The 135,734-nt window shown below is 40.6% G+C and overlaps 1 protein-coding gene and 1 long non-coding RNA gene across 9 annotated transcripts; one reads left to right on the forward strand and one right to left on the reverse strand.

Annotated features, from left to right (window-relative positions):
- Nucleotides 1-15,842: 15,842 nt before the first annotated feature.
- On the reverse strand, nt 15,843-101,785 carry EPHB6 (EPH receptor B6). 5 transcript variants are annotated; one of them, XM_084502127.1, is made up of 18 exons: nt 101,180-101,785; nt 83,441-83,638; nt 74,104-74,168; nt 72,721-73,417; nt 56,485-56,640; nt 52,180-52,518; nt 41,881-42,005; nt 40,839-41,001; nt 39,871-39,985; nt 37,007-37,062; nt 36,774-36,893; nt 36,119-36,366; nt 34,994-35,209; nt 29,030-29,179; nt 28,686-28,879; nt 27,360-27,515; nt 26,681-26,783; nt 15,843-18,784 (listed from the first exon to the last, which is right to left on the reverse strand). In XM_084502127.1, the coding sequence occupies exons 2-18, from the start codon at nt 83,532-83,534 to the stop codon at nt 18,773-18,775; spliced, it is 3,009 nt and encodes a 1,002-aa protein (XP_084358253.1). In that variant the 5' UTR covers nt 83,535-83,638; nt 101,180-101,785; the 3' UTR covers nt 15,843-18,772. The 5 variants fall into 5 exon arrangements, with proteins under 5 accessions (XP_084358253.1, XP_084358254.1, XP_084358252.1 ...); XM_084502128.1 differs by lacking the exon at nt 101,180-101,785 and adding an exon at nt 100,711-100,721; XM_084502126.1 differs by lacking the exon at nt 101,180-101,785 and adding an exon at nt 100,360-100,721.
- LOC311426042 lies at nt 100,484-117,197 on the forward strand. Of its 4 annotated transcripts, none has more exons than XR_014686535.1 (4): nt 100,514-100,645; nt 100,963-101,151; nt 101,245-101,343; nt 116,741-117,197. It is a non-coding gene; the product is annotated as an uncharacterized lncRNA (long non-coding RNA). The 4 variants fall into 4 exon arrangements; XR_014686536.1 differs by lacking the exon at nt 116,741-117,197 and adding an exon at nt 101,771-101,837; XR_014686534.1 differs by lacking the exon at nt 100,963-101,151 and having other exon boundaries at nt 100,484-100,645.
- Nucleotides 117,198-135,734: the final 18,537 nt, after the last annotated feature.

Here is a 135,734-nt window from a genome sequence, read left to right on the forward strand (position 1 = left end):
ATTAATGTTCCTGTCTCAGACCAAATACCAAATTCATGACATTTACTTCCTAAAACAAACAAACAACAAATAAACAAGCAAACAAACAAAAACACACACACCACCACCACCACTAACAAATTCTCAAAACCTAAATCTTGAGCTAAATGTAAACTGGCATGTAGGATTTCTTTTTGGAGAGTTAGTAAAATAAGGTAGATTTATTAGTATCAGATTTATTCTTATTCATCTTAATTTTTGCTTATATCTTTTAATTCTGTAAGGTGTTTCACATTCAGGCCAAGAAGCCATTAAATCAGACCACATATATTTCCCTGGATGTTATTTCTGCTTCTGTAGCATGGCATCAAATTTATCCATGCAGTCTCCCCAGACCAGTGGGATTCCTTTCTGGGAATACAGGTTTTGTGCAAATTAAGTATACTCCTGTGAAGCTCTCAGGTTAGGTTTTTGCAGTCCTGAGAAGTGCACGTCCATCTACCTGCATCTGATATCTATTCCATCTGGTGTCAGATTTGCTACCATTTCAATGTTGAACTTGTTTTCTCAGGGATAATATTACTAAGTGTTTAAAGAAACCAGATTAAAGCACTGCAATAATATGCTGGTTCATATACATATCCTGCTGCACTTCTTCTGGCAAAATCCATCCTTCTCAGCTCTGTATCCTGGACAAAATTATATGTTTAGCTTTTGCAGGCCACCTAACACACCTGTCAGAACTGTTCTTACCTAAACTGTCAGCTTAGAGTGATGACAGGCCAATCCTTCCTGGATGTCAGGAAGCAGCTGTTTGGGTGAGAGATGGGTGATTGAAGCAGCACTACTTCTGAGACTACCACTGAAGTGCTGTGTAGAAAGATGCGACATCTACCAAGGGGAGTAGATCTCCTCTGAACAAGTCAGACAAAAGCAAGGTTAGTCTGTGCAACTCTGGGGGCCTGACATTCTACCACTGTGACCTTGTGACTCTATTTTTGTCTTACAATTGTTTGTACCTGTGTTTAAAATGCTATTCTTTATTCTCAGCAAGTTTTCATAACACCAAAATGTCTAAAATGAAATTTTAAAGTCTATTATTACAATTTTGTGAAATGCAGTAAATGTAATGTGTTTTAATTAAAATGTTAATGAAACTGCTATAAAGTATATTACATACTATTTGGAAAAATTCCTAAAGCAAATTTTCCTGTTTGGATAAGTTCATGTGGGGCTGGATAGCCATACAAATCTGTCGCATGTGTCTAACAGGACTCCATCAGAATAACTGTACTGACCTCATCTGTAAAGAGTCCAGGAATTAAGAAATTACTTTATTTTACTAAGGAAGTAAGCTTATTGTTAGCATGCTAAAGTTTGCTCCAAATGATTTCATCTATCCTCTCAAAAATAGAAGTGAATGATTGGAAAAAGTGAAAACACAGGGTTTATTAGCTACGCTTCCTCAAGGTTTCTATTCCCACCATTATTCTAGAAGCTGCAGAACCATCGGTGAGAATCTTCACTCTTCAGTGAGAGAGAAAAATTACTTGAACAATCTTCTGACATGCAACTGAAAAGAAAATTTGTTCTGCTGATGAGAGGATTTCTTGCTGCTTCTACCTCTGACTAATACATATATTATGGAAGCAAATGGCTTGGTTATTACTTATATACCAAATAGTCCAATTCCACAATTTTCCTTATGTTTGACATGGTGATCTAACTTTCCAGAAGGGCTAATTGGTCTAACAGCCCTAAAAACCACTGCATTTGTTGAGGTAATTTTCAAATGCAGAGAAAGAAAAACACAAGTGTTAATCAAATTCTCTGTGAGAAGACACCAGAAGTTGTCCTATGTTAGCTAAGAGACAGTTCCAGCCAGCTCAAGAAGGTACCTGCTGCTGGCCATAGCAGAGTCAGGGTGATGCTCATTGCACCTCTGTGACAGCATATTTCAGAAATGGAAAAAAATGCTGCACCATATCATCTGGGAGTGAGAAAATGTAGAGAAAGCAATCCTGCAGACACCAAAATCAGTGAAAAATTGGGAGGAGTTACTCCAGGTTCTGTAGCAGAAGTTTTCCTGCAGCTCATGGAGATGCCCATGGTGGAGCAGCCTGTCCCTCTGCTGCCCATGGTGTACCACACTGGAGCAGATCTCCATGCTGCAGCCCATGGAAAAATCCACAGTGAAAGGAGGTTTCAATACGGTTTCCAATAAGGTTTCCCCCTTTATTCTCTGACTACTGGGGGACACAAAAGCTTAACAGTCCTGTGTGGGTAAAAAATATTTAAATAGGTCAAAGTAGAAGATCTGTTGCCTTGATAGAGAGAATATTAGCTAGAGAAGAAAGCTTTTTTTAGTATTTTTTTTTTTCTTTTCATTGTCCTCTTTGCATTTTCAAAGCGAATTATATTTGATAATGTGACCTATTTTTGAAGAGTGAGAATTCCCATTTAGGAGATGAATTGGTCTGGGACTGCATTAGTTTTGCAAATACTTTATAATGTGTTCAGAGACTTCTTAGAGTTATGTCTGGAGAGAGCCTAAAAGCAACCTAAGCAGCAAAGACAGTTGGCTCTTGGTCAGCTCTCTGTTATTTCTCACTCTACTTTTAGATGTATAGCAACCTAACGTGTTCGCTGAGCCATCTTCCTTCCATGGATTTCAGCCAACAGCCTTAAGGTGTTTCATGTGCACAGTCTGAATCAGGTATTACATTGCTGGTAAAGCTTGAGTAGCTAACAGTGGTATCTAAAATGTTATGGAGTATCAGTGAATGTTAAACAAGTATTGAATCAAGAATAGCCTAGTCCTCTTCTGTACACTTCCTCTTCTTTCATCTTTGGTTTCTGCATTCCATTTTGCAGATGCTGGTCAGCAGACAGTAGTCTAATCTAGTTCTTCAACCCTGTACAGCTCTGGCGTAATACCTATTGGGAAATTATTCTCTCTTACTCCAATCTTGCCCTTCTAGCATGTTTGCCAGTTTGCCATTTGCTTTAGTAGAGCCACTGCACTAAAAGCACGTGGAAAGATTTTCATTCTCTCCTTACAAAAAGCAAGATGCTGCATGTCGTTAGTACATTTCCTTAGGGTATCACCGTCTTTTACTTTAAATCAAGAATCTGACGAGGATTCTTTTTTTTTTTTTTTTTTTTTTTTTTTTTTTTTGGCAGATTAATCTGGCTGGGTATGTACAGACAGAACCCCAGTGGCTCTTGGCATCAGAGATAATTATAATGGGCATGCAGCCAACCTTTATTTCATGCTTAAAATTATTTATTTCTGTTAACAATGATGTCTTTATTTTCTAACTTTCTGGAGGAAACATTATGTATTGTATTCAGCTGAAACTCCCATGTGGAGATGGAACAAGATGAAAGGTTTTAATATTTAATTTGGATTATTTTTCTACCCAAGTTTCCTTGTTAGAACAGAGGGCTGGGAGTCAAAGATACAACATTGTGTTCTGCTAGTGTATTTCCATCTGTCAGAAAGACAGTGTTAAATTACTGAATTTTATATTTTGATAGGAATCTGTGAATCTGAAATGGGAATGAAAAGTCCAGAAATAATGTAGGCAATATGTGCAATTCCTGCATGGATCCCAGATGTCACCTGCAGGAAAATGCTGAAGTCTAAGGTAATCTGAAACCTTTTACAAGTTCTAGTCAAGTACAATAAACATGCAATTGCCATAGAATCGTAAATTACCACCTGAGTCAGAACTGTATTTCCTTTGTGGCATTTTCATCACCTCTCCACTTTAAAAATGGAATTGTTGATCTTCTAGTTATGCAAAATAACTGATCATTAAAATGTACCACTTTCATTTATGTGTCTTGACAGCTCTCAAAAGTGGCTGTTACCTTAACAAAAAACTCAAACCAATTTTTTTCCTATGACCACTTTATTTGTTTCAAGACTATGATTAGGCATTTTTTATTGTTCTAATATCTGTGAATTTCCCCTGCTCCAGGCCTTGAATGATGATATTGTGCAAGCTATTCAGAAACTTCTTGCTTGTAAAGCCTGTGATAATCATCAGAGAGGTATCTTTGATAAGAAGAGATAGTGCCTTCATGTGCTACCCTTGGTTGAACTACTTTTGTGAAGAAAACATCTAGTCTGCATGTTTGGATTATGGGCACTGGGCTGTAGCTGTACCAGAGGATAAACTTGTCAGGGTGGAGTGCTGTATTGGGTTTACATGGCAAGGTTTTGGTAGCTGGGGGGGCTGCAGAGGTGTCCTCTGTGAAAAGAGTCCAGAAGTTGCCCCATGTTAGATAAGGGCCTGTTTCAGCTGGCTCGAAAGAGACCCACCACTGGCCAGAGCCAAGCCAATAATCAATGTTTGTTGCACTTCTGTGAGAGCATATATAAGAAAAGGAAAAAACAAACAAACAAACAAACAAACAAAACCTGTTGCATAACAGCATTTGGGAGAGCAAGGAGTGAGAAACAACCCTGCAGACACCAGAGTCAGTGAAAAAGGAGAAGGTGCTCCAGGCACCGGAGCAGCAGTTCCCCTGAGGCCCATGGAGAGGCCCCTGGTGGAGCAGGCTGTCCCTCTGCAGCCCATGGGTCCCACAGTGGAGCAGATCTCCAGAGGTGGAAAGATCTGGATCACCACCAATATCTACAGTATTCCAACAATATCTCTTGTCCATTCCCTTTGGTGTCTTCAACAGTGATGGTTGCACACACAGCCCCCTCTGAACTGTACTATTTATAAACCAGTCCCTGCCTCCACTATGCTAATTACTTCACATGTGTAGCCTGTGTTCCAGAACCTTCTGGAAAGGGTGTGTGTGTGTGTGTCTGTGTGTGTGTGTGTGTGCGTGCACGCGCACGCTAAGGTCTTCCCTTCCCCCATGACCAGACCCACAGATGCAAAGATGTCTCAGACGATTACTATGAGGTTGGTCCCACAAAAGTGCTATCCTTCCTTTGCAAGATCCTCCTTTCTGAGCCAACTTAAAATGTGGCAACAACCATTTCTGCCGAGTGTTTGAGACATCACCCTTTTTGGCTTCTCAGTCTCTTACAGTTCTTGTAATATATCCCATTACCAACTCTTGCTCTCTGTCTCAGAGTGCCGTTTGATTTGTATAGATTGATAATTGAGCAAGCTCACTTTCAACTTCTAAGAAATGTATCAGTGCTGCAGAAAGCAATATGGATATAGATGATGCTTTTTCAATCTGAAACTCTTTCTCACAGATGTTGCAAAACAGAGACATGGTATACACGTGTCTCTATTGCTAAACAGAGACATGGTGTATCAGTCTGGGGCAGGAGTCTCCTCCCTGACCAAACACAGTGAATGACAAAACATATCTGAAACTCCTGTACATTCAGGAAGCCGTCAGGAGCAGCAGGATTGATTTCACTGTTTTGCCTAAATTCAGGCCAAAAATTACATTTAACCCTGGATTTTTCTTTGGAGAGGTCACATTTCTAGAATGCTTTCATGGCAGTTCTGTACATTGTTTGAGAATTGCATCCTTCTATTGCAGAGAAACACTGGTGAAAAAAAAAAAAAAAAAAAGTATTATAATCCAGTGATTCATGTGGAAAACCCAGATATAGTAATTTCCCTGTCCCTGAAAAGTTCATTTCCCTGTGCCTCAGTTTCAGTTTCTCCATCTGTAATATATTACAAATTATTTCAGAGCCACAAACAAGGGCTGATTTGGTGAATTAACAGTTGCAAAGTGTTTGAGATACTCACATAGAGGCTGTTACAGAAATGTAAAAATGTGAGTAGGAATATAACTGGAATGATCAAGGATCTGAAACACTTTAACAAGAGGTGCTGAGACTGAATGTTGCTCATTTTAAGTGACAATTCATTTCACAGTTGTAGAAACTGTCTTTATATCAAAATAAATAAAAGTCTGCAAGGATGAGAAACTAAGATGGATCTTTCCACAGGAAAAAATCTGGAATGCTTTCTACAAAGTCACTGCCAGCATGTGAATTGTATGATAGTCTGAGTTTAAAATTTCAGGAGAATCTAAAAAAATATATATACATTTCGTGTTCTTAGTTACATGTCTATTCATTGTTGATTCCGATGGAAATCTGAAAATCCTGTGTTTTCCCGAGCATCTCTCTCAGTTTTTCACTAATAAAATATCTGTGGCTGTGCTGTGGGTGTTTAATTGTTGAACTGCTTCTGGCACCGTTGGTGTGATATGATGGACATCAGGGAAATTGTGTGTGGCAGGGAAGACTGCTTTTCATATTGCTGTGGTGAACAAAACCACCACTGGTAAAGGCAATAGTGGAAAAGGGAGCTGATGTCACAAATCCCCTAGCTACTGAACACATTTTCAGATGCAACACTTAAAATCTAATCTACTTTAGTATTTACATGATGGTTAAACTCATGTGATGACTTTATCTGACATGCTAGCTGAGTGTCTTTGTATCTGTCCTTCTTTTCTTCCACTTTCCATCAATAGCTCTACCCAGTAGTATGTCTATGTGTCATCCATAAACCCTAACTTCAGAACTGCTGGTGGAAACAATTCTTGTCAACGTACTCTGCTCCAGAGATTTCATTATTATTAAAAACAAAGAAACAAATAAACAAACAAAAATGGAAGTCCATTTACTAAAATTTCCTCTCTGGAATGAATTGTTAGCTATAGGAAATGTCTGTCTGAGCCTGCAGACAGCCTGAAATGGTACTTATAATAAGTATAATCCTAGGTAATAATTTTAATTTTCTGCAATATAATGGTACTGACAAGAACCAGTAATTATTTCACTGTCACCAATTACAGCACTAATACAAATAAGCTGAAACTTCATATGATGTTTTCTCATGTGCCCAAGAGCATCAGATCTACCCAACTATTTAGTTATCCAACTACAAAAGCTGCAACTTTTGTAGTTATCAACTCCAAAACACTTCAGCAACTTCAACTGTCATAACAAAAAGCAACTTTCATACTTGCATACATGAAATTCTGATGTGTGTGGAAAACAATGCCAAACCAAAGCCAGCATAAAAACACTCTGAAGAACAAAAGCACATATTGTATAAATATATCCCTTTTGTAAAATAATATTCTAATCTCATATATAACTATTGTTATGTGTACCCACATAGATTGCATGGAAATATTTGATATCAGCCATAGCTTCACTGTTTGCCCCTTAAGATAATGTAGATGGGGCTGTTCAGCCTACAGAAGAGAAGGCTCCAGGGGGACCTCATTGCAACCTTTCAGTACTTAAAGGGGGCTTATAAATAAGACGGGGGGCAACTCTTTGCTCAGTCGAATAATTACAGGATGAGGGGGAATGGTTTTAAACTAAAAGAGGGGAGAATTATATTAGAGATTTACAGGAAGTTCTTCACTCAGAGGGTGGTGAGGCACTGGAACAGGTTGCCCAGAAAGGCTGTGGATTCCCCGTCCCTGGAGGTGTTCAAAGTCAGGTTATAAGGTTATATGAGGTCCTGAGCAACCTGATCTAGTGAGTGGTGTCCCTAGGATCTCTGAGGTCCCTTCCAACCCAAGCTATTCTATGATTCAATGATTCAGTGACTCTATGATTCTATGATTCTGTGATGGCTTTGTGTCAATTATATTAATTCAAACTATACCTGTCCAAATGTATATGTATGAAATTTACAAAATTTCTTATGTGCTATTTTGAAACTGAAGATCACTCCCTCAAAGTGCACAGAGACTTACAATTTAGTAATCTGCCTTTTTTATTTCTTTCTCATGTGAATGCATTTCTGTCTCTTTTTCTCTCTCAGTGTTCATCTCATCTCATCTCATCTCATCTCATCATCTCATCTCATCTCATCTCATCTCATTTCATCTCATCTCATCAAATTCTTCAAAGAAGCATACAGCAGCCTGGGAAACCAATTTCTCAAAAAGATCCCAGAAAATATAAAAAATAAAATAATTAAAAAAAAATTAAAATGAAAGGACAAAATTTAATAAGCAAAAGCATGGGCTGAGCATCAGGAAATATTTCTGATAATCATTAATTTGTGTTATGAAGTATTTCAGAAATTCAAAGGAAAGGAAATTCAAAGCACTAGTCACTTAAAACTAGAGCAAAAGAAGTTCCGGTGTGGGTGTGTGTGTCTGTGTGTATGTGTGTGTAGAAAAGAGGAATTATACATTTGGCTGACAGTCGTTGAGGTTCTCTTTTGACACAAAATGCTGTCTGAAATGATGAAAAACCACTTCTGCCAATATCTGGCAAAATAGAGAAGATGTGATATCAGTGTAGTTGCAGGAGAGAATCATCTTTTCATTGTACTATTAGCTGAATTACCCCTGAAGAGCGGAAAACCTCTGCAGGACAGGTGGAAAAGAATGCAAAACCAGAACTGTATTTTTTCATCTCCAAGTTCTATCAACTGCTTGACATATTTTTTCTCTCCATGAATTTGGGTTTTTACTTTAAGACATAACTGGACTGGGTTGTCATTTGATAAGGACCATAATAGTGCAGTAAATGTCGTTAGTTGATGTAATACTAGACAATGACCTGTCCACTGTATTTGGAAGTTGTCCATGTTACTATCTATTAGTATAAGCAAATATGTTTATGAGAGAAATTTATTACTACTTTTTATACTGGCTCTTCATTTATTTTTCAGTCAGAGATCTCTGCTGTGTGTATATACTTTTGGTTTATATATAATGTGTGTTTTGTGATTATACGTATATGCATATATATTATATATATATGTATTTATTAGGCATACACTTCAATTTCTTTCCTGATAATGTAAAAATGTACTCCTACTGAAGGCAATAGTGGTAAAGGGAGCAGATTTCAAGAATTCTCAAGCCACTGGATGTATGCGCAAAATTAGAAATTAGTACCATAGGTCTTTCCATCCTATTGATGTTTCACTATTTGTTTGCCTCTAAAACTGCTGCTGGGCCATCATTTAATTACAGATTGAGAAAGCATGGAAGCTTTAAAAAGAGGTCATTAATGTCTCTATGTGTTTGCTTAATAAAAGCAGCTTCTCAGAGAGTTAAATATTTTTTTCAGACAAAATCTGCTAGTGAGGTTGGTCTAATCTTTTTCCTGATTTCATCACTATAGCGATACTTCATTGAAGCAAAGACATTTCAAGGGAACTAGTTTTATCAGGAAAAATCACCTTTGGGAACAGAGCCAGTATGAGGCTGATACACTTCTTTACATCATACTCACACTATAAAATAGGACTTAAGTGGGATGTATCACAGAATCACAGAATTTTCTAGGTTGGAAGAGACCTCAAGGTCATCGAGTCCAACCTCCAACCTAACACTAACAGCCCTCCACTAAACCATATCCCTAAGCTCTACATCTAAGCGTCTTTTGAAGACTTCCAGGGATGGTGACTCCACCACTTCCCTGGGCAGCCTGTTCCAGTGCCTCACAACCCTTTCAGTGAAGAAGTTCTTCCTAAGATCCAACCTAAAGCTCCCCTGGCTCAACTTAAGCCCATTCCGCCTCGTCCTGTCACCAGGCACGTGGGAGAACAGACCAACCCCCACCTCACTACAGCCTCCTTTAAGGTACCTGTAGAGAGCGATAAGGTCGCCCCTGAGCCTCCTCTTCTCCAGGCTGAACAAGCTTTTGCTTCATTTTCAGTCGTTTAGAGTTATGGGTCCAAATCTACTGCTTTGTTCTAAGATTCTTTGTGTATTTTCTCCACAGTGTTTCAAAATGTTTGATTCTTATGTTTTCTTTCCCAACCTAGAAAGTCCACCTTCTCTTCTGAAGAACATCTTCCATTTGTTCTGCTTTTATTATTTACTCTGTAATCTGACCTGATTCTTATCAAAATTATATTCTCAGTTTCTCAGGCAAAATCTCAAGATTACTTTCCTGCTTTTACCTTCAGAAAATCCTTTGGGGATGTTGTTACTATGGGAATTTCAAATGAAGTGGTAGTATGTAGATGGAGCCATGTTTTTGACAGAGATTTTCTGACTTTCTAATTACTTTTGTTTAGTTTCATGTTATTTCCTGCATTTTTTTAACTGCTCTTCAAGGTAAGATATTTTATCTTTTGCTGCCTGTACTGGGAGTGAGGAAATTGTATATTTACTCATTGAAAATGGAGCTTATACCAGAGCACAAGACTCCTATGAGAAAAACAGTTCTATAACCTCTCTCAGTTTTACTTAAATCATGTACTGTCAGTGTATCGCATTTTCCCAGACTGTCTCTGACTGCAGTCACTTTTCTTTGAGAATGGTAAAATATAAGTTTCCAACAGTCAAACAAAAAGTAGTGAAGAGAGATGAGCCTGAATTCTACACGTTATATGGTTCCTCCATGAGAATATGGTACATGGCATAATTTATGATGATAACTATAAGACAGTACTGGAAAGCTGATCTCTCCAGTTTCCAGAAGTCTAAGTTCTGCTGATGAACTTTGTGAACAACTAATTTCATTTCAACAAAGTCTGTCACCTATGACAAGACAAAACACTGTAGGGATGTGCATGTGAAAAGTGATGTCAAAGAATGTAATTGCAAAGATATAAACAATACCAACTGAAATCCTGAGGGAGAAAATTATCTGTGCTGGAGAGGTTGTGATCCTAGAGCTACCTAGTCAGAGAAATGCTTTATTGCAGATTGACTACTCCAAAATCTGGGATCTAAGAGGCTCTTGCGCAGATAACCTTTCGCACCCACTTCAGATCAGAAGCAAATTATACTTTTTTTTTTTTTTTTTTTTTTTTTTTTTTTTTTTTTTACTGAACAGCTTTACCTGGACAGCTGATATCTTAAGTTTTTAAAACAGTACATGAATGTGTCTGCAGTGCACTGGGGGGCTTCAGGGTGTTAATAACTTGCTTTCTCTTACTGAAGCTGAGTGGGGACTACCTGAGAGCCTCTCCTATCTAGGAGATAAAGTTTATCTAATTGTTTCACAGAAGATCTCATTTTCTGTCTGACCTCTACAGGTAACACTTTTCTCCATATCTTTGTTCTTGAATCCTACAAGACCTTTGACTGTTTTGCCCGCACAATGTCATCTTTTCCTATGAAAAAAAATATTATGGTGTGGGACCTAAATTAACATCCTTAGTTTGAGAACCTGATAACATCAGATTCTGATGAATCCACTTTCCCTTTGCCTACCTGTGTATAATATGGAGAAGAAACAGAAGCAGGAGAGCATGGCAGCTTGGAAATCTGGGGAGACGAAGAAGACTAGTTTGAGTAAATACTTCTATTGTCTCAGCTGTTCCCATCTCAATAACTACATTCCAGCACCTCATGCAGAAAATAAAACATGTCTAGTGGACTTTAGGTCTTTAACATTCACTTTGTATGACCTCACTGAGACAGACTCAAGGAAAGATGACTATTCAGTCTTGGAATTAATCAATACGACAAGGAATAGAGAAACATATTACTTGATTTCTAACTCCTTCTTTTACTGAGAAATTTGGGATGAATGCCCAAGGATGCTCTGGTCCCAGAGTCATCTTTGCCTCCTACGTTTCCCCTTATTCTACTGTATTCCTCTGCTGTCATCATGGCAGTGTTTATTTAGTGAATGTGCTGGGTCTTTGTCTTTAGAAAGATGCAGTGTCAGTAATGGAGTGAATAGGTCAGTGAGAAAATTTGTTCCATTTTCCATTAGTCTTTCTCTGCCTGTGGTACTTCAGTCATTTGTTTGCGTTTGATGGGAAGAATGTGGTACAACAAAGACTGGAAGGCTTCATCTTTATGAAGGCAGAGGGTGTGGCAGCAACAGCAGCAGTTGTCAGGTGCTGAGAAAAGGGTAAGGCTGTCGAGGTCCCAGGGGAGTGCCTGAGGGTGTTTCTCGGTCCAGTCAAGCTGTGTGCTCTGTGTGTGTGGAGATGCTAGCAGGCAACTATCTTGCTAGAGAGCTGGGAGAGAGCTTGGTGGCGATGGCTATCCCGTAACCACTTTAAATCTCAGGAAGCCACATACAACCCACCGCTAGGGAGGGCCAGAGGCCAGAATGTACAAAACAGGGCCAGGGCAGTCTATGCAGCAGTTTGTGCGGAAGGTAGGTGAACCTACCTCTGTCAGTAGGTGAACTGCTCTGCTCACCTGCTCTGCTCAATATCAGGAAAGAGCCGTAGCCCTGACTGCCTCCTCAGACAACATCAACATATTAAACAATATTCTCTAAGTAACAGTAGGTGCAAACATCATGACCACCTGGCAGAAAGCCATGCTGCCTTCTGCTCCTCTTGCACCTAGTAATATTAACACAAACACACAGAAAAATACACACTTAATGTGACCACCCATCTTTCAGGCTGTAGCATGTGCCTGAGGATATTCCCTGAGATGTAGGGTGATAGCAAGCACACTTTTGGAAGGTGTGCCAAAGTGAATGAGATGCTCTGCTTTATGGCCAAGCTTCAGAAAGCAGAACATCCAGGAGTCTGAGAAGGTAATAGGTCAATGGAGCCTTCTCTTGGATGCACATGTCAACCTATCATGGCCAGTACTAAGGCAGGTCCAGTATCTGATCTGTGTAAAGATAATGGCAGCAACCTGGGTGACACAGAGGAGTGGAAGCAAGTTACTACATGGAGCTATAAGAGGAGTCCCTGTCTGCCGCCTAGCTTCCATTAAGGAACAGATGGGAGGCTCTGGACATGGTAAACGAGGTATGTGAAAATGTGAAAGAATCACAGAACTATAGGGAATGGAAGGGACCTCGAAAGGTCATCGGGTCCAACCCCCCCTGCCAAAGCAGGTTCCTCAGAGCAGGCTGGCCAAGTAGGCGTCCAGACAGGACTTGAATATCTACAGAGAAGGAGACTCCACAACCTCCCTGGGCAGCCTGTTCCAATGCTCCATCACCCTCACCGTGAAGAAGTTCTTTTGCATGTCAGTGCAGAACTTCCTGTGCTCTAACTTGCAGCCATTGCCCCTTGTCCTATCCCCACAAACCGCTGAGAAGAGGTTGGCTACATCCTTCTGTCCCCCACCCCTCAGATATTTATATACATTGAGGAGATCCCCTCTCAGTCTTCTCTTCTCCAGGCTGAACAGACCCAGGTCTCTCAGCCTTTCTTCATAGGGAAGATGCTCCAGGCCCCGTATCATCTTTGTGGCCCTCCGCTGGACTCTTTCCAGGAGATCCCTGTCTTCTTTGTACTGGGGAGCCCAGAACTGGACACAGTACTCCAGGTGAGGCCTGACCAAGGCAGAGTAGAGGGGGAGGATCACCTCCCTTGACCTGATGGCCAGGCTCCTTTTAATACATGCCAGGATCCCATTAGCCTTCTTGGCCACAAGGGCACAGTGCTGGCTCATGGTCAACCTGTCACTTTAGACAATTATTCCACACCACCCACCCATAATGATGACAGGATTTAGCTATTCTATAGCCAGTTAGGGGGAGTCTCATCATCGGTTGCTCTCATCCCTATGGGAGACTTCAATTTCCAAAACATAACATAGACTTAACATACATGTATTGTCACAACAAGAAAGTCTGGAAAACTCCTAAAGTGTGTTGAAGATAATTTCTTATCACAAGTTCTTAGTGAGCCAGCTAGGAAAGGTACCCTCCTAGATATGTTATTGGAGAATAAGAAGGCCTTGTGGAAGAGGTGATAGTATGTGGCTGTCTAGGCCACAGCAATAATGAAGTAGTTGAGTTCAAAAAATTTGATATAATAAAAATGTCAGCAGAGTTGCCACCCTGGATTTTAAGGGAGCAAACTTTAAGCTACTCAGGAAGATGGTTAATTGTGTCCCTTAGGAATCTCCTGTTTAGGGAGTTTTAGGGGTCCATGAGAGCTAGTTACTTTCCAAGAACCACCTTTTAAAAGCTGCGGAGCAAGCAATCCTATTGTGCTATAAGTCAAGTACATGGGGCAGGCCAGCTTGGCTGAACAGGGAATTCCTCCGGGAACTAGGGCACAAAAAAGAAAATATTTTCTCTCTGGATGCAAGGTCAGGCTTCACAGAGCTGTAGTTTGCATCTGCAGGGAGAAAGCAAGAAAAGACAAAGCTCACATTGATCTGACATTGGTCAATGTAGCATCAGACAAACAAAAAGGCTTTCTCAAGTATGTCAGCTGCAATAGGAGTTCAAGGAAAACAAGGTTTTAAAGAAAAAAAAAAAAAAAAGAAAAAGAAAAAAAAAAAAAAAAAAAACAAGGTCAGGGAAAACATTGGACTGACATTTGGTGAAGATGGTCACCTGAAAAATAAGGATGAGGAAATGGCAGAGGCTTTTAATGACTTTTTCTTCTGCCTCAATTTTTAGTCTTGATGACAGATCTTGGGCTGCCCAATTGTCAGAGTTGGAAGACTATGGTTAGGGGATCAGTGACTTTCCATTTGTGACCACCAAAACTGGAAAGGACTGGTTTTATGTGCTGGAAGTTCTTAGGTCCATGGGTCCTGAGAGGATTCACCCCAGAATACTAAAGGAATTAGTGGATGTTAGAGCTAGACACCCCTCAACAAAGGCTGTGGGAATCTAAGGAGGCCCCTGCTCACTGGAAGCTAGCCAATGTTAAAGTGATCTACGAGAAGGGCATGAGAGAAGACCCAGGGAATCACAGATGTGCTAATTGAACTTCAGCACATGGAAAAGCTATACAAATTAGCCTGGGTGCCATTGAAAGGCATTTAAAGAACAAAGATGTTATCAGACAGTCAACATGGGTTCTTGAAGGGAAAGTCCTGCCTTAGTAATTTTATCTCCTTCTATGATTATCACCTGCTTAGTGGGTGAAGGGAAGGCAATGGGTGTAATCTTTCTGAATTTTAGTAACGCCTTTGATAGCATCCCTCACAGCATCCTTCTGGACAAATGGTCCAACTATGAGATGAACAGGTTTTATGTTAGGCTCGTAGTCAACTGGCTGAACAGAAGAGCTCAGAGGATTGTAGTGAATGTGGCTGCATCTGGCTGGTGGCCAGTCACCCATGGTGTTCTTCAGGGATCAATTCTAGTGTTAGTTCTAAAGTACATTTATCAACAACTTGGATGCAGGAGTTGAATGCATCCTTAGAAAATTCACTGATGATACTAAACTGGGAGATGCCGTTGTCTCTCTGGAGGGGTTCTGCACCTGGGACAGTGTAATGCTTAATGCTTAGGAATAGCTTGTTGCCAGATTCTTCTAACAAGGAGGTCCAGAACAATTACAAAAAGTTGTGCCTTATGAAGATGTGGCTGACACTGCTAAATTTTATTTAATTCAGGTGGTTCTTGTATATGGTTTGAGATGTGGATACCAAAGCTCTCATAAAATGGAGAGCTTTGAACCTATGTGGTTCAAACATGACTTATTGACTATGGTCTGTTATTTTGAAGAATAGATTGATAATACTGATTAAAGACAGACAAGCATTGTAAAATAATCTAATGCCACTCCTTGACAGCTGGAAAAAAAAAATAGTGCATATTCTTTCTACCTATAATGGATTTTCTGAAAAGCATTGACCTCACAAGGTTTCCTAGTGGCCAAGGAAATCGATTGTAAAAGCCTTACTGTGGTCTGTGGATGGATAAAAAGGGAATAGAATCAGTGTAAGAGGCTAATTTTCTTTCCATGTATGGTATTAGTGAGACCAATGGTGTCTGGTCTTGATATTCAATTAAAAACAATATCCAAAAAATACGTCAAAGAATTGAACCTTAATGATAGTATGTGGGCCAAATGATCTGTGTGACAAGGAGCCATCTAAGTATTTCAATTTTTTAGAGTATAGAAAAGGAAGATGGGACCTGATAATAGCAAGAAACACAGAAATACCATATTACAAGTAGTTCTTTATTCTAATTTGGTAGCACACAAACAGTGCAAGGCAAATTGCAGTTAAAGATTACCGTAATAATAAAACTGTGTAGCCATGGGAAAATCAAGTCAAGGTATCTGGTAGAATTATTATTCCTGAATTAATCAGGATTAGATGCCTTTCTAGCAAATAATCCTTCAGTCAAGTATAAATTAAACTCAACAGTGGGTAAAAGGGTAAAATGTAATGTCCTGAGGAGTGAAGGAGATCTGACTAGGAGATCTGACAGTGTTACTTGTTCTGCACAAGGTGCTCATGATTCTTTGTGAAATGCCTTGTCCTATTGCTAGTACTTTGTCTAACCTGCAGATGATACTTGGAGATCTCATTCAGTTCTGCTAGCTCATGGCAGGCATGATCCTTGCATATGTCAGCTAACAAGGTGCTACAAACAAGCTAGAAGATATTAAAGGCTAAAGTAATTTTTCAAGAGGTAGCATATTTTAAATATTCATCAACAGAATTATGTGGAATATATGTCTGGAAAGGCAGTATTTCATTCTCCAATATATGTGTAAGTCAAGTTCGAACACATAGATGAGACTGTACAGCATACATGCGTATGACTGTGCACAAATAATTTGTTCTTTCTCTTTTATTTTTTTTTTTATCACCTTTCTATCCTCCACATTTTTCCTTTTCTTTCCTTCTCATTTTTCTGTCCTTTCCTGCTCACCCAGTCCAAGAATTTATAAGTGACCTAATATAGCTGCCCACATAGTTATTTTGACTTGGTTCCATAAAAGGAAAGATTATCTAGTGGACCTAAATTCAGGGTATGAATTCAGAGGAAGAGCAGAGGACTGCTGGAATTTGATTCAACTTCTGAAAAAGTACTGTACCCCATAGTAAGAGAGAATCTAAATTCTTCTCATTCTTCTTCAGAGACAATATGGATTTACTGTGTTATTGATGTGTTCCCTAGAATTTCATAAAATGTATGAACAAATACAGCAAAGCCAGGCATTGTGGTTGTCTTTCAATAAAACCTCTGGATGATGTAGCCATTAAATTTATTTTGTTCCAACCTGTTTGGATAGATCAGGAAGTAACAACAGAAGATTGGCCCATCAAAAACAAACATAATAGAATTTTGAACTCAGGAGCACCAAAGATCCTAAGAAGGGCTTACTGAGGTAGTTACAAGTAAATAAACTTAATCATAGGCATACTGCTGTCATTTGACATGGGAGGCAGCTAAGCACCACACAGCCATTCACTCACTCCCCCACAGTGGGATGGGGGAGAGAATCAGGAAAAAAAAAAAAAGAAAAAAAAAAGTAAATAAAACTCATGGGTTGAGACAGGACAGAAAAGGAAGGGAAAAATAACAACAACAACAACAACAATAATAAAGAATATACAAAGCTAGTGATGCACAATACAATTGCTCACCACTTGCTGACTGATACCAGCTTGTCCCCAGGCAGTGGCAGTCCCCTGGCCCACTCCTCCATTTTTATTGTTCAACATGATGTCATGTGGTACTGAATATCCCTTTGGCCAGATTGGGTCAACTAAAACATCATTGTGTTATCAACATTATTCTCACTGTAAATCCAAAATATAGCACCATACCAACTACTCAGAAGAAAATTAACTCTATCCCAGCCAAAACCAGAATATTCACTCTCTTTTCTATGCCATCCACATCATGCTCAGGTCCCACACTTTCCAGTACATCCAAATTAATCACCACCACCTTTCCTGTCTTTTGATGTATATACACAGACATCATTCCCTTTGTCTATGGTCCAGTGCTCTAAAATGTCCAATGAGTTCATTTAGTCCATGACTTTGGGTTCCATCTGCCATAAAAGTCCTTCAGGGCAGGAGAGATAGTGTGTGGTGTTGGATTGTTGCTGCTGAATTCAAGTCTGGTTCCATCACTGCTGCACTTGTCTGGTTCTATCACTGTTACACTTTGCCTAGTTCCATCTAAGTTCATTCTTCATTAATCTAGGTGATTCTTACTTTAATATTGTTGATATGTCATATAGCCATGATAGTAGTGATGATATGCAGCATTATACAGCAATTAACATCATAAAAATCAAGTCATTGGCTATTCTCGCCCAAAATCAAATCCCCCTGAAGTGTACCTCAAGGTAAATCAGAATTCCCCATCCTTCTGCATTAACCTACCAAGTGCACCCAGGTCCTTGAGCAAAAGCAGTCCCAAGGATGAGTTTGCTTTTGCCTGCAGAAGAAACAACCCAAACTGTCTTCCCCATCACATTTTTTGTGTGCAGTCCAGGGACTTCATACCCTTGTACAGTCTGTAAGGGTTTTGAATGAGCAGGGGCAGCTCAATTGGCGGATCCCCTAGCGTTGACTAACCAGGTGACTTTTGCTAAATGTGTATCCCAATGTTTAAATGTCCTAGCACTTGTTGCTCTCAGTGTAGTCATATTATTTGATTTTCCAAGAGGCTGGTTTGTGATAAGGGATGTGATATACCCATTCAATGCCATGTCATTAGATCCCAGTGGATGTGATAAAGAAAAAAGAAAGTAAGATATTACATAACACAGCTCTGAGAACAAGCAAATAACTCCAAAAGAAAAAAAATCTTGATTGTGACCAGCTTTTGCCAGCCATTTTATTCCTAAAAACAGGATCTCCTGTGCAGGTCCTTTGTTACTTTGTTTTATGGCAAGATATTTTTCAGAAGGATTTTGACAATTTCCTTCCCTTTCTCAAAAGCTTCTTTTGCTGTGTTGCCCCACACATATTGTCAAAGTATTACAATTGTTCAGGAACTTCATTCTGTTCCATTGCAGTCTGTAACAGTCAATTGCAAATGATAGGACTGTGTTTCCACCCCTGGTGCAGTCAATGTACCGGTGCATCCAGTACTCTCTTGAGCAGAGGAATGTTTGCTCCTAATAGCTGATATAGTGGTTCATACAGTTGGGAAGGAAAACATTCTCTGTGAGTTGCTGAACCTTTTGGGAAAATTTCTCCTCAGTTAGACGCAGGCCTGCAGGGAGAGAGAGACTTTCTTCATATTGCTGGAGTTGGCCATCCAACTGCTAATGAATTGGCATACAGCAATGGTGTGCTCTGTACAAACTTCTGCCACATGGGTCACCTGCACTTGACTTCATCTGAATCTTTGGATAACAGGTTGTTGTCCAGGTCACCATAAATCACCTTCAGCATGGCTAATTCTCTCAAGTACTGGATACCTCTCTTTATGGAACTTTAGTTGCCTGAAACATATAACATCTTCCTTGAAGGGGTATCTTTCCTTCACACCTGACAGGAGTCACTTCCAGTGACTCAGGGCTTGTGCCCATTTCCCTAGAAAGGGTTCCCAGACACTTGGCTTCTTTGAACTCCAGTTCCAGACTACTGGCCCCATTATCCCAGCATCAGAGCAGCCAGGTGACAAAGTGCTTGTCTGAATGACAGATTAAATCTTTTCACATATCTTTACAGCTCATGGGGATAGGGATCAGGTGGTTACTACCTCATTTATTAGTTCTGCCTCTTTCGTTCTTGTGATGGCCCTGCTTCAGAATAGCCTGCCTTGTCAACTCCTTCCTCCTTTCCATTAGTAGAAGTTTCTTCCCTTTCTAAATAAGTTGACTCGCATCTATTGTTTCTTCCTGAATATAGGGGTCAGTAATATCAGCACAAGTTGGTTCTCTGGTTCAGCTGCAGTACCTGTCACGAAGGTTGGGGTAGGTGCTTTGCCTGTTGTTATGTCATAAGATTTAGAGAACTTCTCTTCCCCTTGAGGATGCTGAATACTGTTGAACAGGGCTTAGTAGGGCATGGGCCAGGCCCAAGCATGTTGCAGTGATTTGTGTCTTTCTGGAACTACCAGGGTGACAGCATAGTTTTTTACAAATATTTTACTAGTTTTTCAGGATTCTGCATTGTTCAGGGGTGATGTTTCAAAGCACTGGAAGTGTCCACTGTTCTAGGAGCCTGCCCACAGCTTCCCACACTCCCTGCCACTCCTAACTATCCTGCCTCAGGGCAGATCTCTGGGTGGCATTCTTAAATAGTATTTTAACCTTAAACAAAATCTGAAACATATTCAGGAGACATAACAATAGGACCATGCTGGCTTGAACACCCCAAGGATATTCAATATTCTCAAGAGCTATTGTAATCAGATTAGTCTAAAGACTTGTAATTTTATCATATCATAAGCTGGTGTTACACAGTACAGCAAAATTATAACCTTAAACCAGACCCCAGAGATGATCAACAGCATGACAGGGAGCATAGAGAGAAAGTAAGGGATTACATAACACAGCTCTGAGAACAAGCACAACTCAAAAAAAAAAAAAAAAAAACAAAAAAAAAACACCTACAAACCTATATTGTGACCAGCAACTATTTAATTTATATAACACTGATGACATTTTTGTTTTAATACACTCTGATCAGATCTGTCATTATCATAACCCTTCTTGCCACAAGTTAGGTGCCAGAAGGACTGTTTAGGTTTAACCCAGCAGGAAGCTAAGCACCTCACAGCCATTCACTCACTCCTCCACAGTCAGATGGGGGAGAGAAATAAATAAAAAAAAAAGGTAAAACTCAGGGGTTGAAAGACAGTTTAATAGCAAAGGAAGGTATAATAATAATAATAAAGAATTTACAAAACAAGTGATGCACAATGTAATTGCTCACCACCTGCTGACTGATGTCCAGCCAGACATTGAGGAGCAGTGGTCTTCCTCCCATTGCCAAGTCCCTCCCTTTTTATTTTTCAGCATGATGTCATATGGTACAGAATAGTCCTTTGGCCAGATTGGGTTAGCTGTCCTGGTTCTGTCCCCTCCCAGCTTCTTGTGCACCCCAGCCTCCTCGCTGGCAGGGCAGCATGAGAAACCGAGAAGTCCTTGACTGAGTGTAAGCACTGCTCAGCAACAACTCAACATCAGTGTGTGATCAACATTATTCTCATTGTAAATCCAAAACATAGCACCATACCAACTACTAGGAAGAAAGCTGTCCTAGCTGAAAACAGGACACATACATAGGAGACAAGACTGACTGGTCTTACTGTTTGGGCTAATATCTGATGCTGTAGTTTACAAAGACGGCCAGATTATGCTGGTGAGGCCTTGATAATACTTCTCTTCCCCCTCCGTCCCCACTTTCTTCCCCCAGTTCTTCCTCTTCTTTCTTCTCTGTTAGCTTTTTACATCATCTGCAAGACCCAGGATCGTGATGAGGGCCACTTCTACAACTATCCCATGGCATTTTTCAGTACCTTTGAGCTTTTCCTCAGCAACATTGACGGACCTGCCAGCTATGAAATGGACCTACCCTTCATTTGTGGCATCAGTTATTTAGCCTTTGCTGTTATTGTCACTCTCCTTATACTCAGCTTGCTCGTTGCCATGATGGGTGGCATCCAATGGAGTATGGTCATAAGCAGGATGAACTTTAGAAAGCACAGGTGAGAATACTTTTCAGTTACATAATTTTGAAATTTGAAGAGTGTGTTGGAAAAGACAGACTGCTTCTAGTCCTGGCAGGAGTAGAATTGGGGTCCGATTGACACGTGAGGCACATTTGGTTGATAAGAGTTGTGGATTTTCTGGCAGAGGGAAGAACTGAGTATTTATGAGCAATGGTATGAGAAGTACATTTAGATGTTTTTTGACTTCTAAGGTAATTAGAACAGGTGGATTTTATTTTTCCTACATTGGTCTTATAGCAGCTATGGAAATACTCACCTATTTCTTCTGCTTCTGCATCCCTCAATGCCAGTAAACATTTACTCATTTATTTATTTATTTATTTATTTAATAGTTTGTTGCCACTGCTGTAATGCTGGAGAGGAAGCCTCCATGATGCTTCTGTCCTCACTCTGGAATCTGTGGTCAGAGCTATTGTCTAGAGAACAGATGTATACCTCAGATAAATTCTGTTAGATTAGACAGCTAATCACAGTAAATTCATGTGTGTACACCTATCAGGAAGGACTACCCTGTTCTAAAAAGTGAGACCCAGTGAAAGAAACAACATAATGCAGGATTGGATTATTGGGATCTGGTGTGGAGTTCTGAAATCTTAGGCTGAACAAGAACCAGGAAAAAGACTGAATCAGAACATTAAAAATCGTGTTCCCACTCCCATGCCCTGAGTAGCTTATTTTTATCTACAGGTCATGATGATGCAAGGAACACAACTTAAAGGGGTCCTAAGTAAATGTCTTTGTATAGTCACAGCTCCATAAACCTTCCTTGTTAGAAAGTGCCTCTTCATGCTTAATCTTGAATATCATCCAGTTCTTTTCCATTCACGCCCACTCCTGAATTATATTCCTTTAAATAATGTGTCCCACGTAAGTGTCAAGATGATAACCAGGTGGTATGGAAATCTCACATTGTTAGACCTTATCAAACAAAGATTAAGGGTGGATATTATTACTATCATACAAAAGGCATAGCAAAAGCATACCTGCATACTTTCTGAAGGGAAGGCATCATCTCTCAAGCATAAGAAAAGGGACCACACCTAAGTCTGTGGTACTGAAAACTGAACTTTCAGTTCAGCTTGCAAATTGTGCTGCACTGCCTGTGTCCGGATAAGAACTGTGTCATAAACTTTTCATTGATTTTTAGATAAATATTTGTAGGAAGCTACTCAACCTAATATCCTCAGCCTTATCTTAACAAACTAGTACTATTTTCCAGAGAGATCTAAAAAGCATCCTAAATTTGAAAAAATCAATCTGTCTATCAATCTAACAATAAATATTCCATTCCAACTAAGTTCTGAGTGCATGCAGTTAAACAGCTGTTCACATGATCCTATGTCCCTACACTGGCATTTATTTTGCTAACTGACAGATTTGATTGACAGATATTTCAGTTTGCAAAAATATTTAATAAGTAAAAAAAAAAATGGTTCTCAGCTGTTCGACTGCTGTTATTTCTACTGTAGCTTTCTTCACTGGGAAAAAAACACATTTGTTTATCATAATCATCATTATTATTGTTCTTTCTTGTTATGAATCTGCAGGGACGGCAGGTTATAGCAGTAACAGTTTTACAACTTAGCTTATAGTAGAGACATCAGGATATATTACAAATATTGTCTTTTTTTTTTTTTTTTTTTTTTTTTTTTTTAACAGGCACTAGCAGATCTATTTTAAAATAGCTTATTTTAGGTAGTGCCTTTTCATTCATATCTGTCAAAATATCTGATTTCTCTGAATAAAACTGCTTTTCTTATTTTTTAATCTTCTGTTCACTTACAGAGCCCCAAATGTATGGCCAGTAATAGGTTTCTTTAAGTTTCCAAAACACAGTGAGAAAGAGTTGCTTGGTTATAACTAAAAATCTAGTTTTAGCCAGCAATAATTTCTAGTGCCACTGCAAACTAGAAAAAATCCAAGTTTTTGGAAGCAAACAGCTTTATCCTTGTTAGGTAAGCACACTTAGTTGTGTATGAGACATAAATAACAGTCCAAACTCAATTAATTACTTGAGACATAAATGTCAAGATGCCACTCCATTGTACTCGTATTTGGGACCTGCTCTTACAGCAGTTGACCAAAAGACCACATTGTTCAAGGAACAAAGGTCACGGCAGAAACTAGAAAGAAATCTTGATATGTCATCACGAATCTGAATGTTTCAACTGCGGATATTTCAGGAAGAGTTTTCTGTTTTCATCACCCAGAAAAGGGAGGTAGGGGACAAGACTGTTTAAGGGCTGCTAAGCCTTCTTCCGTGTTTCAGGAAGCAGAACAGCAGGGGGAGCAATTCCTCTCTGAACAGACTACAAAACAACAGGCTGTAAAGGTGGACACACAGTGATTTCACAGCACCCTGCAGCAGGAAGGAAAAGCCCGGAAGTGAAACAGCTCCATACAAAGAGCATGAAGATGCTGAATGTCGTCAAAAAAAAAAAAAAAAAAAAAAAAAAAAAAAAAAAAAAAGTAAATTCTGAGTGAAAATGACACAGGAGTGTCATTATTTCTTCCATACAGAGTTGAAAAGTGAAGGATTGAAGGATTAGACTGTAGTTCTTTAGTAGGACATGAGGTTTGTTTACCTGTGCTTCATTTTAACATCCAGAGATTCAAATTTGCATGCAATCTAAAATCCTTAGGCTGCTTGATAGTCATGTATAGTTGCAAGCATGACATAGATTTGAACAGCTCATTGGCTTCAGTATCAGCTGGTTTCAGTGAAGAGAAAGAACCGGTTTTGTTGCACCGTCTCAGTTGCACCTGTATGCATAAAAGCTGTGTAGTGACTGCTGAGAAAGCATGCCAAAGGCTGGCTGGCTGGAAGCTGGATGCATTCATTTATACTAGCCCCAACTTAGATTAATTGGCTGAAATACCTGAACAAAGAAGATTCAGCAGGAGGGATGGCCCCACCTTTGTTTGCTTATTAAAGGCAAATAAATAGGTAAATTCCCTGGTGTTGTTCCACACTTCCCACCATATCCAGAGGTTTCACTGAGCTTAACAACATGTGAATTTTCTGGGACCAAGGAAGCTACAGCATCTTCTTTCTTTCTAGATCGTCTCATCTGCTGAACATTTGTGCTAAGGGACAGCCTCTTTTCGCTCTCCTTCAGTAGTATTAAGCAGCCTGTGCTCCCTCAGCTAGCCCAAGTATAGTGCTGTCAAAATAAGCACTACACCCTTGAATTTCAAAAATCAAATAAACAAAACAAAAATGGAGTGTGCATGCCATATCATAATGCACATACACTGAGGATACTTGGGTGCCAAACACTGTGGAAGTCACACTGTCATGGAGCCTTTCCTCAATATCAAGAGGTGAGCAGAGCCCACTTACGACATAAAAAAGCCATGGCTTAGTGAGATAGGAACACACAGATACATAGCTCCTGGCTGAGAATTCCTTTACCACAGCAGAACAGGTGGGAAATAGCTTGCCTGATACCCTCTTTGACAGGACAATACATTAACTGACATACTGGTGCTGATTGTATCTACTGTAAGACTGTCAAGCAATGGAGAACACAAAGGCAAATGCAAGGAACCTCATCAGGAATAACTATGAAACAGCTTGCACTGAAGTGAAGTTGCTTTCTGTTTCCAGATTGGAAAAAGGTGGTGGTCAAGCAGAAATGCTATTGGGCTTTGCAACATATTATCACCTCCTTTATGTGTAACTCTCTGAGTCCTCACAAAAGCCTAATGCCCTCATGAAGGTCTAGGCATTGATACCAGTTACTCAGTTTTCTTATGCACTCCGTATTATAGATATCATATGGAGAAATCTGGGCAATAACTTGTGTGTCTGGGGGAATTCTTAAAACCATACAGGAGTTAGTCCTGCAGAAGTTGTGCTACTCTAACCTTGACAGCTAGAAAAATATACTAAGTTGATGACTAGTTCACAGTGAACCAACAGACACGCACAGATCAGAATAGCTAGGGCAATTCCCTCTCTAGACACAAAGAAGGCATCTTTTTATGCAATGTCTTCATTGGGGTCTTGCTTAACAATGCCATTTCCATTTCCTTTCCTATGCATTGGTGAAGTGGACAAGTGTTTAGTTTACGAGTTTTACTCTCAAGCTCAGCTTTCATACTCCTGTATAGGGACAGACACAGGACAGAGTCCTAAACCCTGACACTTTGCCCCTGCCTGAAGGCTTTCCTTAGTACCTGCTTTCCTTAAGCAGGTACTAGTCTACCTGAATGGAGAGAACCCATCTCTTCTGATCATTCTCATGCACTACCAGTCAGACAGCATGGTTGATCCTGAGAAAATTCAAATTCCTGTTTTAGGGACTGAACTTACTGCTGGGACTAGTACCATTCCATGCTGACTCCTGAAAAGAACTTGTGAAAGAGTTTCATATCCCTTGATCCAATTGTCTATTTGGAGTTGACTACTGCAGGTCCACATTTTCTTCAGAAAAAAAATTTCAACCAATATCTGTGCCAACTTTTGTAGCTGGTGAGGATGAGGAAGGGAGCAAGCATTTTTCAACAACAAAGGACTTTTGATTTCTTTCTCTCATTCTCGTCAATGTTTGTAAGGAGGTCAAAAAGCACTGAAGCTCAAATTCCAGTGCTCAGGATATCAGAATATTGCAACTTACACCTTTTCTCTCAGGAATGGTTTGGCGAGAATCAGAACCTACTTGTTTCCCTCTCCACTTGCAGATCCAGCAGTATGGATTATAGGAATCCTTACTGTCTGATTCCATTGCAGTGCCATAAATAAAGCTGCATAGCATCGAGGGCTCACTGTGGATTAGTAAATTTCCCTCCTGGATCATGGAATAGACCCAAGAACTGCACATGAAATGGCATAGAATTTTGAGCCCTTCACTCTCAACCTCTGTAAAAATTACCAGGTCTCATTGCTTACTACATGTTGTGCACTAAGTGGAATTGATTTTCCCATAAATCTGGCATCACAAGTGATGCCCTCTCTCACATCAAGATGACATTCTTTTGGAAAAACAGTACTGTTTGTAACCTCTTACTATGTCTTTGCAGCCTTGCTGGACTCCCAGCCACAGATAAAGCCTGCTAATGGCTTTGTAAAGTTATCTGATACCTTTAGTTAGCAGAGAAGAGCTAACAGGTGCTTGTGATCTGTCCAAACTATTATTCCAGCTCCCCACTACGTTATTATAACGTTCCCTCCCCCAATCTACTCCTAACATATGATGTCAGCCACATTTAAATGCCACCAGTTATTTAGCTCTGCTTTCAAATCATGGCAAGATTCTGTTTTTGTTGATGAAATGGGACACGTATTGTCCACTCTCTGGGTGCATTAAGTCTTCAAGGAGCATCTTGCCATCTCTTTTTCTTACTGTGAAAATTCCTCTGAATTCTCTTAGAACCCTTCCAGAATTTGAGACCCATGGAGTAAGGATGGTTTAAACATCATACTTCAACTCGTTCAAGCTGATTCAAATGGACTCGCATGAGCTGAATGCTGTTAAGTATCTTTTTCTGGTGACCAACCAGGGTGATTCCAATATGCTGGATATCTCTGCAAGAGAATAGAGGGTGCAAAAAGTGTTAAAACAGGCTTGTTACTCTGTACATTCCCAGTCCCTTTCCCTGTAACTACATATCAATATATGTGGATTTCGCCATTGTCTGAGAAGCACTTAACAAGACTTCTGCTTCTGCTTGGAAAATGTGTGTGGGTAGAAGGGGTGTGGGCATAACTCTGAAGGTTATGATACAAAAAGAAGCTTTCTCATGGATCCTGTCTTCTGCATAACACTTCAACCTAGCAGGGGCATGGCTACTTCTACAAATCCCCTGTAAGTGCTTATTGCCTATGTCAGCTCTCATGAACATTCTGATGTTACAGTCTCTCTATAACAGTGACAATATGTTTTGTAGTCTACATGGGACAAGTTCTAATGCTAATAGAAACAGATTGCACATATACAGTGGTATGGAGGGCATCCAGAGGCCCTAATAAAATGCAAGAAAGACTAGCTACTTTTCTCTGTAGTCTCTCTCCCTTTATTACACATATATATTTTCAGATAGCCCTTATTCCATACCTCTCACTTTCCGCATAGTATCTCCTTCTTTCTGCCTCTATACTTACTCCAGAGTCATGCGTGATATGACATCGAATGTAATCAGACCAGCCTGGTCAAAATTTTCCTTGTAACGACCCATCTTGATGGCATCCAACCACTCATGGGCATTGCTGAGTGAAAGGAAATCTGGAGGGGAGTTGCTCAGGAGAGGCTGAGATGGTCTGCAAAAGAGGCAGATTCTAAAAACCCCAGTTACCAACATCAGTTGACAACACTTGTAAGGTCAGAGTTATGAGAGGGATACCATACAGTGGAGCAAAATTATTATATTTGTTCTTCATGACCTGATTCCTAAAGTCCCACCTTGATGGCGGAATGTTTCTAGATTATCTGTCTTCCCTATTCTGTCTAAAAACAATCCATCCAACTTAAGCAATTGATCTTTCCTTCCCATTTTATACTCTCTCTGGCATGAACACTTCTTGCACCAGATCTTTCCACACTTCCTGGGTCTAGACCTGTCATCTGGGTTAAGAGCTGCAGTGAGGAGGTTTCCAAGGCACAAAGATGAGACCCTGTACCTTTATCTCTGTGACTAGCTACCCCTCTCCAGAACGTGCTCTTTGGCTCTGCAGGTAACGTAGGAGACAGGGTGTCATTTGGGCTCCAATACAAACCAGGTGGAACAGAGCAGTAGAAAGCCAGATAAATCACTAGCATTTTCTACTTTTCTTGGCATCTGAATCTGCCCCAAAGCAACTCATAACTCGCTTTCTGTGCTGCTTCTAGTAAACTGGGCATTACCACACACTTCTCCTTGCCCTTGGATGTAGTGTGTTGCAGTGGGCCAAGTTTTATAACCATGGCAGAAGTCCTCCAGGCCACCAGGATTAATTCCATCATCAGTCCAACAGCTATATAATTGTGGCTCCATTTACACCTCTACCCCAAGACTTCTCCTTTGCTGACCTCCTGCCTCCATCAGGCTGCAAAATGCAGATGGGAAAATGTGGGATGCAAGCTGCAATTTTCATTAGTTTTAGCTAGAGAATTTCTTTTCTCCACAATCTAAGGTCTTCTCATCCTTCATCACCTCTTGTAATCACAGAGTTTTGTGAAATCATTCATCCTCTCCATCCCCAAAGCTCCCTCACCATATCAAGATCTTTCTCTCTCTTCACATTCAGCACTTACAACGCCTAATTCATCCTCATCACTCACTAAGTGTATCAAGATATACAGTTCTTCCAACCATCCCCTGCAAGTTTTCCTTTCTTAATTGATCTCAGCCTCAGAAGAAAGGATTGGAAAAATGTCTGATTCACTACCTTCCTTTCCGTATGATGCCTATGCAGAGACATGTATTATTTTACACTAAATCATCATCTCACCTGCTGCTCCCGGTTCCAGTGGCTTTGAGAGCAGATGGCTTGCGGATCATTTTATCTAGAGCACTAACTATTTGTTCAAATTTGGGTCTCTGGACCCGCTCCTTCTGCCAGCAGTCAAGCATCAGCAGGTGCAAAACAGTTGGGCAGTCCGGAGGTGGTGGCAGGCGATAGTCCTGGTCAATAGCATTAATTACCTGCAGGAAAAGAAGAACTAAGTTTTATCACAGTTGGGAAAATAAAAGACAAACAAGCTTCAGTCACTTGGCAGTGTATGACTTTTTTTTTACTCAAATTGAAACAGAGCAGAAAGGTAGATGCACATTCCCACCATTTCCCAAACTTACATCCTGATTGGACATGTCCCAGTAAGGTCTCTCACCATAGGACATCACTTCCCACATGACAATGCCATAGCTCCAGACATCACTGGAGGAGGTGAACTTGCGATACTGGACAGCTTCAGGGGCAGTCCAACGGATGGGAATTTTGCAGCCCTAGAAAGCAGACAGGGAGTAACCAGAATGTTAGTGAGATAAGAACTACCAGGGAAAATGACATCACTGGCCTGGTCAGAGGCCAGTAGCATGACACAACTCTGAAACGATGTGCCAATTCAGTAATGTTGCCTTGTAGAAATTGATAGTTTAAATTTAAACTATGCCAAAGGTTTCTACCTTGTTCTACCTACACATGAAGATGAAAAACAAAAAATAAATAAATAAAACAACAACAACAAAAAAACACACAACCAACCAACTAACCAAAACAACAGAACCATGCCCCCTGACAACTACAAATCCTTAGCGTAATGGAATTTGACTCTTATAGCTCTTCTTAGCAGCGTTAGAGAAGTGGCAGATAGTCAAATCCTCCTGAAAGTCTCAATGATTTGGAAATCTAAAACCATGTAAAATAAAATAGAACAGAAAGGAATTGAACAGTTCAGCTGGAAGGAACCTACAAAGATCAAGTCCAAGTATCAGACTATTTCAGGGCTACTCCAAAGTTACAGTGTATCACTAAGAGCATTATCCAAATGCCTCTTGAACACTGACAGTCATGGTGCATCAAACACCTTCTTAGGAATTCTGTTCCAGTGTCTAACGACTCTATAGGTAAAGAAGTTTTTACTAATGTCTAGTCCGAACCTCTCCTGACAGAGCTTTGAGCCATTGCTACACGTTTTGTCACTAGAAGCAACGATGAGCACTTCCCTTCCACCCCTCCTCAGGAAGTTGTAAAAAGCAATGAGGTCACCTCTTAGCCTTCTTTTCTCCAAACTAGACAAACCAAATGTCCTCAGCCACTCTTCATAGGACATGCCTTCCAGAGCTTTGATCAGTTTTGTTGCCATCCTCTGGATCCATTCAAGTATCTTAACATTCTTTTAAAATTGTGGAACCCAGAACTGCATACAATATTCCAAGTGAGGCCGGACCAATGCAGTATGTGGTGAGATAATCATACCACAGAATCATAGAATGGCTTGGGTTGGAAGGGACCTCAAGAACCATCTAGTTCCAACCCCCCTGCCATAGGCAGGGATGCCACTCACTAGATCTGGTTGGCCAAGGCCTCATTCAGCCTGGCCTTGACACCTCCAGGGATGGGGCGTCCACAACTTCTCTTGGCAACTTGTTCCAGTGCCTCATCACCCTCTGAGTGAAGAATTTCCTCCTAACCTCTAATCTAAATCTCCCTTCTTTTAGTTTAAAGCTTTTACCCCTTGTCCTGTCAATATCCGATTGAGCAAATAGTTGCTCTCCATCTCTTTAATAAGCCCCCTTCAAGTACTAAAAGGTTGCAATGAGGTCACCCCAAAGCCTTCTCTTTTCTGTAGGCTGAACAGCCCCAGCTCTCTCAGCCTTTCTTTGTAGGAGAGGTGCTTCAGCCCCTTGACCATCTTTGTGGCCCTCACATAATAATTAGAGGATATCACATCTTTTGACTGTCTGGCTACGTTGTATGTAATGCAACCCAGAATACAGTTTGCCCTCTTGGCTGCCAGGGTATACTGCTGGTTCATAGTGAGCCAACTGTCAACCAGCACCCCCACATCCCCTTCTTCAGGGCTTCTCTCCAGCCACTCATCTCCCAGTCTGTGCTTATGTCTGGCATTACTCAGTCCCAAGTGCAGAATCTGGCATTTGTTCTTGTCAATTTTACAAGAATCTCCCATCTTATAGCATTTTTATAGCATCTTCTCATAGTATTGTGATGGTCCAATGTTCCAGTCTATCTAGATCCCTCTGCAAAGCTTCTTGTCACTCAAGAGAGTCTGCAGCGCTTCCAGGTTTAACACTGCCAGCAGTTTTAAACTTTAAGGATGCATTCAGCTCCGGCATTGAGAACACTGATAAAAATACTGAACATAACTGGACTCAAGATTGAGCCTTGGGGAACAGTTCTAGTGACTGGCTGCCAGCCAGATATAATTCCTTTCACTGCAGACATTTGAGCCCTACTGTTAAGCCAGTTCTTCACCCAACATACCATGTACTAGTTCATCTCACAATTGAACAATTTGTCCAGAAGGGTACTGTGAAAGGCAGTATCAAAAGCCTTACTAAAATCCAGAAAAACTACAACTGCTGCCTTCCCTTCATCTGCTGAGCAGGTGATCTTATCACAGAAGGAGATCAAATTAGTAAGAAAGGACTTTTCTTTCATGAACCCGTGTTGGCTGGGCTTGATGATTGCCCTATTCTTTAAGTGTCTTTCATTGGAGTGGAGGATAATTTTCTCCATAATTTTCCCAGGCACTGAAATTAAACTAACAGTACTGTAATTTTCAGGGTTTTCTTTCATGCCCTTCCTGTAAATTGGGATAATGTTGGCTAGTTTCCAGGCAGCAAGGATCTCCCCAGCTTCCCAGCATTTTTGGTAGATAATTGAGAAGGGTCCTGCTATAAAATCTGCTAAGCAGGTGTAAGTACTCCAGGATGAATCCCAGCAGGCCCAATAGACTTAGAAACATTCGACTGATACAGCTGGTTCCTTATAATTTTGGTGTTAACAAATGGAAAGTTGCTGCTTCCCCAGTCATGGTTGTCCTGTTTTCAGCTGGGATAGAGTTAATTTTCTTCCTAGTAGTTGGTATGGTGCTATATTTTGGATTTACAATGAGAATAACGTTGATCACACACTGATGTTTAGTTGTTGCTGAGCAGTGCTTACACTCAGTCAAGGACTTTTCAGTTTCTCATGCTGCCCTGCCAGCGAGGAGGCTGGAGGTGCACAAGAAGCTGGGAGGGGACAGAACCAGGACAGCTGACTCAATCTGGCCAAAAGGCTATTCTGTACCACAGCACATCATGCTGGAAAGTAAAAAGGGGGGGACTTGGCTGTGGGGGGAAGACCGCTGCTCCACGAGGTCTGGCTAGACATCAGTCAGTGGGTTGTGAGTGATCGCTTTGTGCATCACTTGTTTTGTGATCCTTGCTTGTTAAGTTACTAACTTCATCCAGTAATAGTCCAATATTTTCATTAGACATCCTCTTGCTATTAACATACTTGAAAAAGGACTTTTTTATTATCTGAAATATCTGTCTAGTTTCAACTCTGGTTGAGTTTTTCTCTTTTATGTTTTCTTCCCACAAATGTAAATTGCTGCTCTGTAATCTTCCCATATGGCCTGACCTTGCTTTGAGAGATCATACACTTTCTTTTTCTACTTGAATTCCAAGAGAAGTTCCTTGTTCAGTCAAGCAGGTCTTCTGCCCTGCTTACTTGACTTACAACTCAGTGGGATTGCCAGCTCCTGTGCTTTTATAAGGTGGATCTTAAGAAGTACCCATCTCATGTGGACCTCTAAGCCCTCAAAAGCAGATTCCTAGGAGACCCTGCTAAATAACTCCCTGAGCAGTTTGAAATTTGCTCACTTAAAACCAAAGTTAACAACTTTACTGACCATTTTCCTCATTTCATCAAAAATTTGGACAAGGTCCATAAAGACAAGACCTACTGTTCCAGAGATTTCTTTAATTGCCTATAAAATTACTCATCAGTACTATCATCCTGACTGGGTGAACTACAACAGAAACCTATGATAACAACTGCTTTATTGTCCATGCCCCTTACCCAGAGGCTTTCGACCACATCATTCCTAACTGAAAGGGCTGTACTATCAGACCTCTCCCTTACACACACTGCAACTCCTCTATCTCATCTGCCCTGCCTATCTCTCCTAAACAGATTATAGCCCTCTGTCTCAGTACTCCAGTAAGGGGACTCCTTCCACCAAGTGTCACTATTACCAATGACATCAGAGATCTGGGAACAGACTGAAGTTTCAAGTTCCTCCTGTTTGTTTCCCATTTCTCTTTCAAAGAGTTCTCTTTGTTCTACATGCATTGGTGTACAGGCATTTCAGATGGGCTCCCAAACCCTCAGTGCTCTCTGGACAGGCATAAATGCTCCCATGACTTGCCTACAGCATTCCTGGCAGTATAGCTTTCCCCCATCAATCCAATTTAAAGCCCCCTCAATCAGTACTGCTAGCTTACAGGCAAATAAACATTTTCCCATCTAGATAGATGGATCCTGTCAGGTCCCAGCAGACATTGTGTCTTGGAGAATCTGCCATGGTTACAAAAAAAACGGAACTGTAGCAAAGGCACTAGTGTTGGAGACAGATGTTGATATCCTGAGCTTGCTTGTTCCTTACAGTGTCTTTCACTTTACTAGGAGGATAGAGAAAAACACTACCTGAGCACCTGAATCCTTTTAGTAATCTTTCCCTTTTGATTGACCTGAAACTTCTTGATGCACCACCAATATGATGGTACATAAGCAAAAGAGCAGGAGTGGGTAATACTCTGAAGGCTGTACTAAGTTCTTCAGTACTCTAGTGACCTCCCTGAGTGCTGGAAAGGCAGCAAAATTCTCTGAAAAGACTATCCTGTCTGCAGATGGGTGCATCATTTCCCCTCAAGAGGGAGTCCACTACAACCATAACTCATAATGTAAACAATCAAAACCTGCAACTCCAACAACAGACAAACTGAGTAGGTTTTCATTAAGTCTTTTTTCTTTCTATCTCAACCTTACCGACTTGCAGGTATAACCTGACAAATGAAATGACTGAAGTGTTAGTTCTTCAAAACACACAGATCTAAAACATGTCTCTCCTTTCACTGACTGAATTCTTCTTAATCCCCTGCATATTAAATGGTAGTTTCAACCCACCTGTTACTCTCCCCCATCTGCCCCCCACTTTTGTAGTATGTATAACAGGCACCTTAATTTCATAGGCAATAAGTTAATTTGGTGGTTTGTAGTAAGCCCATACATATTTACACTGGTTATCTTTTCTATACAACAAAAACCACCCCCCTTTTTCCTCTAAAGGTGGTAGCACAGGTTTCAGTCTCTCCTTCAGTCCTTTTAATTTCCTGTAAGAAGCCAATAAAAGGGAAAAGATAACCAGTTTATGTAGTTTGTCCTATTCACCATCATTCCATAAAGAAATGCACTGATATTCCATGCTTGCAGCCCAGAAGTCCAACTGCATTCTGGGCTGCATCAAAAGAGGTGTGACCAGCAAGTTTAGGGAGGTGATTGTCTCCCTTTACTCTGCCCTTGTGAAGCCCCACCTGGAGTGCTGTGTCCAGGCCTGGGGCCCCCAGCACAAGAAAGACATGAACCTGTTAGAGCGAGTCCAGAGGAGGGCTACAAAGATGATCAGAGGATTGGAGCACCTCTCCAGTGAAGAAAGGCTGAGAGAGCTGTGGATGTTCAGCCTGGAGAAGAGAAGACTCCAGGGAGACATCATTGCAACCTGTGAATACTTAAAGGGGTCTTATAAAAAGATGGAGAGTGAGTTTTTGCTCAATTAGATAATGATAGGACAAGGGGAAATGATCCTAAATAAAAGAGGACAGATTTAGACTAGACCTTAGGAATAAATTCTTCACTGTAAGGGTAGTGAAGCACTGGAACAGGTTGCCAAGAGAAGTGGATGCCCCATCCCTGGAGGTGTTCAAGGCCAGGTTGGATGGGGCCTTGGCCAACCACATCTACTGGGTAGCATCCCTGTCTATAGCAGAGGGTTTGGATTTAGATTGTCTTTGAAGTTCCTTCCAACCCAAGCCATTCTATGATTCTATTTCACATGGCAGAGTGGATCAGATACTCAGTTACAGTTCTCTGATGGTTTGGAATAGACAGCCCACAAAGTAGAAGGCTCCATCCTACTGGTCTCTCTGGTCTCAAGATGGACTAAATAGGGTGCACCAAATCAAGGAGGAACACAGAACAAATTTATAGACGACAGCACTGCAGTAACTCACTCCACAGTAGGAACTCACCAGAGCTCCAGTATAGGTAGGATTTGAAGCATCATCCTCCAAAAAGCGGGACAAACCAAAGTCTGAAACCTTGCACACGAGGTTACTGTTGACCAAGATGTTACGTGCTGCCAGGTCACGATGCACATAGTTCATGTCTGAAAGGTAGCGCATGCCAGATGCAATCCCTCGTAGCATTCCCACCAGCTGTAACACACTGAACTGTCCCTCCTTTTGCTGAAAGTGAAGAGGTAGACACAGGCTTTCATGACCACAGGAAATGAAACCAACAGGGAAGACTAATAAAGAGCACATTAATAAGGTGGATTTATGAAGTTAGAGAACATACATCTTCAGATAAACTCTAAAGGTTCAAGAACAGCAAACAAGGAAGGAAAATGGCCTTAAGGCAATGAATCTCAAAGTCAGGCATTGGTGATCTACTTCTGAAGACAGATCTCATATTGTAGACATATTATCCTTTAGCATCTTATGTCTAGTCTCTTATTAACTACTAAGATGGCTAAATAAAGGGGAGCAGGCAAACCTGTTCTTACTTTTTTGAGATCTTTACAATGAGTTCTATTTTTTATACAATGAGTTCATGTGCTCTTCAAAATGTACCTGCCAAAGTAGTTGGGTTGAATTACCATCTGAATCAATAAAAAAAGAAGTGAAGCATCTATACTACAGAAATGTTGTATTTTTGTTTCATTATTAAAACAAAAACAAACAAAAAAAAACACACTGGAGACTCTGAGTCCAAGAATAATGACAAGTTTAGTTACTTGAAGTCACCTGAAAACATTCCGTGGAATTAAGCCTGAATAGTAGACAAATTTTGGAGTATGTACATACGAACTAGAAGGCCATGTACAAAGATAAACAGTTTAATATCAATGAGTTTGAAAGGTCAAAAATAATGCAGAGATCTTATATGATGCGTGAGTATTTGGAATATTTTCATCATTTTGGTACAAAACCACTTAGCCTGGTAATTTGCTTTTATTTCTATTGGACCTGCAGAGGGCAATTGAGAACTTGTAGTGATAGGGGAAGAGGAAGGGCAGTCAAAACTATCAGAATCAAGAATGGCACACCGCAAGGTGAAGAGGTAACAGTTGTGGGGGACTCTGGTTGTTGTACCCTGAGGAAGGAATCCAGTGATCCATTATCCATGAACTCTGTAACAATCATGACTGGTCGGCTCTTGGTGACCACACCCTCCAGACGGATGACGTTGGGATGCTCAAATTGCCCCATGATGCTGGCCTCACTCAGGAACTCTCGCCGCTGCTCATCTGTATAACCTGACTTCAATGTTTTAATAGCTACTGTGCATTCACGTTTCCCTGGGTGTTTTAGGCGCCCAAAGCACACCTCTCCAAATTCTCCTGTCGGGGGGAAGAAACACACCTCAAGTAAGGAAACAGAGCAAAATGTTTAGTCAATTGCACTAAAACATTCTAATATGGAAGGCTCCAAGCACCGCTTGGAAATATAGTTACCAGGACAATTTGGGTCAAGGTAAAGTTCTCAATAAAGGCTCTGAATTCAGTCTGGTCAGGTTCAGGTTCAAGGTTCAAAATGAGGAATTCAAATGAGTCTTTGAAGGGTGTTTTTAAATTTGATTTGGAGCCAGCATCTGAGTTTAAGCAGGTTAAGATGAATTTTGCAAAAATTAATGTTAGCTATCCTGAAACACTTGACATGTCATGGTTGGGTACACTTCAGGACAGTAATGTGTCACGTATCAAGGAAGGCAAGAAGGTGCTTCAAAATCTGGAGATGCTCACACTACCTGATCCAATGACCTCCTCAATCTTGATGAAGGACACATCAATTTCCTTGGCAAACTCTCGAATAGCTTCATTGGGATCCTCATAGGTTGAAGGATCAATGTAGTATTTTACTCCAAGTCCTGCAGTAGAGGAGACAGCCCAAAACATCACCAGAATAAGACCCTGAGAGAAATGGGTGTTAGTGACTCCTGAAGAGATAGGCCTTTGGCATCTGTTGCTCAAGAACACTTACCTCGTGTACTGATATACTGCTGCAGGCGGTCTGTATATGGAGTCTCCCGTCTTTTACTGCAGGACATAAAAGAAAGGAATGTCAAAACACATGCAAGTCTCTCTTAGGATGTTAGGGGAAGTTTCTCAGTGCAAGACTCAGAGAATCTTTGAATTCAGCAATATAATATAAGTGTTATGATCCCGCCCATCTCTTCATAACCAGTGCTAGCTTGTTTTCTGTCTGGTAGTTTTTACACTATCGTGTAACACTTTAGACATGACAAATGATGTGGAATTCAGCAGTATCCTGAAAAAGAAAATTGCAGTTTAATGTTACTGTCTTGGAAGTCTTCTTGGTATTCAGGTTAAATTCGTATTTTAATTTCATTTAATTACTACAAATTATTCTTTTCAATACTAATAGAAACTATTTCCTGTGATGTCCTTTAAGTTCTTCAGAAATATTCTAAGAACCATGTATTCAAATGACAACTGCATAAAGCATATAAATTCCATCCCACAAGATTACTTCTTCATTTATCTTCCTTCTCGCCTAACAGCATTTACTTTGACTATTCTTTTATTATGGTACCCAAAACCAACCACGCAAAAACAGATGGACAGAAATCTGTTCTGTGATCTATACACAAGCAGATCAGAATAGGTACAGTCTTTATTGCTGTAATATTTATTGCAAATAAGCATCTAAATTACAGTAATCATACGCGATTCTCAGCACTGGCACTTCTCAAATTTTGTTATTCCTTTAAATATGTGTTATTCAAGTCATTCTTTCCCACATGATCTAGATGTTTTCCAACTTTCACCTTATTCTTCTTCTGCTCTTAACATTGTCTATTTTTCAGTCACTTCCTTTGTTCACAACAATATTTATAAGCAGCTTTTTTTCTCCCTGAAGATGCACAATTCATGCTAGTTTACAATATTTTTAAAATCATGTTAATTATACCATTGATATAATTATGCCATTGATATACATAATTCATTGTAAATCAAACCCTGTTTTCCTATAGTATTCCTGCTGTATACAATAATTCTTGCCCATTCATATACTTTATAATTTCAGCACAAGACCTTCAATCTGATTCAGTTAGCAACTGAAGTCAGAATTTCACGAAATATAATGTTATCTGTCTTTACTAAGAGATCTAATTCTATCATTCTATAAGGAAGCTGTATATTATTCACAAATGTGGAGCTTATTTCTTAAAATTCTGCTACAATTCCCAAACCACAGATATTTCTATCTTCAAAGTCTGTTCTTTCTGCTGTTGAAAGAAATTGGCTTTACTGGGGACCCATACCTACAAGTTGTAACTGTGCTACTCTGTCAGGTCTACATTCAGGTTTTTATAGGTCACCTGACATGTTAATGGTTTGGTATCATAAAAACAAAATAAAACAATTAGCTAAAATAGGTGTTTCACATTGTGTATTGGCTGGACAATATGCACCAAAACTGATTTATTGTATTTGTTTCCACATATATTCTGTCTTTTCTGACATTTCATATGGACTTCATTTCCTACATCATCAAACTTCCTTTTCTTGTCAAAGACAAATTTTAAGTAGAAATTTGATATATCTACTTTTTCTGAATCACTATTACAAAATCCTTTGTGTATAAATTAAACTATTTTTATGACATTTCTTATTTATGTATATACATTTACAGAAACCTATTAATGTTGTCCCCCAACACAGATTTGCTAATACTAATTTGCATCTTTTTTTTAGAAAATATATGCTTTATTGAGTTGTGCACATAATATCACATTCCCAGCTGTAAGAAATTGTATTTTAACAGCTCAAAGCTACAAAAGGAGGCAACAGTGCAAATATAACAATATTTGGTAATTTTCTCCTTTCCAGAACGAAAAATATTAACAGTAAATACACACAAATGGAGAAAACAAATTAATATCAAAAAAAAAAAAAAAGAAAGGAAAAAAAAGAAGAGAACAAAAAAAGAAATTACTAAAACTAGATGTCACTTTCTAAAGTATTTATACCTTTCTTTAGTTCAACAGACAAATCTAAAATGTTGCACTTGCGCAGAGGCAGAGTAGACAAGACACAGAAATCCATTATGGACAGTCTGGGAGATTAAGTTCAAACTTCAATAAATTCATGAAGTAGGTGATGACTGTTTCTTTTCTTTCCCCTCCACCTCCTCAGCCATTGTTTACTTTTGTTCGTCTAGGTATCTCTGCTAGCCACCTTTACTTCTCTTTGTTTTTAAAACTTCTGCCCTGCTCTCCCACTGTGACAGACTATTTTTATATTGACTTGTCTTTTTTTTTTTTTCTTTTCTTTCCAAAATGGAAAGTGGTGTTTGATTTCTTTAACACATATTTCATGAGTCTGTGTTCCATGGAACCATGTAAAATGTACAGCTTTTATTCTTCAGCAAATGAACTACAGACTCTCAGTCCTTGGTTAAAGAATAGTTTGCAGTTCCTCAGCACCTTCTTAATTAATGTATCTAAATATTTACTCCACCAATGCTTCATCACATCATTTCATTCTTCACTTGCTTGATTACAATGTAATTTGCAGTCACTTCTTGACAGTGATGCATTTAAACACCTTTTGATCACCAGCTTTATAAAGCTTCCATTGTGTTCTTAGTGCTACCTAGACAAATCTTAGCTAAGTACATGAGCGGTTTACCAAAGGAGAGGCTTCTGACAGGGGTGCAATGGGGCAGGATTTTTCCTTAATTAGAAAACGTCATCTCAAGGACATCTGAATAAATGTAGATTGGGCTGTTTCCCATGGGAATGGATTATGAAGCCACGGCAAGAAAGTTCCACTGTCTAGGGTGCAGGCACTGGCACATGAGAAAATCAAGGAATTCACCTCTTGAAGATGATGGCAAGGATGGCAATGGCAGCAATTACCAAGAAGGCTAGACCACCAAGTGCTGAGCCCACGATAAGTGGCAGTCGGTCCTGCACCATCTCCGAGCGCTCCCCTAGCAAGGAAGACACACACATACACACACAAATGCAGAAGACAGGAACAATTAGAGTTTCCCATCTGCTCACCTAGGAGTCACCCATAATTCCAACCCTATCAGACCTTTTGCTTCCAGGCTAGTCCTAGTAATTTAGCAAATGTTTGTCTTGATTATTGCTCTGCCCCTGCAATTGTGCTTCTCCAGTGCTTTCCTTCCTATTTCTGAAAAGCTAGTACTCCATCTCAAAACACTTTTCCTTGTCCACTGACATGTGACTAGCAATTTAAGTGTAAGCCAGTTCTAAGCCTGGGCTTTGATCTTATTGTCCCCTATTGCTTTAGCTTTTTGAGTACAAACGAGTGTATTTGATACAGACCAAAGGGCATCACAAGGCAGTATGTAGGTCTCTGCATGAATAGATGGTGATACTATTAGATAGATGGTAAGGTTCTGTGTATATGTTCTGTGTACTACTTGCCTTAAGACTTTCAGAGCATTCATCTGTAAGTTGTGCTGTGACAGCTGGAGACCAAACTAGAGCAGTATATAGTGCTATGCACTCTAATACCCTTGTAAAGAGAGTTCTACTGACACACTCTGCTTCCTGCTGATCAGAAGCATGGAGGTATATGAGAACAAGGAGTAGGGCAGGGGAATATGGAAGTAGCATTGGCTAAGGGAATGTAAACAATATGCTCTGACACCATGAACTTTCTTTGATAGAACAAATCCATATATGCAAATTCCTATATACAGACACACAAGTTGAGTAGTAATGTCTGGTAGCAGTCCTCCCAGAGAATATGCTAATACAATCAGTGACATACACTAGTGAAAGACAGGCATGTGCAGATCTGAGTACACTTACCTGCCATTAGAGTTTGAAAATACATCTTTCCACTGTATGGACCATAGCCCACTGCTGTTCTAGCTCGTACTTGGAAGGCATAGATCTTGCCTGGGCTCAGATTTAATATGGTGGCCATGTTAGTTTCACTAGTCAAGGTGAATGAATTATCCTCATCTTCCGCCTGTGAATGTCAGTGACCAAAAAGGAATGTGAGACTTTTGCCCATTAAGCTGGCTTTTCTTATCAAGGAATGCTAGTTTCCATGTGGGTCCAATGATATTTGAATCCATTACAAAGTATCTCAACCCCACTTGATATTCTAGACCTGACTTCCTCACACACTATTCACTGCTTCTTACTGCTACTTCTCATTCCCTTATACCTAGGTTCATATATTTATAATCATATATTCACATATATTTATATGAGAAATCAGATATAGGGAATGGGAGCTTGTCTTAATGGTTCTATGGACCTCTTTCCCTTAAATCAATTAGGAGTCATGAAAGATGTGAATAGAGAACAACTATATATTTGTCATCCTGTAATTTCAGCACATAAACATGTAACTTGGATCTGCCACTTAGTAAATGAAAGAGTGCATTCCTCCACCCAAAATTTCTTAGAGATGTTCATCCAGGCATAAATTGGGACACAGAATTTCCCTCCACAAATAAAACACAGGATGTTGCAGTGAGTCGAATTTTAATATAGACATCTGGAAACTTGATGTCCTTCCACTATTTCCTGTATCAGGTGGTACTAAACTTACACAGTTGTTTCAACTACAGCTTTTTAGCTTAGCTACATGTGTCTTCTCCCTTTTTAACATCATCCCCAGATGGTCCCAAGCTGGGAAATGCATATGGACAGATGTTATAACAATATAACTATGTATTGTGGACTTCTGTGCTTGCTATAGTTTGTTCTTCCCTCATAACTGGAGCATTTTATCTGCCTTATCCAGTCTGATCCAAGAGTTCATCTACCAGAAAGACTTCCCCTTTTTCTTTTGCATAACAGCTATATAACAATCTGCACTGCATCACTCTCTTCTCACCTTGTCAAAATAGCGTAGCTGATAATCCAGGATAATGCCATTGGGCTGGTCTGGCTGAGGCCAAGACAGTGTGATGCTACTGGTAGTACGACTCACTTGATGCATCATAGGGACTGCAGAGGGGACTGGAATGAAAGAGAGGAGAGATTGCAAAGAGAAAACGTTAACAAAGACCTGTAGTTGAATATTTATTATAATGAATTCAAAAACTTAGGTCAAACTCTCCTTTAATTTCCCTCAATTTGCATTATGAAATATTTTGTAACATAACGAGAAGAAACCCATCTACAATTTTACTCTACTGAGAGATACAGTCAAAGACAGCTCATGGAAAAAATGAAGAAACTCACATCTAACTGATCATGATCAGGAGTTTTGATGGTATACAATGTAGCTGGAACATTATTTTGGGCTTCAAAATTTGAAAATTTTACATGCAAGATGAATCCCTGATTGACCATTCAATGCCACTGCCTTGCTCAAGGATCATGCTTGAATAAACAATATGATAGAGGCAAGAGCAAAAGCAGAGCACACCACTTCTTTTAAGCTTCTCCCCAAGACTGTAATTCTTTCCTGGGGGGTGGGTGGGAGAGGAAGAAATATGCCTGCCTGAGCAACAGAGGTCTTTCACTTCCACATCACTGTTACAAACTAGAAGATGTCAAAGGATGAGGTGACTGATGAGTTAAGGAACAGACTTTGAAGTATTCCTCCATTCAGTGGTTCCAGTTCAGTTGCAGATCATAAAGAATGAAAGCATCTAATTTTCACAGCCTGATCTAAAGGCTAGTTCACACTAGTTCCTGAATCTCATGCCAATTCCCTGCAGGACTGTTACCTAGATGGCAAAATTACTGTTGTATTTGAGACTCTTGGTATCCCTGCAAGTCATTAAGCCACAGAAGTCCAGTCTGAATGGGCTTCTAATCAACACTATGGGCTGGAACCAACAGCTCCAGGGCCAGAGTCACTGTTAAGTGTGTATGTATAGAAGCTTCACACGCGGTTTTACTGTCTGTTCTTAAAAAGCATGGTAAATTTCTGTTTTAGTGAAAAGGCCAGCTTGATATACTACACAGATGGAGCTGTCAACCTTCTTGATTCTACTAGGATATTTAGTGCATAGAGTCTGTGTCAGATACTAATTATTGTAGGGAAAATTCAACTTTCCTTTTATGGTGGTTTTACTCAGCATGGCAACTGAGCTTCACCACTACTGCTCACTTACTTCCCCTCGTCAAAGGGAAAGGTGAAGAAAATATGATAGAAGGAGCTCAGGGGTTGAGATAAAGATAGGGAGATCACTCAACAATTATTGTCAAGGCCAAAACAGACTCAGCACAGGGAGATTAATGTAATTTATTAACTATTACGAACAAGCTAGAGCACTGAGAAACTAAAAACAAACTAAAAACACTTTCCCCCCACGCACCTTCTTCTACCTCCACCCCACAAGTGGCGAAGGGGAACAGAGCAGAGAACAGGGCCTGTGGTCAGTCTATGACGCTTTGTAACTGCCGCTCCTTCACAGTTACTCTCTTCCCCTGCTCCAGCATGGGGTCCCTCCCACGAGATGCTGTTCTTCCCAAACTGATCTGTACTGGGTTTGTGTGGCAAGGTTTTGGTAGTGGGGGGCTGAAGGGGTGGCCTCTGTGAGAAGAATCCAGGAGCTGCCCCAAGCTAGATAACAGCTAGTTTCAGCTGACTCCAGAGGAACCTGCTGCTGGCCAGAGCTAAGCCAAGAAGTGATGTTTGTGCCTCTGTGAGAGCAGATTTAAGAAAGGGAAAAAAACTGCTGGGGAACAGCAGCTGAGAGAGTAAGGAGTGTGAAACAGTCCTGCAGACACCAAGGTCAGTGCAGCAGGAGGGCAGGAGGTGCTGCAGGTGCTGCAGCTGAAGTTCCCCTGTGTCCTGTGGAAAGGCCCCTGGTGGAGCTGGCTGTCCCCCTGCAGCCCATGGGTCCCACATGGAGCAGATCTCCACGCTGCAGCCCCCCCATGGATGGAGGAGCCCCCGGTGGAGCAGGTGGATGTGGCCTGGAGGAGGCTGCAGCCCATGGAGAGCCCCCGCAGGAGCAGGCCCTAGGCCGGAGCTGCAGCATGTGGAGAGGAGCCCATGCAGGAGCAGGGAGTCTGGGGGGAGATGCTGCCCGTGGGGTCTCATGTTGGAGCAGTTTGCTCCCAACAGATGGACCCCATGTTATGGACCCATAATGGAGCAGTTCTTGAAGAACTGTTCGGTGCTGCCTTATCTAACATGGGGTAGCTTCTGGACTCTTCTCACAGAGTCCACCCCTGCAGCCCCCTGCTACCAAAACCTTGCCACATAAATTCAACACACCTTTATGTACAAAGCAAGGATCTGGTCATCAAACATAAAAGAAGGCTTTGGAAGCATGAATCTAAATGAGAAAGCAAATATGAGCTTGTGTCTACTAACTTTAGAAATATTCTGATAGGTTGTTCTAAAAGTCAGCTCAAGACTTTCAGATTTGCAGAACTGCCATTACTTATCACTAATTTGAAACTCATTACATTAGAGGAAGGTGTTGGGAGGAATTGGTTAAAAGTGGAACATTAGGGGGGCAGGATGGGATCAGAATGGAAGACTGGTGAGGAGGATTGTAAATATGATCAAGTGTCCTTGCAGCTGGGAATGCTTAAAGTCTAGGTAGTAGTAATGTAGTAATGATTCTACCTTGTACTTGCTTCCACCGAAGTGCCAAAAGAATATTTTTCTTTGCATGCAAACTATCAACAGTTTTGTTAATGAAACACTGGTTTCAGAGCTTGTTTCATATATATATGCATCCAGTTCTTTGTTGATTTATCACTTTTACTAATTTTGCTATTTTCACATAGTGTTTATAAATGGAGACATGCAAGATTAATGCCTAATGACACAATCCACTGGCAGCTGAAATCATAGGGCCTGATTGAACCAACTATTCACTGAAAGCAAACATTTTTTTGAGATCAGATTTTTAAGGAAGTCTGAAAATGACTGTTTTTTTTGTTTGTTTGTTTTTGTTTTTGTTTGTTTGTTTGTTTTTGTATTTTAGCATTACTATTTATGAAATAGCAAGTGTATGGATAAATTCTTGCACAAGTACCACATATAACACCTAATGGAAGATATAATGTAGTCTAACCATTGGGTAAATACAGCTCCCGGATTCTATTTTTCATGGGCTGTCAACTGTAACTCTCCTACATGTCAGGACAATATTCTTCCTGGTAACACACAATGGTAGATTTAAAATATTTAGAGCACCATGAAAATGCTACATTCTCTGAGTTACTAAAATTTGGCAAGTTTCTGCTGTTTCCTTATAATGCTTTTGTCCTTGACAAGCAACATGTGCCTGCAAGCCTAAGAATTTTTCTACATCAGCAGACAAGGTAAGGAAGGAATGTGAAGGAAAGAAGGATACCTCTTCTGCTTCTCAAGTGTTACTCAAGAAGAGCCTGTTGATTCAGATCTCCAAAGTCCTTTTTTGAAAAACAACAACAAAACAACAACAAACCTGTCTTCCCTTGATTTAGGAAGTGGACTGGAAGAGATCTCAGTTTGGATTGATATAACCTGTTGCCAACTAATGTTCTTGAGCATAGTGAGGTGTCATACAACCTAAGTTTTCTTTAAAGGATGTGGTAAGCTCCCACAGCATTTTCTCTTCTATCTCCCAGAGACGCCATATAGCTGGGCTTGCAAGCACCAAGAAAGAAAATAAGCCCATGGCAGAACTGAGTTTTTGATGAGCAGCAAATAGGAGATTTGCAAATATCAAAGGAAACTAGGTCATCACCATCACTTATTTTTTAGCTTCATACATGCAATTCACCAATAAATAGTGCTTATGATGCATTTGCTTGTTTTATCAAGGTATACCGAAGATACAATGGTAAAAGATTTTATGAAGAGATTCCTTATCTATCAGTACACATGATACACAAATGCTACTTGCCTGTAGGCCTGACAGACATGGCTTTTGGAAAACAGGAATCAGGATATCTTTATTGCCTATGAGCTACTATAACACTGAGTCAGATCACAAATCTTAGCTACTGAAAAAATAAATCCAAACAAAAGGTCAGAGGTCTACAGATTTTATAGAAATCATTAAAAAAATAATTAAACTTGCCCTCAGCTATGCTTTCTTCTGTAATGCAAGCCCCAAATCTACCTTTCTCATATTGTCGTTTCTCCTCCTTTACTTCTTCAGGTATCCTATTATCCTCACATTCTCAGCAAATGGCATTAAACCCAAGCTTTGTTGCACACCCCATCTTATTTATAATCTTCAAGGAAGATGTCTGAATACAGAATAGAAATCACTTTATTCATGTCTTTAACATCTTCTTCTTTTGAAAATGCCCTATGTCTTCTCCACAGACTTCAGTTGAGTTCTGACCCTTTCTTTAAAATATCTGAAAATACTGAAAAAGTATCTCGCGTTGTCTTCTGTCATAACCTTGTACTAAAATTTCTGTGCATGAAGAGTGCTTTAGAAAGGCAAATTGTTTAGTTATTTTCACCACCTGTACCTGTATTATTACTATTTCTTATAAATGGGTTCCACTCATGCCTAATATGCAGAGAATTTTCCTTTATATCACAAGGTGCCATGTGACATATAGACCTCCTATTTCTACCTTCTCAGAAAGCTTCCATCTTCATTGAAAGAGTTGCTGAAACCTGCAATGTGAAAACAAGCATATTCATTCACTGCTTTTGCTGAAGATAATTAAATCCCAATCACACCTGGCCAAATCTGCTGAAGACAACGAAGTTGAGAAATGTAAAAAAAATATTTCAAGAGTATTTTTCCTATACAAAAGGAAGACAATAGAGTTGAATTCTTAGGGAACTTGAGTGCTCAAGGTTGGCAATTAGGATCATAGATAAACAACATGTTACTTTGGGAATTAGTGTAATTCATTCAGAGGATGATGAACACAGAGCTCATATATTGTTTGCTTTACCTGTTTGTTTTAGCCTGGCAAAACACAATAGTATTTTTATTTACTTATTTATTTATTTTGTGTCCACTGCACTCTTCCGTATGTCTTTGGAAAAGCAGACAACTTCAAGCAAATTTTCCTGATCAACTCATCCATTTGCCCTTGTAAATTCAAAAACATACTCAGAGTTTAAGTCTTTCCTCCTCTCAACCATAAAATCTTCTGTCGGGTCCTTTGAAATTTCCTTGCATTACCCCTAACTGTCCTTTTCCCCATGCAACTTCTTACACAAACCTTCAGACTGCTTTTACTTATGCAGTTCTACACATTTTTGCCAGGTCCCACTGCTCTGAATCCAGCTCTTGCAGAAGGCTGCTACCTATCTTTTCACAGGTACAAGGCAGCCTCATCACATCACCTTTATACTCATGTATCTGTTAGCTCTTATAATGTCCAGATTCCATTGAAAATTCTACTTGCTTTTAAAAGTCTGCAGGGACAACATTTGAGTCTCTGCTGTCTTTTTCCCTTATCTTCTTGCTAGAAATGCAACAACTGCCTGAATGAATAAGTTCAGAACGGTATAGCTCTGGCAACAGACATTATTACATGCCTCAGTTGAAGGTATAAGAAAAAAATGGACAGGCAGTTACAACTGTGCACAGAGAAATTTTTTTTCGCAGTCCTTTAAATGAAAAACTTCTGTTCTAAGGCATGAGATGAAGCAGTTGAAGTACTTGAAGATGTGTTTTATTTTTACCATTATGAACATACTTGAAGATGTGATTTATTTTTATTTTTTTGATTTTTGAATAATAAGGTGTTGTTTTTTTTTTTTAAAGTTCTGTGGTTTCTCTTTGTCAAGTTCTCCTCTGCAAAGAGGCAATTTCATAGTAGCCTTTCTTCATGCAGTTTGTGCTATCTGGAACGGCTTCCTAACATCTTTCCACATATCCTGACACTTCTGTAGCTATTCACCCTCAGCACTTCAAACATGAGCTGAAAGTAATTCCTTTTTCTCTTGTCTCACCTGTGGGATAGTTTTTTCCTTCTGGTAACTTGCCTCGGTGAATATGTCATATTATTACTATCCTAATTCAGGTAATTTTTGCTATAAAAGGTTGTCTTATTTAAAAAATGAAACCTTATATTAAGGAAAGTTTTTCTATACCAGCCCTTGTTATTCTATCTTGAAATACATAGTCACTGAAGGGTAGGAACATCATAATCAGGCCATCACCAAAAATGTGATTGTGTTAACTAGAGGATTCTATCAAACTTTGAATCAGGGTTAGCAGACTGTTAGGGATAAGGAGAGTGTTAGATCATCAGTGCTTTGGAGACAAAAATGAAGAGCAAATAGGTAGCAGGGAAAAAAGACAAGAAAATAAGTAATAAAGAAAATAAAGAAATAAAGAAATAGATGGAGGGGAGGGGAGGGGAGGGGAGGGGAGGGGAGGGGAGGGGAGGGGAGGGGAGGGGAGGGGAGGGGAGGGGAGGGGAGGGGAGGGGAGGGGAGGGGAGGGGAGGGGAGGGGAGGGGAGGGGAGGGGAGAAGGGGAAGGGAGGGGAGGGGAGGGGAGGGGAGGGGAGGGGAGGGGAGGGGAGGGGAGGGGAGGGGAGGGGAGGGGAGGGGAGGGGAGGGGAGGGGAGGGGAGGGGAGGGGAGGGGAGGGGAGGGGAGGGGAGGGGGGGAGGGGAGGGGAAGGAAAGGGAACGGATGGGAGGGGAGGGGGGGGAGGGGGAAGTGGGGGGGAGAGGAGGAGAGAAAATAACTATTCCAGGGCATAGTATTGCCTAAGGTATCTCTAACAAAGGGGCAGAGTGTGGGGAAGTGTATTTTTTTAATCAGAAAAGGAAGGAACACAGAGAACTCTGACTGCTGTGTGAATAAGTACAACATTCAGAAGCTGACAGCACTGAAAGGTCTTTCTTTTGCCACCTTTAATTTAATAGAAACCAAATTTATGATATGGCCATCTTTCTCCAATTTGCTTTCTTTCACCCTCCATGCCCTCCTGTCCCCTCCTTGTCTCTTAAAGAACATTAAGAACCTGAAATGTTCATCTTGGCTTGTACAATAATAATTGTTAAAACAATAATAACAACAAAAGTAACCTAAAGCTGAAAAAAACAACAAAAAAAAAACAAAAGATGCTGAGGGGATTGAAGGGAGGGGGCAGGGTTGAGAAAAGGCCACATGACAAAGAAAGCAGGGCCTTGTTAGTATGAGCTGTCACTGTGAATTGAGGGTGGCTCATCTCAAGCACACTCCTAGCGATTTCATGGAAGAGCAAGAAAAAAAAATGCAAACACAAAAGCAAGCCTTCCATTACACACTGCTGTTTCAGAACTCTGGCCTCCTGTCATTGAAGACTGCTTCAATACACAAGAAACTCATCTTGGAGAGAAACATCCAAGAAACCTAACATGCCTAGACACACTAAGAGATGCCCGGAGGAATAGGAGTGGTCTGAAAAGTCAGACAAAACCAAAAGAGAGCAGATTGGCTGACTCTAGGCAGGAGAAGAAATAAGTTGCTCAATTGAATTACCCCAGAAATAGATGAAGAAGGCATACATGAGAAGCATGAAGAAAATGAAATTTTCAGGGTGTTAATAGAACACTTGCCTATCTGCGGCAGGAGCCAAAGCATCTGTCTGAAATTACCATATGAATTACCAAGCCATATCTTTTACTGTAAACAAAAATTGACCACCCACTTGCAGACAGACTCCTAAGGGGACCAGGTATCCTATCATATACATGCTAATTGTCTTTCAGGTAATGAATGGCTTGAAGGGAAGAAACAGACTTTGTTAAACCACTGGCATTTGCTAGCAGTAGGAAGTTATTGGGGTGTGTATATGCTCCCTTACTTTCCAGAGCAAAGAAGAAACAGAAATCAAAAGATGAGATTTAACCAAGATAGCAATCTCATGTCCAACCCTGCAGCATTTCTTTTGAGCTTTACGGTTTTTGCAGGGGTCTCTGCATCTTCAGTGTGGAATCTAATTAGGTTTTTATTTAACATTTACACTTTAAATGTTTACAGACATTTTCTGTCACTCAGTTCAAATTGTTCCCCCTTTTTCTCCTCCTTACCACATAACTCCTCATTATATCCTCTTAACCAAGCTGTATACAACTCCTCTCCATACATGCTTTTACGTGCTTATAAAGAAGAATGCATGCCCAGTCCCTCACTGTTCACATTTAGCAGAACCATATGCATGCAGTTCTCTCTGGCTGCTTCTGTAAGTCAGTCTGTGTACAGGATATTTACAGAAATACAGAATTCACTTGATGCTATTCTTTTTTGTTTGTTTGTTTGTTTTTCCTTCCATATACAAATCTTCTGTATTCTATCAATCAGTCTGGCCTTCTCTACAACCCTTTTATCTCTCCCTTTCTTCTGACTGCCCACACATACTATTAGTACTTTAGTTCTTAGTTATCCTTCTGACATAGGTCCTAGCTACAAGGATCACAACACATTTGTGAAAACTGTAAGATATTTAAAAATTTATCCCATATAAAAACAAAAAAAAATCTTTGTTCCCCATTGACAGAAGAAAAATATTTCAAGACCATTTATCAAAACAGCAAGGTTAAAAAAGCAAGAACAAAGTACAAGTAAACACAAAACATGCAGAAGAACCTAGAGCAGCTCAAATAAAATAGCTATGGTGATTGTTTGTCATCCTTTGTCATCCATTTGTCATCCATTGTTTGGATCCTTTGTCAAAATTCAGCTTAAAATCTCCCTAAGAACTGTAAGAACTGTAGTTTTCATATTCATTTATGACTCAGCTATATGGTTTTAACATGTGCTATCCCAGGGTCATGAGTATTTAGGTGATGAGTAAATATTATTATGTATATTCTTTCTTGTTATACAGTGCCTATCTTTATTCTTTATCTGTATTTTCATCTTTAGACAGTGCCTATCTGTCAATTTTCTACCTCCTTACTTTAATAAGCAGGAATGCAAAAGGTGAACAGATTTGATGAAACACAACGCTACTTTTTGGAGTATGAAGTTTTGGAATAATTGCTGGAAGTGACATATTGAGACTAAAGGTATGTGCACATCTTAAAGGAAGGTATGGCATTGAGGAAACTCCCAGGGTGAGATATAGTAGATATACAAAGGACGTGTTCTGTGATAGTCCCCTTGGCAACACAACCTGCAGCCTTAGATACTGGCAACAAGAGTGGAGCTTGGTTTGCTGTCTCTAAAAGAAAACGCACGGAGGGTGGAGTAGAGTGGAGACACTGTGTCCAGGCTCTGTGGTATCACCACAGGGATAAGGACTTCATGGTACTGTGGAACTGATAAATTGCATAGCCAGCCCAGAGCCAGCTGTTTTCTGTTTTTTTTTTTTTGTTTTTTTTTTTTTTTTTTGTCAAAATTATGTCTTCTAGGTGAACTTTGCTCATTATAATCTCATTATTATAGAATCTTAGAACCCAAAGGACCTGTGCTCCTGTTGCTTCAATAAACTTCACTGGTCATTAATCTACTCGACTGAAGGTCTATCGTACTATTTGTGCAGCCATGATCATGGTAATTCAATATATGGAATGTGACTGGACTTAGAGTGCCAAATTGGGCATCACTCAGAATCTAAGCCCAGATGCCCCCAGTCACTTTGATATCTGAGGACAAGCTGAAATGCAAGGTGGTTTAGTTCCTGCCAAACTTCTTTACCCTTTAATGAACCAGAACTGAAATGAGGGAAATGGAAGGTGGTGTATGGGAACAATAGAAGGTGGAAAAACAGAGTAACTCAGAACATAGACAAAAAAGAAAAGTGAAGAGGTGAAAAATGCTAGAAATGCTCTATAAGATGAAATGGAGAAGAGTAGGATGCAGAGAAGGTGTAGAGAAGATGAAAAAAAAAAAAAAAAAAAAAAAAGAAAAAAAAGAAATGCTCTCTAAGAGCTGCTGTGGCAAGCTAATGCTCAGAAAATCTGCATCAAGCCCTGATAGTGTCTCCCATCTTGCACAATGAAGATACATGCTTTCTCTGAGCCACAGAGCTACATCTCCCTTTGCTATATTCTCCAGGGCAGATTCTGCCTTGACAGCTCCTCTCCATTTACAGGTATATCAGCTGATAAACTCATTATTTTCTGCCAAGAGGAAAGAAAGGAAAGCCCATTCAACAGAAAGCAGGAAAGAGAAGGGCAGAGGTGAAATCATGGAACTGGCACATTAAGATAAAAAGCAGGCACAACACAGAAAGATTCAGGATGTAAAACATAAAAGCGAATCAAATGAGAGACAGACATGGAAATTTTGGTTCTCAGATAGAAAAGGTTCCTCACCTGACTGGCTGGTGCTAACATTGATGGTGGCATAATGGGGTGCTTCTGAACTCAACTCAGTCACCAAGTTGACAGCCTGGATCTCAAAGGTGTACTGCACACGGGCCAGCAGGTTGGAGACCTGCACACGACTTTCTGTCAGGCCCATCTGGCGTGGTTCAAATTGTACACTGTCTCCACAGCGCACGCAGGGTCCTGGAGAACCTGTTGGGCATACTTTGCAAATGACATTGAAGAAAACATCCTTGCGGCCACCCAGGTCCTTGGGAAGGCGCCAGGTCAGGAGAACGTTGGAGCCAACAATTTCATAGCTAAGGTCACGGGGAGCAGAGGGAACACCTGGAAGACAGAATGAAAGGTAAAAATCCTATGAAAGAATGAGAAAGAAGTGGAGGAGGGAAGAAGACAAAGAAGGGAGGGAAACAAGTTACTTTTTCTTCGTTCTCTTCTCTACCTGTTTCTCTGTACAAGGTTAAGAAAAACAAGTTCTTTGCTACGTCATACACACACATGCTGGAGCAGCCACACTAACACATTTTAGGGACACAAAATTGACAAGAAAGGTCTTTGTTTCAAGAGTGTGACTTTAATTTTTCCCTAAAAGAATAGCCAGTGTTTAGGAAACCTTCAAGCCTTTGAAATACTGAGTTTTGCACCTTAGTAAAGATTTGTCTCTAATGAGACCTCTAGATCTCTCCTTTGGCACCTAATACCTCTGAATTCTCTCAGACCTTAGATTGTTCCATCAGTTGTGGGAGCTGAACCCCACTTACGCTATAGTTACTCCTGCTACCAGCCAGGCATCAGGAATAAAATCTGGCAGCAGAAAAAACAGCTATGCATTCGCTATTTGCCCTATTAGAGACAGTGAAGAGAAGGCAGAAAATGCAGAGGGTGAGAAGATTATGCGGAGATAAGAATGGGACAAGACACTGGAAGGTAGACAGTGAAAAGCTCAGAAAGTTAGAAATAAGTCGCAGAGTTGCACTGCTCAACTTAGGCATGAAGATGATGTGATTGCCGAGGTGATCACCAAGGTGATTGGCTCCAGGGCAGACATGTTCTGCAACGGAGCAGGGGGCCGCAGTGTGCAGGGGGCTCCCTACATCCAGGCCCCTTGAGGTAGCCAAGAGCACCCCTCCTCTCTCATACAAAGTCAGCCCCCCCGGGGAGTGCAAGTGACCAGGAGTGTGGCAGTGGCATGGCTCTCTATATTACAGTGTTTCAATGTTATTGAGATCAGGGTTGGGAATGATAAGGTAGAGTCCCTTTGGCTAAGGATTAGGGGGTGGTCAACAAAGCGGACATCCTGTTAGGGGTCTGTTATAGACTGCCAAACCAAGATGAAGAAATGGATGAGGCATTCTACAAGCAACTGATGAAGTTGCGCAATCACCAGTGCTTGTTCTCATGGGGAACATTAACTTCCCAGACATATTCTGGAAAGAAGAGGCAGGTAACTCAGGGAGAGTACAAGGACATTGGTAGAATATGCAGAGAGAAAATCAGAAAGGCTAAAGCCCAGCACAGGCTCAACCTAGCCACTATGGTCAAGGATAACAAAAAGTGTTTTTGCAAATATAATAATGGTAAGAGGACATCCAAGGAGAATCTCCATCCTATACTGGACATAGGGGGAACATGACTACTGTGGATAAGGAAAAGGCTGAGGATCTTAATGCCTTCTTTATATCTGTCTTTACTAGCCAGACTGCTTATCTTTGGGAGTACTCAGCCTCCCAGCCTGGAAGTCTGGAGTGGGGAGCAGAAGAGACCACCCCACAGTTCATGTGGAAACAGTTAGAGACCTGCTGCTCCACCTGGACTGTCACAAGTCCATGGGGCCAGACGGGATCCACCTGAGGGTGCTGAAGGAGCTGCCAGATGTGATTGCCAAGCCACTTTCCTTCATCTATTAGCAGTCTATCAGCAGAGAGGTCCCAGATGACTGAACTCTTAATAATGTGATGCCCATTTATAAGAAGGGCTGTAAGGAGGAGCTGGGGAACTACAGGCATATCAGCGTGACCTCGGTGCCTGGAAAAGTGATGTAACAGTTAATCTTGAATGCAATCACACAGAATAAGATGGACTACCAGGGGATCAGGCCCAGTCAGCATGGGTTCATGAAAGGCAAGTCCTGCCTCACCAACCTCATCTCCTTCTATGACCAGGTGACCCGCCTGGTAGATGAGGGAAAGGCTGTTGATGTAGTCTACCTAGACTTCAGCAAAGCCTTTGACACGGTCTCCCATAGTATTCTCCTGGAGAAGCTGGCAGCCCATGGCTTGGATGGGTACACTCTTTGCTAGGTTAAAAACTGGCTGGACAGCCAGGTCCAGAGAGTAGTGGTGAACGGAGTGAAATCCAGCTGGTGACCAGTTGTCAGTGGTGTTCCCCTAGGATCGGTGTTGGGGCCCATCCTCTTTAATATCTTTATTGATGATCTGGATGAAGGAATTGAGTGCACCCTCATTAAGTCTGAGGACAACACCAAGCTGGGGGGAAGTGTTGATCTGCTTGAGGATAGGAAGGCCCTGCAGAGATACCTGGACAGGTTAGATCCATGGGCAGAGGCCAGTGGGATGAGGTTCAACATTGCTAAGTGCTGAGTCCTGCACTTTGGCCGCAGCAACCCTATGCAAATGCTACAGGCTTGGGGCAGAGTGGCTGGAAAACTGTGCAGAGGAAAGGGATCTGGGGGTGCTGGTCAATGCTCACCTGAACAGGAGCCAGCAGTGTGCCCAGGTGGCCAAGAAGGCCAACAGCATCCTGTCTTGTATCAGGAACAGTGTAGCCAGCATGACCAGGAAGGTGATCGTTCCCCTGTACTATGCTCTGGTGAGGCCGCACCTCAAGTACTGTGTTCAGTTTTGGGCCCCTCACTACAAGAAAGACATTGAGGCCCTGGAATTTGTCCAGAGAAGGGCTATGAAGCTGGAAAAGGGCCTGGAACAAAAGTCCTATGACGAGCAGCTAAGGGAACTGGGGTTGTTTAGTGTGGAGAAGAGGAGACTCGGGGGAGATCTTATTGCTCTCTACAACTACCTGAAAGGAAGTGGGGAGCTGGGAATTGGCCTCTTCTTACAGATAACTAGCAATAGCACAAGAGGGAATGGCCTGTAGTTGTTCCAGGGGAGGTTCAGGTTGGAAATTAGGAGAAATTTCTTCTCAGAAAGAGTAGCTGCTCAGCATTGGAATAGTTTGCTCAGGGAGGTGGTAGAGTCGCCATCCCTGGGGGTGTTTCAGGAAAGGTTGGACGTAGTGCTTAGGGACACGGTTTAGTGGGTGACATTGGTGGTAGGGTTATGGTTGGACCAGATGATCTTGGAGGTCTTTTCCAGCCTTAATGATTCTATGGAGACAAAGACAGAAAAGGCAGGGATATAGATATTGAGCTCTGTAGTAGGTAGGGGTAAGGGAGACGCGATTTACAGGACACTTCCCTCCAAAGGTTTCAATGAAATCCACGAATCCTCATTCTCACTGTACCCTTATTAACAGCAAACATCTATGAAACCTACAGTCAAAGCCTTTTGTCTGTTTACTATTGATCAATGGAAAGGATTATACTTTTTGTATATTTCCACTAGTTGTATCTTCCTGTGGACTCTTATTCCCCAAAAATATCCCAGAAAATTGCACACAAAAGACTGGTTAAAATATGTATTCATGACAAGATGAAGCAATTTGTATTGTGGTATAGTATTTAATAGTATAATCACATACTAGTTTTCCCCGAGGGTTCTTATTGTGACCAATGCAAAGGATATATAACTGCTCAGGAAGAAAAATGCCTTTGAAGTTAAGATTGCTTGATGTTGTTGAGGATGGATTCTGTGCAGTGTACAAGCAAGGGATTACACAAAACAAAACAAAACACATTTCCTAATTTCTGAGTGTTTAACTTCACAGATGTAGAGTGACTGTAAGTTGCTTTAGGACATGAATTTATTCCCTGTCACTTTGACAAAATTCATGAGTGATTCTTGATGTATCATTTAAATTAGTTTTTGAGTGCTCATCATTAACCCTACTTAATTTTCTGGGGTTAATTACTTGCTTGACCTATTAATGTTCATAATCATTGACGGTGAAAAGTTATAACCGATAAGCCAATGAGAAAATGAATCATTTCCATAAGTACAATTCGATTTCTACATAGTAAATATGGTCTTCACATCTCCAGTGTGGTCTATTGGTCATGAAAAGAGGTGATTTGGAACTCCCCTGAATCATTCAGGCAAATTCTCCCTCATTAACAGCCCTTTTCCCTGCGTTCAAACGCTCCATTCAAATACTTACCAGTGCAGGGAGCATCAGAATTGTCAGAAGCAGATCGGTAGTAGTGGTTCTGACACACACATTCACTGGAACCTGGCAGTGGAGCATGACTGTGGGCAGGGCAGAGATGGCAAGGGTCGTCTCCCACAGACATTTTAAAGGAACCAAGGAGGCAGGCTAAGGGGAGGAAAATGAGACAGTCAAGAGCAGGAAACACACTTTTTCAGATTTCAAAAACAATGCAATCTTATTTGCATTTAACTCATGCTGCTGCTGTTGAAAAATTTGTTACACAGATTATTTACTGCAGGTTTCCTTGCTGCATGGCTATACAGACAATACCAGCTCTGGGATGGAGCATGCGCTGTTAGAGTTGCAATTTCAAACTAGTTTATTTTATTCTACACAATAGGTACTTAAACTGATTCACTGTCAGATGAAACAGAATCAGTCCAGAGACAGCTTTGGCCATCTGAAATAATTGTCTTCTCCTTACTCACCCAAAGAGCATTAACACTGGAGAAGCCAAAGTGCACAGTCGTGTGATCTGTCTGGAAATAGCCATAACCATCCACATCTCCTTTCCCCCACCCAACACAGCCACAAAAATGGATTTTTTTATGCTGCCTTAGACAGTTTAATTGCTTAAACTAATGTAAGGTACCATGTTTTTTTTTTTGATTTTGCATCAAAATGAAGAGCCAGAATGAAGATATGCAGTCCTAATTGTTTTTCTGTAGGTCTGGACACTTTCCAGTAGTGGATAGAAGCTTCTTAAAATAGTCAAGTTTAATCTGCAAATGCATAGGACCACGCCTGTGGAAAAAGCTGAAACAAGGGGGGAAATCCAACATTTGGGGAAAGAAAATTAAAAAAAAAATAAAAAAGGGTTAACAATAAAGGAGTATAATACATTCGAGGGTCAGCAAAGATGCTGTGCTGAATAACAGCAGAAAGTGCTTGGATCTTGCACTGAAATAGTAGGATAGAGGTTTTATAATTTTAATGCAGGTTTTAAATAAGCTTTCTATAGCTGCTTTTCTATATAAATAGACACAGAATTTTTACATGCTATGGACTAACTAGCTCTGGTGAATGTTCTTTCATGGATTGACATTTGTTTAGTTAGTTTCACAGTAAAACACATTTCCAGGGAAGGGGAAGCTTTCAGATAGATCCCAAGTGAATGTTTGATTTCAGAAGACACATGGTAATGCTGCTTTCTCCTTTCAAGAGAAGAACCGTCCTAGTGATTGCCATAAGGAGAAGAATCCAAAGGATCATGAATAGCAAAAAACCATATATTTCAAAGAGAACTGTGTAAAAGAAGAACATTGTGTGCAGATGTTAACATGAAGTTAGGATATCTTAATGAATATTTTGAAATGGAACACCACACCAGAAGCTGAAGAATTAATCCATCTGGTAATTACTTACTATGACAAAGGAAAGCAGACTTCCACCTCCTATACCAATTATTTGGAAATTATTTCTAACACATACGTGTTGAGTGGCCCTTTAAGCATCTTCCTTAACAAATAAACAACTTCAGAAAAACTAAGTAGCTTGCTTATCTGTCCTTCTCATTTGTGTCCAATTCCCTTTGCTTTGGGTTCTCCAAGTCTGTTTGGGAATTTCTGATGTATACTTTAGGCCTGTGGGGATGCAAACCTTAACAAAGCTGAAAGGGTTTCAGACACATTCTGGACATAACAGCCAATAAACAATATCTATGGAGTCCTGTTCGCTTTAAGACTCATATTACTTCATCTTCTCTGTTGGAAGTCTTCTGGCTGCAGAGTAACGTCCATGTGTATTGTGACAGAAAGTTAAGTCCTGGAACAGTCAGACCATAACAGGGACTTCAATAATGCTGAATGATAGCACTGGGATAGGAGGACACTGAATCTTCCCAACACATTGAAAATGACAACATTCAGTGTGTAATACATTACCATATAGAATGAAAGGGAGAAGAGATTGCAATTTTGCATACGATGGTAAGTCTGCTCAGCCCTGCTGAGGCCACACCTGGAGTACTGTGTCCAGTTCTGAGCTCCTCAGAGCAAAACAGGCATAGAACTACTGGAGTGAGCTCAAAGGAAGGCTGCTAAGGTGATTAGAGGACAGGAGCATCTGTCGTACGAGGACATGCTGAAAGAACTGGGCTAATTTAGCCTGGAAAAAAGACTGAGGGGAGACCTCAGCAATGTATACAAATATTTGGGGGGGAGGGTGTTGAGAGGATGGAGCCAGTCTCTTTTCAGCTGTGCCCAGCTACAAGATGAGAGGCAAGGGGCACAAACTGAAGCACAGGAGGTTCTGGCTCAATATGAGGGGGCACTGCTTTACTGTGAGGGTGACAGAGCACTGGGACAGGTTGCCCAGAGAGGTTGTGGAGTCTTCTTCTCTGGAGCTATTCAAAACCTGCCTGGATGCCACCTTGCGCAACGTGCTCTAGGTGATCCTGCTCTGCTGGGGGGATTGGACTTTATGGTCTTCAGAGGTCCCTTCCAACCTTGGCCATTCTGTGATTCTATGAAAAGAGCAAGTGCCTTTGCCTTCAGACCTTTATCCAGCAGAAAGTCAAATTATTTTCATACAGAAAGTTCTGTCCCTATGCTCCTATGAGAAAAAATACAAAGGAAATAAGATTTTTCCACTTTATGAAGCGTATCCCCTTCATTCGTTCGTTCGTTCGTTCATTCATTCATTCATTCATTCAGTTTAAGACTCTGCTGACAGTCACAGATGTAGAATATAATTTTCACATTTCTTGGCAAGTACATCTATACTGACACTATGAGCATTACCAATGGGCGGTTCTCATCCAACATTTATGAATAAATGGTAAATAAAAATTTACCATTTTATTGGGTCTTCTGTATTTATTTCAAACTTGAGAATGCTAAACTGAACATGATTTTTTTTTTCTTACAAGTAATTCTCATCCATATTTTCTTGCAACAAACTGCTTGCGCAGGGGGGTTAGATATGATGACCTCCAGAGGCCTTTTCTAAGCTCAGCCATTCCATGATTCTGTGATTTCTCTTGAACACAGGCAAATTAAAATGTCTGGTCAGATCACTCTGGTCCCGGCTGCCCCACTGTCAGAGTTTTCACCACATATACATGATTGTCAGAGGATGGGGAACAGTGAAAGGGAAAATTCTTGCCACTAGGAAACATCTCATTTTAGATGTTCAGAAGAAAAATGGGAATAGGATTGACAGGACCCCTCTGAGGGAGGAATCTGAAAAAATACGTTCAAACAAGATAAACAAAAAAGCGTAAAAAAAATCAGTAGGGAAGAGACTCACATGGTCAGTTCAACCCATATAACAGAAATGGCAGCTGGAGAGCTATTAAGAGTAGTACAGAACAACTTTGGAGGAGAGATCTCTCTGAAGTGGTTATATTGTCTGGTGAAACAAATTAATCACTACACTGCTCTACATGAACCTATGATCCTATGGTCTCACGCTGGTCTTTCCAGGAGAGAGGGCAGATACTGAGAAAGGATCATGCTCTGAAAACCTTTTTTGTGTCCCCAGGGATTTCTACTGTCTACAGTCAAGAACGAAACAAAACAAACAAACCCCACAGAAAATGAAATCATATAGCATACTTGAAGCTAAGTTGATTTCTAAAGATTAAACATGATTCACATTTCCCCTGCATTCCTAATGCAAAGATAATTAGGGGAAAAAAATCAAAACAAAACAAAACAAAACAAAACAAAAAAAAAAACCAAGCAAACTATGACCTAAAATTTCTAGTTACTTACATTTTGGCCAATATGGCAGAGACTAACTTGTCTCCATGGTCTCCATGTAGGTAAAGAACAGCCTCCCATGGTCAGGGCCTACAGCTGTCACACACCTGCTTCCATCTGAACTCAGACCCCTGCCTCTGTACCCAATCAGGGAGATAGTTAAGTTTGTGGGCATCTTCATCCCTTTCCAAAATTGCCTAAGATATGCTGTCTCACTTCATTCAGCTCACAGATAGCAACAACAGTCATTCCCATGATATGTAGCATTTCCTGGCACTGCCTCAGTCCAGTCACTCTATAAATAAGATATAAAAGTTTCAGGGGAAGGGAAGGGAAGGGAAGGGAAGGGAAGGGAAGGGAAGGGAAGGGAAGGGAAGGGAAGGGAAGGGAAGGGAAGGGAAGGGAAGGGAAGGGAAGGGAAGGGAAGGGAAGGGAAGGGAAGGGAAGGGAAGGGAAGGGAAGGGAAGGGAAGGGAAGGGAAGGAAAAGGGAAGGGAAGGGAAGGGAAGGGAAGGGAAGGGAAGGGAAGGGAAGGGAAGGGAAGGGAAGGGGAATTCCTGGCAATCTAAATAGGTAAAAGACACCTTTTTTTAGTCCAGCAGTTATAGTGAGCCTAGGGCTGTCTTTCCACAGTGTTCGGCTCTATTTTGTTTCTGCAGGATTGCCTTCTTCACACCATGAGATTTTTCACTTTTCATGCACCTTACACTCCCCCCTTAATTGCAGATCATGACATCACATTCATTTCCTGCGGTCCTACAATCTCTGCAGATAACTACTGTGCTCACTGGTGGCAGTCATAATGAATACCCAAGTTGAAAAGAACCCACCATCACTAAGACTGACATGCATTGCTTTAATGAACATCACCTTCTTAGGACCATCCCAAAGAAAGCCTGAACAAGAGCAGCTTCTCCCGAAACACCTCCACTGTGTGCCTGTGGAAAAACTTCACAAAAAACACAGGCCTTGTCACTGTGCCATCCCAAAGGCACCAGTACTTTCCAGGAAAACAGAGATTTAGTACTAATTGATTGACAGTGTCTAATGTAAGGACAGAGGGTAGCAGAGCTAGAACCTCAAGGGATAGAAAAAGCTGTCACTTCCCATTAAGTCAAGGCTACTATGAAAGGTGAAGGCAGAGTTTGGACTATGCAAGAGCTTTTCTCTCAGTTTGTCTCAGCTATTTTTCACATCTTGGCACTGTGTCAGAATGCCACAACAGTTTAGTTGGTCACAGCTTGTCTCAGAGATGCTGACCCAATTTCCCTCAGCTCCACCCTAGAGCACTCTCTTCTGCTTTGTCTGCATTAGCCTGAGTGCTCCATGGGGAAATGTTCCACCTGGGAGGCTGGAGAAGCAGTTTCTGACAGACTTCTAACATCAAAACAGCAGAGAAAAGCTCTGGGATCATGGGGTATGTGTAGGAGGGGATAGAAAAAGAACCAAAGAAGACGAGAGAAGAAAAGGCATAAAGAAAAGCTGACTTGGACAATAAGAGCTGACAGTAAAGCTTCTGAGAGCATAAAAAAAATACAGCAAGGAGAAGGACCAAGGACAGAAAGAAACTTCAACAGAGCTGTATGTACCCCCAATACAATTTTTTAGGGCACGGGATAGACGTTAGGGTAACACTTTGACTTTTTGCACCCAGACCTGATTTGGAAATGAGAAGAGATTTAAGAGAACATTTAGAAGAGCATAATATCACTCTCCTTTTGACTGAGGCAGTCAAACAAGAGTTCTGTGGAGATCTTTTCTCTACTCCTTAGGAGAAAATCTCCATTCTCCTTAGGAGAAAGTCTCCATTTTAAAATGTGTCAGTTTTTTTGACTGTTCTAAAGCAAAACAGACATGTCTGGGAAAGACTGTCTTTGACTACAGTGCAGATAGAGGATTTGTCCAGGTACTAGATTAGCAAAGCTTTTTGGACCATGAGAGGAGAGAAAGTCAATATACAAAAGTAAAGAAAAAGGCTAAAGGGTCATGCATCCAGGGTGTTGTTGCTGGCCCAGAAAACAAGATATACAGGAAAAGCTGCCCAACTTTTTCACACACATACATAATTCCCACAGCCACCTTTTCAGAACTGACATAGCAAAAGACGTTTGTGTTGCAGAGTAAGGTAAAGTCAAAGAAACATTATTGCATGGGATTTACCAGTTTTAATCAGATCATTCTCTCTAAGTTGCCAATTTGCTTCTTGTTTCTGCCATACTATGAAAGAGAGCACAACAGTATTACAAGACAACCCCTTGGGGAGGTCAGGTGAAAGGAACTCTTCTAAGGCCAGAAGAGATCTATTGGCTTTGATACTGTCAATAATCTGAAAATATTTGTCATTTAAATTGCACTTGTAGGACTGAATGAAAGAAGACAGGCCCCTAGAGTTATGGGAATATCTAGCAGAGATGCAGTTTTTAGGATTGCATTGAAATTACTGTATCTGGTTTTGGATCCCTCAATGTTGTTGAAAAACTGGAGCAAGCTCAGCAAAGGGCCACTGAAATAGTTACACAGCTGGAGTACTTGCCCTGTGAAGGACCTGGAGAACATGAAATCCAGAAGCAGGCTTCCAAAAACTACAAAGACCTTATTAGAAAGATAGAGCCAGGTTCTTCACATCCGTGCACAGTAGAAAGATGAGAGACAGCAGGCACAAATTGAAACACAAAATGTTCTGACTAGATATAAGGAAGTCTTTACTACCATGAGGACCATCAAGCACTAGGAAAATTTACTTGGAGAGGTTATGCAGTTTCTATTCCTGGAGATTTTCAAGACCACATTGAAAAAATGCTCTTGAGCAACCTGTCTGACCTTTTTTTTGAGCCTGTTTTGAGCAAGAGGTCAGAAAAGAGATATACATTTGTACCTGCCCAGATGCTACTTTCTTCTCTAATCACTTGGAATATTTACACAAACATTTTATGTCTGTCCTGTTACTTCAGTTTAAAACAGCGTTAGTGAGCCTTAGGACATGGTTTTGTTATCCGAAGGTTTGTTCCCAATACACCTGTCCAATAGGCACTGCGAGTTGGAATCTACATGAAAGTCTATTAAATAATGAATTCTGCAGAATCAGGTGCTTGGCGATCTTTTGCAAAGAAAGCACATTTCTTACTTGAAGTGCCAATATTTATACACACCTAACTTGTGAAATCATCTCTCTAGCTACTTCTGATTGGTTGTTTTAGTTCACCTAACTTATCTCTATTGAGCATGTGTGTTACAGAGGACCAGAGGGGCGAACACCAAATCCCATATTTCCATACATTTCCATTTTGGTGGGTGTGGTTTTAAATATACTGATGACCTTTAATGAGCAAAAGGTCAGTCTGTAATCTTCAGCTGCTTTCTTAATTCTTGTTTTCTTGCTTTCATCCCTCATCTGCTTTGCTTTTGCTAGCTCAAGACTACTAGTCTCCCTGTTTTCTTCAAGGTCTTGTTTTCTTCAGCTCAGGACTACAGTTTCACATTGCTAACTTATCTAATAATGACTAATCCTTGAAAAATCAGACCCTCACCCCTTTACTTGCATTGGATCTATTTTGATTGTGTGGTTTCAAAGTAAGTCAATTCACCTGTCTGATCTGTTGGTAAAGCAGTCTAACAGATAAACAGAGGAAAAGAAAAAACATTATTTGGCAATTGTCTATGCTGTCACCCTCTGAGGTTGTGCAGTCACTAGATTCTGAGAGAAGGGGTGATGGGAAGCCCTAAAGATAAGCAAAGTGTCAGCATGGAATGGACATTCAGAAGATTATAACACCATAATAATCACAGAAAATCATTACATATTTTTAGGGTTTAGAGATATAAACTGTGTTTTACACTAGTATGTCATCAAACCAATGATACACTGTGTGTGCTTGGCTACTATCAGTAAATATAAACTATTTTGCAGTACACTGAATTAAAGCATAATATGCCTATTAATAATAAAAGCTAGGCATCTTTAAAAACATGAACAATATAATAGATTTTAGATTTTGTTTTTTAATTTTCACTAATAGTAACCTCATGTCAGTAAGACAAATGCCAAGGACCAAAAGAACACTCAAAAACATTGTGTTTTTTGTTTTTTGTTTTTGTTTTTGTTTTTGTTTTTTGCAAGTAAACAAAGGGACAGCCAACTGCCTCTTATGACAGTACACAAAGTATCTTAGAAAAAAAAAAGCACAAATAAGCAGGTTTCCCAAGAAGCTCAGAATTCAATCAAGATACAAAGAGAGGAGTAACAAGATTAAAAAAGAACAGTGGAAAAAATTTAAGTATGGTCAAGAATACACATATCAGAAAGACGATTCCTTTCAGTTTATTTAGAAACAGTTCACGAGTTCAAACTTACTTTTAACAGCATAGAATAATTAGATTTCAGGAGAGATTTACATTAGGAATTATCTGTTTCTACAGCAAGAATGAATACTAGATGTGAGAATATGAAAAATGAACAGAGCATCAAATCTGGCACTGGAGCCAAACTTGGAGGAATAAATGAATATAGGAGTATTTGAGGCATAGTATAGTAATAGCCCCCTAGGTTGATCTAGAGATTTATAGTTTCTACAGCTGGTTAGGTGGGGAACAGACAGTGGGAAGTGAAAGAAACAAGGAGAGAAGAGTGTGGGTTGTTTTGGTTTTGCCTTATTAAAAAAAGGGGAAAATAAAATCAACTGAGATAAAACAGATTAAGTGACTGAGAACTGTTTCCTAATGAACTGCTGGGATGAACTAGTTATACATTGTGAAGACCATTAGGGAATGGACTGTGTGAAGCAAAAAAGGTGAAATGAAAGGAAAACTTGGGCTGGGAAAGAAGGGAATATGAGTACAGAGCAATCACTGGACAGAAGGAAAATCACATGAAAAGAACCAAAATGTGTGCATGTAGCAGAATAAACTTCAGAAGCTGAAGAAAGAAGCAATAAAGAAAAATAATATATAAATACATAATCTAGCACAAGATGCCAAGCAGTATTACCAAACATGAGTTTACTTCAATGAAGTTTTCTCACTCAGGAGAGACTAAGAGCACTGGGTTTGTTAATTTCAAAGAAGAAAAGGCTGCTGGGGGAATGCTACTGCTGGGGGAATCTTACTGCTGGCATTAGCCACCTAATGTGAGTATATAAAGACAGTGTAGGTGATACCAGTCAATAGCTAACTCTGTTTTGTATGAAAGAGATAAAATACGTTCTTTGAGGAAAGGGAAAGATGACCCAGGCCTTGGAGATGTCTAAAGGATGATTAACTGAGGAACTGCTAATCAGGAAGACTATTATCACAGAATCACAGAATTTTCTAGGTTGGAAAAGACCTCAAGATCACCGAGTCCAACCTCTGACCTAACACTAACAAGTTCTCCACTAAACCATATCGCTAAGTTTAACATCTAAACGTCTTTTAAAGACCTCCAGGGATGGTGACTCCACCACTTCCCTGGGGAGCCCACTCCAATGCCTCACAACCCTCTCAGTAAAGAAGTTCTTCCTAATATCCAACCTAAAACACCTGTGGCGCAACTTTAGCCCATTCCCCCTCATCCTGTCACCAGGCACATGGGAGAACAGACCAACCCCCACCTCACTACAGCCTCCTTTAAGGTACCTGTAGAGAGCGATAAGGTCGCCCCTGAGCCTCCTTTTCTCCAGGCTGAACAAACCCAGTTCCCTCAGCCGCTCCTTGTAGGACTTGTTCTCCAGACCCTTCACCAGCTTCGTCACCCTTCTCTGGACTCTTTTGAGCACTTCGATGCCCTTCTTGTAGCCAGGGGCCCAAAACTGAACACAGTACTCGAGGTGCGGCCTCACCAGAGCCGAGTACAGGAGGACAATCACTTCCCTAGACCTGCTGTCCACAACTGCTTCTTATGCAAGCCAGGATGCCGTTGGCCTTCTTGGCCACCTGAGCACACTGCTGGCTCATATTCAGCCGACTATCAACCAATACTCAATAGGACATGATGCCACAGACACAAGTTGCAATAATCTCTTATTACATCTTATTACAATCTCCTGCTATATAGGAAAAAGAAATTTCACCATGTCACAAAACATTGGGGACAGTTGCTAAAGGATGTTGTGGAATCTTCATCTTTAGGAGTAATGACAACTAGACTAGAATAGACCTTGAGTGACCTAACACACTTTGGTCCTGCTGTGAGAGTGGGGTCGGAGCAGAGGATTTCCACAGGTCCCTGCAACCTAAATTATTCTTTGGTTTTGTAGAAAGCATCTTTTAAGTGACTAAGATTTGAAAAAGGTTTATTGTATATATTTTATACTAGCAGCACATGCATATTTCTTAGCAGATTATTGAAGTTTATGCTTTAACATAAATCTTAACATTTATTTAGGATCCTATATTTACAAAAAAATAAAAATAAAAATTAACCAAGCTGGTAAGGAAGGACATCTTTTCATAACACATAAAATAATCATTCAATATTCTTCCCATACCAGCCCTCAAACAACTCTGCACAGTTATTTGCTCCTCCAACTATCAGTAATACAGTTGTGATTCCTTCTGCAATCAGAAGGGTCTGCATGTGGTCACAAGAGACTGTCAATTTTATCCTCTCCAGCTGACTTCTTCATATACTCCTGCATCCTATGAAAGAAGAGCCTATAGCTAATACAGAAGCCAGGCAGAACTATTTCTTCCCTAATACTTCTAGAAACATACAGGGAAAGAAGAGAGGAGATAACTGTGTGTGGTGGGTTAATCTTGGCAAACAGACAAATGCTCACCCAGCCACTCCCCTTCTTCAGCAAGACATGGGGAGAAAATAGGATGTGAATGCTTATGAATTGAGGTAAGACAGAGAATTGCTTACTGATTACAATCACAGGCAAAACTGACTTGGCTTGGGGAAAATTAATTTATAGCTGATTAAAAGAAATTTGGGTAGTGAGAAAAAAGAAAAAGAAAAAAAAAAAAGAAAAAGAAAACAAACAAACAAACAAAAAACCACCAAACCAAACCAAACCAAACCAAACCAAACCAAACCAAAACACATTAAAACGACACCTTTCCACTCCCAAGCTTAACTTAACTCCCTCACTCTTCTACCCCACGTAAGCAGCACAGAGGAGAATGGAGGGTGTGCAGTCAGTGCATAGCAGTTTCTCTCTGCAGCTTCTTTCCTCGCACACTTTTTCCCTGCCCCAGCATGGACTCTCCACAGGCTGCAGTTCTGTGAAAAAATACCTATCTGCTCCATCACGGAGTCTTCCAAAGGCTGCAGTGTGGGTATCTGCTCTGGCATGGATTCCTCCACAGGCTGCAGAGAGTATCTGCTATGGTGCCTGGACTACCTATCTCCTCCTCCTCCTTCTCTGACCTTGGTGTTCCCTCTGCTATTTCTCTCTTTCTAGTCCCTCCTCCTCTCTCTGTCTGATGTTTTCTGACCTTAAATATTGTTTGCCCAGAAGTGCCATACATATCTGATCAGCTCAGCTCTGTCCTGCAGTTGGGCATTGCAGAACCAACTGGAAACAGTTGTCTGGCATGGGAAATCCCCTAGCCTTTTCCAACAGAAGATACCCCTTCAGTCTCTACCATGACTAAAACCTTGACACAAAAAGTCCCATACATTATGATACCCAACAAGGATATTTAGATCTCATGATCTACATAGCTCCCTCCGCTCCATCCCTTTCAAAATATGGTTCAACCTGTGTTCCTTCCTGTACTCCAACAATCTTTCCCTCAGACATCAAAACTGGATAAAGGGATAAAAGTCGATCCCCTGAGCTACAGAAACAGCAAGTGGATAGTCAGTTGGTAATTACAGATGTAGGGGTACACACATAGCAATAGCACATTTTCAGTGATACGGGGCAGACATCATATTGGATACTACTATGGGACAGGAAAAAACAAACAAACAAACAAACAAACAAAAAACAGACATAGAGCTTGATTGACAGAACTGCACTGGAATTAATTTGTATTTTGGACATGAAAAGGAAAAAAGAGAAATTTCATATTATTAAACTAATAGTTTTATTTCACTGACCTCAAGCTCACTTTACTTCTTTTAAAAGTGTCAGCTTAGCACTTTTATCAAGTAGTCATTTCTCTTTTTTCCCCACATTCTCATTTTTGAAATATTTAAAAAAAATGTTTTAGTTGTGAATTCTGAGCACTATTTGCAAAAGCATCTGGTAACTTAAACACCACATGACTTTTAGCTAAAAGCCCTGGATAAGCAGTGGGTACTGAATACCAAGAAATGTATCACATTGTAAACAGGTTTGTGAGGATGGAATTCAGGAACAACCATTTTCATTAATGAATCTGTCAATTTGAAAGAAGCCAATCAATCCAGAATTTTGGGAACCAGTAACCTAGGATGGCCCAATCACCTAGAACTTTCCATACTAGGCCCTCTGTATGGAAAAGCCCTTAGAGTTGCAGGAAACCCTGCAAGGCAAGGCACCCTGTTTATATACACCTACAGGAAGAAAATAAACCAGGGTTCGAACCTTCATTTTCCTTCTGTAAACTGCCATTCCTTTCTCTGGCTGTTGAGCATGAGAAGAAGTTTACTTTGATACAGTAAAAAGTGAATCCCCAACACACACTATATCCTGTATCACCTGGAGGGTTAACTGCTCATGGATGTTATTTCACTTTTCTGATTAGCTGGATAAATTTGCCGTATAGTAAGAACCAACAGACAGTCTTATTAAACGAAAGAAAGAATATCTTAAGTCATGGTAGGGGTCAGGAGAGACAAAGTTATCTTGGAAAGGTAGCAGGAGAGACAAAGATATCTACTTTGAATGCTTCTTGTCAGATTCTTTGTACTAAATAAAGAGGTAACAGCTGGTCCAGAAAGGACTCCGCAGGCTTCCATATGGTGAGGAGGAGGGAAATGCCCCCACACTCCTCTACTACAGCATAAGAGAACTTGCTTCGCCTTTCTATCCTATAGTTCACTCTCTAGTCTTGATAAAAAGAGGTCTATGCAGGATGTTCAGTAGAGATCTGCTCTTAGGCTACTGCTTTTGCTATGTATTTCATAAAGAACACTATATATATCCCAGTGTCCTTTTGTTCACAGGAAGAACTGAATATACACAGAGAAGTACTGGAAAGGACTCTGTGCAAAGATAATAAGCAAGCAAGAGCACAAAGTACACTAGCAGAACGTGGCTCCATTCAGACAAGACAGCAACGTATTTTTAGCAGAAGAGGAGATGAGGAATGGCTGTCAAGCCAGAAAATTTTGCGAAAACCATGAGGAGAAAAATTACCTTCTAACATTCAAGTTGACTAGTTGGTTCTTTTTTCTAATTTTTGCCTGTTCTAAGCTGAGGAAATGACTAATGGGTGTAGTGTTCTGTAGTTTGATAGACTGTCATTATTTCAGTTGTAATCCTTAAAATATTTGTTCATTCTTATATATGTTCAGCTCCTGCAATAACAGGCTGCAGAGGAGTATCAGCATTCATTGAAGACTAGAAAAAATGGAACCTTCAAGAATATAGAAAAAAAAATCCTCATTTTTATTTGGCAAGCCTAATTTCAATATTTTTGGAGTACTTATGACTACTGTCTGATACTGAATTATTGACAGGCAGTTTACCTGGATTTTGGAATAGTCACACTACTGATAAAGACAACAGTGCTAGAGCCATATAGAGATACTATATGACTGGCTGAGCTTTCTGTCACAGGAGCAGCGCTGTATGAATGTAGTGACGTTTCTTTCAGGATGAGCAAAATCAAAAGGCACACATTTTAATTGTTCTCAAAGAATAAACAATAAAAAGTACTAACCAACTTCCTTTCATAAGTGTCCAACATTCATTTCATAAGTGTCTAGCACAATTAGCTGTGTTTTAATAATGTTATTTTGCATAATCCCAATCACTTAATGAAACAGGAATTAGGTAACACACTGACAACCATTAACTACCCACTGCATTTGAACTCAGTGTTAACCAAAATGTTTGTACTCTCAATGTCCTAGACAAACTCTTGAATAAGTTACAATCCAACATTAAAATTGTGTCTGCAGCTGAAGCTGGGTTCCACATTAGATATAATTTTTAGAATACTAACTGTGGTGCAGCAACATTTTACATTATTAAGAACCCGAATATCAAAAACAAGGAAGCTCCACAATAACATTATACAAAAAATTATATAAGTAACATAAGCAGCATTTTGGTTTAATAGATTGTCTTAAGGTTGAGATGGGAAGACATTCATGACAATCATGACTTTCAGATTCATGTCGTGGTTTTGGCTGGGATAGAGTCAATTGTCTTTGTAGGAACTCATACCATGCTGTGTTTTGGATTTTTGATGAAAAGTGGTGATAACACACTGATGTTCTTAGTTGTTGCAGATCAGTGCTTACACAGAGACAAGGACTTTTCTGAATCTTATGCTGCCCTGATAGCTAGGAGACTGGAGGTGTGCAAGAAGTTGGAAGGGACACAGCCAGGACAGCTGACCCAAACTGAATAGAGATATTCCATACCATATGACATCAAGCTCAACAATAAAAGCTGGAGTAAAGAAGGAGGAGGAGTGGTAATGGTGTTTGGAGTAATGGCATTTTTCTTCCCAATAAACCATTACGCATGATGAGCCCTGCCTTCCTGGGCATGGCTGAACACCTGCCTGCCAATGGGAAGTGGCAAATGAATTCCTTCTTTTGTTTTGTTTGCATGCATGGCTTTTGCTTTACCTAGTCAACTACCTTTATCTCAATCTACAAATTCTTGCACTTCTACCTTTCTGTTTATCTCCCCCAGCCCACCTGGAGACAGTGCATGAGTGGTTGTGTGGTACTTAGCTGCCTGCCAGGGTAAAAACACAACAGTCCTTTTTGATGCCCAATGTAGAACTCAAAGGTTCCGAGATGATGACAGGTTTGATTACAGTATGCAAGAGCAAATTTTAGATATTACAGCTGTTTAGCTTCTAATTGGCAGGTTCCTATAATTGCCACAGAGCTTGCTTGCTGTATGTTAGAGTCTAGTGTTTGTTAGTGGTTGCTTTTGCTTCTTTCACATGCTCTACTCCTTATTATCTTGTTTTCTGTACTTGGGAGCATTTTGATAAGAACTGTGGACATGTGCCTGGGCTAGCAGATGACCAGGGCATCACTGCTGTTCCTATGCTCCTGTACTGAACAGGCTGGAACTCCAGACTGAACATGAGTCAGATGGATTTGTGGATGAATCCACATGGGAGCACATACATCCCAAAGCATCTCTGGCCACAGATAAGTCCACTCTGGAGCAAAGTACACTTTGAAGCATCTGTGGCCACAGAGAAATCTGTGCCACAGCAGGTACACCTTACAGTGTCTCTGTCCATGGAGAAGGCCATGCCAGAATACTTCGGAGTGCCTGTGGCCGTGGATAATACCACAACACAGCAGGTATCTGTCTGAAGGGACCTCTGGTCTAAAGGGACAAGCAGTGGAGATTGTGATGGATATACCTTTAAATTGTTGTAACCCATGATCTGAGTTGCATGTTATAAGGAGTCCTATAGAAGGAAACACTCAAAACAATGGAGGACAAGCCTTACAAGACAGTACAAGTACAGCAGTGACCCAACCTGAGCTGGCTTTGGCATCCAGTAACTTCACACAACACACCATCTCTCCTGTCCCAGAGTGACCATCATAACAGTCAAGGAGTAAAAGATCTCAGTGGACGTTTTATTAACATTTTACGGACATTCCATATGTGGTGATTAATGAGGATGTATTGGGAAGTGTGTGACCTGAGCATGACACAGGTGGTATGGAATTAAATGTCATGACAGTTTGGCAAGACTTTGGCCAAATACCTTTACTGGGTGATAGGCAATTTATTTTACTTCCTCCTACAAGTATTTCACACAAAGTAGCATTGGCCTCAAGACAGAGAGCACATTAGAAGTCTAATGATAATACCATTTCACTGTTCCTTACTGAATCAGACTCACAGACCCCTGCTCCATGCTCCCTGTTCCATGACCAGGTTGCTGCTATTTCCCCTTTCCTTTCTGACCACTATTTTCAGTAGCACTAGCAAGAGGGCCCAAGCTAGTTAAGATGCTAGAGTGTATTAGATCTGGTGTCAGCTCTGCTCCATGTGGCATCTCTCCTTCAATACTGTTACACATCGGTAAAGAAGTGGAACTACATTTTAGTTGGTTAGTTACAACTTCTCATTTTTCAGACAGAACCCAATAGGCAGCTTGAACAAAGGCCTGAATGGAGTTTCCAGACATGTTCTTAGCACCAACAAGTGGTCCCTCCAATACTAGTCTGAGAAACTAGAAGCATAAAGAGAAGAGACTGCTAGTAAACACTTTCTTAGACATTATTGATGAGAATTATCTCATCTCATAGCTCTGTGAACTTCCAAATATGCAAACAAACTCCCAGGCAAATGCCAAATATGCAAACACAGGACCAACAAAGTGACCAACAAAGTGGGGTAGAAAAAAAAGCCTCTCACCTTGGCAGGCTCGTTCATCATCAACAGGTTGGTAGCCAGCCTTGCAGGTGCATCGTCCAATGGCCACCATCCACTCCCCTTCTCCATTGCAGTGCAATCGAACACCTGAAGACCCAGTTGTGTTTGTCTCTTCAGCATTTGCTACACATTTCCCTGGTGACTCCACCAGTGAGGTTCTTTCCCCTCCAGCAAAAGTTTCAGGGAAAGAGGCAAATCCTTTCACTACAGCTGGGCACTTATAGAAAAAGACCTGGACTGCCACCAGGGACATGCAGGCTCCTGAGTCCTGGAAGGCCAGGTAAAAGCCATGCTTAGTGAGTGGCCCAAAGCTGCGTACTTTAATATTCATCTTTACCACCTTCCCAGTGCTGTCCACCTGGGAAAAGCTTTCATCAGCTGCAATAGTATCCACCTTGGTCCAGGGGCCTTCACGCCATTCTGGCAGTTCCTGAGAGGCAATGTCGGCATCTGACTGGTGGTAATAGAGTGTGAAAGTCTCCTTGCAAGAAGAGGCCACAGTGCGCATGCTGGCACAGTCCCTCACTGAAAAACGGAGGCGGACATGGACTCGGTGAGCTCCACGTCGTTCTATGAAACGAGTACGCAACCAGTTATTCTGACCTGGTTCACCCACATTACAGACTTCAAAGGTTCGGATCGGGCGCTTCTTGTCATCCAGGACACTTACTTCATCCCACTATAATGGATGTATGGAAGAGAAAAAGAAGAAGAAATAGTATAAAAAATAGGGATTCAGTGTTCAACTGTGCCAGAAACACAGGATGGGCTTTCTTCCCTTCCTTTTTTTCTTTCTTTGTTATGTTTATGACAAGATTTGAGCCTGCTGCTGTCATGTGCAGCACAGCACTACAGACAGAACAAAGTATTACCTTGTAAAGAAAAGCTTCTAAAGCCTGTAAGAAAGAACTGTGGCAAGACATAACTCATACAAAACTCATACAGCACTGAGTATCTTTAAGTCACAAAGTCACACCTTTCCACACTACTTCCCTATCTCTTATATCCACAGACATGCACAACACAAGTAAGACAGAGGAACAAGAGACCACTTTTTGAAGAACACATTAAAGCAGAAGTCCCTCCTACACAACTCCACCACAGTTAGTCTGTGTAGAGGGTTGGCTAGAGATCTTATAAATATTTTTGAAGGAGGGGGTAAGGAAGAAGGTAAGGAAGAGGCAATAGTATTATATCAACTATCCTCTTCTCTTCTGGTTCTGAGCAACAGACTATGTTCAAATTGTTCTTATGTCCAAAAATATAAACCAAGCCTCATTGGCTCCAGTCTCCTTTTCTTTATCAACTGCATGCACATCATCCCAGCAGAGGTAAGGTCAAGGAATGGACAAGAGAAATGCTTACCCCATCAGAAGGGTGAGTGGTCCAGCCAATCTCTGAGGTTTCTCCAGTTGTATCCAGAAGTATTTCTGTTTATATTTAAAAAGATTAAATAAAAAAGTACTTTGTGCTCTTCTGAGTCAGGCAAAAATCTTATCTGTCCCTCACAAGATTGTCTTTGAAAAAAAAAACAAAAACAAAAAAACAACTTTTGTAGAGGGCTTCCACACACCCACAATATACATTCATATTTTGAGATTAAATACAATAGGCTACATCTATACTAGGAAACTAAGCAAGACCAAGACAGAGGTGCAGGGAATATGATCATGCTTATGCCATCATTAGTAAGTTGTTCTGAAATATTCTTGCCAGACAAAACCTCTCCCAGGCAAAGTTTAAGTATACTCACAGCACTAAACAATTATCATAATGAGCAGTAATGGTGAGGGCACCCTGACATCAAGCCATTGACTACAACTCCAGCAAATTCCTTATCCACCTAGTGGTCCATCCATCAAGTCATGTCTCTCCAATTTAGAGACAAGGATGTTGTGTAGTACAGTGTCAAATGCTTTGCACAAGTCCAGGTAGATGATATCAGTTGCTCTTACTTTATCCATGAACACTGCAACCCCATTGCAGAAGGCCACCAAACTGTCAAGCAAAATTTTCCCTTAGAGAAGCTATGGTGGCTGTCACCAATCACCTCTTTGTTTTCCATATGCTTTGACAAAATTTCCCAGCACATCTGCTCCACGATCTTGCCAGACACAGAGGTGAGACTGGCTGGCCTGTAGTTCCCCAGATTTTCATTTTTTTCCCTTTTTAAAAATGGGAATTATGTTTCCCCTTTTCCAGTCTGTGAGAACTTTACCAAAATGCCACGACTTCTCAAATATGAAGGATAGTGGCTTAGCAACTCCATCCACCAGCTCTCTCAAGATCCTTGGATGCATTCATCAGGTCCTATTCTACCACACACTTCCCTGAAGAAGACAAAGTATGCTCTCCTGAAGTCCAGTTCAGCGAGCTTGCTGGGCACCCTCCTTGCTGCCCTAAGGATCTTGAAGCCTACCACTTCATGGTCACTGCAGCCAAGGCTGTCTTGAACTTCACATTCCTCACAAGCCCCTCCTTGTTGGTGAGAATGAGGTCCAGAATAATAGCACCTCTCCTCCTTGGCTCCTTTATCACCTGGAGAAGGAAGTTATCATCAACATATTCCAGGAATGTCCTGGATTGCTTATGCCCTGCTTTATTGTCCCTCCAACAGATATCATGGTTGCTGAAGTCTTCCATGAGGACCAGGGCTTGTGAATGTGAGGCTGCTCCTATTTGTATAGAGGGACTCATCTGATTGGTCATCCTGGTTGAGTGACTTGTTAGAGACCCCCACCAAAATATCACTTGTCCCTGTCCTCCCCTTAATCCTGACCCATAAGCTCTTGTTCACCTTCTCATCCATCCTTCGGCGCAGCTCCATGCACTCCAGCTGCTCACTGACATAGAGGGTGACACCCCCTCCTCATCTCCCCTGCCTGTCCTTCCTGAAGAACCTGTATCCTTCTATTCCAACACTCCATTCCAACACTTAGAGCCATCCCACCATGTCTCTGTGATACCAGTAAGATCATAGTCTTGCAGGCATGTGTATGTCTGTAACTCCTCATTTATTCCCTGTGTTATGTGCCTTTGCATAGAGGCTTTTGAGTTGGGCCCCTGATGAAGCTGACTTACTGGTTGGGGTGGCTGAAATTCCTTCATGATGCTCTTTGGGTGCTCTCCTGCTGATCTGTGATCCTTCTCTAGGCTCTGGGCATCTATTGTTGGCACTAGCATCAAACTGGTAGGAGTTGGATGGATTGAGGTTATCCTCCTCTAGCAACTTTAGTTTAAAGCCCTCTTCGCCAGCTTGACAAGCCTGTGACTGAAGATCTTTTCCCCTCCTGTTGCAGATAGACACCATCATCCCCAAGTAGATGAGGTTTCTCAAAGTGAGTCCCATGGTCTGAGTAGATAAACCTGTGGCTGTGGTACCAGCAGCCCTGTAACTGTTTTGATTTGCCAGATTTGACTGGCTCTCTCAAATCCCCTTCTTTTCACCAGGAGGATTGATGAAAAAATACCTGTGCTCCAGAGTCCTTTACCGCTGCCACCAGTGCTCTGTTACCCTCTTGGTACTTATCAGACTTCTGGTTGTTATCACTGGTGCCCATGTGAAACAACAACAGCTGTATCAGGGGGCTGTATGAGGTTTGGTAGTCTCTCAGTGACATTCCTTTTAAAAGCCTGTGAAGCAACACACCTCTCTAGAGAATGCATCAGGTTGGCAAATGGGTGCCTCTGTACCTCTCAGAAAAGAGTGACTTACTGCTATCACCCTTTGTCTTTTCTTAGTTGCTTTGGTTGTTATTCAGGAGCAGATTGGGCTGGCTTAGTCAGCTCCAGCATTTCTCCTTATGTGACAGGTCTTTCCTCATCAGTCTGCAGACTGGTGAAGCGGTTCTGCAACGGCACACCTTGCTTCAGGGGAAGTCTCTTCCTCCTGCTGCTCCTTGCTATTGCAAGCTTCAATTTTTCTGTGTTTTTGGCCCTACTCCCTTCAGTGTGTGCTGGTGGGGGAGTTTTTGGCTCTTTGGCCGTGGGCTGTGGGTCCACTGTAGACTGTGTTCAATCTAACTCCATCTCAGCCTTCCTAATGTTATGCAGTCTTCTCACTGCCTCCTGCAGTTCAGCCACCTACTGCAGGAGGTCCTCCACCTGGGCACACCTTCTGCATGCAGGTCTGCTCCCTGTCCCTGCCCCAGGAAAAAGGTCTAAGCACTCACTGCAGTCTGAGCACAGCAGACTCTTGCTTCAGCAGCTCTGTCTGGGTAAAGGCTTTGGCCACTGCTGTGGTAGATTGTGCAGATGCTCCAGACAGAGAGCTGCAGTCTTTGCTCTCCGACAAAGTCCACCACTGTACTTTGAAAGTCTGGTAGGATGAGTGCCCTTGACCAGTGCAGATTTGCTATAAAACAGTTCCAGTCGCTGGGTTATGTGTACTCCAAGTACCCCACTTAGCCAGTGGAACAGCCCTTCTTTGAAAGGGAAGAAAACATCAGAAAGGGCAGAGTAAACCCATCCTAAGGTAAACATGATCAAGTGGTCATGGTTAATCAGGCCTCAGGTTTCAGCATGGGCCAGAACTTATGTTTCCTATATTCCTACATGAGATCTTATATTTCTTAGGCTTTCCTGAGGAGCAGCTGCAGTTCCCAACTTCAAAAGCAGTGCAAAACATCCCAGACAAATTGCCAGAAATAGGAAGACCAGTTGCCAGTGGTGTTCCCCAGGGTTCGGTGTTGGGGCCAATCCTCTTTAATATCTTTATTGATTATGGCCTCCAACTAGACTTTGCACTCCTGATCACCATGCTCTGGGAACAGCTAGCTGTTCAGCCAGTTTTCAGTCTACCTCACTGTCATCCCATAGAGCCCATATTCTCACAGCTTGTCTATAAGGATCATATAGGAGACAGTCCAGGAAGACAACAACCATGACTTCCCTCATCTACCAGGCCAGTCTTTTCATTGCAGAAACTTGTTGGTCAAGCATGATTTCCTCTTGCTGAAGCCATGCTGACTACTCCAGATGACTTTCTTCTCCTTCATTAGCCTGGAAATGGCTTCCAGAATTAGCAGCTCCATTGCCTTCCTCAGGATCAAAGTGAGGCTGGCCAACCTGAAGTCCTTCTTCTTGCCCTTCTTGAACACAGGAGCGACATTTGCTTTCTTCCAGTCTTTGAGCACTTCTCCCAGTTACCATGATTGATCAAATATTACTGAGAGCGGCCTTGCAATGACATCTGCTATGTCCCTCAGCACTCATAGGTACATCCCATCAGAGCCAATAGACTTCTGAAGGTCCAGTTTGCCTAAGTACTCCCTGATCTGATTCTCCTACACCAAGGGTACGTCTTCCTTGCTCCAGCCTTTCCCCAGGCTCTTTGGGACTCCTGAAGGCTGGTCTTGCTGGTAAAGACTGAGTCAAAGAATGCATTCAGTACATCAGCTTTTTCCACATCCTCTGTTACCAGATCCCCCATCTCATTCACCCACATATTTCCTAGTCTTCATTTTGTCACCAATGTACTTACAGAAGCTTTTCATATTGTCTTTGGTGTCCCTGACCAGATTCAATTCCATTTGGGCTTTAGCTTTTTTAACTTAATTCCTTGGACAATGTCTCTGTATTCCTTCCACTCCACCTTTCTTCCATCCTCTACAGGCTTTCTAATTGTGTTAGAGTTTCTCCAAGAGCTCCTTGTTCATCAATACAGGCTTTTTTGCCTGACTTCCTATTCATTGGGAAGGAGTACCCTTGAGCTTGGAGGAGGTGATCCTTAAATATTAACCAAATTTCTTGGGCCCCTCTTCTCTCCATGGCATTATCCAACTGGACTCTTCAAAGAATATCCTTGAAGAGTGTGGTAGTTTTACTCAGCTCGGAAGCTGAGCTCCACTACAAATGCTCTCTCACTCCCCCTGCTCAAAGGGACAGAGGGAAAAAGTACAATGGAAGGGGCTCAAGGGTTGAGATAAAGACAGGGAGATCACTCAACAATTATTGTCAAGGCCAAAACAGACTCAGCACAGGGAGATTAATGTAATTTATTAACTATTACGAACAAGCTAGAGCACTGAGAAACTAAAAACAAACTAAAAACACTTTCCCCCCACGCACCTTCTTCTACCTCCACCCCACAAGTGGCGAAGGGGAACAGAGCAGAGAACAGGGCCTGTGGTCAGTCTATGACGCTTTGTAACTGCCGCTCCTTCACAGTTACTCTCTTCCCCTGCTCCAGCATGGGGTCCCTCCCACGAGATGCTGTTCTTCCCAAACTGATCTGTACTGGGTTTGTGTGGCAAGGTTTTGGTAGTGGGGGGCTGAAGGGGTGGCCTCTGTGAGAAGAATCCAGGAGCTGCCCCAAGCTAGATAACAGCTAGTTTCAGCTGACTCCAGAGGAACCTGCTGCTGGCCAGAGCTAAGCCAAGAAGTGATGTTTGTGCCTCTGTGAGAGCAGATTTAAGAAAGGGAAAAAAACTGCTGGGGAACAGCAGCTGAGAGAGTAAGGAGTGTGAAACAGTCCTGCAGACACCAAGGTCAGTGCAGCAGGAGGGCAGGAGGTGCTGCAGGTGCTGCAGCTGAAGTTCCCCTGTGTCCTGTGGAAAGGCCCCTGGTGGAGCTGGCTGTCCCCCTGCAGCCCATGGGTCCCACATGGAGCAGATCTCCACGCTGCAGCCCCCCCATGGATGGAGGAGCCCCCGGTGGAGCAGGTGGATGTGGCCTGGAGGAGGCTGCAGCCCATGGAGAGCCCCCACAGGAGCAGGCCCTAGGCCGGAGCTGCAGCATGTGGAGAGGAGCCCATGCAGGAGCAGGGAGCCTGGGATGAGCTGCTGCCCGTGGGGTCCCGTGCTGGAGCAGTTTGCTCCCAAGAGATGGACCCAGTGGTATGCATCGATAATGGAGAACTTGAAGAACTTCTTGAAGAACTGTTCGGTGCTGCCTTATCTAACATGGGGTAGCTTCTGGACTCTTCTCACAGAGTCCACCCCTGCACACTCAACACATCTTTATGTAAAAAGCAAGGATCTGATCATCAAACATAAAAGAAGGCTTTAGAAGCATGAATCTAAATGAGAAAGCAAATATGAGCTTGTGTCTACTAACTTTAGAAATATTCTGATAGGTTGTTCTGAAAGTCTGAAGTTCAGCTCAAGACTTTCAGATTTGCAGAACTGCCATTACTTATCACTAATTTGAATCTGCAACACTCCAGTCATGGGAGCCATCCACCACTTCTCCGATTCCAATAAGGTCATAGCCCTGCAACTGTGCACACATCTCTAACTCATAATTTATTCTATATACTGTATGCCTTGGTACACAGGCACTTAAGGGAGGCACCCCAATGTGTTGCATTCTTTAAAAGGGTCTGAGGGATTTCTGCAAAATGTTCCTTATAGGAACTTTCTTGCCTAAAAGCAAGTGCTGGAGGTGACCCCACATAAGACTTATTTTGTTGATTTTGTGATTCCTTCCCTGTCATACCACTGCATGTCCTTTGTTCACTGCCTCACAGGGCTGCTGGTTGCTCTCTCCCTCGCATGTGATTCCTTGTTTAAAGCCTTCCTTTTGAGATCAGCCATCCTTTTTTTCAGAAAATATCTTTGCTCAGTTTAGTGAGGTTGATCCTATCTCTGCCAAGCATTTCTTACTCCAAAGATTACCTTTGAGGAAAAAAAAAAATGTTTTCCTTCACTTCATGTCAAGTCATTTTGAGCAATCTAAGCTATTTTCAATAAACCAAGTTATCAACCAGTTAGTAGAAAAGGTAGGGGAAAAATTAAATAAGAATACCTGATCTCACAACTTTTTGTGGCCATATTCCCTTCTGCTAAGGAGGTACACTAATGTGAAAAGTTGTTAGCAAAGCAGCACAATTAACCTCTCTCTGTCTTGAACTTCCAGAAAACATTTAGAAAGACTGTCCAGCCATTCCACAGGCTGGACCATTTGCTGTAAAACAGACATAGTCATTCATATGCAGAACATACCATTCTTTTTGCACATATTTAATGAGTTCTGCAAAATGAGCTACACTTGTGTTTATAGCTGTACGCATTTATAACTCTGTTGAAACAAAAGTAACATTCCACAGAAAATTTAACTCTGTCTTAGTAAGAGCTATTTAATTAGAAAGTTTTGACTTGCTCTCCTACATTTTGACTGTAGCCCATCAGGCGTTCTGAAATTCTATGCTACCCTACCTTTTATGATTAATAAAGTTAACTTGCCAAAAATCTTACATGACAAACTGTAAACAATAATAACATACATACATAGCTACTGACAGAAATATAATTTCTGTGCATTTTTAGTTAAGGATTTTTCAAAAACAAGGAAAAAATCTTTTTATCATCCAGTGTGTAGCTTAAAAATAATGCTTCCCAAATTAAAACCTCAAAAACTTTTGAAGTGCTATAAACATTGGTAAACACAATCTTAATGAGAACCATTGTGCAATCTTGTTTCCTTTTAAAAAGTTGAAACAATAAGTTTACAAATGCCTTCTGTTTCCAAAACAGTTTTGCCTTATGCTTCCCATGCAGATTGTTCTGTACTCTAAAAATCGTGTCTGGAAAATTTTGGACAGACGCTATATTCTATAACTGTATCAAATGAATTCAGCCTGATAATTCCTTTTTATGCATTAAAAAAACCACACCACCACCAAGAATAAAATCATTCTAAATTGCATATAAGAACTTCTTCTGAGGAGTCTTAAAGTTCCATTAGGTCTTGTAAAAGGGTACTGCCTTCATTATATTTCAAAAGCATTTTGCCTAAAAAGTGTTTGCTCTCTTTAGGATGTATAGAAAAACAGTGTGAATAATTTGGCTATTTTTCTATTCCACTCTCCAGCTTCTCCTTTTATTTCTTAACCATTTATATCATGGTTTTAACGATATTGTTTTTCCACTGATAGAAAATTTTAAACATTTAGTTTGAAACAAAAATGCCTGATAAAAACTTGAAGAAAAATTATCTTAATTGATTTTACCTACTCAGTCAATCCTCTTCTGCTAGTGATGAGTCATATTTTAGTTATGATTTAAAACTTTTATTTTTCTTTTTTTCCTTTTTTTTTTTTTTGGTAAGGTTTCTTAAAGACAAAAGGGGCTTTTTCAACTTAAACCTCTAATCTGAAGTTTCAGGTTTCTACTATATATAATCATGAGTTAACAAAATGGCCATGGCTCTTTTTCCTTTCTTATGGATAACTGCAGCAAAACTTTTTACATGTCACTCATCACTTACTGTCCTTCCCCTAATGTATAATAATTCTTTGTGTTTTGACCAAACCAAAATTACTTACATCTGTGATACTAATTAGCTTTGGGGAGTAATCCTAGTTCTAAATAACACTGTCACAACACAAGGTCCTGTCTCCCCTGACTGCACTGAGTTGCATTTCAGCTCCTGAGCAGCTGTACTTCTCCATAGGCAGAATTTTACTGTCTTATTCTGATAAAAACATTTAAATCATGTGATCTGCGTGGTTGTATCAAAGAGCATTTTCAAAATTCTTTCATGACTAGAAACTTTCAGGGGAGATCACTGAATTCTGAAAATGTTTCTACAGGCGTCACTGAATTACTTCATATCTGGGGAAGAAGGACATTTTCCCCACCTTCTCTATCTCATTTACACAAGGGAATAACAACTCTTAAAGTACTTAATTTAAATATCATTAATGAACGGTTTCAGAGACTTAGGTATTAGTGTACAATGTTACATCAATTATTTTCCCTCTGAACTTCCCTCACTCAATTCCACTATGCTCTTCTCCCCTCCTATTAAGTGAAAGAATGCTTTCCTCTTCACTATTAAATAGAAAAATCATTTTTTTTTTCTTTCCATTCTTCACTCACTTTTTCTTGCATCTCCCACAGTTCTTTTTTTCCCTCGCTCCAGGTCTTTCCTGTCCTGTCTCCCTTTGATTCCCCTTCTCTCCTCTCCTTTTTCAGAGGCTTTCATGTATGCAAGATGAACATTCAGCACAATGCAGTGCAGTTCAGTGAACAAGTGTAGCTGCAAGGATATTTCTTTGAACAAACAAGAGGATGGTTTACAATATCTCTGCCCTTCTCCAAATCACTCTCATAGCTGCCATCTCATCTCCTGTTCTCATTATCCTCCCTCCTATCACCTGTTCTTTCTTATCCTCTTTTATTGGCCTTTCTTCTCCCTTTCCTGTCTTTACTCTATCATCTCATCACTGCTCTGTCTCCTTGCCTCCTCCTCTGCTGGCTCAATCCAAACTGCCTCTTCTTGTTAATGCAAAGTATTCTCTCCATGTCTATTACATAGGACAAGTTGTTCAGATGGTGGAGGCAAAAATTCCTGTAGCCCACTGGATGCTGCCTTGTAAGACAGCATAAACCTTTAGAGACTTTCTCAAAACAAACATGGTGCAAAAACGTTAACACAGGAATCAAATACATACAAAGCATAAACACGCTTATTCATGGGGCACGAAGTTTAGTATTTGAGAATGTCACTCCTGAAACAGACAGTAGAAGTATCCATTAACAGGACTAGTTCTTCATATGAGGTGTTGTTGCCTGTTACACTAGAAACAATATTAGTATCTTTTATATCTCAGGAGACAGTGTAACCATCAAAAAACACAAAGGTATTTGCTTAATGCTTATCTTTACTGTGATAAGCATGCTGGAGAACACACTTTTATTTTTTTTTCCTCTGGAGAAAAACCTGTTAAGTTCTTGCATTTCATAAAATCTACTCTTACCTTCCAGAGAGGTGACTAGATGAAAGAAGCAGACCATCCAGAGCCAACCCATTCCCAACACTCTTCTTGCATTGATGCCAGCATTAGAATCCATGAAGATTCTCTGTAGTTCCCACCATCTCTAATAGACACTCTTGAAATGTTCAGAGGTTGCTTGAAGTGTTTCAGTATCAAAGCATAGGCCTTCACACAGTAATGCTGGTTAAGGACAGAGAGAAGGTAGAAACAGAAATGAGGTCACAATAATATAGACCTGGCAGTTTTTATACACCTACTCATTTACTACTTCAGAGGTATAGGTGAAGAGAGTTGCAAAGACACAATATGTACCATGTTTCCATAGCATTCACTCCTAAGCCTTCAGTCCCAGTTGTTTTGTACACTGCTAGTGAACACAGATTCTGAGACATTCATGGCATCAGTGAGAGTGGGGTTCCCAGATCATTGTTAATTTCTCACACAGTATAGGCTGCTTTAAGTCCTGACCCTTTGCGTCTTTGGCAACATCCTTTGGAAGGTCTCTATTCCAATTCCCTTGCATTGTTTCCAAATTCTGTCTCATAATTACATTTCACTTTTGACAGTAGCCATGACAGGAGTTTTCACCATTTGTGACAATTCAAATCTGCACTGCTGACACACTTTGATGCTAAAAGTAACTACATTTCAGATGCAGACAATTGTCCATGTAAAGATAGTGCTGCACCACACTACAGAAGCTGGACAGTACTATTCCCACAAATGTGTTGCAGGTGAGGAAGCAAACACTGTGCTTTTTAAGGTCAAACAGGGAGTCTGCATTACTGCCAAAAAAATGAACAAAATTCCAAATTTATTATCTAAGGAAAAAAGCAAACAAAACAAACAAACAAACAAACAAACAAACAAACAAAAAAAAAAAAAAAAAAAAAAACACCACTACTAAGAACCTGACATCAAGGCATCAAGGCCATTGTCACAGTTTGGAAACAGCACAGAGCCTAATCCAGCACTACATTAAATCAACCCAATATAATAATTTTGCTAAGGAAGGTGTTTCTGGCCTCATCTGCCCAGTTCTTGTACCACAAAGGAAACCTCATGGTACAATGTAGGTTACATGCAAAGAACAGTATGTTTTTTTTTCTTTATGTGCTCTTTGTGCAGAGCACTGAAAACACTTCAGGGAGACACTGAAGCATGGCTAAGGAGGAAAAAAAAAAGTCTCAGACAATATAGAGAAGAAATGGCTCAGTAACTTGGCTGAAATAGGGGACAGAAGAGCTGTAATTTAAAGGGACAGCCTCACTGCAATTATCTGAAAACCCAGAAAAGGGAAAATTGAGCAATTTTAGAGTAGCATAGAACTAGCAGCCTGGGAAGCATGAGATGAAGCAATGGAGTGGAATTTCATTTGCTTTGCTAAAGAGGGGCAGAAATTACTGGACAAAATGGGATAGTTCTGTCTTACACTGTCCCTGATGAGAAACTTAAAAAAATAAAATAAATAAACAAAAGACAGTAAAATGTGACTGAGGAAAAATGAAGATTAAAAAAAAAGAAGATAGCAGTAATACAGGAATCAGTTTAGGAAAGATGTAGACAGCACAGAAGAAAAACACCACACATGAAACTGAAAAGGAGAAAATTTCAGGTTGAACGATGAGCATACCCTTTCTTACAGAAAGAAGCATATAGCAGCATTCTCCAGGTAAAGGGCTGAAGACTATTGCTTGAGACAAGAAGGGATCTGGGGGTGCTAATCAACAGATGGTTCAACACAAGTCAGAAGTGTGCCCTGGCAGCCAAGAGGGCAAAACATTTTGTGTTGCCTTTAACGTAGCATAGCTAGCCCGTCTACAACAGGCATCTGCTTTATTTAGTGCTGGTGCATCCTCACCTAGAACATTGTGTGCAGTTCTGAGCTCCACAATACAAAAAGGATATTAAGATACTTGAAAGCATCCAGAAGAGGTCAACAAAGCAGGTAAAAGGATTGGAAAGCATGTCCTATGAGGAGAAGCTGAGCGCACTTGAGTTGTCTAGTTTGGATTAAAGGAAGCTAAGAGGTTACCCTATTGCTCTCTACAGCTGCATGAGCAGGGGAAGTAGAGATGGAGGTGCCAATCTCTTCTCCTTGATAACAAATAATAGGGCATGCAAGAATGACACAAAGCTGAGCCAGGGGAGGTTCCAACTGGATATTAGGAAAATTTTCTTTAACATAAAGGTGGTCAAATACTGGAACAGGCTTCTTAGTGAGTTATTGATGCCCCATGGATGTCAGTGTTCAAGAAGCATTAAGATAACACCTTCAATAGCAAGCTTTAACTTTTGGTTAGCCCTCAAAGTGTCAGGCAGTTATATGGATTTGTGCAGTCACTTATCCTGCAGTACCCCAATGACATACGCCTTGAGTCTTGATGACGTGGTCATGCAAATGGCCCATCTAGGAGGGATTTCCTCAGAAACGACTGTCTTTTCTTCTGGGTTTATCTGACCCTCTGAGACTTATGAAGAACAGTCACAACTAGAGATACTGTACTGTTTCACCCCTGGCCACAGGATCTACTGAATCTAAGCTTTGAAGAAAAACCCTCACTTTCTAATCCTTTTGATTAAACCCATAAATCGCAGACCTTCATTGAAGTATAGTCCAGCTTAGTAGGTGGACAGCTTGTAACTACAGATCAGTAAACAGTACACACTACCACTCTAACAGACACCACCTGCAAAACATGCATAAAAATGGCAGTTAAATATGCACCTGAAACATGCTTCTATCTGGGTTCTACAGAATGAATTTGGACATGCCTTTAGTATTAAGAAAAAAGCAAGATTATTCAAGCATTTCAAAAGCCCTCTAAAGAAGAGATGAGGGCCTGATAGGTTCTTCCTATCCAGAAATGGAATGTATCTGTTTCTTTGAGCTCTTTATTTCACAAAAAGTAAGAGACCAAAACAGAGGCAGCAGGGAGAACTGCCAGTCCTATAGTCCCCAATTACTACAGGAGACCACCGAAGGGTCAGTTCCATTATTCCATTTTATGAAAGCTGACAGGAGTTTGATCCACTACTCCGAAGAGGTTATCATCCTGCATTACTTTGCAGAAATCCCACCTCTAAAATTGGTCCAAGTAGCTTATTCACTGGAGCCAAATGTAAACAATGGGTCTGTCCACACAGTGAAGGAACTGTCCATTCTTAATCTAGAGTTATTTTCTTGACGGTCTTCCTTACTGGAAGAGCACTTATGTGTTCAGATAAGCAGTCAGCAGAATAACTATTCTTCATGATTTAGTGCAAACCATGTTTCAGAACACAAGAATGAACACTGAAGCAGATCAACAGTCTATCTAATACAGTTTTCTATGTGCCTCGAGTGGCAGGAAGAGATTTAGAGCCAGCTTGCAAGCTTGGCCTCTCTCCGTTGCATTCAGCTACTACTTCTCTAGCATCCACAAAACTACAGTTGCTAAATGGTAGACACCAAACCATTCCTTCTAATATATCTGTATGAATTTATCTAATCCCAATTTTGAAAAATTGCTGATACTCTGTACATGCTTCTATGGCAACAGATTTGAAAATGTATCTATCCCTTTGCAACAAACTACTTTTACGTATTTTAAATTGATCTACCAATAGGAGCTGAGAACCTAACAATGTGAGTTTTTTTTATTTTTATTTTTTGCTGTTCCCATTCTTCCTAACTGTCCCAAGAGCTTTTCTAGATCATCTTGTGTTGTCCCACTGGAAAAATGCTTCTTCCTTGTTTATGATTAACTGACTCCTCTAAGCCAGTATCACAGTAGAAATATTTATATAGTCATAACTTCCCTCTGCTACACTTTATTCAACAAATGTCCCTCACATTTGTCATACTTCTACATGAAAATCATCTAGATGCAAAGGAAATGCAACTTCAAAAATTCTTCAGGGTAAAGCAAATACCTTAAAAATTTTGGTAGCAGTCTTTTTCTTTTATCCTTTTGCACATTTTGCACTGTGACTCATAACAGCATAATATTATCTCTCAGTGAGGAGATAAATAAACACAATCATGGAGAGTCAATAAACTACTGCATCAATTAATTTATAGTACACACACTTATTCATCATGTTTAGATAGAGAAGAGTACAAGAAGTGAAGCTAACACTTCTTCCCATTCATGTAAAATGGGAAATCATGATAGTGTCATACATCAAGTCAAAGGCCTATCCCTCTACCCCCAGATCTCTCCTACTACAACTACTTCTTTAACAATGAGATGCCCTTGTGTCTATGGTCATGCACCTCACTATGAAAAACTTATCCATCCAGCTCATAACGCTGTTGTGAAAAGCTGTCAATTCTTCACAACTGTGTTGCCTGTGCAACACTTTGTGCATGACATAGTACTGCTTACCTTCGTTCTTTGACCATAATTACAGTAACTGCTATTCATGGAAATCTTTCTACATCTCAAACAGGAAGTGAATAGGGGTACAGCAACACATTATTTGTCACCCAGGGTTCTAGTATTTTGAAATTAATGTGATTTTCTACAAAAGTCATCACTGGTGCACACATAGCAGCACAGAGGATGTTTAATTCAATTTATAAATCATTTCAATAGTTCTTATATATCATTTTATCCTCTTTTTGAAATTATTTTGATGACAACAAAGTATTTTTAAGATATCTGAGAGAAGAATGGAATTTGTTACAGACTTGTGGGGTTTTAATCATACATGCAATTTATTAATTTACGTTAGAGATAAAAGTTCTAGGTGTTAATGTATAACTAATCTTGAAATTATTTCTCATATTTCTCATATCAATGAAATATTTCCTCTAGCTGGTTTGATCAAGCCTATAAAACCAGCTAGAAGGTTTCACCTTGATCTGCAATGGAATGGGGCTGTGTCTACATCTTTTGGGATTCTTTAGTTTTCAAGAAGCCAAAGGTTGATATTGAATGCTATCCAAAGACAGCAATTTAATTCCTTGTTTGCCATTGAAATATCAGTAGTCTTGAAGCTGAACTTCTGTGCTCTGACTATACATTTCCTATGGGGATCCAATCCAAGAACTTTCATAGGCCTTAAAGTAAATGGATTTTATTATTATTATTATTTTTATTAAGCTCCTGAGGCTTGGATTTACCCCATCAAATTGGATGCACAAATTACGAGCATCATTCCTCAAACAATATCTAGAGTAAGCAGACTGAGCTCAAATATCTCTATCAGATATCTAATATGTCCACTAAATAAAAAGCGAGCTATGCATAGCTCAACTCTCCCCAGCAGGCTTCTCAACCTAAAGTTATCTGGGGAGTTATCTGTGAAGTCTTGCAACCTGTCCCATACACAGAATTGACATATTACATATTTCTTTAGCTAACCACAGAGCTTTCCTTCAAATCTCTCTTCTTTGCTTACCTGGCTAGGCATATGCATCACATCTTTGTTTGTCACCCTTCTTTTTCTTCCTGACCAAAGTTCATTCACCTCTGTCCTATCTTTCCTCAAATTCTCACAATGCCTCCCCATTATATTTCTACCATGCTTTACAAGATGGATACTGACCTCTTGATATTATTGCAATTAAAAAAAAAAAAAAAAAAAAAAAAAAAAAAAAAAAAAAGCAATAAAAAGCAATAAGGTTTCCCTAATTAAAGATACAAAAGCAGCTCCTTTCTTTGCTTACTAGGTACTTGAATTATATGCATACTAAATACCACAAAACATATTTTAAAGCTCCTGAATAAATTTCTTGCCACCTCACAGGATCTGACTTGATTTTTATAGTGATTCATGAGTGCCTTGTGCCATTCACGGGCTTTTAAAGGAACACTGGTAATCATACTAAAGTTTCTAACACTAAGACCTGGAAGCAAAGCTCCAGCTTTGGTCTTTTAAACACATTATAGAGTGAAAATTAACAAACACTTTCTTGTGCACATTACCCATCACTTGTCTGATATAAACTTTCCTAAGAATAACAGGAATTGCAAAAGCATAGAGGTTATTCCATTTAATTTTTACTCAGTAAATGAAGGAGACTGTAGAAAGAAGAGAGGTAACAGATCAATAAATAATTATAATTTTGCTCTGCTTGTCTCAAATTTCACCTTGTTTTTCTGGAAAGTTCTTGCAGTACAACTATGCACAGACCCTTGCAATACACTTCTATCTATGTGGAAATAAACATGATTTTTTTTTCTTCAATTTCAGGTGTGGTTTACCTTTTATAGGTTTTATCTGTATAAAACCAGGATGATCTTCAGTTTTTAAATAATAGAATTAAACCTTTCTCAAGCAGTGTGTAAAATGTTGTATTTCCAAGAACTTAAACAAAGCATTTTATGTTTAAGGGATTTGACTTAATTATCCCTGAGGGTGGCCATATGTACTAGCTCTGGCTGGGATGGAGTTAACTTTCCCTGCAGTGTCCCATATATATTGCAGTGCTCTACACCTGTAGCTAGAATAGCACTGGTATCACACTAGTTTCGTACAATTTTGTAGTGTTTCTCAGGGTACTGAGAGAACTGGCAGAGGAGCTGGCCAAGCCACTTACCATCATTTATCAACAGTCCTGGCCATCGGGGGAGGTCCCAGTTGACTGGCGGCTAGCAAACGTGACGCCCATCTACAAGAAGGGCCAGAGGACAGACCCAGGGAACTACAGGCCTGTCAGTTTGACCTCAGTGCCAGGGAAGGTCATGGAGCAGATTATCTTGAGAGTCATCACGCAGCACTTGCAGGGCAAGCACGCGATCAGGCCCAGTCAGCATGGGTTTATGAAAGGCAGATCCTGCTTGACGAACCTGATCTCCTTCTGTGACAAAGTGACGTGCTGGGTGGATGAGGGGAAGGCTGTGGATGTGGTCTACCTTGACTTCAGCAAGGCTTTTGACACCGTCTCCCACAGCATTCTCCTCAAGAAACTGGCTGCTCTTGGCTTGGACTGGCGCACGCTTTGTTGGGTTAGAAACTGGCTGGATAGCCAGGCCCAAAGAGTCGTGGTAAATGGAGTCAAGTCCAGTTGGAGGCCAGTCTCTAGTGGCGTTCCCCAGGGCTCGGTGCTGGGGCCGGTCCTCTTTAATATCTTCATTGATGATCTGGATGAGGGCATTGAGTGCACCCTCAGCAAGTTTGCAGATGACACCAAGTTAGGTGAGTGTGTCGATCTGTTCAAGGGTAGGAAAGCTCTGCAGGAGGATCTGGATAGGCTGCACCGATGGGCTGAGGTCAACTGCATGAAGTTCAACAAGGTCAAGTGCCGGGTCCTGCACCTGGGGCGCAATAACCCCGAGCAGAGCTACAGGCTAGGAGATGAGTGGTTGGAGAGCTGCCAGGCAGAGAAGGACCTGGGAGTGATGGTTGATAGTCAGCTGAATATGAGCCAGCAGTGTGCTCAGGTGGACAAGAAGGCCAACGGCATCCTGGCTTGTATCAGGAACAGTGTGACCAGCAGGGCTAGGGAGGTGATCGTCCCCCTGTACTCAGCTCTGGTGAGGCCGCACCTCGAGTACTGTGTTCAGTTTTGGGCCCCTCGCTATAAGAAAGACATTGAGGTGCTCGAAAGAGTCCAGAGAAGGGCGACGAAGCTGGTGAGGGGTCTGGAGAACAAGTCCTATGAGGAGCGGCTGAGGGAGCTGGGCTTGTTTAGCCTGGAGAAAAGGAGGATCAGGGGCGACCTTATCGCTCTCTACAGATACCTCAAAGGAGGCTGTAGCGAGGTGGGGGTTGGTCTGTTCTCCCACGTGCCTGGTGACAGGACGAGGGGGAATGGGCTTAATTTGTGCCAGGGGAGTTTTAGGTTGGATGTTAGGAAGAACTCCTTTACCGAAAGGGTTGTGAGGCATTGGAACGGGCTACCCAGGGAAGTGGGTGAGTCACCATCCCTGGAAGTCTTTAACAGACGTTTAGATGTAGAGCTTAGGGATATCGTTTAGTGTTAGTGTTAGGTCAGAGGTTGGACTCGATGATCTTGAGGTCTCTTCCAACCTAGAAATTCTGTGAATTCTGTGAATTATGAAAATGTCTGTCCTACATAATAATGGCTACGGGTATTGAGGCCCTGCTTCCTAGAACGTGTCCAAACATCATTTGTTGATGGGAAGTAGAGAATGTAGTTTTTTCCTCTCTCTGTGCTTTTGCACAGACTTTTTTTTTTTTTTTTTTTTTTTTCCCTCTTCCTTTTCTTCCTTTTCCCTTTAACTAAATTATTCTTATCTAAATCTGGAAGCTTTTTTTTTTTTTTTTTTTCAACATACTTTCTTCTTCCCCTCTTCTGAGAAGGAGAGGTAGTAAGAAAGCAGTTGTGGTGGAGTTTAGCTGTTCAAACAGGTAATATCACACCACATCATCAACTTCTAGATGAAAAAATTCTGTGGTAGTTAAAATTCTTTGAAAATTGAAATTTCCTTCTTGTGTAATACTAGCACTAAGTTTATTTAAATGCCTGAAGTTTCACAGTAATTTTAGGGTAGTGACACCTACAGTTTATAAGGACAACTCTGAAAAAATTGCAGAAAATGATGCATACTATTTTGTCATTAGAAAAAAAGAAAAAAAAAAAAGAAAAAAAAAGGGAAAAACATTTTTCACAAGCAATATTCAAGCAAAGTATGTCTGACATAAAGAGTATGTCCCTAAAATCATGTTCTCATCTTTTAAGCAGTGCTGATTTTGCTTCTTTTGCACCTTAAATTAATTTGATTGTTAAGGGATGGAAAAATATGATAAAGATGCCAAGCACAGTGTTAATAATGGTAAGACAAGCAATAGCACAAATCAGGCAAATAACCTTGATATTTGCTTCCCATATCTGGGAGATCATCTGCAAATCTGCATGGACAAACTAGGCACAGAGCTGCAGAAGGGCCTTAAGGGCACTGTCAGGATGCTGTAAAAGAAATCAAGTCCCCGAAAGTTTGGGTGGGGGGGAAATGGTGGTCTTATAAAAGTAAGATATGAACAATGAAAGCTTACAAGCCTAAGAAAATGAATTTTTTATACTAAAGTTCTCTTCCATTTTAAGTTAAGAGTATTTCCAGCCATGTAAGGCTACACATGAACCAAAATATATGTATAAACACTTAAACATTGCAATGGGGAGGGAGAAAAAAAAAAAAAAAAAAAAAAAAAGAGAGAGAATATCTTTCTTTTTAAGAAAACTTCTAACTTTAACTTTTTAACTGTTAAACTGCTTAATTCTTTTTAACCGTTATTTGTGGACAAAAGTTTGCAAAGCCCTTTATAAGGATTAAGATTTTTTTTTAATCTGCAGTAAAGACTTTTTAAAAATATATTTACTGTCTTCATCTCTGATTTTGCTTTTGACTTTTTTTAGGGTTTTTCAGCAAGGAGAATTTGGCATAAGCAGAAAATGCATGCTATTCACAGTATTCAAATGTATGTTGTTCATTAGGAGACAGCAGCAACACTGACAGCTGGTAAAATAAAAAAATAATTTAAAAAAAATCATTAGTCTTCTATGGGAATTCCTTCCATTTGAAATTGCCTTTCATTCCATGAGAGAACCTGACATTTCAAATTGACTACAGAAAGAACTAATAATATTAAAACATCCTCATTTAATTGCTGCTGTCTTTATCAACCTAAAAAACCTCTCCTTTCTTGCTCAAAGTATGCAATTTTGGGTTTTCAGATAACATGCTTAATGATTTGAGCGTTGATTATAACTACTTTTTCCATTTTAATCAGCCTTGTTCTGTCATATATCTTGGCTTTCAAAGTGTTGGCTGCAAGCATTTTCAGATAGAGGCTACTTTTAAAAACTATTTAATTATTAACACTATTTATCACTGGTTTTATTCATCTTAAGAGAAGCAAGCACAGAATGGTTCTCTGCAAAACACAAGACAACAGAAGCACTGAAACATAATCACATCACTCATCTTTTTTTGTTGCCCTGATCTTGCCATCCAAACCTTAGTCCCCAGCCCCACTCCATGTGATCGTTTACCAGCTAGATTCCATCCAGTTATACCCCCATATCTCCTATTGCAAAGATCAGTTTTCTAGTTCTAGGATATGGAACTGGGGATTAAAAATTATCTTCAGTCATGCTGATTCACTTAAATGTTGCTGACTGCACCAACAGGCTGTACAATATACAGGCTTTAGTTGCAGCATTTCAATTAGAGTGTTGGATATGGAAAACATATGCACAAAACTATGGGGGAGAGGGAAAATAGCTCAAAGAAGAGTTAGTTCCACAATGCATCTTTTATGCTTATTTGACCATCATTTTTCAAGATAGGAGTTTGGTCTATTCCACCACTAGTATGAGCCTCACATTCCCATCAGGCAGTAAAGTGCCACAAAATCCTATACTGCACTGATCACACTCAACAGTACTATACACAAAAACTAACTTTAATCTATGTCTAACCATTTTTGGATTAGGTGCATGGCACTTTGCAGTAACATGCAAACAGAGACTATCTTGGTAGCAATCCCCCAAGGAAATGTAAGAGCACAGAGCCAGGGATTGTGAAAACTAGAACTTATTCTGGGAATTAGAAAATTGCTAATTTCTCTATTTTTAGCTCTCTCCAGTTCCAGCTTCTAAATCCAGAATCTTCAGACTCAGTCCCCTTCTCTCATGGTATGTTGGTCTTACTATTAAAGTGACTGAAACCAGCAGCAACAACAGAGAATGTAACAGTCCCATTCAACTTCAAAAACATCTTACTTTTGCACTATTTTTTTTAAATCTTTATCAATTATATGTAGATATTTATTTAGAGGACAACAGTAATGATTTATGCAAGTTCAGAGCTCAGACTAGGCCCCTACTTTGATTTTGTCAGTCTGGTTACTCAAACTTGGCTCTTGTTTAGGAGACAGCAGAGGCAGTGAGGCAGACGGCAGTTCAGAGAGCAGTGAGGCAGAAACAGCAGCTTGAAGAGATCTAGGTTGTAAATAAGAGACAGATGACCTGGAAGGGAATGACTGGGTGGAATGATTAGATGAGTTGAATGCAGCATTCCAGGAAGCCCATGAGCAGTGAAGGTAGGTTAGAAAGCCCCACCAAAAAACATGAACTTGCCACTGGCCAAGCCTGAAGAGCAACTAAGTCCATTGCCAGATCCTTCCCTCGTCTTCCTCCATCCTGCATTTCCAGCTCATTGTTTCCATACTCAGGAAATGGGAACATTATGTGCCACTAATACTTAACGAAAATAGAAAAGTCTTAAGAGGAAAAGGGAAGGCCAAGTGGATTATGGTAGAAAGATATTTCAGACTCATAAGATTTCTTTCTAATTACATGTGTACTATTTTTAGTGCCAGAGATGAAAGCAATCACATATAAGCCTCAGATCTCATCCTGCCTCCTCTGTGTCTTAAAGGCTTACTTATATTTCACTGTGGATGTTGGAGCTCATTATTCTTATTAACAATCATGTTCAATAACAAAAGCAAAGGACAACACTCAAAGTGAAGCAAGGACAACACACCACTTCCTTTCCTTCGATACTGGTCTCAACTGTAACACAGCAGATCCAAGACACATTTTCTGACATGAAGGTTGTCTCCCTCCCCAGTTGCCAGAGAGAGTGTAATAATAAGAACTAAATAGGTAGTTAGTCACTATTTTGGTTCCCTGAGTTGCAGGAACCTTCAGCTGTCTGAGACTATCCAGAGCCACTTCTAATTAAGGATGGGTAAAATTATCCATGAGGAACAGGCAATTTTTAACATGATTCTTCAAGTCAACGTTAGGATGACTTCTGACTGAAATAAGGAACGCAAGTCATGTATCATTCCTATTACGTTATTTCACCAAATTTGTTTCTAGTACATAGTCCAGGGCCCTGAGCAAATGGGTGCTATAGTAAAGCACCAAAAGAAAACTAATTACTCCTCAGCATCTGACTCCCAGATCTGTGTGTCACAGAAGAACACAACACCAAGATGCATGCAAACTACAGAAAACTCCCTCTATCAAGTCTCTGTTTAGCTGCTAGATCTGAACAGACCACTGACTTATACCCAGGTCAGCAGAATTTGTTGTCAAATCATGTTGTAGTACCAGGTCTCTGCCAATTCCCAATGCAGAAGTATGCTTAGCGAAGTATATAAGAAGGCCACTGAGATGCTCTCTGTGCTAGTAATTAAATGATCATTACTCAAGAGAATTATTCCAGTCCTGATATTACAGTGATGGCAGTGATAACTGCTGGTGTGACTGCCCCTTTATAAGGACCACATGCTTCAAATGGGATTAGCAAAGTCACTGAAAAGTGAAAATGCATTCCCATTGCTACTGGCACTAGCTCAAAGCCTACTGACATTAGAATGGGAAGGAGCTGTCTCAGAGAAAATTGCAAGCATCCCAGTCCAGCTGTGTTTCCATCAGCAATTCTTCCTGGTTCAAAGCCAGGAAGGAGTAAATCCAAATATTTTCCCTGGTGCAGAAGGTATTTCTGATCCTGCTTACTGGGATCAAATTGAGCCAAGCTGTGTGTAAAGCAACATTTGGAAGTTCAATTTTTATAAACAGTCCAAACCCTTAATTTCCAAACTGAAGTTATTCAAACCCTATCCAGAGGTCTCCACAGCAAGATCTCCTTTGTGATATTCCATACACTTCTTAAATAATTTTTAGGAAGATAAAATAGCTCTGCCAAGGAACCCTATTTCCATGTGTAGACATCCTCAGGATCTGTGGAAACCTGTTGTAAGCATGATGCTAAGAGCCCCCACACAGGCGTCTCCATCCCACACAGTGCCTCTGAAGTGGTCAGCTGGGTCAAATACATTCATATCATGTGTGTGTTTTATATTAAGTGGGAGAGAGATTAGGTAATTTAAGGAAGCTTTGAAAGCTTTATAGAACTTGGTGGAACATCAGTGTGCCCCATTTTACCTTTCAAAATCAAAAGCTTGCTAAAACAGAAATAAACTAGACAGAGCTAGTAGTTCTCAGTCACTACCTTCTAGGGTTTAATTACATGATTTAGACACACAGAATGTTTTCCGGAGACATGACACAGAGAAAAGCTGCATTTGGAAACTCCAGAATCAGCAGAGGATTCATTTACATGGCAAGCCTAGGGGGGGAAAAAAAAGTCTGTCTGAAAATGAAGTCATGGATGTTTCAATCCACACGTCTGGACAGGACAGAATTTCCATCCTGAGGTGAACCAAGACCTTAAGGATCTAGCCTTCACACGACTAGTTTTCAGACTGGATAGGCTGTGTTCTGACACTATCCACCATCTTGTCTAGCCCCATAAAAGCACTTTTATTCTCCTCTTTTATTCTCTTCTTGTGTGCATGTGTGCGTGTATGTGAACACAGATACATGTGTGCACATGTGCATGTGAAATATCTGAATACAAATTTCCTTGACAAACAAGCCCTGAGTAGCAGAATGCAGAAACATGGAAACATGGCAAACTGAAAACAGTGACTAGACAAGATTGATTCCCAAAGTTGCCTCTTATCTCAGAAGTGGTATCTAGAACAATCAGGTATCACCTTCCTGACAGGAATATCGGCCTACTCCAAGGCGACCTTTTTTAAGAGAAAAGACAGCATTTTCCATAAAAATAATGTGTCAGTACTTCCACAAAATATACACTTAAATAAAAACAGGGTATGTATCAATAACACACACAAAATTCTGTTACTGATGGCAGAGGAATATTTCCTGAAAGCAAAACATATGCTTCTGAGCAGAAAGTGCTAGTGTAGTTCTTCTCTTTGTTAAATATGAAACTCCTTGTGTAAATTGAATGTAATAAGAGTGATGATATAAAATGGTATCTTCTTACTCAGCAGATTTACACCTCACATGTCAGAGCACAGTGGCTGACATGGGAAATTAGGGAGTTTTCATCCTTTTATGGGTCTGCATGCCTAGTACAATTGTCAACAGAGAGATAGTTTTCTGCTATACAACAACTACAGAATTATAAAAAGTTGCAAAGATAAAGTTGCAAAAATGTGGAAACTTGCTGAATTTGTTAGTAGCTGGAATTAGTAGCTGAGTTAGTAGCAGGAAAAAGTGTGTTAGCTGTATTGCTGTAAGATGATATACAGCTTTCTTACAAAACATACTTTCCTTTTTTAGACAGTAAGACATACTAGTAACATAATATTAAAGACTTTAAAAAAAAAAAGACAAAATTATAACAGGATCATCAGTTTTCTCCTAAAGCTTTAACCATCTTTTCTCTTCACATAAAAGAGTCTTTTGGCTTTTTGAAAAAAATAAAAAATAAAATAATAAAAAAAAAACATTGTATCATTGTATGTTTATGAAAGAAAGCACTCTAACTGACACATTCTTCACAAACACTCTCCCACAATAGCACCCTTTATGGTGATACTGCCAACCTTTTTGGTTGTTAAACTACATTATATAGGTCTAGCTTGACCATACGTACCAGTTTCTACTTCTTCCATCTTCTATTGCTTGTGTATGCATTGACCATATATAAATATGGCCACAAAAATGAGTAATAAACTGTGAAACCTTAACAGTGCACTAAATGTACTTTACACTAATTTTCAGGGACTTTTTCCCACAGAAGCTACTAAGGCATAATGCATGCATAACACGGAAAAGCAGGTTATGGGGGAAGCAGACATAGATGGGAAGCATTCCTGATGCCAGAGAAAGAGCATGCGCAAGTCTCAACAATGCAGAGGAAGGATGAGTCGGCCACAAAGCAATTCTGTATTAATGGTGGTACACAAAATAAGGGTTGAGAAACCATAGTGATCTCTTATATGATTCTCTGCTTATGGCATATGCTGTACTACTGGGGGAAAGGGGAAAAACACCTTGACCTGGTCACAAAAAGGACTGTACACAGTGAATTTGTATAGGCATAAAGAAGACAATTCTCAGTTGAGTGAGGTATCAGCTCTCTTGTCAAACACATAGCCTACAGGAGCAAGCCATCCTGGAGAATAAGCAGCTGTCTCCTTGGGACAACTTGCTGCCTCTCCCCAAATTAGCATTTACACCATGTCAGTGGGTCAGCCTGCAAGTGAAATACGGAAGGTGAAGTCAGTACTAGCCTTGGTCAAAAGAAAAGAGGCATTTCTTGCCCAATCCCCTCTAAAAACAGTGTCTATAACCCAAGCTGTTCTTGCCACAGTTAATAGCATGGAAGAGCTGAGAACCTCAGAACAAAGCAAGAAAACAAGTCTTTCTGCATGGTTTCAGTGATTATAGAGGATAAAATCTTACTTCATACAAGCTCCAATGCCCCAAAGCAATGGTCTTTTCTAGTATCAAAATATATGGCCATACCTAATATTCTGTGTAGCTCAGTCGAGGAATTCAAATAAGGGTGAACTCAGAAGACACAGTAAATACATTTAAAGATTGAAGGGGCACCAGTCCTTGACAACAAACTAAAAACTGCATATATATAATTCAGCTAAGAGCACATATATGCAAAAGTCAGTACAGGAGAGAATCAATTACCTCCAGCTATACGAGGTTTGCAAAATAACCTTAAGTGGCACAAAGAGTTGAATTTAGGGAATGAAGTTCTAGAGAAAAAACAGGTTTTTTTTTTTTTGTTTGTTTGTTTGTTTTGTTTTTCAGTATAGAGATCAGGTAACATGTAAGAAACAGGATTATTAGATTGTGGAGCATCTCTTCCTTCACTGTTCAGCTGTACGTTTACTTTAAAGCACCTCAGCACTGAAGTAATCTCAAACTGGGAATGAAGAAAGCCCTAAAAACAGTCACTGCAATCCTGTATTAGTAGGTGAAGGTAGGCAGATAAGTTGTGACTAAAGAAGAGGTGCTCCCTCATCCAGTATCCATGTTTCTGATTAGGATCTGTGTAGCAAGGAAAAGGGGAACCTCCCTTGCTCATCCCAGCTGAGGCAGCAGATCCGTTTCTGTAACAAATGTGCCTAGTAGCAGTTAATCATTGCCCCATCTTAACTTTGTTCTTTTCATTTGCCCTCTCACTCTCCTTCCTCATCAGTTGATGAGCTGATATCGTTCCTAAATGAGGGATGCCCGTTGGGAGATTTGCTTCACTATCTTGACTTTATTTATGTAACTTGTGAGGGAGGCAGGTGAAATTCACTGCTCTCTTCAACCAAACAAGTGGGGTAATAGCCAAAGAGACTTCAGACTAAATAAAATTATCTCAGTGGGTCACAAAAGGCAAATTTAAAATACCCAACACAGCAACAGTCACATCATAATTTAATGAGTTGTACTAACTATTCTCCATCTTGAAAAATACAGTAGCACAGCTTTCCTCTGCCACACTTATACAGATTTCTGTCCCCTGCAAGAGCATTCAACAACCCTATCCACAGAAAAGGCCACAAAGCCTTCCTTATATTGGTCCACCAGAATCAGGAATCAGCACCAATATCAAGCTACCTTTGCCTCCCTGCTTCAGAGACTTCTAAGGCAAGATTCAATCATAGCTCTTAAAGATGGGGGGGAGGGGGGAAAGACAATAACGACAACAAAAGCACATAGGATCAGACCACACCAACCATGCATGTGTTAAAAGTATCTGATTTTGATACTGATTTCCATGAGAAGAGAAACTGTGACATGATTTCATATGGCTTTTCTCTCCTTGCCCACACACAGCATCTGACATAAGTGAGCTTGGGGGTCTCGGGACCCTCCCAAGTCCCAGTAATGCAGACTTCCATACAGCAAACACTAGGATATGGAGGGATAAAACAAAACCAACCAATGAACCACCACCAACAATGAAAAAAAAAACCACAATTTTTTGGAGTCTTAATCACATTCCGAAGTAGTACTTCATTTGTCATCTTTCTTCCCCGCCCCACCCCCACCCCCAATGGCAGAGACCCAATGATATCTTAGAAGATGGCTCTCTTCCTCCGGTCTCTTTGGACAGGTTCACAACATCCTTTCCCGCCAGCCTGCTCGCCCGCCACAATACCTTTTGTAGGACTCCAGCAACACCCCCTTCACTTCCCAGAATTACTCAAGAGGAGGCCTTCCCACCAAAGCTGTAAAGAGCTGTCTCGTGGCATCAGAAAAGTTGGACAAAGGCTGTTTTCACCGTGTAAATTACACCATCTTGGTGGGCCAGCGCTGGGTCATTCCCGCTCTGCGCCCACTATCTCTTTGTCCCCCAGCCCAAGGCACAGCCAATGGATGTCTTCAAGAAGCCTGACGTTTGTGACCAGTCCCAGTTCTCGCACTCCTCTCCTGGCCCTTCTCTCGTAATGTTTTTTCTCTACCCACCCGGGTTCTCTCTCCCATAGACGCCTCTCTTCCTCCCGCTTACCAGGATCTTTCTCTTTCTCTCTCCCTCCCTCTCTCTCCGCCCTCCCCCTCCCCCCTTTTCCCTTTCCCCCTCCCTCTCTTTCTCCCCCTTCCCCCTCCCTCTCTCTCTCCCCTCTGCTCCTCCTTCCTTCCTTCCTTCCTTCCTCGCTTGCTTGCATCCTTCCTTCCTTACTTCCTTCCTTCCCTCACCTCACCCCCCGTACCCCTCCTCCTCTCTCTGTGCTTTACCCCCTCAACCTCTCTTCCTCTCCAGAGGCCCAGCCTAGCGCAGCACTCGAGAGTACATGGGGATGGGGAGCTGCGCGACTGAGACGGCACGCTGCGAGTCAGTGGCCACTGCTGTCACCACCCCTCTCCACCACTGCCTCGGCCCACCCCCTTCGCCCACCTCCAGCATAACGGACTGTCCCATGCAGGATCGTGTAGCCCAAGCTCACGCAAGGTGCAGACCCCCCACCTCCCCGCCTTACACCGGCACTGCTGGGCGACACCAGCTTCGATCCTCGGTTAAAATCACGGCTGTTCCCTCCCGCAGCCCTCAGCCAGTGAGCGCCTCTCAGAGGGAGAGCCTGCGGGTGGGCTTCCCCCGCTGTCCTGTCTTCCTGCGGCATGCCCGAGTAGGACTGCAGCACCGGTAGGTCTGCCGCTGCCGCCTCACGTGGCAGCCAGCTTCATGCTAGAAGTCAAGAGTTGCAGCAATACGGGACTAAGAGTACGAATTAGTGATTCTTGGCTGGTTTCTCTTTGAAATTAGCGTTGCTGTACGGCATCTGCTATTGTTCTGTGGAACCCTAGCTTCAGGCTAGCACAGGCTTGCATGCTTGCACTCCGCGTCCAAATGTTGAAGGTAAAATGTCACAGAGGCTGTGTGCTTCCTTAATTCTACTTACTAGCAGACCACCATTCTGCTTTAATTCCCAGCAGTGGCCTAAATAATCCAATGCGGGGGGGGGGGGGGGGGGGGGATCATCAGTAAAGAGCAGATCCCAAAGGAGAATGTCAACATCAGATATGGAAAAAATGGACTGGAAACATCTTTCTGGATCACTCTTTTCTCCTAGTGCAAGAACATAAATGAGAGTCTGCCTACTCAAACTGGAAATGTAACTGGCTGAATTTGGAAAACGCTAGAGGACTAGGCATGCTGCACAGCCCTCAGATTTTATCTACCATCCACCTGAGTTACATTCACAGCAAGTTACAGAGACAAGCGGCAGAAAATTAGGATGCCATCAGCTACAGTGCAAACAATGCGCACTCATTAGGACTGAATGGAAAATATGACAAAAATCAGTGGCTTACAATTTCACAAATACTTGTGTGATAATAGAGTGGAATATTGTGCTTCTGCTCCCAAAGTAAATTCCTTTTGGTCTGAAATATAAGCCTCACATTACATGCAATACGAAATGACACAATACAAGGAAATCATATGAATGATTCCCTTAAACAGCGGGACACATATAAAAGCAAAAATGCACATTAGACACCCTATTTCAGGGAAAAAAAAAGTATAGGTTTCTTCTTAAAAGAAGTACTGTCTGAAGCTAGTGCTACATCTCTGAGTTCAGAAAGCTAGGGCTAGTTTCCACACATTGCAGTCTTCTCTAGCACTTCCATATATAGATGGAATAGCACAAGTACCTACATCCTCATAGGCAGTATAGGTTCTTTCTTAATTCTCTCTGTGGGGGTTTCTAGACATGAGCTAGTGTAGACCTCTTTCCTTCTGACTCCTTTCCCCTCCCCCAGCCTGATTCTAAAAGAAATTGACTTCAGGAGGAATTGCAGGTACTCAGCTTCTCTCAGAATCTGGCCCTTACTTGGTTCAGTGGTAAATTTTTGCACGTTTTTGATGCCTAGAACAAATGCTCGGCTTTATCTCCATAGTGCTTGAGACCACCGATACATTTAACAGGGCATGCCCAAAAAGGGGCAGACACTAAGTAAATGATTTGGGGTAAAGTATTGAAAATATATACATATGCCTTATGGGAAGACTTTGGCATATGTAATGCCTGCAGTGTACATAAACTGAACAGGTTTTTTGAACCAGTTATGCACAATAGGAGGAACTATCCCCTGTGCATCCAGTGCTGCAATAAAAAGGATGCTTGCTTTCTCAATCTCCATAATTGAGTCTTAGAGAGTTTCTTACACTGGCTTTTACAGTAACATTTTCCTTCTTTCTTAACTGTAGTAATATACGGAATTTACATCTGGCCCCTAGAAAGGAGCAGTGAGACTCTACCATTGTATTGGGGTCAGGAAACTGGGTAACTGGAAATTTTGTTCAATAGCTGAACTAACACTTCCTCCCCTTTTTGATAATGGAATATTCCAGAGAGAGAGAGACAGAGATCCAACCACACCCCCACATCCCCTCACACACACACCCACCACTCCCCAAACCTCCTCCTCCTTCCTGTGAAATGAAAGCCAAGCATGAAAAGTGCTGCCTTTCTGAATGAAGTCTAGGCAAAGTTCCCACGTTCCTGTGATACAGGGACACACACATGTACACAACGTCCACACCCTCTATTTTAAGATAATCATTTACTGGAAGGGAAGATGACAGTCAATTCTTTACTAGGGGTTAACTTTAAGGTATTGTTAAAATATTCTTTCTTTGATGCTACATCATTTTGCAATATATACATTTATATCTTTAAAAACACTTCTACTTCATGAAACCTTCCAGTACTAGGCAGATTGTCACATGCCAACAAACAAACAAACAAAAAACAAACAAAAAAAGTCCCACTCCTCTCTAAAATGTAAACAGTCACAGCCCAGATGTGACAGGAATGGAGAGACAAAAGCTCTCCATCCCAAACTACCACAGGTGGATCAGATTCTTAGGACGGTCTTTAAATGTAGCAAAAAAACTTTAGGTAAGAAGGGGGATGGGGCTGAAACAAGGATTGTTGGAGCTGTGCCAGGGGGAACAATGGCAAGGCCGGGGGATAAGGCAATGGCCCAGCTGAAGTGCATCTACACCAATGCACGCAGCATGGGTAACAAACAGGAAGAGCTGGAAGCCATCGTGTAGCAGGCAGGCTACGACTTGGTTGCCATCACGGAGACGTGGTGGGACCACTCTCATGACTGGAGTGCTGCAATGCCTGGCTATAAGCTCTTCAGAAGGGACAGGCAGCACAGAAGGGGTGGTGGTGTGGCTCTCTATATAAGAGCATCTTTCAATGTTGTAGAACTCGAGGCTGGGAATGAAAAGGTCGAGTTCCTTTGGGTTAGGATCAGTGGGAAGGCCAACAAGACTAGCGTCCTGGTTGGGGTCTGTTATAGACTGCCGAACCAGGATGAAGAGACAGATGAGGTGTTCTACAGGCAGTTGACAGAAGTTGCGGAATCGTCGGCGCTTGTTCTCGTGGGGGACTTCAACTTCCCTGACATATCCTGGAAGCACAACACAGCCCAGAGAAAGCAGTCTAGGAGGTTTCTGGAGAGCGTGGAAGATAGCTTCCTGACGCAGCTGGTTAGTGAGCCTACCAGGGGTGGCGCCCCACTAGACCTTCTCTTCACAAACAGAGAAGGACTGGTGGAGGATGTGGTTGTCAGGAGCTGTCTTGGGCAGAGTGACCATGAAATGGTGGAGTTCTCTATTCTTGGCGAGGCCAGGAAGGGGACCAGTAAAACCACTGTATCGGACTTCCAGAGGGCTGACTTTGTGCTGCTGAGGACATTGGTTGGTAGAGTCCCTTGGGAGGTGGTTCTGAAGGGCAGAGGGGTCCAGGAAGGCTGGGCACGCTTCAAGAGGGAAATCTTAATGGCGCAGGAACGGTCTGTCCCCATGTGCCCAAAGACAAGCTGGCGGGGAAGAAGACCAGCCTGGCTCAACAGAGAATTGTGGCTTGAGATTAGGAGAAAAAAGAGGGTTTATAATCTTTGGAAAAGTGGGCAGGCCACTAGGGAGGACTATAAGGATATTGCGAGGCTGTGCAGGGACAAAATTAGAAAGGCCAAAGCTCATCTGGAGCTCAATCTGGCTACTGCCGTTAAAGATAACAAAAAACGTTTCTATAAATACGTCAACACAAAAAGGAGGACTAAGGAGAATCTCCATCCTTTACTGGATGCAGGGTGAAACTTAGTTAAAAGAGATGAGGAAAAGGTGGAGGTGCCTAATGCCTTCTTTGCCTCAGTCTTTAGCAGCAATACCAGTTGTTCTCTGGATACCCAGTACCCTGAGCTGGTGGAAGGGGATGGGGAGCAGGGTGTGGCCCTCAATATCCACGAAGAAATGTTTGGTGACCTGGTACGGCACTTGGATGTGCACAAGTCGATGGGGCCGGATGGGATCCACCCAAGTGTACTGAGAGAACTGGCAGAGGAGCTGGCCAAGCCACTTACCATCATTTATCAACAGTCCTGGCTATCGGGGGAGGTCCCAGTTGACTGGCGGCTAGCAAATGTGACACCCATCTACAAGAAGGGCCAGAGGGCAGACCCAGGGAACTACAGGCCTGTCAGTTTGACCTCAGTGCCAGGGAAGGTCATGGAGCAGATTATCTTGAGAGTCATCACGCAGCACTTGCAGGGCAAGCACGCGATCAGGCCCAGTCAGCATGGGTTTATGAAAGGCAGATCCTGCTTGACGAACCTGATCTCCTTCTATGACAAAGTGACGTGCTGGGTGGATGAGGGGAAGGCTGTGGATGTGGTCTACCTTGACTTCAGCAAGGCTTTTGATACCGTTTCACACAGCATTCTCCTCAAGAAACTGGCTGCTCTTGGCTTGGACTGGCGCACGCTTTGTTGGGTTAGAAACTGGCTGGATAGCCAGGCCCAAAGAGTCGTGGTAAATGGAGTCAAATCCAGTTGGAGGCCAGTCACTAGTGGTGTTCCCCAGGGCTCGGTGCTGGGGCCGGTCCTCTTTAATATCTTCATTGATGATCTGGATGAGGGCATTGAGTGCACCCTCAGCAAGTTTGCAGATGACACCAAGTTAGGTGCGTGTGTCGATCTGCCCGAGGGTAGGAAAGCTCTGCAGGAGGATCTGGATAGGCTGCACCGATGGGCTGAGGTCAACTGCTTGAAGTTCAACAAGGTCAAGTGCCGGGTCCTGCACCTGGGGCGCAATAACCCCGAGCAGAGCTACAGGCTGGGAGATGAGTGGTTGGAGAGCTGCCAGGCAGAGAAGGACCTGGGAGTGATGGTTGATAGTCGGCTGAATATGAGCCAGCAGTGCGCTCAGGTGGCCAAGAAGGCCAACGGCATCCTGGCTTGTATCAGGAACAGTGTGACCAGCAGGGCTAGGGAGGTGATCGTCCCCCTGTACTCAGCTCTGGTGAGGCCGCACCTCGAGTACTGTGTTCAGTTTTGGGCCCCTCGCTATAAGAAAGACATTGAGGTGCTCGAAAGAGTCCAGAGAAGGGCGACGAAGCTGGTGAGGGGTCTGGAGAACAAGTCCTATGAGGAGCGGCTGAGGGAGCTGGGATTGTTCAGCCTGGAGAAGAGGAGGCTCAGGGGCGACCTTATCACTCTCTATGGGTACCTCAAGGGAGGCTGTAGCGAGGTGGGGGTTGGTCTGTTCTCCCACGTGCCTGGTGACAGGACGAGGGGGAATGGGCTTAAGTTGAGCCAGGGGAGTTTTAGGTTAGATGTTAGGAAGAACTTCTTCACTGAAAGGGTTGTGAGGCACTGGAACAGGCTGGCCAGGGAAGTGGTGGAGTCACCATCCCTGGAAGTCTTCAAAAGACGTTTAGATGTAGAGCTTAGGGAAATGGTTTAGTGGGGACTGTTAGCGTTAGGTCAGAGGTTGGACTCGATGATCTTGAGGTCTCTTCCAACCTAGAAAATTCTGTGATTCTGATTCTGTGAAGAAGGACATCGAGGTGCTTGAGCGGGTCCAGAGAAGGGCAATGAAGCTGGTGAGGGGCCTGGAGAACAAGTCCTATGAGGAGCGGCTGAGGGAGCTGGGCTTGTTCAGCCTGGAGAAAAGGAGGCTCAGGGGCAACCTTATCGCTCTCTATAGGTACCTTAAAGGAGGCTGTAGCGAGGTGGGGGTTGGTCTGTTCTCCCACGTGCCTGGTGACAGGACGAGGGGGAATGGGCTTAAGTTGCACCAGGGGAGTTTTAGGTTAGATGTTAGGAAGAACTTCTTTACCGAAAGGGTTGTTAGACACTGGAACAGGATGGCCAGGGAAGTGGTGGAGTCACCATCCCTGGAAGTCTTTAAAATATGTTTAGTTGTAGAGCTTAGGGATATGGTTTAGTGGAGGACTGTTAGCGTTAGGTCAGAGGTTGGATTCGATGATCTTGAGGTCTCTTCCAACCTAGAAATTCTGTGATTCTGTGATTCTGTAAAAAATAGCATAACTTAGGCAACTGTGAGGTCCCATGATATGGATCTGTGGTCTCCAAAGTGGGGTGCATGCATCCCTGGGAGTGCATGAGATGACCCACTGGGGTGTAGGAAGAAAATATTAGAGTTTCAGTAATACACGTTATAAATAAATATTGGAGGTGCATGCTCAAAATGTTTTTAGTGATAGGGGTACATCAAAAAAGTTTGGAGAGTACTGATACAGACAATCATGTGAATGGTCACATATGCAATTTATGGACACAGAATTACACACAACAGCACAGCGCAAATGTCCAGACAAACAAACAAAAGTGCAAAAGAAGATGCACTTCTTAATACAAAGGTCAGAATAACAAAGCATAATCCATTTCAAAGTAATCTCTGTACTGTGTGGAACATGTTGGGTCCTGAAGAGAAAAGAGGTGGAATGTACAGGGGAGACCACACAATGAGAGAAGAAAAAAACAAACATCCATGAAAATGGCTGAGGAGGATAAAAGGGAAGACTGTGTCTAAGACATGGGGAATAGAGTTTCAAAAGAAAAAGGGAGGGTGAAAGTGAGAGAGGTAAGAGACAGCCAGAGAAAACAAGACATACACAGAGTAACCATAAAAGGGAAGGAAAGGGAAGCAATAAAGAAAGGGGAATAGCAAATAGAATAGCAGGCAGAGGAAAGAGTATGAAGGGTAGTAGTTAAACATAAAAATAAAAACAAACAAACATTTTACAAGCTGTTTTGAAGCAGAACTATTTTCAGTGGATAAATTCTTCTTCAAGAAGATTGTTTTCAAGATCAGATTTATCAGAAGTTTAAAATAACACAATTTTCCTAACAATATTTCTAAAAAAGTATCATAAAGATGAAGTTATTAGGTGTAAATTGAAACCTTGCAATACTCTTCTGGATACAATGTATTTGTGGCCTTGTTTTGTCTATTACTGTGTCTGGTGACAAGAAGGTATTTTCTCTCTAAGAAAGCCTAGTGTTTAAAAGAAGAAACTTGAAGAAAATTAACAGGAGTTAATTAAATAGGATTTAGAGAAGCTTGGAAATACAAAAGGACTACAAGACAAGATCAAGTGTGAAAGACCAGAAGCTACAGAGTCGCAGTCTCTACACTGGCTCTTGGTAGCCATGAATATCTGGTCATAATTTTTTTTTTTTTTTTTAATCTTTATAACAAATAATGAGATTTTCCACAAACAAGAAGACTTCTGAAGGGTTTCATTTTCCCCTTGAAAGAAGCAGCATGTTTCTGCTTACAGAGCAAACGCTGTCAACTTTGATCCTTTTATTCTGTCACTCACTTCTGCTTAGAGCACTGTTTCCTGAGGTTTAATGGAAGTAAAGTTAAACTAGAAATGGAAAAAAAAAAAAATATATATATATATATTAGCTGAATATGTACACATTTGTAAAGTATGTGTATCAGTCTCAAAGGTGAAGAGTTAGACTCATACCTTTGCAGTGGAGCCTATAATGTAAATGCTTGTACTATCTATCCATTTTATAGAAATCTGCCTATATAATCCAACATTTTGACATATTTATCACAAAGGTTAAACACTGGCATTCAAAATGCTAATGCCAAAAATAAAACCAACTATCTAAGCTGTATACCAGGATCTCCTGGAAAAATTTTACAAGGAGAAGCAGATGTCTGGGAATCCATGCCTGGTTTTATAGTAATTCTGGTTCCATGCTGGGACTGGACTCTTTGGGTGTATTTAGTCAGTTTTGTATAGACTTGCAGTCCAGTTGGGTGAGTTCAATACTAGCTGCTGGCTTTTTACCTGAATACCTAGACCTAGTAAATTAATTTGAAGTTCACTGGGACATGAGACACAACAGGGATTCTGAAGCTTCAAAAAAATAATATATATATATATATTTTTGAAATAAATTCAAAAGCCCCATATCTGTCACTCGGAAACAGAAATGTACAGTTATATGACAAATAAATGTATATTTATCTTGTGCATGTTGGTAATAAAGCCTTATGAACTCCCAAGAAAGTATGAATGTGTATCTCTTAAAAGGCACATATTGCTCCTGTAATCTTCTCTGTCTACTCTTGTACTCTTCATTGTCTTCTATCAAGCACCTGAGACTAGCCTTTTTTATCTGCTGATCCATGTTGATGCACATTCCAAAGTTCCCTAGTAGTTTCTGGTTTTGTTTTGCCTTTGGAAGTGTGTGATGTCCCTGATTATTGTCCTAGTGTGAGATTTTTAATTTCTGCTGGATTTCTGAAAAACAGGAACTCCAAACTCCGGTTGGAATAGGGTAGACAAAGTACCACTGTACTTTTGTCACTGTTGTCTGTTTGACTTGGAAAGAAGAGGGGCTCAGGCAAACTGCAATTATCCCAGTGTGGTTTTGCTTCAAAAAGATTGTTTGGAAGTATTCCATGCTTAGAGCAGATCTGTGCTAGATTCAGGTGGTTGTTGCAAATCTAAAGGATTATTCTAGAAAACTGCATAAGATTTCAAAAAGCTCTGTTTTGTGTTGCATGCTTATGCTCAAACAGAGCAAGCAAACGGAGTAATGCAGATAGGATGGAAAGTTACTTTTCTTAAATACTTGGTATTTAAGCAAAATTATTCTGCTAAAAAGGTTCCAAAACATACAACCTTTTTTCCTTGGAAGCCCAATAGAAAACAAGGAAAATATATGACTGGAGTTGAAAGGCAGATCAGAGGAAAAGTATGGGAAAAGTTACGCTTAAAATAATTCTTTTTGTTTAGTATGAAACACTCCATTTAGCTTATTTATTTCAGGGTCTCTTCAGAGACGGAAATGATTGGCTAAACACATAAAGCTGCTGGCAGAAAAAATATTTTGTGAACAGAACAAGTCTATAGCCTGGTAGTTGGCTACCTGCATCTCAGTCCCAGTCTTTTCCTCAAGGAATGCCTAATTACCTGTAAGGCATGGAAACATCTCAACAGGAAGCATTAAGAATTTCTCCCTTCACACATTCCATCTCACATGCACTTACTGGCATGCTCAGAAGCTTAGTGGTGATGTTTTTGTAGAAAGTTTAAGTCACCAAAGTGCAAAAAGGGGAACTGCTTCCAAAGCTGTGGTCCCCAAAACATTTCAACTCCACAAGGGTACAAGCTTTTTCTGAGATAAACAACATTTCTCTCTCCCTTTTCTGTCCTGTTTCATATGTCCTCATCACCTTCCTTGTGCTGGCAGCAAAGGTTTGTGTAGTGTCTGGAGCAAGTAATTAATCTAGCTGAAAACTAATAAAAAAAAAAAAAAAAAAAGAGGAAAATTTTGTAGCAGGTGTAGGAGGCTTTATGGAGTCTGCTATAGCTGGAAGATGGAAGTCAAAGGATGTGCAAGCAGGAGAGAGATTGGCAAGATTGCTCCCTTTAGCAGCAACCCAACTGATTTATGGTTAAAGTGTATTTATGCCAGTCACCAGAATATGAGTTCTGTAATAAAGAGAGAACTAAGAACTGTGAAAAAGTTAGGAAAAAAGAATTAAAGAATAAAGGAGAATACTCTGTAGCTGGAGCTCAGGGAAACCAGTGCGCATCCAGTGGGGGGGAGGGGGGGTTGAGAACGAGTAATATTTTTGTTTGTTTGTTTGTTTGTGCTAAAGTCTATAGTTCAGAGGGACTAAATATTTGGAAGGTCTAGCATTCTCCAGTTCTTTAAAGAGAACATGGACTTCTAGTTCGCTGTAGGTTTAAAATCACACAAAGCATGTAATTTACTAGTGTAATTTACTAGTGCGTCTTTCAAAAATCACGTGTTCAGGCTAGAGGATTGTCTACGTTGTGTCTGTGTAATCGAACAGTTCCACTGAGTGGACAAAAGCGGTATTGCTAGCTAAGAGAACAGCATGCTCCTTAACATGCAAGCATGACAAAGCACACCAAAACCTGAGAGATACGGGTATCGACTTCCAGTGTACTTTTTTTTTTTTTTTTTTTTTTTTTTTTAATTCCGTAGAAAAACAAAGCTCAGAAAAGTGCTAACCTAACCTGCTTATTTCCTTTGACCAACTGAACTTGGTGGAGAAAGCATTTTGAAAATACCTATCATGTCACTCAGGAACTCTGTGTGGCTATTATTAATCATTAACGACTACCCTACTCAGCTTCTCTGTGTGGCAGAAAGTGTCTTTAGGAAATGGGTAAAATGGGTATTCTCTGTTTTAAGTCAGCACTGTCTTAGTGACACAGTGTAATGGTACAATATAAAGAATTAAGTTCATTTATAAAGTGTTTTTATTTTATTTATTTATTTATTTATTTTTCTGTGAGTCTAGGATTTCTTCTGTGATGCTACTAGAAGTTGTACTGATTTAACCAGGACAGTCATGGTCCCAAGTGTGCCAATAAGCCTTAATTGTCCAAACAACCTCACCTGTGCCCTACAACACTGCAGTTTCAGTCCAGTGACCATGGAGCTGTATGTAAACTCAAACCTAGGCATCCACTCCCTAAGTTCTGCTGAAGGTAGTCTTGTGCATACTCTTAACCTCTGTTGTTTCTGGCTTGTTGATTGTGTTCATGGACTGAACATGAACTTGACTTTTTACTTTGCATTTATCTGATTGGTATTTATCATTGACAGAACATGTAATTGTCACCAACTTTGACTGGCTACTCTAGGATTTTACCAGCGAGGATGCTGTTTCTGCTTGTCTTGTGATCTGGCACTTCTTCCCCTGCTCTTACTACATGCTTCCTGACAAACTCAATACCAGTAACCGCACTACAAAGTTTTTAAAGTTATCTGTCATGTTTTTTCTTAAATCCAAAGTTGGCAATAAATTATGTAGATAATTGAATTTTTTCAGCAAGTGAAATTCCTTTCCTGGGATATCTTTGTGCATGTTACTCATTGTGTAAAATAGCAGTGGCAACTGGTGAAACACAAATAAATAACCTCAGAACGTTAAAACACAACAGACAGTTCTTATTCAGTGTATGAAATTGCTGCAAAGAAATGTTATCCTGATTAATTTAATTTGGTACTATATATGGTGAATGAAGTAGCGTTAAGACTGTCAGGATGGCCTAGCATAGATTCCACCCTTCCCTCTACAAGACATACTAGTAAGTGGTCTTTCTGCTCTCTGCCTGTGATTTTAGAGTAAGAAATTTTCACTCAATCACTTGGGGAGGCAGTATAGAAAACTAACGTTTTCAAGTGGCATACTCACCATTGCCAGTTTACAGTTGTGGCCATTTATTTGGGGAAAACAAACAAACAAACATAAACTTTTAATAGATGGAGCTGGGAATTTACAGATGAGATTCTTTCATGTACAGAGCCAGAAAAGTTTTGCTCTGCAAGTCTGTGACCTGTGAGATTCATATTGCTTGATCTCTTTATTGGGCTTTCCTAGTTGCTTCAGAAGCAGAAACATTCAAGTATGGGTAAACGTGTTAGGACCTGGGAATGTTGTCTTGCTCCTGGGACTGAGTGTATGCTGACTGTATCCTAACTCCATGTGCAAATGAGATCTGTGTTTCTACTATGCCTCTCATTCAGATCTGGTTTCCCTATGAAGGAAATGAACAGTGAGACCTAGACAGGATGAGAGCTGGGCAGGAAGAAATCAAGTGAGGTTTTAAAAAGCAGGTGTAGAGTCCTGCACATGGGAAGAAACAACCGCATGTATCAGTACAGGCCGGGGGATGACCTGCTGGAGAGGAGCTCTGCAGAGAAGGACCTGGGGGTCCTGGTGGATGACAGGTTGACCATGAGCCAGCAATGTGCCCTGGCTCCTGTGTCACTACCAGCATGTGAGGAACCCAAGGATCCAGGTCTAGCTCCTAGACAAACAGAAAATCTAAGGCCAGCTACTGGAGGGATCCATACTGTATATCCCTCCTGATCAGACTTTTATCCTGATCAGCCAGAGGGGAACAGAATGAGGCTGCAAGCACATCATTGTTTGTGCTTGTATGAGTGCTGAGTGTTTCTGTCTGTGTAGATTTGTGGCTGGCTCTGTGGATGCGTATATTTGTATTTTGTGTGTGTTTGTTTATATGCCTGTTGGGAATATACACTCAGCCTTGCTAGTGGATGGATGTGGGGACAAGGAGCTGCAGCAGCCTTCTGGGCCACTTGATTTTTCAGCTTCTAACGGGTACCTCCGTAAGTGGCTATATAGGTCTCTACATTTTTTCTTGTACTGTGATTTAACGTACATTAAGATAATCTCATGTCTTGTGCTATATGAAGCAATATTCAATGCTTAATTTGATAGGGATAAGTTTTGTGTAAGTTGTAATAGTGTTTGATTATATATATCCATGACTAAAGCATTTGTCTGCCCATGTTTTTCCTGTAGCTAAAAAAAAAAAAAAAAAAAAAAAAAAAAAAAAAAAAAAAAAAAGGGAATTAAATAATGGTCTCTATTTTGTAGGTATTAAAAGCACTTTGAGACCTTGCAGCAACAGTGGGTGAAAGAGAGATCAAGCCTATATGATTTCACAAGGAACCTCAATGTGAATAACTCAGGCCCTTATATATAGCAATGATTTGGACTTTGGTTATTTGGCATTAAGCCTGGAACATAATTTTGCTTCATAAGATACAGAGTGAGAGAAAAATGTATAACAATAGTGTGTGTTAATTTGTCTATTCCTTTTGAATATAATAATGTGTATATATCTTATCTGAGTGTATATTTTTGTTTGTCCATACACATATATATATGGTTATGTATATGGATATATATTTACACAGAATGGAGAAAGTTTCTAAATTTACAGTCACTTATTAAACAACAATCACAATTAGTTATCAAACTCTCTGAGTACTCCTACTCCTCTGTCATGCCTAGGAGAACCACCGCTCTAGGCTTAGTAGGGTACACTCCTCCTCTCCTGTCAGTGTGTGTCACACTTGTGCCATTAATTGTTCACCTTCAGCCTTCTTAGGTTGAAAGCAGCTTCAATGAACAAGTTTGTTCAGGGGGAGCCTGAGTTAAAATGCAGCAGACCTAAAGCTTCCACTGCTAATAGCACGATTCTGTGAATGTTCACATCCATTCATTGCTACACTTTCATTGCTCTTCCATGCAATGCATTATTGTTAAAATCCCTAGGGATGTTAACGTCAGAAACACCTTAACTGCCAGCTCAGAATGGCTTATAGGGATACACTGTGTCAGTATAAGTGCAGCACCTTGCCTTTGAGGACTTGTGAAATCAGCCAACAAGAAGGTCTTTGTTCACCTCCCCATTTTGCAGCTGAACACAAGATTCTGGCTTCTCTGTGCTTCCATCTCCTCATCTGTAGAGCAGATAAATCTTCAAATGTCTACTGTGAGAATTGCAGCTCCCTCTTGGTGCTGCTGTGGTTCAAAGCAGTAGACTTTACCTGAAAAAGGAGTGAAAACATGCTTGCAATAAAACTACGGAAGTGGTTACTTAAAAATGGGTAATTTCCTGATCCTTATTTCAAGATGTATTGCTTTGGTAAGAAGATCCTGACAAACAAGTTTTTGCCAATATCTGTGTTCAAAACAGTCTAAGCCTTGAGAGTAGTATGCAGCTTGTTGTGTCAAGACTTAGCTGGGTTTGTCTTGTAGGTGTTTACAAGTCCAGTTGCTTGGATGTATACAAGAGGTTCAATCTCCCTCAAACACTGCCTGAATTACGTGATGAGATCTCTCCCTCCAAATGACCACACTTATTGTCAGTAGTCCAAGAAGTAAAATGCACACCTCAGAATTAGCAGACTAGTTTTGATTCCTCCCTTTGCTTACTTTGGACTTGATGTACTCACTGTTGTGTAACAGGATACTGTGAATCAGATTTTTCTCTTGAAATCCTTTTACCTCATATTAAATACTTAAATATGTATTAAAAAGACATAGAATCTGGCTTTCTGTGCAAAAAGTCCAGGCTATAAGTTTCTGTATTTTTTTTATAGAGTAGAAAAACATTTGTCATTAATCACTTTGAGATACCCTACAACACAGTATGCTCTGGAGAGCTGGGTTATCTGGCTTCGGATCCTGGCTTGAAGCAATAACTATGGGGGATTTGAATCTAGATATTCTGCTTGAGTTTCACCTGTTATATTTCTGTAAACTGCCCCTCTAGCCCCAGTTCCACATAAACCCAGAAGAACATTCTGACTATGTGTTCTGAATAAAAGGAGAGTTCTCTTTCCAGGCCAGGTGCCTGTATCTTAAGACAAGTTTTACATCTTATCTACCTCACTAGGTATATATTTTTCCAGCTATTCCACACACTATCTCCCTCAGCTGTTGTATATTGGCTTTGTGAACTCATGTTCTTAATATCAGCTCTGACATCTTTCTCCTATAGAGAAAAAGAATGTATGTATTTCTGAGTCAGCACTTCCAATGCAGAATTTCACAGTCACAAGTGTAATGACAAGCATACATATCTGGCTGTTACATTAGTTCCAGCATCTTTTTCATGCAGTTCTGCCAATGTAAAAATAGAAAAATGTGGGAAATACAGCCCAAAATGTTCACTGTAAACATCCATTCTTTCCTTTCACATAAATAAGAAAGAATATTTTCAGTAGCACAGCTGTTAGGTTGTTTGATTTTGGTGTATTTGTCTCTGATATTAATTTCTGGCACCTCATCTTTCAACTATAGATCACAAATATGATGGTTGCAATTGCTCTCAGTATGCATTGAAAATACCAAGGTGTGACAATAATCAGTCTTCTTAAAACAAGATAAAAGATTGTTTTAGCAACTACTGTGCCACTCAGTCCTGCTGAGATACTGCTAGGACACCTAAGGGAAAAGAAGTTGTAAGATGTTTGCTTCAGGGGCAACCTAGGTTTCTTTTTTATTATTATTATTATTATTTATTTATTTATTTATTTATTTATTTATTTATTTTGGTGTGTGCTTAGGATACAACAAGGTCCCATTTAAAGTGATCCCCCCCAAAAGATCATGAATGCTGGCCTAGATAGGTGTAGAAGGAAGAAAAATAATTAAGGAGCATATGTGTTTGATTTGCTCATAAAATAGCTATTTTCTTGTTGTGCTATGCCAAGAAGACCCACCATGCTCTGTGGACCTTGAAAATATATTTTTTGTTCTTCTCACTCTGTTTAGGTTCCACTGAATGTGTAGGAAGTCAGAAATCTGCAGCCATAGGAGTACAGAGTGACCAGAAATGGCTGAAGTTTTCCAGAAAGAAAAAATCCATCATTCACCAATATATAAAAAAACCTCTTTACTTCGTTACACTAAAGTCTTTTGGTTTCATTCTGGAAGCAAATCATCAAAAGCTAAAAATAAGATATACAACATTAAATAAAAAGACAATTGTTGTGTATGATACTATCCTGTCTGATAGAAAAACTTCTACTAGAGGCAGTTTGAAAGCTTCTGTATGTTTTCAACAGATACACTTAAAACAATACATTTGCTTGAGATTTCATACAGGAAGAAGCTTGGTTTTCAGCATAGATGTGGCTGCTACAGACGTCTTTGCTATTGGTTTAAGAGAAGCATGTGAAACAGACCTACAGAAGTCCCTTATTAGATCATGCTCTCTGCCTACTGAAGCAGAAATGGGTATGTGGACAGCCTGGTGTGTGGTCACGTTCTTCTTTGGAGCAAGTAAGGCATCAGCTGTGCCATGATACCTCTTCTGCTGTGGGGAGAATGTAGTTTACTTTTCTTACCTTGTTTATTTTTTTGTTGTTATTTTGTCTTATAGGAGCTAAAATAACCCAAACATCAAGTCTGGTACTGAAAGAAGATGGAGAAGCTACTCTGAAATGCAGTCAAAATGATAATCACAATTATATGTCCTGGTATCTGCAACAGCCAGGGAAGGGGCTGCAATTACTCTACTATTCCATCGGTGCAGATCAGGAAGCTGTGGGTGATACTCACCCTGGATACAAAGCTAAGCGGTTAAATCTCTCAGACTTCCATTTAGTTGTTAAACCTGTGAAGATGAACCACTCAGCTGTCTATTTCTGTGCCAGCAGTTTGGACACAACACTTCAAAGTCACTTGCTTTCTTTACATAAACTCTTCTCTCCCTCACCTTCCCTCAGGAGGGAGCAGCTGTCAGCACAGGAAAATGGCATGTAGGCAAATAGCCTATTCACAAACCATATGTTGCTGAGGACTTGGACTAAAACAGGTAAAGTAGGTGCAGCTTAATTTTTGAACTCTTTCTGGATCGCCTGTTGATTCTCTATCACATTAGATCATTAAATATTGTTAATCAAATCCAGACATAAAAAGAAGGAAATGGAAACTGCCATCTTCACATAGACAAATTATTGTCCCACAGACTATTTTCTTCCTGATGTAGAACAGTTAATTGAAATATCCATACTTACATACAAGTCAGAAATACTTCGGAGACAATAATTTGTATGACCATTCTAACACCACTCTGGATATTATCATGCAGTGAGAGTCACAGTGATTTTCACTGTGCTTGGTAAGGTTACCCTAAACAGAATAAATTAATACAATTAAGACTGTCAAAAGTAACGAGGACATCTCTGAACAAAATATGATATAAGAAATGACAAAATATGATATAAGAAAAGAAGCTAAGTAGAACTAACATGCTGCAGATTGGCCTGAAATGGCAGAACAACCATTACAGTGTTTGATAGGTGTAGACACATTCCTGATAAGTTACAGGTGCATGGAGGCCATAAAGAAAGAGATGGCGTAAAGTAGTATACAACATAGAATGAATTCACATTCAAGAGAAATTCAGATTTCTGTTTATTCAGCTTACTGCCAGCTATATTCTGAAGTACATGCTTTATGTGTGTTACATCTGTCCCTTTATTCCTCATACTTATGTTTTGTTACAAGATACAAGACAATCTATGTTCATTTGGTTTACTCCTTATTTGTGGATGAGTTGTGAGTTATTGTTTTTTTCCCCTCCCAGGCAACTTTGTGATTTCCCGTGTTCAAAGACCCTAAGTTGTTTTGAAATTGAGCTAAGCCCTAAGCATCCATATTTTGAAGAAAAAAAAAAAAAAAAAAAAAAAAAAAAAAAAGTAGAAGGATGAAGAAGCAGAATGTGAATGTAATTTTATCTACTGGCAGATTTCTCCCTGATGAAATATTTCATACCTTCCACAAAGAGTCTTATGGCTCCCACACACAAAGACTTACCAATGTATTTCCAGTTAAAACACATAAAGCAGCACCCCTCTCCCAGGTAGTTGTGTTAATGTTTTTTTGAATGGATTGATCATAGCATGAGGTACACTATGGTCTAAGCATTAAATTATCATGTTATAACAACATATCCTAAATTCTTAGCATAAGAAGAATAATCTGTTTCCACTCGGAAGTTTTTTATTTTATTTTATTTTATTTTATTTTATTTTATTTTATTTTATTTTATTTTTATTTTATTTTATTTTATTTTATTTTATTTTATTTTATTTTATTTTATTTTATTTTATTTTATTTTATTTTAATTTATTTTTTTTAAAAAAGCTGGAAAATCTTAAAGAAAGGACATAGAATGCAACTATTAAATAAATACAGACTCGGCATACACATTCTGACATTATTCTTATCCCAGTTTGAATTATGTTAAATTATATTGTAAGTGCTTTAGGGCAAAGGAATATTTATCAACTGTCATGTTGAACATAAATAAACACAACTTTCACACAGTTTTACCAAACTTGTTGAACCTTTATGACAAATTTTGTTATTGATTACTATGTCGCATTTCTTCATTGGGAAAGGAACTATTGTATTACATGTACATCCCCTGGTGAAAAGGTGAAAGAACTTTTATCTGAGTCATTTAAACACCAACTGACTGAGTAGGGAGCAGCTTTGTGGGAAAGCAATTCAACATGAGTAAGCTGTGAGACTTTCAGCTATTTGAATGCTAATTACATTTTTGGTTGCATTAGCAAGAATGCAGTTAGTATGTTGAAGCACTTGCAGGGTTGTATTTGGAATACTACCTCTACTGTCCATACACCCCAACTCACCCTGTCCCAGCCCCTGTGCAACAGAGGTACCAACAAACTGGAGAAAGTCCAGCCAAGGATCACTAAAATGGTCAAAAGGTTGGAAAAGAAACATAAGAAGAGAGGCTCAGAAAATCAATTTTGATCAGCTTGGAGACAAGGAGACTAAAGGATAGCTAATTGCATATCTCCTCCTCCCTCCCTCCCTCCCCCCCCCCCCCCCCCCCCCCGCAGTTTTGGTGTCTTAGCCTGAGTTGGTGTTTTAGAGGGGCACAGTGAAAGGATAGTGGTAAAAACAAACAAACAAACAAGCAAACAAACAAACAAACAAAAAAAAACTCAGTAGGGGAAATTGATTAGACATAAGGAGCAAATGTTTTTCTACAATGGTACTTCAGCACTCAGTTTCTCAGAAAGCGTATTAAATCTATTTCCTTGAGGATATCTAGAATTCAGCTGGACAAACCCTTGTACAACATGACCTAGTTTTCAAATTAGCTCTATTTTGAACAGGAATTCAGATTGAGAAACCTACTGAAGTCCTTTTCCATCATTTTTTCTACAAGTCAATGTTTTTTATCATCTTGTTTTGTTGTTTTGAGACACCTAACAAACACCTGATTTTTTTTATGTTGCTTTTTTTTTATGGTAGGTTGTTTATTGTTGTTGTAATTGTTCTAAATTTTAAAAGCAGGTCAGCAACCCTCCCCCATAAACCCACAAGTCTTTATTTTTTTGGCAGAACAGAAACTGCAGCTGCACATGCAAAACCATCTACAGACTTCAGTAGCAAGAAGATTGTGTGAGATAATGAGAGAAAAAAACACAAAACAACAACAACAAAAAAAAACCCACAGCTTTCATAAGACCCATATATGTCACTATATCTGTCCAACTGTAACTTGGTGAACAGACAGCTGTGCCCTATGCCTCATCCTGAGAGGCTGGGGGGGTGCTGCGGTAAGACGCTGGTGAGTTAATGAAACGGTTCTTTTCTGAGTAAATGTCAAACCGCATCCTGTTTTGGCTAAAACTCAACTGCTGTTCCCTTAAAGAGATTTTCAAACACATTTAGTCACTTAATCTCTGAGGAGAAGGACTTGGGGGTGTTGGTTGGTGAAAAACTCAACATGAGACGGCAACGTGCGTTTGCAGCCTAGAAATCATAGAATGGCTTGAGTTGGAAGGGACCTTAGAACTTCTGGTTCCAATCCCCCTGCAATTGGCAGGGACATCTTCCACTGGATCAGGTTGCCCAAAGACCAATCCAATCTGGCCTTGAACACTTCCAGGAATGGAGCATCAACAGCTTCTCTGGGAAATCTGTTCCAGTGCCTAACCAAAGTTATAGTGAAGAATTTCTTCCTGACATATTCTACCCTCTTTTCAGTTTAAAACCATTACCACCTTCCTATCACTACAGTTCCTTATAAAAAAATCCCTCTTCGGTTTTCTTGTGGCACCCTTAGTTACTGGAAGGCTGCTATAAGATCTCCCCGGAGTCTTCTCTTTCTAGACTGGACAACTCCAGATCTCTCCTGTCTTCATAGGAGAGGTGCTCCAGCCCTCTGATCTTCTTCATGGCCCTCCTCTGGACTCCAACAGATCCACGTTGGGGACCTCAGACCGGAATGTAGTACTCTAGGTGGAGTATCACAAGAGCAGAGTAGAGAGGGAGAATCATTTCTTGACCTGCTAGCTACACTTCTTTTGATGCAGCCCAGGATACAGTTGACTTTCTTGGCTGCAAGTACACATCTCTGTGTCATGTTGAGTTTTTTATCAGCCAACACCCCAAAGTACTTCCACACAAGTCTGCTCTCAATCCATTCATCCCCCAATCTGTAGTAATGTCTGGGATTGTGCTTTCTCTCTTGCCCTGCAAACCCTTCCTCCCCTCTCCCCCCACTCTCTCCTCTCCCTCACTCTCCTCTCTCCCTCTCTCTTCCTCTGTCCCCATCCTAACTCGCTCCCCTCTCCCTCTCCCTCTCCCTCTCCCTCTCCCTCTCCCTCTCCCTCTCCCTCTCCCTCTCCCTCTCCCTCTCCCTCTCCCTCTCCCTCTCCCTCTCCCTCTCCCTCTCCCTCTCCCTCTCCCTCTTTTCCCTTCCTCCCTCCCTCCCTCTCTCCCTCCCTCTCCTTCCTTACTCCCTTTCCTTCCTTCCTTCCTTCCTTCCTTCCTTCCTTCCTTCCTTCCTTCCTTCCTTCCTTCCTTCCTTCCTTCCTTCCTTCCTTCCTTCCTTCCTTCCTTCCTTCCTTCCTTCCTCCCTTCCTCCCTTCCTCCCTGAGATATGGAGACTTCCTTTTATACCCTATGTAATTTAAATATACCATAAGAACATGATCTGGAGTACCACATTACTCCAATAAGTAGAGGTCGTCTTTGTTCACTTGTATATTCTCCCTAGAGCTAATTGTATCCATTCAGTTCTTTGAGAACAGTAGAAATCAAACAGTTGTGTCATCCTATAGCTTATAAAGGAAATTACAGAGAAGTTTATTAAAGATAGACTTTTATAAAAAGATAATTTTGAAAACAAGCAATAATAGAATTATGTTGCCAAATCGCTGTTCTCCTGCCTTTGTTAGTATAGAAGGCTGGTTCCTGAAGCAAATGAGGACTTGTGTTCAAAGATATGAAGCTTGCATCATATGTCCATCTTCCTCTTCAGGGCAAAGCACATCTAGAATATTTACTGCATAAAGAAGGAAAAGAGCAAGAGATTAAGGATGTGTCACTGAAATTACTGAAGTCCAAGCAATGTTTCTTACATAAATTGTTTCTCTGAGTGAGAAAGGAAGAATGGGAATAATCAAGTTTTCCACAGTTCAGTCTACAAATATTTAAATTCTTGCAATGGATAAAAGAACTAGACGGTTTTGTTTACAACAACAAAAGGATTTAGAATACATTATGTATCTAGATGTAAAGTGATTATTTGTGTTTAAGTAATAAAGTTGATAGGAAGAAAGGAACAGGGAAGGAGGAGGGAAGAGATAATGGGTAGAAGGAAGGAAGGAAGGAAGGAAGGAAGGAAGGAAGGAAGGAAGGAAGGAAGGAAGGAAGGAAGGAAGGAAGGAAGGAAGGAAGGAAGGAAGGAAGGAAGGAAGGAAGGAAGGAAGGAAGGAAGGAAGGAAGGAAGGAGAAAGTTTTCAACGACAAATCAATGGTGCCTACAAACATGGCTTTAAAGAACCATTACTTTTTCCCCTTCCCGTTCCCCCATAGATTAAATTCTCTTCCATTTTTTCTTGGAGTGGTAGGTTTTTGTTTGTTTGTTTTCCTCCTTTGCTTTTCTTTGTCTATCTTACTTTTCTCTGTATTGTTTCACACTTTAATTGTTCTTTATTCTTTTATTTAAAGACACTATAGATTTTGGTAATATTAAATTCATTGCCTACCTCCCTGTCACCTTTCCCTCTTTTTGTCTGGAGATCTTCCTTCTATCCTCACTATTTTTTTCTCTTGAAAATGATGAAACACACAATATAATTTAAGAGAGGTGGGTTTGTATAAATATCAACTGTATGACTTCATTTTGCCCAGATGGGTCTCCTGTAGAATGAATTAAGACAAATGCGTACAGAGTAAAAAAACCTCTGTTCCTTACCTTGGACCTAAGCATCATCCCCATTACAAATATCCCATACAAAATGCTCTTCAAAATGAGCATGATGTACAAAAACTTCCCAGCTGTAGCACTTCTTTGATAGTTTTCTGAAAAGTAGGGGGAAAAGAAGAAAATAAAAACCAACAGAGAAAACATTCTTTTTTACAAAATTTTCCTGGGCAAGGACATTACTTTTCAACCTGCTGATTAAGAAAACTTGTACAACACTCATTTGCACAAGTTATAACTTGGCTGCCCTTAGCTTAAATATAATCTTAATCATTAATTTTATTAGATTTCTCACATTCACAGTGGTGGGACTGATTAGGAGCTGATCTGAAAAATCAGAATTTGGAAGCATCAAATGAAATTGTATTTGGAGTCTTTCAGATGGGAATATAATTTATTCTAATTCTGCATTGTATTTAAGGAGACAACATGCTGCAGAATGTCTTTGCTGTCAGTGACCTACCAAGTGTTCTGACTTCTCATTAGAAAATCAGCATCCAGCTTTACACTATGAGCAGCTGTGCCGCAGTGAGAGATATTTTTATGCCAAAATGCTGAGTTTTAGCAGCCAGTCTCATGGAATGTTTGATGAGAACAGACAGAAGTTGGATGTTCACACATATACAGTAGAACATGAATGTATATGTCCACACATACTTGCATCTATGTACACAGGCATAAACTGCCATGCCTGACAGAAAAAACAATCACAGGACACACTGAGACACTTTTACACAGGACACATCTCTCATTGCACACATAAATGTTTGCACAAAGTAACAGATGCTTTGTCAAGAGAAGAAAAAAAAACAGTGATTTAGCTTACCTTTGAAGATAATACAGCCTAAAAGCAGAAGGAAAGGAATAGGAGTTATTATTTGAGCAGTGATGTGTATCAGCTCACCTTTTCCTGTGTTTGTGCAATTATTTGTATAATGGAGGGTTGATGTAAAAATGAGAATGATATAGTTTTTAGCCAGTTTGAAATAAAACGGAATTGAATGGATTCCTTTGACTGGTTTCAGTTTTCTGGGTACTGACAGATCTGAGTTAAGTGTACTAGAACTGCCAAGAAACATGCTTGCAGTGATGACTACTTGCCCTAGAGAAAGGAGCCTACAGAGGATGACACCCACACCCACATAAGTCTTACTCACCAGCATCACCATAGATGAACTTGTGTATTGATTCCTGTGTTCCATTCTTAAAAAAATTGGCAACACACTCAAAACGATTCAAAGGGTTGAACCATTCTTGGGATGAGATTCTCAGTCGACTGGTCAGTGAATAAGTATTCCCATGTGATGTGGAAGTCTCATCTGTCCCCACCCCTTCTGTCCTCTCAGCACCATTCACCTTCCAGACTAAATTGAGGTTGTCGGGGTAGAAATCAGAGGCCAGGCATACCAGTGTGGCTTTGCTCTTCTCTTGGATCTCTTGCTTTGATGGGGAAAAGATGGCCACAGCTGGTCGTTTGATTACATCGTTTTTCTCTGAAACAGAAAGGAATACAGCCCAGAGCCTCCATCAATGACTTTACCATCACACATGCAGATATCAAAGTATGGGTGTTTTTTGTTGATTTTGTTTGTTTGATTAGTTGGTTTTGTTTTGTTTTGTTTGTAGAAATCTGTGTATGGGAAGCTGTATAGTGAATTCACAATTCATTTTGACTTAAAGCACTGAGTATGCAGGACCATGATCTTTGGGCTAAAAGACAAGTATGCATACATTAGCTTATAAGTGTCTTTCCAGGATAGTATGTACTACATATGTCATGCTATATATGCCACTTGAGTCAAAGTCAATAGGATATTTGAACAGGATCTGGTATGAGGATTTTAAGTGTAAATGTGCAGAGCAAGTACAAAATATTTTTTCTTATTCTTGACCAAATAGCCAAAATACTAAACATTAAATGCTAATTGAATACTCCTCCTCCTCCTCCTTTAATTCTCTGTGCTAAGTTAGACAATGAGCAGGGGTCAAAGTGGTCCTCTGCATTCACCTTCTGTTGGGTCTTTATGTCTCTGTGTATGCTTGTTTCCTCACTCTCTGAGTCAAGACTTTTCTGAAATATCTTGGCTTATTTCACCTCAAGTCCTCTTTCTCTTTGTCTTACAGTTTTAAAAAGAAAAAGAAAACAAACTGAATTCCCCAGACCTATAATCTTCTATTTTTTTTAACCTACAAATTTTCCCCAAAAAATCAGGAATGACAACGTTTTCTTTCTTAGCAAAGAAATAGCAGGCTATGTTTTCTTACCCAAGCCAGACAGTTTAATTTCTGCCACAAAATGTTGCTTATATCCAAACCACGAGGACATAAAGCAGTAATAAATTCCTGCTTTCTGTCTGTTGAGGAAAACATGGATTTAAATTTTGAAGGCTTGATTCTGCACTAATGATACAACTTCCACTCTGCCTGATAAGAAACGCGTGTATTATACCCTTAGTGCCAAAAATAGTGCAAAGTGCAAGTTCATTATAGTATGAAAAAAAGCAAATGGGACTTCAACTGTGTTTCTCATGCCATTATCACAGAACTTGTCAGTTCCATCTTTTCTATAAACGTCACTCATTTTTTCTTGCATAAATCCATGGCAATGTGGAAATGAATGGAGTTCAGAAAAAAACAGACATGTCTAAATGCTAGACAAGAATTCTTTTTACCAAAAGTTTACTTGTCTTTGTCTGACAATATAAATACTTGAGTGTTATTAATTAACTCTTTAATTCAGACTCTTCCCTTTTGTCTTTTCTTATGCTCTCATGGATGACACTACAGATTTATCTCCCTCATTAACATTTACAGTTTTTGCCGATGTTCTCTCTCAGACTCATTTGACTATTTCCTTCTCCTCTTTTTCTCTTTCCTCATCTCTCTGCTAGGAATCCTTCTGAAATCTGAATAGCCAGACAGCAGGTAGACAACCAGAAATATCATGGTAAAAATAACTTCCGCAACACTAATTGGTGTGTCAGAAGCCAGAATAAAACTAACAAAGGGAGGGTGGAATCTTGATTCTAGTGAAATTAGTGGAAGCTTTATCAGTCATTTAATTAAACTAGCAACTCTTTTTTTTTTTTTTTTTTCTGGATCCATTGGTATAGGTCAGGGTCAGCACTTAATTTGAGGAAATGCATTTTCCCACGTTTCATGTAGGTGGACGTGTAGGTCACTTCTCTTTCCCCTGAACTGGTCCTACCTTCCGAAATTATAAATGCTGTCAATTAGGAAAGTCATAGATGTTAGCACTCTATCTGAAACTTTGAGCTGTTTTTCTCCAGCAATGTATTTTCACCAGAGCTGGAGCAGGGTATATTCATTCACTCATGCACTTTCATGCACCACCATTCCCCTCTATTCTTAAATCTGTTGTGTTGCCTGTCTCCTTTCTCTCTATCTTTTCCTAAAGAATCCCACTGAAGATCACCAGATTTTACTGTTTTAGTTCCCATCAAAAATACATTTTCTTTTTATTTTAGAATCATAAAGGAATTATCTAGTGTTTGGTATATTTCTTTCTTTCTTTATTACACAGAACTTTAAAGTGTATTCCTCCTCCAAAATGTACTCTCTGTCTTTGATAACACACTATCTTATTTTTGATCCAAAATGGCCACCCCCAAATCTCTCCTCTACTCACTCATACAAAGCTCCACCATATCCACTCTGTAAGTCTGTGTGTAAGCAACATGTTGGGCAGGATATTTTTTCGTAGGCTTGATAAATACAGTCACGTTCACCAGATGTCCTTATATTCATCTTAATATGCTCCAGTCAGAGATGGAATTATTTTTATATTCCATTCTGCTGTGCTTTCATAAAAATGGAATGGTATATTTCATTCTAGTCTACAGTAACTATAAAGCATCAATAATGAGACATTCTGAAAAGAGGATCCTTCATCTGAATCAACTGAATTTCATCTTTCTCCATTACACTCCTAGAATCTTGTTCCTTGTACAAAATAAGTCACTTAGGACTCCCACTTACCCAGAACTGTTATTTTTGTTCCTTCTCCAAAATACTGGTTATTGATAAAACACAGTCTCACAGTCTAATATCAAAACTACTCACTCCTGTCTTGCACTGCTGTCCAGTGATAAATGTGTTAAAGGTTCAGATATGATTTTTTTTTTCCCACAGTAGTAGCCAAAGGTTAACTGAAAAGAAGGTGTATCAATTATCTATATGGTAGTTATATGTCGTGGTTCATAGCATATGGTCTAAATCATAGCTCATTTCTCTGTCATTAATAAACCATTAATAAAACAATTTATTGTCTACTCTTCTCTTGTACTATGACATCAGTATATCCTCACACTTTTTAGGAATTATGAAGCATAATGAAAAATCCATCCTTCTTTTGGATACATTTTCACTTTCCCTCCAGCTTCCATGTCTTTTGCCAGTTCCTTATGAATATATGTACATCCCTCCCAATTCTTCCATCCTTTTCTTTCATGGACAGACATTCTATTTGAATATGACAATGGGAGATAGACTGTAGGGATAAGAAGAAATCATAAGGATTGGTTCATTCTACAGGTATTCTAATTCTGTGGAAAAAAAACTTGGTCACGAATATAGTTCATTTCTAGTAGAAGACAACCCGTAGACTCATTGAACCCTGAATAGTCTTTGGGACTTCTGCATTTCAAAGGTAGTATATGTTCTTCCAGAATACACATACTTACAAGTCAGTCTTATTTGACTTGAGGTCTCTTCTTTGATTGTCTTTTCCTTCTGACTCCAATTTCTTCCATTAATCTTGCTTGCTTGCTAGTTTTCTTGCTAGGTTTATTAATCTGACTGTATAATATCAACACATCCAATTCCCCGGGCAAATTTAATAATAATAATGAATTGTTTAATTTGTCCCCTTCTTCTTCACAATACCTACTATTTCCCTCTTTCTTGACCTGTCTTTCCTGAAACATCTTTGCAGCCTTCCTAGTGAGACCCTCCTGATTCAAGCCCTTCCGTTACACTTCTTTTCTTACCTAGAACAGTGAGCCATGTTCCTTCTTCAGAATATGGTATTGCTGCTGACCTTTACATGAAAATGTCTGAGGAGCTTGCCCTGCCTTCCTCCTCCTTATTGTCACAGTTCTCTATTTCCTAGTCCTTCATTCTCAGAAAAGCCACCACTGGAACTGTTATAAAAGCCACTGGAGATACATTATGCTACTTCTGAAAGTAAAGTCTACAGCATTAAAATACTAGGACCATGGCGAAAACCCTGTCCATTCTTCCCTTGCAGTCACTTACTAACTTTACTACCCTTTATTTCAAGCCTAACAAAAAGAAAAAAGAAAAAAGAAAAAAGAAAAAAACAAACATTTAAGCTGTGCTGGAGTTAGTCACTATTTTCCTTATGAACCTACAAAGACTTGCCTTTAGACAAGGAATTTATAAAACCCCTGACTTTAACTGCCCCAAACAATAACCAAGAACTTTTCTTTTCTTTCTTTTCTTTTCTTTTCTTTTCTTTTCTTTTCTTTTCTTTTCTTTTCTTTTCTTTTCTTTTCTTTTCTTTTCTTTTCTTTTCTTTTCTTTTCTTTTCTTTTCTTTTCTTTTCTTTTCTCTTTTCTTTTCCCTTCCCTTCCCTTCCCTTCCCTTCCCTTCCCTTCCCTTCCCTTCCCTTCCCTTCCCTTCCCTTCCCTTCCCTTCCCTTCCCTTCCCTTCCCTTCCCTTCCCTTCCCTTCCCTTCCCTTCCCTTCCCTTCCCTTCCCTTCCCTTCCCTTCCCTTCCCTTCCCTTCCCTTCCCTTCCCTTCCCTTCCCTTCCCTTCCCTTCCCTTCTCTGTTATAAGGTTATCTTTTCTGTTATCAGGTGCTTAAACTACAAGACCTGTTTTCTCCTATCTCACAATTAATGTTTGTCCTGGTCTTTAAGTACTTCATCAACCCTCCTCCTCCTCATAAATTATATTAATAGAGTTCTGGTTTGTCCCTCAATCTATCTTTCAATTCCTGAACAGAGTTTTAGTGTCTTTATCTGCAATTTATCTCCAGTTAATGAGTTTTACTTCAAGAATCAAAAAAGTCCAGTAAATTCTCTTAATCTTCTACTTTCTCCTAAGGGCTTCCCCCCTCATACATTCCTGCCTGCGTTTCTCTTTGTTTTTATTCCATATTTTTAAATTATTATTATTATTATTATTATTATTATTATTATTATTATATTTCTTTCACTCTCTCAAGGAAAAAAAAAAATCCTAGGAACACCTTTTACAATTATCATTGCAAATGTGGCAAAAATTAGTTATGAGCTAGCAAATGTAGGTATAAGATTGATCACCACTCTCACTGGTACACAGAATAACTTATACATACTTATTTAAAATAGAAAATTATGATTTAAACAAACAAACAGAAAAACTGAAAGACAAAATTCTTATAAGTAGCAGTTCTAGCTTTCCTGTCTTTTATTTTAAACACACATTCTAAACAACATTTTCTTACTTGCAACAATCTGCCTGGACCCTGCTCTAAATTGCAATGGCTGTGTGTAAGCAAATTATTTTTGCTAATAATTATTGCTAAAAACTTGAAGGTAGAAGTCCAAATGGCTATGATTGTTATTCTTTATCATCTGAGTCAGTGTGAAAGAGAAATCAACTCAGAATTCCTTTCTTGGTGGAGAAATAAATGCTAAGACTTTATGTGAATTATTGAGGCACATTACATTGGTTAGTCAGTGATAATAAGTGATAATAGAAAGGCCTTTTTTTGTTCATGCCTTGTGAATTTGACACTCATAAAGGCATTTTTTGTAAAAAGCAGTTTCACACAAAACAGTTCCTTTTGATTGGAACTATCACGAGACTACATAAGTGACATCTGTAATCAGAGTACCAAACAAACCTCTGTTCAATATGATATTTTCTCCTGTTTCAAAGAGTTTTCAACAGATGAAGTAAGTGGCAAGCCCATTTCATGGGCTCTAAGCCTATCTTTTCAGTAGTACCAATATATATGTATACAACTTTTCTGATAATGACATTAAAAAATATATGCCAGGTTACACTAAAATCTGTCATCAAATCCTTTTCAAGTACCAAGAACAACAAATGTACTAACTGACAGGACTTTTAATCTATTCACCAAATCAATTCACTTTTCTTACCTACCACAACAAGCCTGGTGCAATCACCAAACTCCAGAGTAAGAACACAATGATAGAAACAGCAGCTACCATCTCTCTCCTGAAAGGGTGTCATTTCTCATCTAGCTATTGTTCTGTTCCTGTATCTACCATGCTAGAATCCTGCATCTACTTTGGCTAGAAATCAGCACATTTTTTTATTAGCAGTTGTTTGAACATTTGCTTAGATGACAGATAAAAGAAATGTAAGAAAGCTCCTCCTTCACACCCATAACACAGGAAAATACAATGGAATATGTTCTAAAGCTTTGCCACTTACTGATTTGGCTGCATTTGTTTTTAACAGGAATGCAAAAATGTCAAAATAGTTGTGTTGGTCATGTTGAAAGGTTCCACTAAACTAACACCATATCTCTGCGTTCATGAAGAATAAATATCAAGTGAAGACCATAAGACTAATGAAGGCATGTAGAAGTTACTTCCCTAAAATGCTCTTATCTCCAGCACTTTTCAGTTCAGGTACTCCAGGAAAATTGAAGAATCATTTATAGTATTGTCCTACATTAACCTATATGATCTCACACCAGATCCACATAAACATTTAGTTTACAAATATGCTTAGTAATGCAAACTTCTTTTTCTCCTTCATGTCAGTAGACAAAGATTTAGCAATTACTCTCAACTGCCTTTTGCCAAGATAATCAAACCTTTATCACTTTTTATTGGTTGTTCCAGCATTTTATTCTGTAATGAATTAATATCCTAGAGTAACAAATAAAGGAACAAAAGAAACTTACCAAGCACTGTCAGCTGGGTGCCCTTTCCAAAATGCAGTTGTTGAGATTGCACAGTATTTTGAAGTGCCACTAAAAAGTGCCACTACAAACTATCAACTGCACATAAAACCTATATGATATCAGGATATACCATAACTTTTGTGAGACCAGACACTGAAGGGACTATTATGCTGTCATTTGTGTTAGAAAAATACTATACTTTTCTGAAAAATGTGTTGAAACAGGTTGAATATTACTTCAGGAGATGCTGTTTCTAGTGAACCCAGCCTCTGTAGGAAGTAACTCTTCTCATCTCTGTATTCTACTTCTCAGTTTCAGAATTCAGTCTGAGAAAACTTTTGGAAACAAAAGCAGCAACAGTGAATCTATCTTCTTTCTGCCAACACTAAGTTGTGCTAATGAAGGCTCGAGTTTCTGGAACTCACCCATCTGCCCATTCTGTGCTTAGTTTGCCTGTCTTCCCTCCTGCCCAATCTTCATACAACTCTTCAATTTTCTCTTACAAAAAAACTCCACTGTCATGGATTTGTTAAAAGTACAGGCTTCTTCTCCTTACCTAGTACTGTTATGTGGGTCCCAGGACCAAACTCAACCGAATATGTATCACGGTACTACAGAGGCTCTCTCAAAATATGCCCCTCCCCATAACAAAAAGGGGACAGAGTAATATGACTACACCACGTGAAAAATCCAAAGAGGAGACAGAGACTGAGGCTAGCAGGAGAACGTGCAAGAATGCTAATAGAGCTAACAAGTAGGCCACAGAATCTGCTTCCCCAAAGGAAGTGGTATAAATGCTGTTTTGTTGGAAACTGAAAACTAGACTGGACAACATCTGAAGAAGTATTCTGCTGGATATGTTGTCAAAAGAATGACATGGGATTGGGAGGTAGATGTAGGCCTTCTTGTGGCCTCCTTCCTAGGAGTCACTTGCCTGATTTGGTACTCCTTCCCAGCATGAGCAATGCTCATAAGCCTGTCAAAATTAGTTTTTGTTTGTTTGTTTGTTTTTCCTCATGATAATATTGTATTCATTTTTCCTTAAGCCCCAGCCTGACAGAATCTTCCAGGACCTCATTGGAGAGCAGAAAGACATTGCATTAAGCAGTATGGTTCCCATGTGGCCATTTACTAATGACCACAAACTTACTGATTTTTGTACAGAGGATGTCTTGTTTGAGACTGTCCTGTCATGTTGGAAATATCTACAGATCATTGATGGGCTGAGCAAAATGTTTTTTTCTACTTACAAAGTCCTCAATGACATCTAGACTGCAAACCCTCCCACACGAAGAAAAACAGGAACATTGCCAGGATTTCATTACAAGATAAAAATAAAAAATAAAAATATGTGGGTGACTTCTGCGTATCAAGAGGAGAGAATTCATTATATTTTGTCTACCTGTTCTTGCTGAGTGTACTTGAGAGTTTCCGAGTGTATCCCTTCTTAGGGAGGGTTTCTGTAAAGGCCTACCAAAGGAATGCATCATTCTCCTACTGGTGTTCCTACAATGACTGATTCTCATTCTGATGCTCCACCCTCAGTGACCAAGGGCAAATTGAGAAAATGCCAAAGTCTGTGCTTACACTGACTGAACTATAGAAAATGGATGGTCTTGACTGTGTGATCATATTGCAAAGATATCTGGGGAGAATAAAGCGCTTCTGTCCCTCTGTGTGCAGAGCTGTACTATGCTATTTGTCTCCTCCAATACATTACCACACATCAGCCCAGTCCTGTATATATCTGATGACAAACAGGAAGGGGAGATGGCTGTGATAGGCTGAGAACTAGAAAGACACAAACATGGGTATGAGCACACCACAGAGATGCTAAACGCTATTAGGAAGGTAAACAGCACAGGTGCAGTAAAAAAGACGAGTGCAAACTTGTTGTTATAGTATAATTTAGGGGAAAGATAGTTACAAAGACAAAACACCACCACCAAGTGCCATAGTATCTAAAATACATTTTCTAATATATTAGGCTGGGTATAATGGGTGGATAGCAGTTTTTATTCTAAGATTTCTGGCACACACACACAGACACAGAATACGCAAAATACATCAATCAAGCCCTCCATAAAAGCTGTGGCCAGCACCCTGGATGTGGATAAACATAACACTCACTCCAACTGGTCAGTGAGTCTGAGTCCAAGCTGATCACCAGGCTTACAATGTTCACCTCAAGTTGTCTTCTACAGTGTTGGACATCATTAATGTTTTTGCCTGGAAGAGATCTTGTCTCAACTATTTACTGTTCTTTGCCTTAGATGGCTGGCACAAGTCAGCATTTGCCTTCCTAGTCATGTCACACCAGACTGACCTCTTTGACTTTATCCATATTTGAAGCCCATTAATAATTGTTACCTGTTGCAATCACCTTCTAGCTTCCCACCACGTATACATGTATAAAACAAAGATGAAAACCTTTTAACAGTTTTGGAGGATGCAGTCTGGAACTCTCCCCCATCACAGTGATCTGTGTTTTATTTCTCTGTACCTCATAGAATCATGTAATGAATGAGAACCAGGCAAATGTAGTCAAAGCCTCATTTTGTCTGAGTGGTACTTTCAGGCAGGTTTCACTTTGATACTTTCTGTCAAGGCCTGAGTGTGCTAATAGCCATAACGTACCTGATCACCCTCACCTGGATCCATGAGCCCAGGATCTGCATTTGAGCTTGGACCTGGGCCTTCAATTCTTGCCTAAGCTATGTTTTTGGTGTACCTGTATCCATCCTCCTGAGTGGACCTTGGACCTTCATTGTTGGTAGCTTGTTTTCTAGATGGACCTCTCATATGCACACTGTAGCTTGTCTCCAGTCATGTCTTTGGTCCTGTCTCTTGGACAGACCAACACCAAGAGGCCATGCACCATGAAACCATGAAGCAGTAATGTGTCCTTATGGCAAAGAATCACAGAATCATCTAGGTTGGAAGAGACCTCCAAGATCATCTAGTCCAACCTCTGACCTAACACTAACAAGTCCTCCACTAAACCATATCACTAAGCTCAACATCTAAATGTCTTTTAAAGACCTCCAGGGATGGTGACTGAACCACCTCCCTGGGCAGCCCATTCCAATGCCTAACAACCCTTTCAGTCAAGTTCGTCCTCATATCCAACCTAAATCACCCCTGGCACAACTTTAACCCATTCCCCTTCATCCTGTCACCAGGCACGTGAGAGAATAGACCAATCCCCACCTCACTACACCCTCCTTTAAGGTACCTGTCGAATGTGATAAGGTCACCCCTGAGCCTTCTCTTCTCCAGGCTGAACAATCCCAGCTCCCTCAGCTGCTCCTTGTAAGACTTTTTCTCCAGAACTCTCACCAGCTTCATTGCCCTTCTTTGGACTCTTTCGAGCACCTCGATGTCCTTCTGGTAGCGAGGGGCCCAAAACTGAACACAGCACTCGAGGTGCAGCCTCACCAGAGCCAAGGACAGGGGGACAATCACTTCCCTAGTCCTGCTGGTCACACTGCTTCTTATACAAGCCAGGACACCGTTGACCTTCTTGGCCACCTGAGCACACTGCTGGCTCATATTCAGCCGACTATCAACCAACACTCCCAGGTCCTTCTCTGCTGGCAGCTTTCCAACCACTCATCTCTCAGCCTGTAGCTCTGCTTGGGGTTGTTGTGCCCCAGGTGCAGGACCTGGCACTTGGCCTTGTTGAACTTCATGCAGTTGACCTCAGCCCATTGGCCCAGTCTAAAGAAAGCTAATTGTGTCCTGGGCTGCCCTAGGAGTGTTGCTAATAAGTTGAAAGAAGTGATCTTTCCCTCTACATAGCTCTGGTGAGGCCACATCTGAACTGCTGTGCCCATTTCTGGGTTCCATTATACAAGAAAGATGTGGAAATATTGAAGAGAGTCCAGCGAAGGGCCACTAACATGATTAAGAAACTGCTAAGGCTGAGGGACCTGTGACTGTTTAGACTGGAGAGTGGAAGACTAAGGGTGGAATCTCACCAATGTACAGAACTATATGTGGTATGGTTTTAAGAATACAGAGTCAGGCTTTATTCAGTGGTACTGAAAGGGAAAAAAGCTGCTAGTATTTAAGGTAGCTATTGTTTGACCTAAGTAAATTTAATGAAGTCCTGGGCCACTGTATGAGCTCTGTGTAACCTGAACCTGGTATATAGTGGTGATTGAGCAACAGTGGCCAGCATTGGTTGGAGTAGACACAGTAGATGGAGTACCGTTTATGCATGTCCTGTGAGTGTTTAACTTTATGCAGGAGTTAAATACACATTTGGAATTTTCTTGTTTTCCTGCCCTGAAATAAATGTAAACTCTCTTTTGCCCAGGTAAGTTTATGAAGTTAATTTTCTTGCATTTACCCTTAACTTATCTTCTGTAATATAAGGGAAAGAGAAACTCAGTTTTTATCACCTGTTTAGACTTTGGCTTCTATGATGAGAAGGGCAGAAGTTAGTCCCTTATGTATCAGCAGTGAGGGTTTCATTTCATAATAAAAACATCAAAATAATGGTCTGAATGTGGGATCTGTGTTGGTGTGAGAATGCTTCCATACTTCACAGCTGGCATCGTGTGGTATTGTAGGCAATACCAAAAAATTACAAAAAACTTACTATTTTTTTCTTCCTTGGCCCCCAGTAAATTTATGACTGTCAAATCACAGGAATACCCCTTCTACCTAAACCCCCATTTTTCTTTTCTTCATTTAGACTGAGGTTGGATCCATCTTCTCAATTTATGAACTGCTGTAGCACAAAAACTGTTGACAAAGTAGGGATGAAGCATAGCAAGACTGTTAACACAAAATGTACCACTGGTCATTTAACCAATGCTGTGCATGGGTTGATGATGTCCTAGGTGCCCCAAGATGAAGGAGAGAATGCTCTAGGAGGGAATGATAAGTTCCAATTATTTTAGTTGGGGTTACTGAATCCAACAGAAAAAGGGCTGTTCTAGCCTCATTCTGTGCCCCTCTAGCAGATCAGGATAAAGGTCTGATCAGGAGGGATATACAGTATGGATCCCTCTAGTAGCTGGCCTTAGACATTCTGTTTGTCTAGGAGCTGGCCTGGATCCTTGAGCTCCTCACATTCTCACATGCTCGTAGCTGGACATTTGAGCCCCTGAGGCCTGCAGTCCCACTCCACTCCCTGGTACAGACCCTCCCGTTCACAGATACTAACTTCCAGTTACCCCACACACCTGCACACAC

This window comes from Aythya ferina (genome assembly GCF_964211825.1).
Source record: "Aythya ferina genome assembly, chromosome: 1".
Classification (NCBI taxonomy): Eukaryota; Metazoa; Chordata; class Aves; order Anseriformes; family Anatidae; genus Aythya; species Aythya ferina.

Coding starts and splice junctions, on each gene's coding strand:
- EPHB6 (XM_084502127.1), bottom strand. CDS start 83,534: ATGGATTCTAATGCTGGCATCAATGCAAGAAGAGTGTTGGGAATGGGT. Junction 74,169..83,440: donor TCTAGTCACCTCTCTGGAAG/GTAAGAGTAGAT, acceptor AAATATAAACAG/AAATACTTCTGGATACAACT. Junction 28,880..29,029: donor GGGACATGTCCAATCAGGAT/GTAAGTTTGGGA, acceptor CTTTTCCTGCAG/GTAATTAATGCTATTGACCA.